Source organism: Onychomys torridus, chromosome 12, assembly GCF_903995425.1.
Source record: "Onychomys torridus chromosome 12, mOncTor1.1, whole genome shotgun sequence".
NCBI classification, from domain to species: Eukaryota; Metazoa; Chordata; class Mammalia; order Rodentia; family Cricetidae; genus Onychomys; species Onychomys torridus.
In genome coordinates, this window is record NC_050454.1 from 24,801,214 (window position 1) to 24,945,392 (window position 144,179).

At 39.0% G+C, this 144,179-nt stretch overlaps 3 protein-coding genes and 1 non-coding gene across 5 annotated transcripts; 3 read left to right on the top strand and 1 right to left on the bottom strand.

The window, feature by feature from the left end:
* Positions 1-13,103: 13,103 nt before the first annotated feature.
* Positions 13,104-30,410, bottom strand: Slc35a5 (solute carrier family 35 member A5). 2 transcript variants are annotated; one of them, XM_036203140.1, is made up of 7 exons: positions 30,141-30,410; positions 29,175-29,360; positions 26,614-26,712; positions 25,436-25,569; positions 21,870-21,937; positions 15,806-16,586; positions 13,104-14,510 (listed from the first exon to the last, which is right to left on the bottom strand). In XM_036203140.1, exons 2-7 carry the CDS (start codon positions 29,338-29,340, stop codon positions 14,445-14,447), a joined length of 1,314 nt encoding a protein of 437 aa, XP_036059033.1. In that variant the 5' UTR covers positions 29,341-29,360; positions 30,141-30,410; the 3' UTR covers positions 13,104-14,444. The 2 variants fall into 2 exon arrangements, with proteins under 2 accessions (XP_036059033.1, XP_036059034.1); XM_036203141.1 differs by lacking the exon at positions 29,175-29,360 and having other exon boundaries at positions 13,105-14,510; positions 30,141-30,407.
* Positions 30,249-59,524, top strand: Atg3 (autophagy related 3). Its single transcript, XM_036203142.1, has 12 exons — positions 30,249-30,893; positions 33,975-34,016; positions 38,067-38,116; positions 40,975-41,045; positions 42,565-42,672; positions 46,879-46,928; positions 49,589-49,670; positions 53,958-53,992; positions 54,114-54,269; positions 55,221-55,348; positions 57,700-57,768; positions 59,254-59,524. Exons 1-12 carry the CDS (start codon positions 30,822-30,824, stop codon positions 59,333-59,335), a joined length of 945 nt encoding a protein of 314 aa, XP_036059035.1. The 5' UTR covers positions 30,249-30,821; the 3' UTR covers positions 59,336-59,524.
* Positions 59,525-99,176: 39,652 nt separating this feature from the next.
* Positions 99,177-135,308, top strand: Btla (B and T lymphocyte associated). The gene is made up of 6 exons (XM_036203901.1): positions 99,177-99,288; positions 120,548-120,862; positions 124,536-124,571; positions 126,018-126,176; positions 130,090-130,136; positions 133,570-135,308. Exons 1-6 carry the CDS (start codon positions 99,177-99,179, stop codon positions 133,816-133,818), a joined length of 918 nt encoding a protein of 305 aa, XP_036059794.1. The 3' UTR covers positions 133,819-135,308.
* On the top strand, positions 123,554-123,698 carry LOC118594358. Its single transcript, XR_004946348.1, has one exon. It is a non-coding gene; the product is annotated as a U4 spliceosomal RNA (small nuclear RNA).
* Positions 135,309-144,179: the final 8,871 nt, after the last annotated feature.

The window sequence follows — 144,179 nt, forward strand, 5'->3', positions numbered from 1 at the left end:
ATTCTATTTCAACCTTTGCTTAGTTTGCTAGCCATCCGTCTTGGCTGGGTCTACCAGCTGTTAGTCAAACCAGGCTCATTTTGTTCCCAGGTTTTGTGACCAACCTGTGGTTCACCATGAACCCGGTCACTGCCTGTAGGAGCTAACTGCTACCACAGCTACAAAATGTGCTGGAAGGTTTTTTGTTTGTTTGTTTTGTTTTGTTTTTTGGTACTTCATCCATAGCTCTTTTGGCTTGCTTTTTGCCATGGACTGTCTTCAGAAAGACCAAAGAGAAGAAGGGTGTGCATGGTGCTAGACTAAGTCAGGAATGGCTGGACTCGGCCTATACAAATAATGATTTGATGTTGACATTCAGAGTTAGACTCCACTTAGGATAAATGATTCAAATGGTGGTGGCACATGCCTTTACTCCTAGCATTCAGGAGGCAGAGGTAGGCAGATCTCTGTGAGTTTGAGGCCAGCCTGGGCTATTGAGTGAGTTCCAGGAAAGGCTCCAAAGCTACACAGAGAAACCCTGGCTCAAAAACAAAACAAAACAAGGGCTGGAGAGATGGCTGAGTGGTTAAGAGCACTGGCTGTTCTTCTAGAGGTCCTGAGTTCAATTCCCAGCAACCACATGGTGGCTCACAACCATCTGTAATGATATCTGGTGCCCTCTTCTGGCCTGGTCATGCATGTAGGCAGAACACTGTATACATAATAAATAAATAAATCTAAAAAACAAAACAAAACAAAAATATTCAAATGATTTGCGCTATTTTCTATATACTCTGCTAGAATCCAGAATACAAAACTGGAAAAGACTTTTCTCCTTACACATAAACTCAGACAAGTAGCAAACAGTTACTGTAACAGTGGGCACAGCAATGGAAAGAAAGGAGGGGAAGCAGCAGCAATTGAGAAATGGGGAGGAACTGCAGTTCGCTGGTCATCGGGATGAGTAAACTCTTCTTCCTTCAGGTTCCCTGTGATTTGCAGGTGTCTTCCTCCCAATGGCTCCATCATCACCGTGGTCAGTGAACAAGGGAATTTGGATGCTCACAGCTTCCCTGGGAATGTCATAACTTTCTCAGCTTTAAGAAATTTTTGGGTATCCATGAAAGATGGTGGCACTGGCACTAATTCATTCATAAACACTCCTGCTTTTCTACTGAATGAAATGCAAATGAGTAGGGAGTTCATTAAAGAACGTTTCAGTGAAGGATTAGTCTTAGTCCTACTTTTTTTTGAGAAATATGTGCCTGTAAACCGTCCACAACTTGGGGAAGTTGGGCAGCTGGAAAGATAATTAACATACTTGTAGTCTATTGTCCATGGCATAAAGAGCCTCTGTGGCTGAGGCCAAAGACAAGAGACATAGCTATATGCCTACTTTTTTTTTTTTTTTAATCCAGCTTAAAGAGAAAGGAGGAGGGGGAATATGTAGATAATGGTTTAAAGTTAGAGCATCAAAGTCCTATATCATCACTGGGGCATCAAAACCCTGTGTCATCATTGGAGCATCAAAGTCCTGTATCCTCTTCGGGGCATCAAATCCCTGTGTCATCATTGGAGCATCAAAGTCCTGTATCTTTGGGAAAACCAGAGCACTTAGTTTTTGACTCTTGGCCAGGATAAAGACAGTAGAATTTACAATGTGCCATTTACAGTCTGAAACTACTGGGGTTGGGTGGTTTCCAAGTGGCAAAACATTACTATAGTGATATTTTACTTGTATTGAAATGTGATTTTATTTGTACGTTAATAAAGTTGTCTTGAGGTCAGAGCAAGCCAGAGCAGAAGCTGAGTGGTAATGGGGCACGCCTTTAATCCCAGCACTTGGGAGGCAGAGCTAGGTAGATCTCTGTGTGTTCAAGGACACAGCCAGCATGGCAGACACACGCCTTTAATCTCAATACCAACCATAGAAGACCTGGAGGTCTGTACAAACAGGCAGTGACGAGGAGGTCATGTGGCTGGGTTTACAACTAATGAGAAAACAGAACAGAAAGTCTATAAAAAAGATGGGACACACGGAAGTAGCTCTCCTGCAGAGAGGAAGGACAGCAGAAGCAGTGAAGGGTAAGGCTTTCCACTCTTGCTCTGACCTTGTGGTTTTTAACTCTGCAATTGGTTCTGTGTTTCTTATTTAACAAGCAGGTTACATCTACACATTACACGTAGCCAACTAGATGGCCAAGAAAGTACTTAAAATTCTACATAGGAGCTGGCAACATGGTTTAGCAGGTAAGAGTGCTACCTGTTGCCAAGCCAGATGATCTGACTTTGACTCTCAGGACTCACGTTGTAGGAGAGAACTGACTCCTACAAGTTGTTCTCTGACCTATCTACCCCTCTCCACTCAGCAATTGTAGCAAAAATTAAAAACAAAAGAAGACATTCTACTTAAAAATTCTGCTTTGAGCTTTTTTAAAGTCAAGATACAGAGATCTTGGTGGTTCAAACTGAAGACAGTGGAAGAGAATAGAATGCACCGTATAAGGCCCCTAGAAGGCTTATGCACCTAATGTCCCTGGAATCTTCAATGAGTGTATTCTCCTGTCTTGCTGTACTCTGCTCTTTGACTTTACATGAAAGTCTTACATGAGAATGTTCTATGAAGTCTGGGGAGCACTTTCAAATGATTGAACTTGAAGGACTTGATATACAGCTCACTGGCTGTACACTTGGCCAGGCTATCTGAGACTGTGGGTTTCTTTAACCCCTAGGACCATAAACAAACAAAAATAATAGATGAATTGGGAAATCTTTGCAGGGTAGAATAGTTTTACATACAAAATATTAAGTCTAAATTTTAAAAATACTTTGTATGCTGTATTAAAAGTACACACACAGCATCTATTAAAAGCTATAAAATGTAAGTCTAAAAGGAATGAAAATTCTAGTGTTCATCTTTACAGCTGTGAGTAGAGCTGAGCTGCTCAGAGGCATTTCATTCCACCTGACTGACTTTTTAATGAAGCAGGGGGCTTACTCCGAACCAGGTGAGCAAAGGAAAACCCAAGTGAAATGCCGCCTCACAAACAGTAGATGGTATTACTCCTATTTTTGTGGAACTGGTCCTTAAAGCAGGAGTTTCAGTCAATATAGAGGAAAAGTAAACAGCCACGGTCCCTTCAGTGTAAAGCTCTACAACCTCTACAAGCCTTTCCTAGTTTCTCTTCCTCCTTGAGGCAGCTCAAAGACCATCAGACAGTAGTCAACGAAGAGGGACAAAGTGAAGGGTATTATTCTTCCTACATGACTTTATGACCACTGATAGGCTCAATTGGCATATCAGATGTTCACAGATGAGTGCCCAGAACACAAAAGGGAACTGGTAAGGAAGACATCTGAGCAGCAGGCTAAAATAGCCTACCTTTCATGGAAAAGGCATGTTTATTGATATACACACAAACCCATACATTCACACATTTACGTTGTAATAGAAAGCCTTTACTTACTGCTTATTTTCTTACTGTTTATTTTCATTTTTTAATTATCATAAACAACATTGGGTTTCATTATATACTTTTAAATAAAATGGCTAATTTTCCTCCCTACTCTTTCCTAACCCCCACTAGCCTTCTTCTATCCTTCTACCCACCCACCCATCACTTCTTCCCTTTCCTCACTTATTTCATGTATATTATATTGCCTTACCATGTTTCCTCCACATCTCATTTCCCCCCTCCTTTCTAGTTTCATACACTATACTCATCCTCAATCCCTCATGTGTGCAGCCTAATACAGTACTTTCTAGCTGGCTTCATTTTCCTGCAAATCTCATTTAATTTTTCTTTATAGTTGAATAAAATCCCACTGTGTGTCATTTAGGCAGCAATAAGCATGGGTGTTTAGGTATCTCCGTAATAGGGTAGAGTCCTTCAATATGGCATGAACGAATCCTACAATAATTTAATTTAAACATTTGGAAAGCCTTCATGCTTGTTTTCATAGTGGTTATATTGGGCTATGTAGGAGGCACAGAGGTCTTTGTAATCACAGAAAAACACCAGGGGAACCTGGAAGTTAAACATACAGGGTTGTTCCTTTGAAGGAAGGAATGTACAATCCAGTGGTTCTCAACTTGTGGGTCGTGACCCCCTCAGCAGATATCCTGCATATCAGATATTTACATTACAATTCATAACAGTAGCAAAACTACTGTTATGAAGTAGCAATGAAATAACTTTATGGTTGGGGGTCACCACAACATGAAGAACTTTATAAAGAGGTTGTAGCATCAGGAAGGTTGAGAACCAGTGGTATATATAACCTGTTATCCGAAGGCTGGGGGCAGATATATTGAGTAGCCTGGTGTCCTTTCTGATATCTATGTAGCTTGGGACTTTTCCAGCATGGCATCTTCCCTTAGACCTTCATCTTGAACTTGTTTTTCTCCATCAATCTATAGGAGCTATCTTTGTGAACTGTTGCCATGTAATCACGTCCCATCTGTATTTAGCTTCCTTTGTCCCTCAAAGAGATCGACATATGCTTTGTTTTACTCAGGATTGTTACACATAGGATTGAGTTAGTTATCACCAGAATAAGTTTTCACCAGATAATGCTGTGTTTAAAAATGTCTAAAATATGCTACTCAGGGTCAGACTCCCGAAGTTTGAACCAACACTGGTTACACAGCCATGTTGAACTGAATTGTCTTCTTGTCTTTTCCATACTGCATTTGAAGCCCTAGACAGAGCAATGAGACAAGAGAAGGAAATAGAAGAGCGATGGACAGATAGGAAAGAAAGAAGTCAAAGTATTTCTATTTTCAGGAGACATTAACCTATACATGAGAAATGCCAAAGATTCCATCAGGAAACAACTAAGGCTAATAAACACTTTCATCAAAGAGGCAGGTTACAAAAATTAACATATTAGATCAGTAGCCTTCTTAAAATGCCTAAGACAAACAGATAAGAAAGAAATCAGGAAACATCCCATTCACAACAGCCCCCTCCCTCAATTAAATATCATGAAATAAACTCTAACAAAGGGAATGAAAGACTTGCACCATGAAAACTTTAAAAGGCTTGAGAGAAGCATAGTAAGACCCCAAGACTGACCTCCTTTTCCCTACAGTGATGGTTGGAATGAAAATTCCACCCCACATGCTTGGGTATCTGAACACACAGTTTCCAATTGGTAGCACTGTTTGGGGGAAGTTTTGGTAGTGCAGCCTTGCTGGAGGATCTGTGTCACTGGGGATAGGCTTGAAATTATATTCTTCATCCTTCTTTCAGTTCCTTCTCTTTGCTTCACACTTGCAGTTGAAGATGTAAGCTTTCAGCTTCATACAATTGTCACCATGCTTGCTATTGCAGACAGGTTTTTCTTTGAGCCACTAGCTCACAAAAAAATGACACGGAGACTTATTTTTATTGAAGTTTGGCCTATAGCTTTGTCACACCAGCTCTTCTAACTTAAATTAACCCATTTCTATTCATCCACGTGTTGCCACTCGACTTGTGACTTTTACCTCTTTTCCTGCATGCCTTGCTCTCTCTGTGTCCAGCTGGTGGCCCCTCTTTTTCTTTCCTGAGACGTCTCTGTCCCCAGAAGTCCTGCCTAACCTCTTCCTGCCTGGCTATTGGCCATTTAGCCCTTTATTAAACCAATCACAGTGCCATATCTTCACACAGTGTAAAGGAATATTCTGCAACATGGATTCTCATCCATCTAGACCCGTAAGATAAACTCTTTCTTCCATAAATTGCCTTTGATCATGATATTCTATCACAGCAACTGAACAATAACTATTACATACTACCCACCCATCAGGGACAGTTTATGCTACTCTTATACTCTTGGATGTATGGCCTTCACTGAAGTATGGTTGACCTACCTAGATAATATCATTAAGTAAAACCAGCTCTCCCTCTCCTAGAAGCTATCAATCGCTAATAGTTCCTTAGCTAATGTTAGGATTGTGAGCACTGCCCTCTTCTGGCTTGGATTCTTCTGATTTGAGCTTGGGCAGGTCTTGTGCATGCTCTCATAACTGCTGTGAGATTATATGCACAACTTCCCTGTTGTGTCTGGAAAATGCTAATTTTTTCATGTAGTTATCCAGCACTCTGCCTCTTGTAATGCTTCTGTCACCTCTTCTGCAAAATGATCCCTGAGTCTAGGGAGGAAGAGGTTATAATACAGACATCTCATTTAAGGCTGAACATTACATGGTCTCCTATTCTCTGCACCTTGACCAGTTGTGGGTCTGTTAATTGACATCTACTATAGAAAGAAGCTTCATTGATGAAGGTTGACTAATTCAATAATCCATGGATATAATGATCAGCTCAATACTATGGAACCTTACTAGAGTGGCTGCAGTGTGTTTTCTCGTAAGGTCAATGATCTGCCTAGCCAGAGGTTCATGCATTGACAACAATTATAGGTGTAGGTGTTAACTTATTTGGCAGGCCTTAATTACCATCAGGGAGTGCTGATTAATCCCATGACATTCATGCCACTCCTACACCAGTCTGGTACATCTTGCCAGACCCATCCAGTAGCATGCACATCTATTGGGCTTCCAGGTCTGTATGAGCTTGATACTTTCATGTTTTGTGACTCAATTACATGGTGTCTTCAGCAATAGGGTCCTATTGTCAAGTTCTGTGGTGGCAGTTCAAGAGCACTGGAATAGCCTGTAATGTCTATAAGGTCTTTAGGACCTTGCTTTCTAAAAAAATCCAAAAGTTGTACATTTTCATGCTACTGAACTACTTGTTAGCCTGTGGTATAGGAACATCATTGTCTCATTATATGGTGATTACATTTGAAAAATATATGTGTATGTATATATTTTAGGATGCTTCTATAGTCATAAATTTCCATATGACTTCTTTGAAAAGTTTTTCATGTTATCTATCCCTTCCTGAATTCCTTCCTCTACCCTGCTTTCCCAATCCAGTCAATCCTTCCTCTACCATTATTTCCATTTAACAATTTATTCATATGTTGGCTTTTCTATGTATTGAATCATATTATCTACAAAATGAGATCATTGTACTTATTCCTTTCCATGGTGTGTGCTTTTTATTCTTTCCTCTTTATAATTTCTGTAAGATTTAGTCTTAAGTTTTCCAATACAACATTGCATTAAAAAGCAGACATCTGAATGTTATATCTGATATGCAAGGAAAGGCTTCCTGGTTTTCCCTACTTAATGTGATGTCAGATGTATGTGTGTATACATATATGTGTATGTGTGCCTCCTTTATTATTTTGAGATATGCTCCCTCTATAACTAACTTATTATATACCTAAGTTTTATAATGATGAAATATTGTTTTATTTAAAACAGTAAAACTATTAGAAAGGGAAACACTTTAAAACTCTATTATAGGCATAGAATTTTTTCTTTTTATAAGAGCAAAAAGCACAAAAAAAACCCAGAAACAAACAAACAAAAAATTACAAGAAACCAAACCAATCTCATACACATGTGATTATAACAAAATAAGTCTTGCACAGCAAAGGAGAAAATCAAGAGAGTAAATGGGAAGAAAATTTGCCAAGTAGTTAATTACTGGTCCAAGGATTAATATCCAGAATATATAAGACTCAACAACAACAACAACAAAACAAACAAATAAAACCCAAGTCTCAAACAACAACACTAAAGAGAAATAATCCAACTTAAAAATGGGGAAATAGGTTATGGAAGATAGCTCAGTAGTTCTATTGCTTGCTATGAAATCAGCAAGCGTGAAGACAAGGATTTGAATTCCTAGAATCTAAGGCAAAGATAGAATCCTTGGAGTCTGGTGACTAGCCATAGAAGGCATATTGAGAAGTCCTGTGTTCAATGGAGATGCCCCACCTCAATGAATAACGAAAGCAATCAGGATAGATACCTGGCATCAGTCTCAGGCCTCTATATACATGTGCACATATTTGCATGTCTATCCCCCTACACTTGTGCATTCACACACATACAAGCATTCATAGAAACATGCGCACTTCACATCACATGCATATTAAAATTAAAATTGAGGAAGTAATCCAAACAAACATTTTTCAAAAGAGGAAATCTAAATGGCAGCATATACATTCAATGCTGTTCAACACTCTTAGCCATGCAGGAAAGAGTTGTCAAACAATGAGATACCAGTTCACAGAAAGCAGAATGGCCATTATCAAAGGAAAACACAAACTGTACTAGTGAAGATGTAACGGAAAGGGAAAGTTTTCACATTATAGGCACCAATGAAAGTGAGGCCAGCCATTATGGAGAACAGTAAGCAAGGTCTTGGGAAAACTAAAAATGGACCATCTACCCAACTTTCGGATATACATACACAGAAATCATGCACTGTTCTATAGCACTCACTGTGGCAATATTAATAATAACTGAAATATGAAACCAAACCAGCTGTCTATTTGCAGATGAATATTTGAAGGAATGTGGCATATATACACGATGGATATCATTTAGACATGGAAAGAAATAAAATTCTATCATTTGCAGTAGAGTCGATTGCTGTGGAATAATCCTTTTTTACACTATGAATATGTATTATTCTCATTTGCTAATAAAAAGCTGATTGGCTGATAGCTGGGTAGGAAGAGATTGAGTGAGAGAGCCAGATTGGGAGAATTCTGGGAAGAGGAAGGGTGGAGTCAGAGAGTCATCCACAAACACAGAGAAGCAAGATGAGAATGCCATACTGAGAAAGGGTACCAAGCCACTTGGCTAAACATAGATAAGAATTATGGGTTAATTTAAGTGTAAGAGCTAGTTAGTAATAAGCCTGAGCTATTGGCTGAGCATTTATATATCATATTTAGCCTCTGAGTTGGTTATTTGGGACCAGGTGGTCAGGACAGGAAATACCTATTTATAGTTGATGGATCTGGAAGACATTGTGTTGAGAATAAGTGAGACACAGAAAAAAAAAAAAAACATCTTCTTTCACATACAGCTTAAAAAGTTGATCTGAGCCAGGTGGTGGTGGTGGTGCTTCCCAGCACTTGGGAAGCAGAGGCAGGTGGATCTCTGTGAGTTCCAGGCCAGCCTAGTCTATAAAGTGAGTTCCAGGAAAGGCACAAAGCTACACAGAGAAACCCTGTCTCGAAAGAAAAAAAAAAAAAGTTAATCTGACAGTAGAATAGTGATTTAATAGATGTTTGTGGCAATAGGGTGAGGGTGTTGATAGAAGGTGATTGGAAACTGGGTACTGAAACACAGTAAGATAGAAATAATTAACATTAATATTCTATACTACAATGGAGTAACTACATTTTATAATAAACTGTTCTTTGTTTTAAGAATAACCAGAAGAAACTGAATGTTCCAAATATACAATAATGATAAAGAAATTGGAATGCCAGCATGAGGTACAAGTTTGGCCTCCTCTGGAACACAGTTTCTGGGTGCTGATTCTCAGGAAACACTTCCCAGAAATTTCACCTCAAACAATCTAGTTTCTTCTTTATCACAGATGATAGGGGAATGGCTTTCTGTATGCTGTGAATATGTTGCTCTGATTTGTTGATAAATAAAATGCTGATTGGCCAGTAGCCAGGCAGGAAGTATAGGTGGGATAAGCAGACAAGGAGAGTTCTGGGATGTGGAAGGCTGAATGAATAGACGCCAGCCCACTGTCCAGGGAGCAGCAGGACACACAGGTAGAGCCACGGAACACATGGCAACATATAGATAAACAGAAATGGACTGAGTTTAAATGTAAGAGCTAGTCAGTAGTAGGCCTGAACTAATGGCCAAGCAGTTTTAATTAATACTAGCTTCTGAGTGATTATTTTATATGCTGCTGTAGCATCTGTGGGGCTGGGCAGTACTAGAGAAAACTTCAGCTACACACAGATAATTCTTCAGTCCATGATGATCAGCATCGGTTGTCCCAGGAAAACCAAGGTTTCACTTTGTTATTCAGTTGACTCCTCAGCTCCAGTTGACCAGACACCACAGATTCTTCATAGAAATGGCCCAGTAGAATCTTTACTTCCCTCTGAAATTTCACAAGGCAGGCCACCATTGTCTGCTCTGCTCTCAACACTTATTCTCCAAGCTCCTACACAACAGCCCACTGAGCTCTCTACACTCAATGACTTTTCTGGGCCAATGTTCCAAAGTCCTTCCACAACTTCCCTAAAACAACATGTCTGTCACAGCAATACCCTGTTTTACCAATTTCTGTCTTAGTTAGGGTTTCTACTGCTGTGGTAAAACATCATGACCAAAAACAAATTGGAGAAGAAAGGGTTTATTTGGTTTACACTTCCACATTACTAGTCATCATTGAAGGAAGTCAAAACAGGGCAGGAACCTGGAGGCAGGAGCTGATGCAGAGGCAGAGTGTGATGTAGTGTGTGTGTGTGAGTGTGCCTGTTTACTGCTTACTCTCCATGGCTTGTTTAGCCTTTTTTTTTTTTTTTTTTTTTTTTTTTGGTTTTTCAAGACAAGGTTTCTCTGTTTAACAGCCCTGGCTGTCCATCAACTCACTATGTAAACTAGACTGGCCTCAAACTCACAGATCTCTGCCTGCCTCTGTCTTCCTAGTGCAGGGATTAAAGGCATGTGCCACCAGTGCCCAGCTAGCCTGTCTTTTTTAATAGAATCCAGAACCACTAGCCCAGGGACAGCACCATCCCCATAGGCTAGTCTCTCCTCACCAATCCCTAACTCAGAAAATGGTCTACAAGTTTGCTTACAAACCAATCTTACAGAGACATTTTCTCACTTGAGGGTTCTTCCTCTTAGATGGTTATAGCTTATATCAAGTAAATTAGCTAGCAGAGTTCATATTTTAATTTAAAATTTATTGATCTTATAGCACTGTATTTTATTCTGTAAATGTGTTTTGGTTTTTATATAAACGTATAATTGAGGCCAGGCATGATGCCACACAGCTATCATTTCAGCACTTGGGAGGCTGAGGCAAGTAGACTGCTGTGTTGGTTAAGGTTTCTATTGCTGTGAGGAGACACCATTGATTACAGCAACTCTTATAAAGGAGAAACGTTTAGTCCATTATCATCATGGTGGGAAGTAAGGCAGCATGGTGCTAGAGCTGAGAGTCCTTAATCTTGATCCAAAGGCAACAGGAAGCGGTCTGAGACACTGGGCATGGCTTGAGCATATCTGAGACTTCAAAGTCTGCCTCCACAGTGACTCACTTCCTACAACAAGGTTACAGTTACTCCAACAAAGCCATCCTCCTAATAATGCGACTCCCTTTGGGGGCCAATTCTTTCAAACCATCACAATGCTTTAAGTTTAAGTCTAGGATAGTCTACAAAGTGAATTCAATGCTAGTCTAGGCTACATGAAGCACTGTCTAGAAAAAAAATAAATTCATACTTCACATTGTTTGGATGCATTTTAATAACAGTAAAATTTATGCTTAGATACTTATCAAATGTTCTCTTCATTAAAAGTGGAAATCTAATTTACTCAATTTCAAGAACTCTGATCTAGGTTTTAGAGAGGGAAAATCACCCTCTTACCCACTGTGTTTAGCCTTCTTTGCTTGGAATGTTAAAGAGTTCATAAATAAAATCATCATAGGTAAAGGGGAAATGTACCAAGGAGTATCTGGGAACATCCAGCCAGTTGGCTTACACAGAAATGGACATTAGCAGTTACAAAGCTACTATATTTAGTTCACCCCACAAGCAACAGGGCTTCCACCCAGGGATGTATCACGAATCTTATAAGGTCTTATTAATAAAAACAAACCTGAAGCCAGGTATTGAGGTGAATGCTGGAAGATCAGAGAAGCAGAACAAGCCACAGCTTCCTCACCTCACCAGTTCCTCAGCTGATCCTGTTTCCTCAGTCTGGAAGCCTCTGAATCCTCATCCAGAATGAATCTCAGCTGAACAGCTGCTAAAAGCCTAAAAGCATAACCAGCCTCTGGTTCCTCATCCTCACATCTTAAATACCTATCTGCTTTCTGCCATCACTTCCTGGGATTAAAGGCGTGAGTAACCATGCCTGGTTGTTTCCAGTGTGGCCTTGAACTCACAGAGATCCAGACAGATTTCTGCCTCTGGAATGCTACAATTAAAGGCGTGAGTGCCACCATTTTCTAGCCTCTGTATCTATTGGCTGGTCTGTTCTCTGACTCCAGATAAGTTTATTAGGGTGCACAATATTTTGGGGAACACAATACCACCACACAGGGATTCAGAGGCAAATAAAAAAAAGCCTTGGTCTTAAGGCTGAGCAATTATGCCCTCACAGGGCCACGCTGTACATCAATCTTGAAAACCTATGGAGCAAGAAGCAGCTGTGCAAGGACCTGGGATCTTGGTCTAAGTCACCTGTCCTTTTATAGTCAGATCTACGTTCTTGCTTTCTTGATCACTGTTGAGAATTACCATTTGTTGGGAGCTTTACCCTTCATGAATGAGTAAGGGTCATCCTACAATCTCACTGCTATTTAGTTCCTGCAGTAGGAACCATGTCTATTTTCTTTTTTTTTTCCCCACAGCTGAGGACCGAACCCAGGCCCTTGTGCTTGCTAGGCAAGCACTCTACCACTGAGCTAAATTCCCAACCCCTATTTTCTTTTCTGTGTGCCAATTGTTCTTTCCATGTCCTATACTCTCCTGACTCCAACAGTACCTGGGGAATGGTTTCTAGACCTCTCTCTCACCTTCGCAATATCCCTCTTAAACCAGTGATGCCCCTCAACTAAATCTGACATTTTAGTTCCAGTTCAGCCCCCTCAGGAAGTGCTAAGTTAACACAAGTAAGCCTGATGGGGAGCAATGACTGCTTTCCCAAAAGTAAGAGTGTAGAAAAGTAACTGTAACTATGACAAATCAAACTAGCACACATCCCCGACACTGACGCCTGCTATTACTATGTCCTGTAGGCCACACCTCCAGTGTCACCTGCTCAGTAAGAAGATTTGTATGCTTTTGCTCCTAAAAGTGAGGTCCTACTTGATCTTACTTTCCTTATCTTTAAAATCAGTCCCCTTGGATATAATCTTCCCATTTCATGTATCTGGTAAGAATGCCTATGACACCAAGGTCTAGTGAAAGACAATGTTTTAAGTTACTTGAGTTTTTGCTTTACTCCATTCTTTTAATTTTAAAAGCACTTCTCATCTCACCTCACATGACAGATGACAGACACAAGATATATGTTTAGTAATTATTTTAATTAAAATGTTTTTAGCAATTATTGCCAATTATATTATTCTGGGTAGACAGGTGGATTTGAATAATAGTACTTTCTTATATATATGAATACATGGGAGTTTGAAGGAATGTGCAGTTTGCATGGTAGCTTATCATTCACATTTACAGTGTAGGGCTTTGTAAACACATAGGCTTGAAACTTGTTTCCATCAGCACCCAGCTGTAAGAGCTGGGACAAAGCACTCTATCTTCTTACTTTTTAACTACCTGGCTACATGCAAACATATCTTGAGATATACCATGCACTTGTAAGTATGAACTACTGTTAGGAGGTGACTTACTGACTATTGGCCCTCCATTAGAGTTACACTACTCTGTTTCATTAAGAGTCATTATTGTTTTTACAAAAGGATTCTTATAAAGGAGTCCTAAAGCCAGGGTCTTGACTTTTAGGATAGGATATTATACAAAGATAACTAATAGTTACAAGGTTCAATTAATAACTCAAAAGTAAAACAATTTAATTCTCAACAGAGTAATTTAACACTAGAAAGTAATGATGCCAAGATTTTGTAAATATACAGACTGAGGAAGATGGGTATGAAAAACAAAAACAAATCCACAATGGCTTAGGTGATTTAAAGATACAAGTGGTAACTATGGTAACTTGGCAGCCAACATTCACATGAATAAAGCTAAAAAAAATTCCTAAGAATAAAATTTCCCACAAGTTAAAACAAATAAAAATTTTCTATTTCATTTCAGAAGCATAGCTTAAAAAATACCCAAAAGGATGTTATCCAAATTCTATGGCACATCCAGATCTCAGGTCTTTCAGCCCAAACTTTCAGTCTTATTGCTTTAATAAGAGCAAAATGACTATTGCTAAGGCATCAACATCTGAGGGACAATCTAGATAATATTTATAACAATAAGATGCGGGAGAGAGGCTGGGAGGGAGAGAGAGAGATTCATGGAGGAGACTGCAGCAAACAGTAAGGTACAACGACTGGTATCCTGGTCTCCGGCACAGTGTCTCCATTAGTGTACCTGTAGGGTCTAGTTAACATGATTTCTGGAAGCAGGAGGATGAGGAAAACAATCTGAAAAAGTGCCCTGCTGACTCATCAAATAACGGGTTATTCATAACCTCACGTCTCAGAAATCTGCCACCCTGTGGCTGCTCTAAGTCTTGGATGGTTTATGCAGTGGTTAGATACATGTAAAGAGTATTATGCTTTCAAACGTTATCAGTTTATCAGAAAAGACAATTGCCACAAACGTTGAAAGTGTTCAAACAGTTTGTGGGAGCTGTCATCCAACAGGTACCACTAGAAAGCGTCGTCATCTGAGTCATCACTCTTGGGTTTGGTAAGTCTTTCCAGCTCCTCTCCATCCTGAAATGAATTGTAGGAAATGAATAATTAGCTGAACTGGAAATGTTTCATTTTCATTAATTACTCAGGTGACGTCTTACTAAATATATAAATCATCTGGTCACATTGAAGAGTTGGAATGCTACAGCTAGAAGCACATTAGATAATCAAAAGGTAGTGGGGGAGCAGGAGAGACAGCTCCGTGCTTAGAGTACTTATTGCTCTCGCAGAGGACCTGGGTTCAGTTCCCAGCACCCACATGGTAGGTCACAACTATCTGTGGCTAACAATCATCTGCAACTCCAGCTGCTGAGGGATCTGACATCCTCTTCTTAACTCTGAGAGCAAAATGCATACAAATAGTGTACACACATGCAAGCAAAGCACTCCAACAATAATAAAAATCCAAGCAAAACTTTAAAAGAGAACTGCATTCAACTCAGGCAAGTGCACCACCTGCTGGCCTTGCTGGGAAGTGATTAAAGGATGGTGAATGACACAAAGAATTCTTAGTACCTAATAAGATTTTATTATCCTTAAAAAATAAGGCAAACAAGTCATTATCAGCCCTCCAGAAAGAATAGCAAACTTCCCTAAGTGTGCACTCTTGCTGACTTAGGGGTTTGGGACATATGATCTATTTTTATTATTATTTTTTTTTAATATAAAATCTGTTGTATCAATACCCCAGAGATACAACACCTGGAGGTTTTCTATCAACCTACTAAACAACAGTTTTCTAAGAGTAAAGTGGGCTCATAACGTGAAATAGTTCATCTTTGTGTTAATAAAAATTATAAATTCAGAATAACTACATGATTTACTTGAATATATTCTTGTATGACAAAGTTCTTGTTAAAAACCATTTCTTAGTGAAATAATCAGGGAGGATCAAGGAACTGGCTTTCCCAGTTCACATGCCTGATCAATGTGAAAGATTACCTTCTTTTCCCAGCCACTATGCAGTGGGAAAAGCAAGGAACCAGGAGTCAGACCCCGCAGCTCCATTATCATTCTTTTACCTACTGTCTATAAACCGGTTAGCTCACTCTAACCACACATCTGGGGGAAACAAGATGAGACAAGGAATGAGTACCTCTGCAGTCTGGTTCTATGTGATACAATTATACAGTTAACACTCAAAGGCCTTGAGGCACCATGGTTTACACACCCTTGCCAGCTCCAGGAGTCCAGTGCATGACTTGTATACGTCATACAGATCTAACACACTTTTCTAATATACTGATGCTGATTCTCTTTCTTGAATATCTTTAAATTTTTAAGAATAAGAAGAAAATGTATTTATATCAACTTACCCCACTGGAACGCTCCCAAAGACTGCCACTTAGATCTCGGATCCTTTCTTGCCTAGGTGCACACTCTAGATTTTCAGGCTTGCTAGCATTATAAATAAATATGGAGAGAAGGACTGTCGGGGCTTCTAGGAAGAAGTCCAGGGAGGGTCTGAACTCAAAGACCAGGACGGACACTGCTGTGATGACGACAGTTGTCACCTGGGCCATCAAGACATGGAACATGTTATCTAAGAATTTCAAGATGAAAGCCACTGAAAGGCCCTGAAAGGCAGTCACGAAAATAAGAGCTACTGAAAATGTATTGTGGCCATAAAAAAACCCACAGTTCTGAATCTGATCACGGTTACTGCTCTGAAGGACCAGGGTCATCCCATTAAAAACAATGCCGAAGAAGTAAAGTTTGCTATTCTGTATGAAGATGCTCTCGGTGCGCTGTGCCCCCTCCTTCAGGATCTTCTCATTATAGATATTGGCCATCGAAGAAATAAAACACTGAACTATAATCAGAATGTGGCCCAAGCCCAAACGGATGTGACTAAAAACTCTGGCTGTGGTGTTCCAGTTGACTTCAGTGAAAGTCCATTCCTTGGCTGTACAATTGTCTCTCTGGGTGCATTCTCTTCTAAAATGAAGGCAGGAATTAGATGGGGTGAAGAAGGCATCGTGATGAAATCCATGTCCTGCCAAGTCATGCTGTGACATTTTGGTACTGGCAGTCAGGGCGACGATAGACAAAAACAGAATCAGAAGGGAAGCCCACTGTATCCAGTTCAGATGGCGCCTATCCAAAGAGGGAGGAAACAGGTTTTACCACATCTTTTTTTCCCCATGTCTTTCCCCCGGTTAACTGTTCTACTGAAAATTCAGAAACGTGAAGACTTGGTTTGGTAAACTATACCCAGTTGCTAGTCTTCCCTACAATTCAAGTGCAGTGTAAACCTAACCTCTCTATTCACTTTCCAAATGCCATAGGGACATGCTTAACTTCTCTTCCTACAGATTAGCTTTGATGTGCAGGTGTAGCCCAGCCCTGTCTTCCACAGGTATCTTGGACCTCTGGCACAGTGATTTTTTTATTGTGATAAACTGTTAATTCCGACAGAGGATCTTAGCTCAGTTTCCAAGAATCAGAAAAAGCAGTATAGATGAGCTTTAGTAATAGATATCAATAAATTTCCCCACGGGATACTAGACCTTTCTCAAAGGACTTCATAACACATGAAATTTTTGAGGACATTAGTTCTTGAATCAAAGGCCAAATAAGCTACCACACAGCAAAGTACTGGATGATAAGGAAAAGAAAAAATATACTTGGGTAGTATTTTGCTTATGAAGACCAACCAACCTTTCCTTACTTGCTTTATCTGAGAGTAAAGTTGTAAAGCTATGTGCTGTTAATCTACTTGTCAATTACTCAGTTCAAAGATATGTAATAAACAGGCAACCTGGGCTGATAAAGAATTGATGCTCCTCCTGAGGGAGCTTACATCACAATCAGGAGAGGGCCATGGTGCTAAGTGATGGTAGAATGGGAGACAGATAGATGGTCCAGGCGGGTATACTGAAGAAGGTTGCTTGCAGAGGCTAAGACAGAGAAACATCTATGCACAGGCAACAAAGAAGAAGCTGTAACTCTCTCTGGGGTTGGGGCAGTCTGCAGGGCCCCTGATGAGAAACCCTAAACATTGAAGTCTAGAGATCAGGTGGTCAGAAGACGGGAAAAACCAAGCAAAAGCAGAAGTGTAAGTGTGAGAACCGGAAGTAGTAAGAATGCTATCACTAAGCATACAGAGCACCTAGGACAGAGCAGGACTGCCTGCTCTTAAGGAAAGAGTTAAATGAGAGGTAAAAGATTTCCCTGCTCATATGTTTATGAAAAAATAAGAAAGAGATGTCTTCTGGCTTTGTGTAGCTTCCTCCTCCTAGACAGCTGCAACTTTTAAGACCTATTCTAAATTCTCAGGACACACGTGGAAAATGCGTCTGCCTGCAATTCTACAACTTCACTCTCTCACACTGCTAAATGAACATACTAGCTCAGGAAGCAGCACGTCTGTATATCATGCCTTCTCATGTAGAATCTTCACATAACTAGATTTAGATCTCGGTGACGGGGTTAGCAATAGCCCTATGACATGAGCAGCAAGAAAATTGCTGAAGTTACATGTGTATACATTAAGCAGTAGAAAGTAATGACTGAAAAGAAAGAGAAACATGGAGAATGATATCTAATTTATAAAAGTAATTTTTGTAATGAATTTCTGTACTAACAAACGCAATTTTACAGCTTTCAGAAGTTTTCAATACTAATAGCTACAGATTTTCTGCTAATATTAAGAAAAGAATCTAAAGGAAAAGACTTTAAATAAAGTCAAAAGTAGCCACTGCAAGTAATTATTGATTCAAAGCTAATGTTGTAGGGAAAATAGAAATAACTAAGAATTTGGCTAATCATGGGATAATTTCCAGAAAAAGAATATGATGTTTCATGAACTATTCAGCTGAGCATCTGTGCATAGATGACTTGACCCCACATGGCTAGTTCACTGCTCACTTGGTGCAATAGCAGCAGCTCACTGAGCAGGCCTTGCAGGACAGTGGCTGAAGGTCAGAGTACAGCTAGATGGCTCAGGGCTTCTCCTCCCATGATAATTATTTATGTTTTAGGTGTGTTTTTACAAAGGGACCTCTTTGGTGTCTTATGTAGCTTAACACTTACATAAATGATAAATTATAAAAAGACCATTGGTTTTATTTAAAATCTTTCTTTTACTACATTTATTTGTGTGTCTGTGCATACATGCATGTGTGTGCATGCCCACAAGCACATGTGAAGGTCAGGGTACAATTTGCAGAAACGGTTCTCTCCTTCCACCATATGGGTCCTGAGGACTGAACTCAGTTCATCAGTCTTTACAGCAATCACTTTAACCCACTGAGCCATTTGTTAAACCAAAGTTTTAAAGTGTCCACTGTCTGAGGAGTATCTCCTCCTCTGTTTGCCTTATCCTCTACATCAGTGGTTCTCAACCTTCCTAATGCTGTGACTCTTTAAAACAGTTCCTTATGTTGTGATGACCCCCAACCATAAAATACTTGTTGCTACTTCATAACTGTAATTTTGCTACTCTTATGAATTGTAATACACAACTCCCGTGAAAGGGTCGTTTGACCTCAAGGGGGTTGTGACACATAGGTTGACAAGTGCTGTTCTCTGTGCATTAACCCATGCCCCTTGTTTCTATGCTGTGTGTGACTTCCTGCCAGTCACTCAGCACTTGTCTGCTCTGATGGACTGTCGAGGTATCACAATGCTTGCACCAAAGTTACCCTTATTTTACTTAATAGCTCCAAAGTGCAAAGGAAGTATGTGATAGTGACGTTAACTTTCAAAGATGCTATAAAAGTGTTTCCTCTAAGTGAGAAAATTTCAGTTTAACAGGGAAAGGAAAAAAAAATATGCTAAGGTTGCCACAGTCTCTTGAGAAAAAAAAAAAGCTGTCCATGAAGTTCAAGGAAAATGAAAACTATTCTAATTTTGCTGTTACTTCTCAAACTATAAAAGTTACAGTGATATGTATGCATGGTTATGTATTTAGTTCAAATGAAAAGAATTGTGTGTGTGTGTAGAGAAAAAGCCAGCAATATGCAGTGTTCAGCACTATTCAAGAATCCAGTTTGGGTACTGACATATTCCTCATCTATTAAGGGGAGCTACTGTATTTCCAGTGAGCCACAGAATCGTAACTATGGATTTGAAAAAGATAGATCACGTACAGACTACATTATTCTTAAACAACATAAAATGGAAATATTTTTACACTGAATTAGGCAGGATAAGTAATTTAAAACTATTAGTATAATGTTTACATTATTTTAGGCAGCATAAGCAATCTAAAGCACTTGGGACAATGTGGCAGGTTACATGGGAACACTACACCATTTTAAGGGACTTGAACATAATCTTTGGCATTCTAGAACCAATCCTGTGGATTCTTAGGGATAACTATACATAATCTGCCATTATTAGCTTCCCTATTAAATGGGGAATGAGGTTAAATTGTGTCAGGTAAGAGCAGATCTACTGTGTTTCTTACTGTATTTGGTGACAGTACACCAATGCAGAGAAGAAAACAATTTGGAAGATGTACCTAAATACTTTCTCAAGAAAATTACACAAAATACATTTCCAAGGAGCACTGGATGAGTTCCCAGGGATCCCGAATTATGTGAAATCATAAAGATTTGTTAAACAAATACTTTTGGAGAAAATGATTGCATTACTGAGTAATGCCTTATTTTTCTGCTGGCTCTAAAAGTACTTAACTGTATAACTTCTATGACTCCCAACACTTAGGGTTTTTTTTTTTTTTTTTTTTTTTGTGTGTGTGTGTGTGTGTGTGTGTGTGTGTGTGTGGTGTGTGTGTAGTTTCTCTGTGTAATTCTGGCTGTCCTGGAGTTTGTTTTGTAGACCAGGCTGGCCTTGAACACAAAGATCCACCTGCCTCTGCCTCCCAATGGGATTAAAGGCATATGCCACCACACCCTGCTGATTTAAGAGTTTTTTTGTTTTTTTAATGATCTTTTCCTACAACTTTTCTTTAATGAAAGCGGAGGAATCTTACAGTTAGTAGATAAAATATTACTGATCAGTTTTATTTTCTTCCCTAAAACCTCAGTCTCTAAGTAGTGCTACTTCCCAGAGTCAAACAAACACAACTAGTGGCTACACTCAAGAATGAGTCTGGGCAGTGGGACGGCTCAGCCGCCTGACAACCTGAGAGTTGTCCTCTGATCTCTCCATGAGTTCCATAGCCACAGTGCTACAGATGCAAATCTGTCATACCCATCTACCCCCCAACTCTAAAAAATAATTAGGTTTACAGATGGTTTTGCAGCAATTACCAAGTTTCCTGATGAGCCCTGGCTGATTTCTCCATGTTCTATGAGTGTCTTCAGTCGCAGTCTTACTTGAGAGCACTGGCAATGGCCTGGAAAGCCTGCAGGATGCTCTCATGTGCTTTCTATGCTGCGATAAACACTGAAACCAAAACAACTCAGGGAGGAAAGGGTTTTTCTGGCTTACAAAATCATAGTTCCTCACTGAGGGGAAGCCCAGGCAGGAACTCAAGTGGGGCAGGAAACTAGAGCCAGGAACTAGAGAGACCATGGAGGGAGGCTGCTTACTGGTTTGTTCTCCATAGCTTGCTTAGCCTGCTTTCTTCTACCATCCAGGACCACCTGCCAAGGAGTAGCATTCCTGGCAGTGAGCTGGGCCTCCCATTCCCACATTAATCATTAATTAAGAAAATGCCCCCAAATACTTGCCTATAGAAAATCTGATGGAGGCATTTTCTCAAACGGAGGTTTCTCTTCCCAGATAATTCTAGCTTGTGTCAAGCGGACAAAAACCAAATTTGGGGGTGGGGGCAGAAAGAATGTAAGATCCAGAGGTGGTGAATAATTTCAAGGAAACAGTGTCTTCTGGACACAGCAGGGCAACTGCACATACAAACTCATAGCAACTGTGACAGTTTATACAAGATCAATACAAGTTCAAGCCAGAAAAAAACTCCAGCACGGAGTGGGCAGGTGGGCACAAAACCCCATCCCTACCTAAGGAGCTGCTGTAAGGGAGAGCTGCTAGGAGAAGGAGAACGAATCAGTACTCTTTAAGGGTGTAGCTCCTGGTAGATTGGGTGTGCCTAGTAATCCCAGCACTTGGGAAGCTGAAGCAGGGAAATTATGAATTCAAGTCTATGCTAGGTGACAAGGTAAGACCTTGTCACAGAACAAACATTTTTCAAAAACACTAAATTAAAATACCAGTAAATGTCTTACTTTTGAAAAGTTCAAGATACTTTTTATACTTCATGGCAGAGGATTTAAACAGCCACTAGAGTTACTTTCTACATTGGATAAACAAGGTATCTAATATACAAAGCTAATGAGAAATCAAATCTTGGCCTAGAGGTTCTGAGGACTCAGCATTCTGGGTAAATTATCTAAAGCCAGATTGGCCCATATTAAAGGATGATATATGCTTCCACAGTGAATTACTTACTTCAGCACTATCCTGAATAGAAGAGCTGTTGTTATAATGCTAAAATTCGAGAAGATAACAGCCATGGCCTAGAAAGAAAGAGAAGATAGAATTACGATCTGACCTTAGAACCTCCCAGCTTGCTAGTTCACCTGACACAAAAAGCCTTTTAGTCACAAAGCAGAGGGGTTATTAGGGCAGCTGTTTCACTGGGGGATTAAATTCCATTTTTATTGCTTTTAAATTTACAAAGATATGATCAAGTAATTGTCAGGATTTGATAATATATGTTTAAATTTTGCATTATATGCAGTTTATGCCTGCATAAATGACCTTGTATTTAGAAATACAAATTCTAAAGGTTTAGGTTTAGAAATATGTGACCAGGCTTATGATGCACACTTTTTTTTTCCTTATAGCTGTCACAGCACTTTATAGACTTCTTAAAAGTTATTATTTTTGGGTGGTTCTGGGAACCAAGTAAGAGTTTGTGCACATGAGACAAGCACTTTACCATGGCCCACTTATAGCTATTCAATATTGGCTTTATGGGCAAAGAGAAGGGAACATGTTAGGCCTATTTATAGGGTGCGGTAATCTGAATGTAATTGGTGCCCAAAATTTCATAGGAAATGACACTATTAGGAGGTGCAGCTTTGTTGGAGTGGGTATGGCCTTGTTAGAGGAAGTGTGTCACTGTGGGGTCAGGCTTTGAGGTTCCCTATGCTCAGGATACCACCCAGTGTCTCAGTCGACTTCCTGTTGCCTGCAAGATGTAGGACTCTCAGCTACTACTCCAGCACAAAGTCTGCCTGCACACTGCCATGCTCCTTGTCCTGATGATAGTGGACTGGACCTCTGAAACTATAAGTGAGTCACCCCAATTTAATGTTTCCTTTATAAGAGTAGCCATGGTCATGGTGTCTTTTCAGAGCAATAAAAATCCTAACTAAGACATATGGTAAGAAAATATAGGCACATCTTTAAGCATTTTTTGTTACTTTAGAAACTGAATCAGTTTTCCAGTTGAAATGACATGACCTGAAACACAATTCATATTAGATAGTCCTCTGAATTGATTTGAATTACTCTAATCATTTAGAAATGTATTACCTAGATTTTATAGTGGTTTGTTTTTGTAACTACAGTTATATTTTGGTTTAAACTGAACACAACACACACATATATATGTACTGCTCAGAATACGTGAAATTCTACCATTGTTCCCTATACTGGATCTGGCAATACTAATATTTTTTCACAACAATTATATGATACAGTTCACCTTCGTTTACTTCTTGCTATCACTTTAGGGTGGATACACAGAGAAACCAGGTGTGACTCTGTCTGGCTGTGGTTTTAGTACTAGGAAGGCTAACACAGGAGGATCTTGAGCTCCTGTGTTGCCTGAGACATAGCAGAACCCTGCACCAAGAAATCAAACAAACAACTGAGACTATCAAGTCTTATACAACCACTAATAACAGCAAACACAGCTATGATATAGTTAAAAAGGGAGACTGAGTTAAACTAGTAGTAATTCTAAGAATCTAATGTTTTATTATTGAATTTTCTAATAAGAATTAGACATACAATCATGTATGTTTACTGATCATAAAAGTAATAATTTACTATATATATGTATATAAAATGTGTAATGATTGAACAGGGTAGTCAACATTTCTATCTTTCCAATCATGGATTGTCTGAGTGGGAGACTGAGTGGATTTTCTCACTGTACCTCACTATAAGACAAATGCTTGTGAGCTTCAGGTTAAGAGCAGAGGAGGGGATGATAAGGAATGTGGCTGGTAAGAGTAGAGAAACAGTAGCCCTGAGAGATCACATTAAGAGCAGCACAAATGCACATAACTAATCAGTCTGGCTGATTTGACAGATTCTGAACATACTTCCCATGTTAATACTAGAGAATAAATCTAATCATAGTTCTTTGTCCTAAAACTTCTATGCACCTTCATTTAATTCCTTAAGTAGAAATACATAATATGAGGCAAGAAATACATAAATCACATAATCTGTTTCATAATATTTGTGGTTGCAGCTGATCAAGAAGACCCAAGGAATAAATAGGGAAGAAGAACAAGGAAGTTGCAATTTTGCTTAACACTGGGTAAGAAAGAGAATAAATGTACAGCTAGTCTGTTGGTTTCCAATAAAACAGAAGTGATATTTATTATTGAATGTGAATCGCCATGCTGTTGTGATAGGAAGTATCACACCTGAAAATGTGGGAAGAATTTAGGAGAAGGCATGTTCCATGAACGAAGCCTTACTTACTGTATCACAAATCACAAATCTCACAGGAACACATGCAGATGGTCAGTTGGGCTAGGCACCTGCCTTTGAGCTGGGCTAACATTTTTTTCTTTATTTCATAGGTAGAATAATTGAAACCAAGAGCAGACAGGGCCTTCAAGATCTACAGACCATCACAGGTGAGCAAGTGTCAGGCTCTTGATTCTTACTGTGTTCTACTTCTCCCTCCTTTTCACCTGATCCTCAAGCAGATCTGAGAGGTTTCACATAACGGATCAGTGCCAATAAAAACACTATTTATATTAAGGTGTTTAATTTTATTATTTTTTAAAAACTTAAAACACAACATAGGTAATAAAAACCCTCGCTTTAAAAAATATTGGGGAAGGAGCAGTAGAGCCCAAACTGATGACAGGTAAAAGTAGAAAACAGATTTTTTTTTTTAAAGTGAGGGTCTCTATATAGCCTTAGCTGTCCTGGAACTCACTATGTAGATCAGATTGGCCTAAGTTTCAGAGATCTGCCTACCTCTGCCTCTAGAGTGCTAGGATTAAAGGCACGAGTGACAACCCAAGCAGGAGACAGACTTTTAATTGTGACTATCAATGCCTTTCAAAGTTCTGATACAAAAGATGTATCAGAGGTGAATTCCTAGTATTATCAGTTGATTTCTATAGTTCCACATTCTTAAGGAATCTGTAGATAAGATTAACATAAAAAGGGGCCAGCAAAATGGCTCAGTGGGTAAAGGTGCTTAGAGCCAAGTCCAATGACCTGAGTTTGATCTTGGAACCATATAGTGGAAAGAGAGAACCAACAACCACAAGCTGTTCTCTGACTTCCACTTCTGTGCTATGGCACATGTGTACATATATACATACACAAACACATACATAAGTGTAATAAAAAATAGAAAAAAGTCATAGAGTAAATATGAATACAATATACACAAACAGTAAATGGATAAACTACATTAAAACAGGTAGAGCAAAGAGAGATCCATCAATTGCAGTATTTTTTGAATTAATACAGGAAGTGTGAATGGAGGTCTTGAACGGTCAGAGAATAGCTCAAACTAAAGGTAGACTGATCATTTACACAAATCAGGGTGGTTTCTGAGTCCCTGTTCCTGGGAGCAACTCCCCCCAGTAGCCAGCACAGGAATCATTAACAATGTGAAGATCTGACTCAGTCCAGATGGTTCTAGAAACTGTCAGGAAGGCCAGTGGAAAATGTGAGAAAAGGTCAGTTTGGGGACTCATCTCTTTGCGTCTTCTCAACGGGACTTCCTCGGTTACACTTGTACGTACAGGCTGAAGATAGGAGAGGACATAGAAGACAATCAAGTTATCCAGGAAGTAGAGAAAGGCAGGAATGGACCACTTCATGAAACTTGAGAATTCCTTCCAGGAAGTACATCTCAAATGTCTACTTTGATGATCATCTGAAGAAAGAAATATACAAATCATACAAAGCAATGGACAAATCATCTTTATTGAGAATGCTTATGTTTTCATTGAAACTACACTAAACTTTATTACTTGTACAATTCTATAAAATGGGCTTTATTAAATTTCTGAATGATTACAGGCCTACAGAAGTAAAAGATAATATGGCATTTATTAGTATCTCTATCTTTTCCCACCTGTGTATCAATGAACAACCCACTGGACCCTTAGCAAAACAGAATCATAATTCCTACTAACTGAGAGCAGAAGGATCACTCAAGGTGACTCCAGACAGACTTGTGTTTTTACTTCTCTGCATGGACAACCAAGAGAATAGGTCAGAGTAAGCAGAAAAGAATAATAAAGTTTTTACACTTTCATTCTTCCCTCAAGGGGTGATCAGAGAAGGAAAGTACCAAGTAAAAATTTATATGCCAGGATTATAAGGTGGCTAACTTTTCCTAATCCTGGTTTTAGTTATTATTCCAGCTCCAGACTTCCAAAGACTTAGCAAGGCATACTGCAACAGAGATAAAATGCACAGAAAGAAAAAAAGAAATGAAGGTAGGAAAGAAAGTTTAAATTTAAGCCCTTTAAGCAATGCACGAGTTTCATGAAATTATGAAGTATACTCAACTAACTAGAAACTCATCACAGACTAACGCAGTTTGGTAAGAAGACTTCCTGTGCAAGCTCTTTAATGCTCTAAAAGCTTTTCCTTTAAACCGCACGTAAGAGTAAAAAGACAGTATCAAAGCCCATAATTGGGAAACCGAGATGGAAAATTAATAAAATTCCACTGAATAAAACCAAACCAGAGACAAGTGATAAGGTAGAACAATTGATAGGACACTGGGAAATAAAATGGAAAATCTAGTTCCTCTCCTAATATAACTCTGCATAACCTTTTCATTGATCCTGCTTCCCTACCTATAAAACACACTTATGCTTGGACTAGACTAAGTGATATAAACTCTACGCCAGTTCCAATGTTTTTTTGATAGTGTGACTTAACAAATAGACAATATCGTGATAATTACCTTTCTTCATAACACAGAGTGACACAAGTATACAGAGAATCAGCTTCATTAGCTCTGAGCACACATTCACAGTAGTAGGGAGATAGTCATACTTGTTCTCTGAAATGTAACAGAAAAATTTAAACTATCAAGTTTATTTTGCATGTTCTTACATGTAATTAATAATTTCTAAATTTAAAAATCAAACTTAAGACTCATTAAATGTCTTCCAGCTAACAGCTTTTCTCAATCTGAGTAAATATGTTGGGAGGTTAAGATCAAGGGCAAAGGAAGCTCCATGAAAAAGAGGCAGACTGACTTCGAAACAGATAATTACCATTCAGCATCTGACTCATCAAAAGTTATGAATTTATCAGATGAATTAGTACTCAGCTTATGATTCATCAAACCTGGCTTGTTTGTCTTACAAAAATCAAGGTATAACTTGCTTATAAGTACTTCTTTAACTCAGAATTTTCCAACCTGGTTCATATTATAGTGTACACAGGAACACTGTTTGGTTCCCCTGCTCCTGGCATAAATGGTAAACTGGGGTAGAAAAAAGATATCTGGCAAAGGACTGCTACCTTTAGGACTGAGAGGAAGTAATTGTGGGTTACCCACACCTATTAATGAATTATATAATACAGCCTAGGCATTAGGTCAACTGAATTAAGAATGAGGCTTGGTAAGCACACCTTGGTCTTAATTATTACCTGTCTTTTCTAAATGCTTATCAACAACTTGCTTTATCAAAGTGACAAGGACAAATAGAAACTTTCTTAACTACTACTTGGCAAACATTTGGTTGCTTTTCTTACTCATATTAAAATTTGGCAAACACTGGGGTTGAGTGGGGGTGCCAACTTAACCATCTTTCTCCAGGATACTTTTTTCCTCTTTTCTGAAGATTCGCTTAAACAGTCAAACATGCCAAATTGACTACTTCTCTGGTTCTAGGCTCTATAACACCATTTGACAAACTGTATTATAGTTGTTTATTGTGCTTATGTCATATTCTTAGAATGGAAATGTCTTATGACAGAAAGACCAGGTTTTGGTGACTTTCTTATACCTGACATTTCATAAATGCTTGTTCAACTATGCTCATCACTCAAGCCTAGTTCAACTATCTCCTCCCTTTTCTCAGTACTAAGGTAGGCTTAAATCACACTGCTACCCTCAAAAGATGCTTTTCATAATCTTTATCATGACATACATACCAATCAACCAAAATATGACTTAAGGAAATGGGTAGGGACTGGGCCTCTGGTCACACCCCTGAGGAATTATCTAGATTACATTAGCTTCTGAGCATGCCCATGAGGGATTATGTAGATTAGATTAATTGAGATGGCAAGACTAACCTTAACTGCGGTCAACAGCATTTCATTGGCTGAGTTCTTAAACCAAATCAGGTGAAAGTGAGTTGAGAGTGACCTTTTTTTTTTTTTAAATTTTTAAATATTTTTCCTCTATATTATGTGAATAGGTGTTTTGTCTGCATGTTCATCTGTACCCCACGGAGGCCAGTAGAGGGTTTCATATGTCATGCTAAATTGCTGGGGCTAACGTTCTAGAGTCTGGGAGAATAAGAAATTACTTGAAGGATTATAGCTAGGGGGCAGAAGGATATAGTGGGAGAAGTATAGTTGGGAGAGTAGTGATATTTGGCTTGGGGGAGCCCATTTTAACTCCCTGGGTCTGCAGGTAGTCAGTTTTGAGTTGCCATGTGGATACTGGGAATGGAACCTACATCCGCTTAAAAGAATACCCAGTGTTCTTTACTGCTGAGCTATCTCTTTGGCCCCAAGCATATTTTATCTTTTGCTCGATGCCTGTGGATGCCATGTAACTGCTACAAGCTTCTGCTGCCATGATCTCCCTGGCATGATGAACTGTACTCTCCAACAGGAAGCCAAAATAAACCTTCCCTTTCTTAACCTGCTTTGCTCAGGTATTTTTGTCAGAGCTCCGAGGAAAGAAAGATATATTAAAACTTAGCCTAGGGCCAGAAAGATAAATATTAACTAAAGTTAAAATTTACATCCACATGTAGGCTCTCCAAGTAGACCACTAAAAGTCATGACATCATGATTTTACAGCTGTCAATAGTTAAGAAATAACCAATGCAGTTTTGTAGAATTAAATATTTGCATAAACCTTTACATTAAATAAAAGATTCCTTGAATGTACATGTACCAAGTTTTTAATTTTTACTATTTCATTGACAAAATAATTATACTGACTCACAGATACCAAAAAATTAAACAAATATATTGTATTTCCAAATAAGCTATAATTGTACATTTTGCTAGAGATCCAGAAATACTTGTTGGGTGAAGTAATAATCAGATGTTATGATACACTGTGTTTTATTTTGCGCTTGAAAGATCCAAATTTCATTCACGAGGACACTTGGTTAAAGTGCTAAGGAATATGAAGTCAGAGTATACACATTAAACACACTTTATCATTCACAAAGCATAGTACTTCAAAAGGTATTATGTATAATTTATTCATAAGGACACCGCGGACAAGTGATTAAAAGTACCCCCATGCACATCCACATCTTAACTCACCTTCATTGGCAGAATATTTTACCAGCAAGATACGACTTGAACTTAAAGCAATGAATATAACACCTAGCAGGAATGTGTACAGCGCTGGTGGGCCTACCCCAGGACGCCTGAAGCATTTTCTTTCCATTCCACTGGTTTTTAATTGTCTTAAAAAGAACACTTTCATGAGCAACCCTGTTGGCAGACCTGAGGATTGAACACAATGCAAACACTATAGACTGTGCCTAACAGAAAAGGAAACCTGTAGATGTCTGGCCACGACTACATTAGAACCAAGAAAGCTGAGGGGAACAGAGGAAACTTAAAATGATCGATACTGACAAAATCTTATAGGAGGGGGTGTTCTCGAGACAGATAAGGGGTGTCCGGATTGTCAATAAGTTAGGAAGTGAGTAACTGACAGTTTGGAACTGCAGGAAAGTAGTTTATTTGTAACAACTGTGCTCCAGCAGGAAAGAATTTCGGAGTCGCTTTTGGGGGGTGGGGTGGGGTTCCCTCACAGTAAAGCAGCTCTCCCTTCTGCGTAGAAAAAGAGCGTCCTGGGAATGATTCTCTTACAGTGACACACAGAGTGCAAACAGCTGGACCATGAGCTACTGACTTGATCTGAACCAGGACGGGGACGGAGGGCTGACCTCAGGTCAGTGAGCCTAACTGGCCAGTCTCTGAGGGACGGGAGGACGCGAAACTCCAGGCAGGGAAAATACTTGCCCGAAGCGCACAAGTAGGAGGGACACAAGGGAGCCATTGAGGACCGCCGACAAAGGCCCAAACTAGGGAGCGGCTGGGCGCAAGCGTCCAGGAAGCCAATGGGTCAGCAGCACCCCTCCACCACCGCCAGGCTTCCCTCGCTGTCAGGGAAACCCTCCCACACATGCGCAATAGGACTAGCAGGCGGCTCCCTCGCCCCCCTCCCCCGCCCCCGGCACGCTCCAGCCCAGCACTCTGCCCGCGGGGCGCGGTTACCTCAATCGCTCGGGGAAGGTTCTAGCAGGAGAACGGACATCATAGAGCTGAGATAGTGACTGCCTAGCTCCGTAGCAGCAGCTGTAGGCTTTCAGGCCCCATTGGTGGGGCTTAACTAGGAGCCGGGGGACAAAGGCGAGTTAAAAATAAAAACCCTTCTCCCGCCGGCCTCCAGGGCTGGAACCCAAGCGGAGCCCCTGCCGGCAGGGGCGAGCGGCCTGCGCGCCCATTGCGCACGCGCGCTCACTCGGGCGCTTCCGGGGGGCGGAGCCGGTGGGTCCCACCCCCGCGGCCCTTCTCTTGTCACGTGTCGCGGGCGCTTGCGAGTCACGTGAGGCCCAGGTGGCGCCGGCGGCGCAGTTGGGAGGGAGTGGAAAAAGAGGAAGGGGGAAGCCGGAAGGGGCGTCAGTGGAGCTAAGAGGGGGGCACGAAAGACAGCTCCGGGGGGCTGCGCGCGCACGGGCTCCTGGTTCCGCGGGGCTGGGCCTCGGTCTCGGCGGCCAGGTGACAGCTGGGCCCGGCCGCCGCCTGGTGCCGCCCTTCCCCCGCGCCGGCGCTGCGGGTGCCGCCTGCGGGGCTCGATGCCAGTCGGCCACGTCCGGGGCAGTGTTTGAGTCCCCGACCCGGATCGCGGACTGTCTCTTTCCCCTCCCTGCCCCGTCGCTGCTCCAAAGCCCCAGGATGCAGAATGTGATCAACACGGTGAAGGGAAAGGCTCTGGAAGTGGCCGAGTACCTGACCCCGGTCCTCAAGGTAAGCGGGGCGGGTTCTAGGTGGCTCGGCACTGACCGTCCCAGTCCGGGTCCCCAAGCGTGGACCCGTGGAGAAGGTGGAGGGGCGGAACTCGGTCCCAAGGGTTGATGGCTCCCCGGCTTCAACTGGTGCCTGCTGTCTCCGCCGGTCCTTCCTCAGTGCGTTGGAGTGCAGAAGAGGTGGTGTTGAACCCATAGGAACATTGGATCCTGACATCCGCAGTCTTTTTAAACAGGTATCTGGGTTACGATGACAGCTTGGTGGCTAACGGCATGCCACTTTTTCCTCCCAAGTTTCATAGGAAGTTTTGATTATCCGGTGATCTAGATTTCTTTTGGTTTCAGAGGAACGTAGTAAAATTGTAACATGTTAGTAACTCGGAGCGGAACTAGGCGAAACTTCTGGTTTCCCAAGCTTTTAGAGGAGCCGCAACTGATTCTTAATCTTGGATTTGAATGATCCTATGGCAGCAGTTCACCTCGTTTTGTCTGTATAGACTGGAAACAGTATAACATTTTCAGACGAAAGTTGTGATACTTCATCTTTCAAAAGTAAATCTCCAGAGCTGCGTTCCAGGTTTCCTTACAACTTCTAGGATACATCTTTTTGTACATGATTTTGCCTTGGCGAAAATCGAGCAGTAATAGTAAACGAGTGGCAGATATTTGCTTAGTTTTTGTTTTCGTTCGGTATTTAGCTTTCTGTAAGAATTTTACTAATCTTACTGCAAGCAAGAAATATGCAGACCGGCGGAGCAAACTGATATCTTTATCTTCCCTTTTCAATACTTATTTCTAAGACACTTTTGAAAATGATACCTTTTTGGATCAAGTAAAAAAAGTCTGCAACACTTGTAAATGTTTAACCCTAACTCTTGCTTTGTTTACATGTTTATTGTGAAAGTCATTTTAGTTAAGATTATTCATCTATTTAGAAATTGAAAATAATTTCGACATTGAAATCAAATGTTTCTATTACACCTTATAATGTTTTCAGAATATCGTATTGCCTAGGTAAACAGTGTTCTAATAGTCTACCATTTATACAACTTTTAGTCTAAGGGAGAGATGAGCAAAACACTTCCCAGTTAAATGTAAATTGACTATCTTGTAGACCCCGTGGATTTTATTGCACTTGTGATGTAGAACTGTTTTGAGGAATTCTTTGTTCTCTTCACCAATCTGAAAGGAATATTAGGAAATCAGTATGTGTGGTATATATTTTTATGTTTATTGAGACAGGGTCTCACTGTGTAGACTTAGCTGGTCTGGAACTCACCATGTAACCCAGGATAACCTTGAATTTTTAGAAATCCACCTGCCTCTGTCTCCCAAGTGCTGAGATAAAAGGCATTTGCCACCATGCTCGAAGGCAATGTGTGGCATATGTTTTTAGTATAAAAGAACACATAATTAATGGCCCTCTGATGGTCACTCCTGGTTTGCAGAGAGAATCCTTACAGATGCCTTCTAGATAAAGGAAGGCAAAGGAAAAAAACAAAGGACTGTCCAGAAAGATATGATAGCCTTTTCTTAGGAAGTGAAAGTTTGAGAAGGCATGTTTTTTTAGATGGCATCTGTGTAGTAAAGCCAAAATCCTTACAGTGCTCTTGAAGGGTCTCTTTGGCCACTAGAAGCCCCAGTCTCTTGATCGCTTGAGAACTTTGCCATAAGCCAACCTTATCGCCTCCTCAGGACTTTAGCAAGAGGAATCTTGCTACTAGAATCTTGTGTTTTTTCCCCTTCTCAGGCAGTAATACCTTTACCCCCAGACAGCCTTATAGTTTGGTCCTTTGTCTAGCCTTTATTTATTCATAATATATTTTGTACTTATTCCTTGGGAATTTCATACATGTGTACAATATATTTTGATCATATCTGTCCCTCGCCCTCTTCTAATTCCTCCCAGACCCCCCAGTATATACCTCTACCAACTTCATGTTTCAGTTTTTAACCCACTGAGCCCAGTTACTGCTGCCTGTATGTGTGTGGGTATATGGCCATCCATTGGAGCAGAGACAACCTACCAGGGGCCACACCTTGAAGAAAATAGGACTTATCTTCCCCTAGCAGCCATCAACTGCCAGAAGTTGGGAGGTCTGCTTTGAAAGTTTCTTTTGGAGTTAGAAGGCTGATGCACTCAAACGAAGAGTGGCTGTGATTACCTTTGCAAGATCAAGCCAATCAAAATCCCAGCGGGTTCTGGAGGTGCCTGCTAAGTTGAACCACTAGCTGAAGAGTTATTTTATTTTATTTAACACCTCTCCCTACATAACTATTTTTTTCTTCTTGGTGTGAAGACGAGATTGATCTGTTTTTCAGGCATGCAACCCACTGTCTCCAATAGTACTGGCATATAGTGATAAATAATTTGTGGATTAACTAATATTCACAAATGGAACTTCTACTTTTGTAGACTAGCACAAAATCTTATAAGTGAAAATGTAGAACAAATTAATTAATAGCATTCTTGCTTTAGACGAGAAAATACAGTTTTAAAATTTTAGTGAAGCTAAACATGGTGGTTGTAAATACATTGACTAGAATTCCATTGTTCTGGAAGCTGAGGCAGGAGGATTTTGAATTACATGCCAGCCTGGCCTGAATAACAAAACCTAGTCCAGAAGAAAAAAAAAAATCAAAAGAAAAAGAAAGAAAAAATTATGGAGGAGATGAGAATAATGGGAAATATTAAATAATAAATGATTTCTACTGTTGGTTTCTAATATTACTCAGTTTAAATAAAACATTGGCAATGTGAAAGTGCTGCAAAGTGACTCCTTCACTGTGCAGAGTCACTGTAATCGAAGTATTAGCATGCTTTTTAACACTCATGTTTTACTGTAGTACTACTGATCAAAGTATGCTGCAACTCATTTCCTGTAACTCAGCTACATTATACCTGTATATCTTTGAAATCAAGGACCACTGCTGTTTTACCTAGGACATTCAGGTTTTAGTGTTTTGTTTGTTTCATAGCATACTCTCTTTTGTCTAGGAGGGGTAACTATTTGCCCTCAAGACACTTTTTTAGTTGAATGTGAAGATGGTCTAATACTTTTGTTCTTTTTGTTCTCTTCAGGAATCAAAATTTAAGGAGACAGGTGTACTCACCCCGGAAGAGGTGAGCATTGAAGACACCCTGAAGCCTTCATAGCTTTATAGTCCTTTTTGACTAGTGCCTTTTCCGCTGTTAGAAAGCATTTCTTGAGAAAAATTAGATTAGCTAACTCTAATAATTAGGTTAAGAGGGTTTCTACTTCCCTTAGCAGATAAAATATAACATCTTTTCATTTTGCTACTTCTCATATTTCTCTGTAGTTGAACTTTAGAAATGAAGGTTGTGAAGGGGAGTGGAAAAATATTGTGTTTCCTTATCCTTTACTGCTATAGGAGGATGTGCCCTGCAGAGGATGGGCTCTGGAATTTGCTGTCTTGGCTCTGTTTAGAGCAAATGTATATTTTTATGATGTGTTGGAAACCTTGATAGTGCTTTTTCTCCTAACATTCAGCCTAACTGTTCCATAGTTGACACTGATTTTTATTTTACCATGCTTTTACTTTGTTCGCTAAACAAGTTGTGTTGAAGGTGAAGTAACTCTAGAAGTATGGGGGTTTTACCTGCTCTCTATACTTTTTAAACATTTTTCCATAGATAATGTTTTGAGGAATCATTTCACTTGTTTACCAAGTCTGCATTATGAGTTCTCAGTCATTTACGTAGTTTATCCCTAGAGAAACTTATCCCAGACAGTTCAGTTTTATGAATAGTTACAGTTGCATTACACTTACTTGTTATTAATAAAAGGCAACTGACTTATTTAAACTTGATCTTTAACTTTCACTGAAAATATTATTCATTAGGAATAGGATCATTTTCCTTGTTTTGATAAAAACAATTATAGAGTAAGCTGTGTTCTATGATGAGGCTCTGGTTGTGGCTATAACTTGAAAGGCTCCAAACCAGAGAATTAATTGATCTTTCAGTTTTCATTTATAGTGCCACCTCTTCAGTCCGGTTCATTCTGAGGCCTAAGAGTGGCTTGCTGCATTGAGATTGACTGATTGATTGATCTGTGAAACTGCCTTTATTCTTAATAAAGATACGGAGAGAGCCTTGGGAGCCTGCTTTCTAGAACTATATGTCTAATTTCTCTTAATTTAGACAAATTAGTTAGCTATTTAGTTCTAATCCTCATATTTACCCATCTGTAAAATGAGGGGTTTGGGATAGACATTCTTTGAAAGGACTTATTTTGCCTTGGATATCATGAGTGTGATGTGCTGAATGCCAGTGCAAAGTCAGTTTTGTTCTTAAGGCCTTCATTAATTTTCTTCCCAAACAGGCATTGTCTAGCCAGAGCTTTTGAATGATCTGAAATCAAGAGCAGAGATAAGCACATGCTGTGTTTGCACCCTTCGGCTTTATCTCTGCTGTGTGAAAAGAACTCATTGTTGGGTGCATCTCTATAGAATTAAGCTGTTTTCAGACAAAAATTCATCCTAACGTGGATAACTTAATAGCTGCATGAAGTATGAATTTTTCCTTACAAGAATCTAAGGCAAAACTAGCTTAATTTGATATAAAGCATGTAATTCTAGGCTCAGATAGAGCATAATTACAGGATTGAGTTAAATGAGCCCGAGGGAAGACAATGGGAAGGTATGATTTGCTTGGGATAAATATTACATACTGAATTGAGCTGTTAATTTGTTTCTTCTAATTTCTGGGCTCTTACCCATCAGTTTCCAGCTATCTTTTTGTTTTCATTGAGAAATGTGGACAGCCCATGTCTAATAGTGTATCTTTTGGAAAAACAAATGCTGCTGTAACTAACTTAAAGGGTGGTCCATGGATTGAAGGTCAGTTGAGGAATAATATTATTTGCTACAATCCAAATATTGATTATATCTTGTTGGATACAGTATGAATCTGTATTATGTATTTAAAAATATCAGAGGAGAATATTTACTATGAGAAAGGTACTATAAGCAATTGGTAATTTGAAATTTGACTCTAACATGTTATTTCACTTGACTCTTTGAAGCAAGTAATAATGGCTATTGCTAATGAGGACAGATATCTACATGTGGTAATTATTGGTGCAGTTCTGTGGGTTTCATTTTTCAGTTTTATTTCATAAAGTTTTTGTTATTTTTAAATAGTTACTACCAAAAGACCTCTAAATAAAATTAACGTCTAATGACTTGAAGGTAATATAATCAAAGAATTTCCATAATATATATATTTGGCTTGCATTTTCTTAACTTTGTTACTTTGGTGGTGATAAATTCCTGGCAACCACAGGACTAAAAGTAATAATTAGTTGTGGTAACCCTCAAATGCTCAAAATTGAAGGCAGAGAGAAGCTATTGTTTTTTATTTTGGCTTCTGTCATTACATAACCAGTTTAAATAATGTGTTAAATGAAAGAAGAAAAAGTTTATGTTGGGAATAAAGTTGCCATATCTTAACCTTGGTGATATATTATCTTAAAGTAGGTTATTATCAGAATGCTTAATGCTTGAATTTTACTCTCAAATGAAAGTAGACTTTTGGATAGATATACTTTTTCAAAGGATATTGAGAATATGAAATGTGTCCTAATTTTTTTACTGTGTAATAAGTCCATAAATGATACAGATTTCTAAATTAGAGCTGTTGTGAAATAGCAATTGGGAAAGCATGTACAGATCATTGCAGTTGTTACACTGTAGCTCTGCTTAGCCAGCTCTTGTTTTCTGCTTTTAAAAGTCAGATTTGTATCCTTCAGTGAGATTACCTTATATTTATGAGAACTGAAAATTCTTCAATATTAAATTCTTTTTCCCTGGGTCTAATTTTTATTTGTGAAGAAAAATGAAAGCTTATAATGTTCAGCCTACTCAGAAAGCCCAAGGAATCCATTAGATCTCTTCTCTCTTTCTCCTCCCTTCCCTCTGTATATCTCCCTCTCAGAAGTTTTTGGATAGGTCTCATGTATCCCAGGCTAATCTGGAACTCACTAGGTAGCTGAAGAGGACCTTGAACTCTTTGCTCCTCCTACTTCCACTTCAGAATGCTGGGATTACAGGCCTGTGCCACCAGACTTGGTGAGATGAGGTGCTAGGGGTCCAGCCTGGAACCCAAGCCTGATTTTGTAGATGTTTTCATAGTTACAGTCCAGAACTTAACTTTACCCCCATTGTTTGTTACTGTAATTGCTTTTTCTCCTTAATTCTTTTAAAAGTGTAATAAAACTTTCAATATTGGTCTAGTGCTGGGGCATATAATAGATTCACAGAATGCTTGCTTAGTTTCATGCACCAGGTTTGACCCCCAGAACCACCAAAACCAACAACGTTTCTCAAAATTATAACAGAGTGCTGAAGAGATGCCTCAGTTATTTAGTTCACTTGTATTGTAGAAAACCTGAGTTCCATTTCCAGCAACCACATGGCGGCTCACACCAACTCTAACTCTAGTTCCAGGGGGCTCTGATGCCTTTTATGACCTCTGTGGACACCAGAAATGTATGTAGTACAAAGACATACATCCAGGCAAAACACTTAGAAAATAATTCTAAAAATATTAAGTAATTATAAGAGGAAGAAGAAACCTCCACTATGATTTAATGAAATAGGTTGATATTATAGATCTATATGTATTTATTTATTTAAATGTTTTCCTTGAGTTTCCAGTCCTTAACAAGAGTATTTATTGAACATACACGATGGATCTTGACACTTGAACTTCATTGCCTTGCCTTTAGTGATTTGATATCAGGTTTGAAGCATGAGTTGGTGATGCCATTGAATTAAAGATGACAGTGTTTGCTCAGTGTGGTGACACAGCACTAGGAGGAAGAGGCAGATGACAGGCCAGCCTGGGCTACCAAGTGAGTTCCTGAACAGCCAGGACTACACAGAGGAACCAGATCTGGAAAAGCAAAACCAAAAGATAACAACATTCTTCTTTCTTCCAAAGTTAACTTGAGTTCTTATAGACACTAAAACTTTAAGTTTACTAATTGAAATAAATCTTCAGGTTTGATAAAACAGGTTTTGCACTATTTGCATTTTAATTGATTATTAAGTATCAGAGTTGATCAGTTTGGTATTTTGCCACCCTGTACTCAGCAATGTTCAGTGTTTCTTTTCTGCTTTTTCCATGTTCCTTGCGAACCCTGACTAGTTTGTGGCAGCTGGAGATCACTTAGTCCACCACTGTCCGACATGGCAATGGTAAGTAATGTTGAGTGAAAAGTTGACTACTGAGAAGTTTAGATTACAGGCAGTTTGTAACTAGGTTAGCATTTGAAAGGTAGAATGATGAACACAGCCTTCTTCATTTTAGGTTCTTCTACTAAACAGTACTGCAGTGATACTCCCAGGAACATAAAGCGGGCAATAGTTGTCATGTATTTTACTTTGTTCTGCTAGAACCAAGTATGGGCATACTCAAATCCGCTTAGTTCCTTTGCTCATGTTTCCTTTGTTCTCTCTAGGTCTGATCTTGTGATTTTTAAAAAAATATGTTTAGGCAGCTTTTGGACATTTTAATGACAAATACACATATTTTGTGGAGTTTACGTTCTTTAAGATATAATGCCTAAACTATAACCTAACAGGTGAATGTTATGTTCCTCCTTTAGAAATGAACTATAACCAAAGGCTTGTGGTACCAGTCAAGTCCTGGCTGGGAATAGGCCCATAATGACTTAATTATAATTAATTTTTTCATTAACATTACTTTTAAGTACTAAAGTAATTAATACAAATATGCTTTCGAATAATGCAGTTTTATTACTTTTAAGTACTAATGGTTGGGGAGGGAGCTCTAAAATGTTATCTCAGTAGTGGCTGAACTTTTTATTTAGGTCACAGTTATTTGTAATTCATCAACTCTCTTCATGTATATGCTTTAACATGTATCTTTTTTGTTAGTGATGTTTTTTAATTATACTAGAAGATATAGTTCTGACTATTGGGTGCTAGAATGACAAGGTTGTAGTTGCTGCCGGTTTCCTTTTGGCTAAAGAATTTAATTACCTAAAATATTTTTAAACCAAAGTTAGAAAATTCTTCTTTTGTGACCTGTTTTAGTTCCTTTCATCATTGGCTTTTATCAATTGCTATGTATCTCATAGGTTATTAATTCTTAGGTACCAAGACATGCCAGATTGTCAGCTTCATTTATTCGTGTGTGCATGTGTGTGCATTTCTGCTCTAAATTTTAAAAATCAAGTTCTTGCCATAGGAGCTTTCTGATTTAACATGTTCATGTGTGTGTTCTAAATATTTTGCTACAATTAGGTTCTCCATGTTTTTCAAATCAAATCAATATAGAAATAAGCTAACACTTATTTGGTTAGAAGAACTTTTTTAGACTTTACTATGGTAGACCTACATTTTTTTTTTTTATTGAGAGTTCTTTCATGGTGTCTTAAATTATCCATGTAGTTTAGGTGTCGAACATAAAGCAGAGTATGGAGGAGTAGTATATATAGACATTATCTTCTAACGGGTATCAGTAGCTAAGGTTGCTCTGTTTATAGATTAAAAAAATTACTGTGCATGTGAGTGTGTGTTTGAGCAGAGCATGCCAGAGTATGCATGTGAAGGTCATGGGACAATGTGTGGGAGTCAGTGCTCTCCTTCCACCCTGTGGGTGCCAGAGATCAAACTCAGGTGCTCACTCAGGTTTAGTGGCAAGTGCCTGTAGTGCTGAGATATCTCGCCAGCTTTATTTTTTATGGATTATGATTACTGATATAAATGTACTGTAACTGAGAACTCAGTCACACCCCATGCCAGTCCCCTCATTTTTATCTGATTTGCTAGGGCCAAGGGAAAATTAATTTTAAATTAGTATCGGAGGCAAATATTTCCATGCTAATATATTTGTGTATACAAGTGCCACAGTGATCTTATTTTAACTTCTTTCCTCAGAATTTCAGGCATTGATGTTGAGTCTGATAGTTGAACTTAGTGAAAGAAGACTATAAGGCTGTCAAATGATATTCCTGGCTTTACCTTGTTCTCACATCTGTAGGGTTTAAATTTAAAAAGCTTGAGAAGGCAGCAGAGCTTCAAGTCTATGTGTTGATACTTGTGAAGGCACCGTATGCCAGCTCTGTCCTGGCCAGGTCTCGTAGACGGTGCACAGAAGACTGAATCCATTCTTAGTGGGAGGTGCCAGCAGAGCTCAAGATTGCTAGAGTTGGTCCTGACTCAGAGACGAGTAGTTGAAGATGAGTCACTTGACTTGATCCTAGCTCCTCCAGCCGCTGCTTTCCTGACTGTGAGCGCTCTGACTCCCTTTCAACTTCAGGTTTCTAATCTATAAAGCAGGAAATGTCTTCCCTGCCTTTTAGTGTTAGAACACTTGATTGATAATTAATGGCTCATATTAGAGCTGGAAGTCCTGTTATTACACTCTGCAACTGGATTTTTTGTTGTTGTTTGCTTTTAAGCATTATTATTCTCAGTATTACCATCTTTGATTCAAGCATCTTTTATCTTTTAGTTCCAATTTTAAACACTGGTAGGAGGAGGGATTTAAAAGTTTAGAGTATGGTCATTGTACAAAGCCATAGTTTTCATAAAGAAATTTCCTTTTATGTAGACCATATTCAGCCATGACCTGTTACCTGCCTGAGCCCTTCTCCCTTTTAGGGATGAGGGATCTTGCTAATTGTCTACTTTGTATGTAGTATCATACAGCTTTTTCCTAATGTCAAAATGAACAATACTTTGATATGAACTGTCTGATAGGTTGTATGATGGAATAGATTATGGAAGAGCTGCATTTTTTTTGTTGTTTAGAGACAAGTACAGTTGTTTCCTAATTCTGTTATTCTACCATTTTTTTTTGCCTAATATTAAATACAAATCCCCTCTGTCTGTATCTTCTCATATATTTCACTCATGCTAGTATATGCTTTTCTATGCCTTTACTTAATGGCAGACTTCCCTAACAAGTCCTAAACAATTTCCACAGAAATGCAGATTTGTAGTCTTGAGATTTACATGTGATATTGTCTGTTACATATTGACTTTTAAAATATTTTGTATTTTGGTGCTTTTCACTGTTTTTAAAGGGCTACAGGGGAAGAATTGAAAGTGAAGGCATATCTACCAACAGGGAAACAATTTTTGGTAACCAAAAATGGTAAGAAATATATCGTTATATACATTATTAAATTTTGCACAGTATATTGAAACAACAAAATCCCATTTACAATTATTTATCCTAATTTGTGCCTGAAGTTATACTTGAAGTTTCTTACAGATGGAAATATGAAATTCCATGAAGCTTTGGGTTTTCTGTCCTAGGAATATTTTCCAATTGATTTTATCCCTTCTTTTTTAGTTCTTTTTACCAAAAAGATCTAATTGTCAAAATAGGGAAGAAGAGGTCCCCATGGAAACTTAGATCCCTCTTAGTTTTTTAAAGTTGATTTCATAATCAAAATATATTTAGCTGTTTGATTTTAATGTTTGTGTGTTTTTATGGAAATGAAATTGATCCCACCTTTGACATAGAAAAGATCAAAATTAAAGTTTTTATCATTCATTGCACCATCACAGGGTTTACCCACAGGCACAAAAACTCTTAAAATAGATGTCATCTTATTTCTGAAGTTAATTTTTAAAACATCAGAAGAAGATTGTGATAGTCCTAAAATAGTCGTGTAACAATTCATTGCCGTCTGTTCTAATTTAGCTCAACCTGGAAAGGAAGCTTGTATGTAATAATAGCAGGTGCCTGTGGGCATTGTCCTGCACACAGGGTCCACATATGGTGGAAGAAAGCTAGGTGGGCTGCATAGTAAGTGCAGGATCAGCCTGAGCTAGGTCAGGAGACCATGTTTTCACTTGATGAGAAACAAAAATGCCACGAAAAAAATCCAGCTCTGTGGTAGAGCTCCAAGCCCTTTGTTTGATATACAGTACTAGAAAGCAAACAAACAAAGAAATCCCAGCAGTTATTTCTTTTTTACAGTGTATTTATTTTTAAGATTGATAATTTATATCCTGGTTGTTTAATCAAGAAATTAAAACAGTGTCTTGAGCATCATGTTTATACCTTATAATATCAATTATAGGTTTATGAAATAATAGTACTTGTTAATTGATACACCTATATGAAAATTTTGGCACCTGTGTTGTATTAGGAAGTAAAATTTAGCAGTTTGTTGAATTTTAATCTGTTTAACCTTTGTAAATAACCAGAACTTAAATATGAATTATGAAATTCATATTGACAATTACTTTAGCTTTGTATTCCAGAGGTCACCTCTACCACCTCTCGGTATGACAGGTGGTGTTTGCATATTTTGAGACCAGAACTGTTAGTGTGAAATATTATTCATTAGTTTGGAACTGAGCACTGTCATCTGGCTTCCACCAGCTGTTCCTCATAAATCATCATGGTAAAGGAAGACAGAGATGCTTAAACCAGACCCTTTTTTACTTGTCTTCTGATAAAGCAGACTGGGGAAGGATTAATGGGACCAGATCATGGTGTGTCTGTGGGCTTAATGTAATTCTTAAGGTATCTGTCTCATTGGAAGGGAAGGGTTCACTTGGTAGTAATTTTTTTTTTTTTTTTATGATACAAGCTCTCTCTTTCTGATGTATTTATTATTAGTGGGTTATATATGTATTTGACTTTTTTTTTTTAATAGTTCCATGCTACAAACGGTGTAAACAGATGGAATATTCAGATGAATTGGAAGCTATCATTGAAGAAGATGATGGTGATGGGGGATGGGTAGATACATACCACAACACAGGTGAGAGGTATACAGAATGACAGATATTTAGTATAAATTATTTTAAAGTTTTTTTATCATCTTTTATAATAGGCTTGATTTAAAATTTAAAAAAGGATACATAAGGTGCAAGTATGTCCCCAAAGACTTCACCCTGAAAAAGTAGTAGTATCTGCTGCTTCAACTGCAGTTTGAAATATTCATTTATTTTCATTATTGCTATATAGAGGAGAAGTAAGTCCAATAAAAAGCACTGCCTGTGCACATGAGTTTGCCCCAAATCTCTTGTGTTAAAGCCTAGAGGAAGTGGTAGGTTCAGCATCATCTTAAACCAGTTCTGTCAGTCATTCTCCCCTGACTGATGCTGTTAGACTGATGATGTCATCTTTCAAAGAATTTTCAGTGCTCTTCATTAGTTTTTCTCATGGCTGGAAGATACACACATTGGTAGTTGTTGACTGACTGGAATGTTTACTTTTAGTGTGGTTTCCTCTAAAGAGCTAGAGAAATTTCTTATTTTATTTCAGAAGCACTATCCTAAACTTTAAGAACGTACTTATAGAATCATAGTGTACAGAGCTGAGTAGGTATAAGTATGCTTAAATTGGTAAAAGTCTACAAAAATCTGACATCTAAAAATGTTTGATTAAGGATACAGAACAAGTAGCATAGTTTTGTTTGTTTGTTTTTTATGGAAAATAACAGTATTGTCCTTCAGTTTACTTAATGCATAAATTCTGATGTTCATTAGAGATACTTGTAGAGTTATAACTTGAAGCTGTATCTTAGGATGAGGCAGTGCTCCCAACTGAAGCCAGTTTTCCTTGCTTCACCTCGTTGAGGTTTCATTATTTTTTCTACTATTGGCTCCTGAATTTGTCAGTTCTTTAGAGGGATAGAACCGATAGAGGGTGTATACTGACATTGCTGTAAGAATAGGTATGCCAGGAAACACTAGAGTTTTCTGGTGTGTTAGAGGAAAACCATGGGATATAGGAATGGGCTCATTTACAGTTTTTCAGTTTTTACTAGACCTGGGTGAGAAAATGTCTTCTTTTTTTTTTTTTTTTTTTTTTCCAGACAGGGTTTCTCTGTGTAGCTTTGGAGCCTGTCCTGGATCTCATTTTGTAGACCAGGCTGGACTCGAACTCACAAAGATTCGCCTGGCTCTGCCTCCGAAGTGCTGGGATTAAAGGCATGCGCCACTACCACCCAGTGAAAATGTCTTTTTACCTTCTCCTCTGTGATGCTATAATGTTATAGAAAAGATGAAACAAAGCCCAGGAAATTTAATATAATATAAAGTAGATTTAGCTATGATATAAATTGTCAGGCCTGAGTGAACTCTTCCTCCATAGCCAGGACTTTAAGCCTATTCTTTCCCAGGATGGGGTGTCTTGGGCAAATTTTAAATTGCTAGTGCCTGTCCTTCCAGGACCACGGGTACACTGTAATATAAGTAGATTTATTTTAAGGAATTGGCTTATATGACAGATGAATTTGTAAGGTATGCTCCAGCAGGTTTGAGAAACAAGGAAGGTGAAAGGTTTTTTGCACCCTGATAGATAGGCCTCTCTGCCGATGCAGCAATCCAAATCAGACCAAATTAGGAAAAGCCCTGGCTTAAAGGGTAAAGTGTTCCTGGGTGATTCTCTGCCCCGCCCCCTCCTGCCCCACATGTCTGATTTCTGGGATGCAGTTTAAATACCCTGTGGGAGTGGTCTTGAGCTTCTCTGGGGGAGGAGCTGTGTTTGGTGGGCTTTGGGGGGGGTTAGAGAAAGAGATGGGGGAGAGGAGTTAAGGGGGATCTTCCACCAGAACATTCTAGACTCTGGGTATGTGGATGCCAGGGTGCCAGGGGTTGGGGTGGAGCTCCCACCAGAATAGAAGGGTTGATGTTACAGGCAGTCTACAGGCCTTCTTTTCCTCTGTCCTCCTTTTGTTGATTGGATACGATCGACCTGCTTTTTGAAGGATGATCTGCTTTCTTTAAAACTGGTTTTAATATTTATTCATCATCCCTTCGAAAGTACCTCTGGACTAGTTTTTGACCAGACATCTGGCTATTACAACATTAACAACCAGACATCTGGCTGTTACAACAGGTTGACAGAATAAAACATCACAGTGACGTGATGACCGTGTTTAGAATTATTTGAGCTTTCTTTTCGTCAGTTGTGCCATACTTTTAAAATTAAGACTATTTTAAAAATTATCTTTTTGACAATTTCATACATGTGTATAATATATCTTGTTTATATCTATTCCCTGCCCCCACTCCCTCAGTTCCTCCCAACTTGTTTCCCTTTCATCTTCATCTCTGTTTTGAAAATTCACATGTCCTTGTCATCTTTATCTGTGTGTGTGTGTGTATGTGTGTGTGTGTGTGTGTGTCTTGTCTGAATGTATGTCTGTACCCTGTGCATGCAGTGGAGTGTCTGGGGAGACCAGAAGAAAGGATATTGGATTCCCTAGAACAGGAGTTTCAAACAATTGTTAGTTACCATGTGTGTGCTGGGAACAGAACTTGGGTCTTCTGGAAGAGCAACCAGTGTTCTTAACCTCTAAGCCATCTTTCCGCCCACTCCCATTTCTTTTTAAATGACTCACTGAGTTGACTTAGTGTAGACCACATATGTATGGATATGGGACCATCCACCAGAGCTTGGGGAATCCACCAATGGCATCTCCTTCCAAAACAGACAGACAGCTTTACTCTACCTCTCTAAGCACTCATTGGTACAGTAGTACTCACTGGGGGTGGAACTTCATGAGCACCTCCCATGCTTTAAGATTGGCTGGCTTAATCTTATATAGGCCTGGTGTAGATAACCACAGAATTCTGTGAGTTCATGAGTGCATTGTCCATTTCATGTCCAGAGAGCAGCATCTCAGCATTCCTTCTGGTCCACCAGCTTTTCCTTTCTTTCTCCCACATCTTTCTTGATGTTCCCTGAACCCTGAAGGTATTGATAAAGACGTCCTGTCCAGGACTGAGCACTTAATAGTCATGTAGTCTTAGCACTTTGACCATCATGAATCTCTGTAGGACTGCTTCCCATTGCAGAGAGAAGCTTCTTCAGCTGGTGCCTTGGGGTTGGCTTTGATGGTATACTATTGCATTACTGTATTTTGGCAGATAGATGAAGTTTCTTTTTATGTCTGGGTTCAGTAAATACTCTTGTATTATTGGTTTGATTGGCTAAGATTTGGGTTTTATCATCTTGATTGATCATATCTATTGTAGGATTGTAGCCAAAATGTTATGAAATAAAGACTTGTAGTGCTGGTCTTTGGAGTATGCTATCTTCCATTTGTGAAGGTGAGCTTGTCATCCTTTGGTTGAGGAATGTTAAAGGCATGCCGGTTTAGATTAAGAAAATATGCTGTACTTATTAGGAGCTAAATACATTTTGAATTTAGGATCTTTTGTTCTGTAGTAACTTTAGGTACTCTCATTTTACTGAGTTTCCCATCCGGTTAAACTGTCCATTTAAGAACTCTGATAGGTTCTTGGGACGAGAATGTTATGCAGGGCGCCATGGTGCCGTGTTGCTGCTTATCTGCATTGTATCCTCCTGTGACAACTGGTTCTGAGGATGTGCCTAGTAAATACAGTGAGAATAAATAACCAAAGTCTCTTTGTATGGATTTTAACCCCAACTTCCTCCTCAAGCAGCTCATTTAACCTGTCTGTCAACTTCATTTCTTCGTAGGGAGGAATTGTTACTCTGTTTTATAGGTAGATTTTGTAAGGATTAATTACTAAGACATGGAAATACTTGGTAAAGTAAAAAGGTCCATAAGAATGTAGAGTGGTCTTACTGCATTGAGATGTTCAATATATTTGAAACAAATAAATAGTATGTCAACATAACTAAAACCTGATTTTGGTGAAGGTCTAATTAAAATGTAAATATAAGTCATATCATCTATTGATTTTAGTGTGTATTGTGAAAAACATTCAAATGGACAATTGTAAATGGGTTATTGAATAGGGCAAGTCATGGTAATACAGGTAAAATTAGAATTCTTTTGGCTTTTTTTGAGGTGTTTTTGAGGTATCTTTGGGATTTCTTGTAAAAATTCATTTGTAAAGATTCTGTCAATATATGACTATTTTAGAGTTGTGAAAATTTTAATAATGTTTTATATTGTTTTATTCAAGTAAATGGAATGTTTGTGGCTTAATTTTAGTTATTTTCTTTCCTGCTGAATTTTAAACAGGCATTACAGGAGTTACTGAAACAGTTAAGGAGATTACACTGGAAAGCAAGGTATTGCTTAATATTTCTAAAGTCATTGACCTAGTTTTTCGTACATATGAATTTTAAATTATATTTGTTGTTTCTTTGTTTGCTTATTTATTTATGTGTGTGTGTGTGTGTGTGTGTGTGTGTGTGTGTGAGAGCAAGCAAAGCATGTGGAAGTATGATGGATAACTTGGAATATTTGGTTCTTTTCTTCCATCATGTAGGTCCCAGGGATAGAACTCAGGTCATCAGGCTTGTAACTATTACAAATTACAATAAGCTATGAGTTTAAGTACATGAAATAGTAGATGGATAAGTGGAGCATTTGTGAGGGTTGCGTTTTCTGATTAGAAGGTGCAAATGTTGTATTATTATTCTTTTTTTTAATTACTGGTAATAACATCTTAAATTCTGTTTTTAGAGGTTTAAATGTGTACTTTACTATCAGCCAAAATGGTTACATTTTGAATAATGCCATTTAATCGTTTAAGAGTTTGGGCAGGTAGATGTAAGTGTAATTAGGTGAAGCTTTTCTGCTAGTATGTTTTCATTTACTTTGGTGTATTAACTCTTTTCTCAGAACGACTGCATCTGTCTTTGTATTTTTATATAACAAATTGAAAAATACGGAATGCTTCATTTCATGCTTATGTAGGATTGAATACATTTTTTTTTTGTTGTTGTTCCAGTTTGTTTTTTTTTTTTTTTTTTTTTTTTTAAGATTTATTTATTTATTATGTATACAGTGTTACGCCTGCAGGCCAGAAGAAGGCACCAGATCTCATTACAGATGGTTGTGAGCCACCATGTGGTTGCTGGGAATTGAACTCAGGACCTCTGGAAGAACAACCAGTGCTCTTAACCTCTGAGCCATCTCTCCAGCCCCTCCAATTTTAATATATGTGTTACTGTGTTGAACATACCTTTTCTCAATTTTTTTAATGGACAGATCTCTCAGAGATAGACTATTTAGCGAGAACAACCGTGTCCCTGGTGTTTTTAGGAACCATTCCATACAGAAATGACTAGTTTAAGGCCTTTTTTGTGTGTTTTGGTCATTGTATCCTTTGGGACTCATTAACTGTAACTTAAAGGATAGAAAGTAAAATATGCTGTGTTATTTTCATTTATTTTGGAGTAATGGTTCATTAGCCTGGGAATTTATCCTTTTGAATTTCTAATTTTTGGACAGGATGACTGAGAAGAAATCTCACAAATGGTTTTGTTGCTTCAGAACATCCTTATTTTGGCTATTATTGTGTTTGTTTTGTACTGGAACACATGGAACCTAGTGCTCCCAGGTGCTAGGCAAGAGCTCTGCACTGAGTGACCGCTCTCTCTACTCTCTGAGTTTGAGACGGGTTTCACTGGATCACCATGTTGGCCTACAGCTTTCTGTGTAGCCCAGAGAAACTTTGAACTTGAATTCTGCCTGCTGTAGCTTCCCAAGTAGCTGGAATTACGTGTTTGAAGCCAGCAGGCCTGCCGAAAGAAAATTTTTAAACAAATTCTAAAGGAGGAAGCAGTACTAATTTTTGACTAGATGTATACGATTTGATTTTGTTTATCTAGTGGTAAATAAACCCTAACTAGGCTCTCGTTAGCATTATTCTTTCTTAGACAATATTACTAATAAATTGATTGAAAATAATGTTATAATTGTAAGTTTTGATACCTTTTGATTAATTCAGATAAGATATTGTTAGTAAGTTAGAATATAATAGTGGTTTATACTTCATTTTAATTTATAAATGTATTTAGTTTATAAATGTATAGTTGCTCCCTAAATTGTTAGCAGGCAGGTTAATATAACTTTGAACTAGTTTTGTAATGCTGATGGACTAGTTACCCATAAACGTACTGTTTGGGGCCTGTGAGATGACTCAGTGGGTAAAGGTGCTTATTGCTAGGTATGATGACCTGAATTTAATCCCCAGAACTCACATGGTGGGAGGGGAAAACCAACTCCTAAAATTTGTCCTCTGATTTCCATACCCATGTGGACACACACAAAATAAATGTTTAAAAATGTGTGTACTATTGTAGTGAGCGTTCAATTGGCAATAACTTAAATGGTTACCTAAGGTGATTTTACTGCTTATTATAATGCCCTCTGATGCTTCTCAACCACACTACTTAGCATGTTACTTCCAGTGATTTATTAATGAATTTGTCATTGTCATTGGTATGTGAATTTCTAGGGGCTATCAACTGCCTGATGAGATGACACTTAATTTTACGTTGGTTACTTACCATTGTGTTTAGTGTTCATTGTGAATGTTTATGAAGATGATCACACTAGTGCTGGAGGTTCTCTAAGATGGTATCTTCTAGTACTGTCAAGGCCACCTTGGTTACACTCTGTGGTCCTACAGTAGGTGAAACCCCTACCAGTGCATTCCCAGAATGTGTTCTCATCACCAAGTGATCCACAGTTGTAAAACTGTTCACAGACTGTGTGACATGCATAGTCAGACAGTCAGAGGGAGGAGACTGAGTCTCTCTTCTTTCTTTTGTATCACTAGTGCCAAGAACAAGATGTGCATGTCATGTGCTTTCCAGTCTTCACAATGTTTGTGAAGGAAAGAAATAAATATTGCTGATGAAAATTTTATGTAAAGTATGTTTACTGTTTGAACTAATTTCTATATACTTGCATAACTTAAATGTAATTAATCTCAAAGGACAGTATAAAACTCCAAGATTGTTCAGCACTGTGTGATGAGGAAGAAGAGGAAGATGAAGGGGAAGCTGCAGATATGGAAGGTATTACTAGTTTAGATTGGCTTTCTTTCTGTTAGACTGTTGATTCTGGAATAGTGTTAATTCACATGGATTAAGACTTCTCTTCTGTTGGTTTAACAGTTAAGAGCCTAGTGAAAATTTTGTTTTATTTTAAATTTTATCAGATCAGGGCACTTTGATTTTAGGTTCTTCTATTTTACTTAGAACATGATTTTGAGAGCATTATTTCTACTAGGACTGTTAGTCATAAATCTAATTCTGGTGGATGCAGTAGATAGCGTCTCATTATATTGACTTGGTAGGGTTTAAAACACTTGGGCTCCAGAAATTCTTCTCACCTTAGTCTTCTAAGTGTTAGGACTGCAGTCCTGGGCTTTTTAGACTTGGAAAGGTAGTAGTTTTGTTTTTAAGCAGAATCTCTGTATATAGTTCAGGCTGGCCTAAGATTCATGATTCTGCTGCCTCAGCCTCCTGAGTGCTGTGATTGCAGGTGTGTATCATGCCTGGGTAAGAGAGTGAATCTCAGTGGGGACTTTGGAGCTATGTAGAGTTGCCTTTTCTTTCCATTGTGAAATAACCTCCAGGTGACCAGGTAAGTACCATCATCTACAAAACAACTCCCACATCTAATATTGAGGAAACATTGCCAAGAGAGGGTGGAAAGATTGTAAGAACCAAAGGATTAGGGAGTTTGTTGTGGGATTGTGTCTTCTGGTAATGTCAGAAGCTACATCTGTTAAAGTCTCACCATCGTGACTGCCCAAATGTGAGCTGAACAAGGACAACAACCATAGACATCCTGAAGTGGATGCGGGGGAGACCATGAGGCCTCAACCCTACACAAAGCTGCAGACAACGGAGGGGTGCTGGTAATGAGAGAGAGAGTCTTTCCTGGGGAAGAGCGCTCCAATTGGTTCTCCAATACGGACCAAGCTATGCATGTGTACATGTGTATACAAGATATATGTGTATATATATGTATATATATATGTATGCGTGCAACAACAGTTAATGAGGAAAGATGCCAGGAATTTGCAAGAGCAGGAAGGAGGTATTTTGGTTAGTCATTATTACAAAGAATCAAAACCAACCATTCTAACAGAACATTCTGTTAGTTCCTTTCAGATCACCATGATACATGACAGAAGCAAGGGAGGAAAGACCTATTTTGGTTCAGTTTTAAGAGCTTTCAGTTTGCCATTAGTGGGAAAGACATGGTGGAGTTGACCCTGTTGATGATGTGAGGAGCATGTGGTAAATGTCTGTTGACATATTAGCAGACTAGGGAACAGAGCAGCTAAAACCAAGGGCTAGACTATAGCCTTTAAAAGCTCACCCTTACTGACTTGTTCTACAAGTCAGGGCCTGCCACCTCAAGGTTTCACGACCTCCCAAAACAGTGCTATCAGAAGGGAAACACTCAAAATACAAACCTGTAGTTGACGATGTTTCAGATTCCAAGCATAACAGTAATAGAATTCTTTCTAAACACATGACTATTCAAAATTTCTACTTTATTGTTTTACATTTATTTATTTTATGTGTTTGAATGTTTTTGCTTGCATGTATGAATGTACATCATGTTTATGAAATGCCCACAGAAATCAGAAAAGGGTGTTGGATCCCCTGCAACTAGAGTTTTGGATAGTTGTGAGGCACCATGTAGGTATAGGGAACCAAGCCCTGGTCCTCTACAAGTGCAGCCAGTGCTTTTAACCATTAAGCTACCTCTCTAGCCTCCTCCTCTGTTTCATTGTTACGAGATCTTACATAGAAATGAAATCTCAGCTATTTAAACATCAATGAAGGAGTTGCTATCACCATGTGATGATCTCCTTGTTAAATACAGACTTATAGTATTTAGTGTCTCCAAATTGTTTGATTTTGTTAAACACATCCTTGTGTTTTTCTCCCTTGATTTTTGTGACACCCATTTTTCTTTAGCAAACTTTATGCCTTCTGCTAGACTTTTATTCTTCTGCACAGCTGTTAAATATTACTTTATCATTGTCAGCCTCCCTCCCAATTTTTCTTTAAAATAAATATGTGTTGAGATACAGTTTAGTGCTGGAGATAAAACAGATACTACCATTTGGAATTCTTATTTTAACTAGATAAGAATACAGAAAATAGATAAAATATATAATGTGTTAGATGTTTTTCAGTGTTAAAAGAGAAAGATGAGACAAGAGAATAGAATATCTTAGGGAGGACTATTTTAGTATTTTACTAAGTTGGTTAAGGAAAACGGTTGAGAATATGCTTGTAATGAAGGGAGTGGACAGGCTCTTTATGTTGAAGAAGAGCATAAAAGTCCTGAGGTGGAAATGTGTGGCTTATATAAAGTATTCCAGAGCTAGAGGAAGTAGTAGAAGAAGGTAGAGTGGAGTTTGCAAAGAAAGGGAGCTGGATGATGCAGTAGAAGAAGCAACTGAAGCCATTTTCAAGATAACGTTTTATCAGAATCACTGTGACTGGAGAATTGGGGGTGGTATTGGTCAAGGTTTTCTAGAGTAACAGAACTTATAGAATCTACCTACCTACCTACCTACCTATCTATCTATCTATCTATCTATCTATCTATCTATCTATCTAAAGGAGGTTTATTAGAATGACTTACAGGCTGTAGTTTAGCTAGTCCAACAGTGGTTGCCTATAAATGGAAAATTCGAGAATCCAGTGGTTGTTCAGTCTGTGAGGCTGGATGTCTCAGCTGGTCTTCAGTATATGCCAGAGTCCTGAACAAGTAGGCTGTAATGCCAGTGAAGGAATGGACTTGCTATCAAGATGAGAGCAAGAAGGCAAAGAAGGAGCTTCCTTCGTCCTGTCCTTACATAATGTAGTCTGCCAGCAGAAGGTGTGGCCCAGGTTAGAGGTGCACCCTCCCACCTCAAAGATCCAGATTAGAAGAAGTGAGTCTTTTCACTTCAAATGATCTAATTAAGAAAAAAAAAAAAAATCCCTCACAAGTGTGCCCAGCCATTTGGGTTTTAGTTAACTCCAGATATAGTCAAATTGACAACCAAGAATAGCATGTAGTGAAAGGAAAAAGACAACAGGAAGCTCTTTTTGATAACATAGCCAAACTAATATAGAATAAATAAATAAGTGATGGTAGTTTAGTCTAGGATCTTAATATTGGTAGCAGTGAGAACAAAATTCTGGGAATATTTTGAGGGTAGGATCAAAGAGATTTGATGCTAGATTAGATATGAAATGTGAAGGCAGGGTAGTCAAATGTGACTGAATGTCTGGAAAAATGCCACTGACTGAGAGTAATTTGCTTTAAAGGAGTCAGGTCAGTTTTAGATATATGATTTGCAGTGCCCACTAGTCATCCAGTGGAGTTGCAAAATAAAGTTAGGTGTCCATGTCTGAACACAGGGAATCAACTTTGGAAAATCTTTGAATCTGATGAGCTTGTCTTTAGAGGCAGTGTGTTAGAGAACAGATGAAGTCCCAGGCTTGAATTCTTTCTTCCTTAGATTCTAAAGTATTCAGATTATTGCTTCTTTTTCTTTAAGTAGATCTTTTTCTTAGTGAGAGCAGCAGAGTTGGGAGACAGGCAGAAAAAGGTCATGTGGAAGTCAAGGAAAGAAGGTGTTCCAAGGGTGCAGCAAAAACTCACAGTGGTTCATTAGTGGCCTGTGAGTTCCCTGAGGCGGAACCCCTGGGCACAGTGGAACTGAAATCATGCATAACTTTAAAGAGCACTGTCGGCAGCTAGCTGCAGTTGTTACCTTATAACTTGACTTCCGTGGTTTCAGTTTCCTGCCATCAACTGAGGCTTGAAAATATTAAATGGAAAGATAATTCCAGAAAAATTACAGTTTTAAGTTTTAAATTGCATGCTTTCTGAGTAAAATGATGACACTTTATGCTGTCCAGTATCTTTCATCCATGATATATAAATCATCCCTTTGTCCAGCATATTCATGCTGTAGGCTATATGGCTGTCTCTTGTAAGCATCTCAGTTATCATGGCCATTGTCATGGTGTCACAGTGCTGGTGTTCAACTCAGGCTTATTTACTTTATAATGGGCTCAAAGGGCACAGTATGTTGTTTGGGTATGTCTGAGAGAGTCTGTAAAGTACTTTAAGTGAGATGGTGAAAGCCCATGATTTGGTAAGAATAGAAAAATCTTATACCAAGGTTTTAAGTTCTATAGTGAGAGCAAATCTGTCTATTAAATTTCAAGAAAAACTCGTGCTACTTTGCTGATAATATATCACACTGAAAAGATTAAGTCTTGAAACATTAAGTTTAACTCAGTTAATGTTTCTCTTTTTTTTCTTTTTTATATAAGAATATGAAGAGAGTGGATTGTTGGAAACAGATGAGGTTTGTAAATTTTTAAGATGATTTTTATGAGTGAACTTGGAGTTAGTGTTTTTAATATTCATAATGTTCTTTCAAAATAATTTTTAATGGCTCTGAATTTTTCCCCATTATTGTGTAACAGGCTACCCTAGACACGAGGAAAATAGTGGAAGCTTGTAAAAGTAAAGCTGATGCTGGAGGAGAAGATGCTATTTTGCAAACAAGAACTTACGATCTCTACATCACTTATGACAAATATTACCAGACACCACGGCTATGGTTGTTTGGCTATGATGAGGTAAAAATAGAGAAATGTAAAGTAAATGCTTTAAAATGGTGGATCTAATCCAATTTCTTTATTAGATCCATGAGTATATGTATGGTCTTTCAAATTTTTGAAGTCATTTGTTTTATAGTTTTATGACATTGAACTATTGGTGAAATTATTAAAGCCACTCCATGTAGTTAAAAGGGGGGTTTATTTTGTGGGGTAACTTACAAGTGAAAGGATAGGGAGCAGGGTCTGGGAAAGGTGTGGCACAGTCCGGCGGTGTTCTCTGGAGAACTCTGCTCAGTCTACCTCGAGCATCTGGATCTCAGGTTTTCAACATTCTCTCTCGGCCCCACCTTGTAGGCGTGGCAGTTACCAAAGCCTCAATGGGGGTTGGGACTTCCAGATCAAAGCTGGAATGACTACCCACTACATTAAACTTGATTCACATTTAGAATAAACTATTCAGTGTGACTCTGCTAAGTATTGAACACAAACAATATGTTGCATACTGACTCCTGACTCTTTCCTTCTAAGCTTATCCCTTTAAAGTGTAAGAAGTTGAACTGTAGCATTCCATGTATTTTGCCAGGATTACATCTGTGGAATATGTAAATTTCCCTAACCACTTTTATTCTGTTAATATTGATTTAAAGTATAATTGAAATAAGACCAACTCATTTAACTTGTCATTTTGTGACTGTCAAAAGGGAGAACAAAAAGAAAGAAAAGAAAAAAGAAATGGGATAAATTCTTAAGATTATAAAATGTTTTGATGTCTGTAACTTACCTGCTTGTGGCATCTTGGTAACATTAAATGATGGCTCCTATTACAGAGCCTGAGTATTCTAAATCCTTCTCAAGTGATCTGATCATTCTAATAATCTGAAATTGTACATTACAAGTGATATAAGATGATAAACAGGTGTAGGCTAAAATCTTAAATTGTGGTTTCAGAGCATTTTCTTCTGCTTTCAGCAACGGCAGCCTTTAACAGTGGAGCACATGTATGAAGACATCAGTCAAGATCACGTGAAGAAAACAGTGACCATTGAAAACCATCCTCATCTCCCACCACCTCCTATGTGTTCAGTTCACCCATGCAGGTCTGGGTGTGTGCATGTGTGTGGGGAAAGAGACAGAACATGTGTTTTTTGTATGTGTAAACTTCATGAGATTTTTTTGGGGTGTGTAAGCATCAGTACCAGAAAATTTACTTTATAAGCAAAATCTCTTTCATCTTTAGAAATGTTCTTCTTATGCTTAGTGTAATATCCAAGAGAAAGGAAGATAAACATTACTGACTTATTTTAAATGTAGTATTCAGAACTTAATTTTAGTTTCTGTGTTTAATTATAGATCTATGATCTTTCTCCTTTTAGACAGTAGCTTGGGCAGTTCTGCTGTGGACTCAGCACTCATCTTTTAGACAATGGTGTACATGTTGTGAGTGCATCTGTTCATGGTGTAGGCTGTAAGGTTAACTTGCTGCTTTTTCTGGGTGGCCTCCTTATCTTCTCTTGTTGGTTAGTGGGAGGAGATGAGTCTCTACACCCCTTTATTCTTTGCTTAGGAAGTCTTTTCTGTAGCCTTCCCACATCAAGTGAATGTTGTGCTTTAGCATTCTCTCTGTCAGTGTGTTTTCATGAGGCCGAGTAAGGTGAAGCTGAACCTAGATACATGATTTGTTTTGAATTTCTTGTACAAAAAAGCAACATGTTTCTTTGGATTGGTAATTTATAACAAGTAATATTCATGATTCACTGGAAAATATTCATGAGAATGCTAATAATCCATTGAAAAATTAGATGATAACTTTTCAAGAGAAAATTTATTTAGGCGAGCATATTGGTTTACCCTTGTTATTCGAACATTCTTATTTAGGAGGCTGGGGCAGGAGGATTGCAAATTCTAGCCCATCTTGGGCTGCATAGCTTGACCCTGCCTCAGAAACCACCAAAGCCAGAAACTGTGATGGCGTCCACTACTTTACATAGCCTCTTTATTTGCTGAACCTTTTACCTCATGGAAGGCCTGCTTCACTTTTTCCGCTTATATCAAGAATTTTACTGTTTCTGTGAAAAGTAATTCACTAGGATTCATTGATCATGGGAATTCATTGCTGTTGTTTTGTGTTTGTTTTTCTTCTGGTTCTCCATTTATATGCCCATGCACAGGACTTGGGCTAATGTATTAGATGTATTTACTCTGCCTTTCCTTTCTATGTAGTAAGAACACAGCCTATAATAAGCACCAGGTGGCCTACTTTTAATTTTCAATTATCTAAAGGTTTTCACTTTTAAGAATCAATCTGTTTATTCTCACAGTTTGATGTTTTAATAGGTGCTAATTGAAGGGAATATGTCTGTCTGGCATAAGTTTTATTCTGTTGAGAACAGATAAGTACTTGATAATTACATTAAATATTTTAATAAAACAAATAATTAAATTAAAGGAGGATGAAATAAAATTTAAAAATCTGCGGCCCTATACAAAAAATGGGGACATTTTTAGGCTTCTCCAAGGGCTGCCTTAGACTGTGCTAGTCCATATATTCTTGTTTCCCAAGGAGGAACTTCCTCTATGTATGAAGGGTTCTTTGTAAGAACTGAAATGGCATTGAATAAGCTAGGAAATGTATGAAAAGCTGTTTGTTTTGTCTATTGATTTTTCTTAGTTTATATGTCAGATTAATTTGATGTCACTCAATTTGCAGCATAGGAGAGACATGTCTGTGCATGTGTGCATTGGACAAAATCTTGAGATGATACTGTCTTCACATAAATCCAAAATTTTTTCTTTAAGTAGAATTAGACAATACCTATTAATACAAAGGGAAGGTACAAGCTTGGCTTTGATTCTTAGCTTTTATTGAACCTTCCAGTTACAGTTTTTTCCTAAGCTAAATAAATATTTAAACATATAAGAGGCTGGTGAGATGACTTAGTGTGGGTAACAGCTCTTGCTATAAGCCTGAAACCCATTAGGGAAGGAGAGAGTAGACTCCTATGACCTCACATGCATATACCCACATTCAAACTCACACACACACAGTAGTAATAACAACAAACATTTATAGTCACAAGACTGGAGCTCTCTTAGCTTTTTTCTTTTGTTGATTTGTATACCCTGATATTTATGTTTCCAGAGCAAACAGCCATAGCTTCACATTTACCATTGGTGGAGTTTTCCCATGTGATTTTCTGCCTGTTATTAGAAAGCCGACTGATGCCATTGTGTTTATTGTGATAATTATACCTTTTAGAAATGGCTACTCACTCCAATGAAAGAGTCTTTGTGGCTCAGAAATGGAGGAAGAGTGTTTTATAGTACAATTATTTTATATAAAAAATTAATCCATGAGCAATTACCATAGGATTTTTTGGGGCTTGTTTATAAATAAAACCTATTTTGATAGAATTCACCCATGCTAATAAGATTTGTTGTTTGCTTTCAGGCATGCTGAAGTGATGAAGAAAATTATTGAGACAGTTGCAGAAGGTGGGGGAGAGCTTGGCGTTCATATGTATCCTTACCTGTATATATGATTGGTGGCAAGTGGCTCCTATGGAGTTTTGTTTGTTTATTGTGGAAATTTAGTGTAACCTTCATGACAGAACCTATAATTTGTTTTAGCTGCTCATGTATGGAAGTCCTAGTGAAAATCTAATTAATCTGGGTTGTGTCATACTATGAAAAGTAGGCCATGCTCAATAGCTAGACACTGTATCTGTGTGTCAGTTAGCTCTGCCTTGTTAAAGACATAATGTTTAGCATGAATGTGTGTTCCCATCAGGTAGTTAAGGTTAACACACAAATGTGATCTCATCAGGTGATGGTAAGGTTAAGGTGTGTCAACTTGAGGCCTCCCTGAAGCAAAGAATTCACATTAAACAGGCTAATTAAAAGTAAAATACAACATGAAAAATTTTCTCCCATGGAAAAGCATCTTATTCTAGCTTTCCTACTCAGTTCTCTGGGTGGATAGAAGGAGTAAACTAATATTAATATATTAATACCTAAACAACTCATATCCTGAGATATGTGTGTCCATATAGGGGTCATTAGAGCACTCACAGTCAATAATCAACATGCCAGGTAGCCTGAATTGATTTGGACATAGTTTATATTGAGTTTTATGATTTATACCATTCAGTGAGGGACAAAGGTTGTTCATGCAGGTTGGGGATTTAGCTCAGTGGTAGAGCGCTTGCCTAACAAGTGCAAGGGCCTGGGTTCGATCCTCAGCTCCAAAAAAAAGGTATGGTGACCTCTGTATTACCATGTTCTGTAGGAGAACTTTGGGTTGATTTGATACTGCAACAAATACCAGGAGTTTTCAGTCCAACAAGATTTACTTCTGGACTCTTGCTGTACATTACCTTTCACATTTATCTCTATGTTGAAAGCTAGGTGGCAGCTTAGAATACTACAGGTGACTCATGATAGAGTAATTTTGTTTCCTATTGAAAATTAAGTAAACTCATAATGTTTCTAAGTCCAACAGAAGAAAAACACTTCAACATTTTATTAAATGAAAATAATACACTATAGCTCATTCTCTGGTTGTTGAATGTGTGTCCTACATAGTCTCTTATGAAATATTTGTCTTTGATTTGTTTTTCATTTGCTGCAGTGTTTGTATGCTTGTTTCATTTTAAGTTCGTATAAATTCTAGAAAATTTGCAAGCAGTAAAGGTGCAAAGTAAGTGAATGAGTTTTAATATACATGAGTTTTAAACACAGACAACATTGTCCTTATAAATATTGAAGTAATTTGACATGCATGAATTTCTTGCTAAGAAATTTCAAACTCAGAAGTTGGAGTAGATGGCTAAGCAATCAGTTGTAGAACACCTGTGTTAAGTAGATACAAATTTTCATGACTTTAATAGATGCAATATAAGATTTTAATCATACATTTTCTCATAAATTAATAAAAGAGATAATTACTATGGATTTAGAACAACACTGTTTACAAATCTTATTTTCCTTAGCTAAAGACCTTCAGGTATCTTCTAATTTTTTTGAAATTTGTACAAGCTGTCATTCCAACAATAGAATATGACTACACAAGACACTTTACAATGTAGTGAAGAGGATATAGAGTGTATCCTAATTACTGCTTCTGATTTTTAAAGAATTAATACATAGATGTGACCATTGACCATATTTACCAATAAGTATAATTTCTCTAATAAAGGGACTTATATGTTTATGCATTAAATAAAAACTGTTCCATTACCAGCCTTATTTGTTTAATAAAAATGAGTGTGAAGAAATATTGTTTTCATTTTCTGTCAAAAGGTTATGTAGTAGGATTTCCTGTCAGAGGATGATTGCAGAGTCAGGATGGTATTGAACATATAACTGTGTCAGAACTTGTTTTAGAAAGTACTCCATACCAGGCTGAGTGTTCTTCCTTTTCATTCTGACTCCTTTCTCTGGCTTGCTGTCTCCCCAAGTCTGCTTTGTGCTTGTAGTTCATGTTTATGAAGTGCTAATTGTATGCCAAGAAACATGCTCAGAATGGTTATTTGTTTCCTGATTTATTGACATCACCCAGATCACTTTTTATTTATTTTATTTTTTAAAAATTTATTTATTTATTATATGTACAGAAGAGGGCACCAGATCTCATTACAGATGGTTGTGAGCCACCATGTGGTTGCTGGGAATTGAACTCAGGACCTCTGGAAGAGCAGTCGATGCTCTTAACCTCTGATCCATCTCTCCAGCCCCAGATCACTTTTTTCCCCCCTGAGACAGTTTCTCTGTGTAGCTTTGCGCCTTTCCTGGAACTCACTTGGTAGCCCAGGCTGGCCTCGAACTCACAGAGATTGCCTGGCTTTGCCTCCTGAGTGCTGGGATTAAAGGCATGCGCCACCACTGCCCGGCTAAGATCACTTTTTTTATTAAGGATTTTGGGATATTTTTCTTAACTCAATTGCTAGTAGCATAGTGGGATTTGAAGGGAATCTTTAGTTGTATTGTGTCAGTTTGTAGATCTGGGCATAGGAGTTAAAAAGCAGATTTTTCTGGAATAGAATACTTTAAGCTGTGGAAGAGAACCCAGACCTTTGGCTTCTTTGTTTTTGTTTTTGTTTTTAACATTCTACCCAAACCTCTGCATTGCCTCTCATCTCTGTCTCAGTTTGTGTAAAGTGGAGTGGCTTACCTTTTCTTCTGTTTTGTTTTCATTATTCAAGAATATTCTCCTTAACTTTAAAAGCTTTTACATATATGCACACTGTATATGTGTATGAAATTTTGATTTGACCACTCTCCAACACCACCCTTCAACTCCCTGCCTTCTTTCAGGACCCATCAACCTATCTTCATCCCAAATTTATGTCTTCATTATCTTTATTATTAATATTCTCAAGTCCAATTAGTACTGACTGTATTTAAATGATGTGGGGCCGCCCTCTGGGTCATGGGCAACCTATCATTGGCCATATACCCAGAGAAAAGTGACCACCCCTCACCAGCCAGTAACTGAATAACTCTAAGGAGTGGGACCGTAGGAGTCCCTTCTTATCCTGGCTGGAGTTTTGCCTGGCTTGATCTTACGCTGGTCTTGTGTAGGGAGCCATAGTGGTTGTGATGTGATGTGTTTATCAGCATGTCAAGTCTAGATGACAGTAGCATTCCACACTCTACTTAGCATCTTTCAGCTCGTCCTTTGTTCACTCTTCCATAATTTTCCCTGAGCCTTGGATGGGGGAGTTTGGTATAGATGACTTACTGTTGCCCAATGTAAAAAGAAAATTCTCTGACCAAGATTGAGAACAGCATAAATCTATGGGCATAGATATAAATACTAAGAAGGAGGCTTGTCCACTTGACCATTTAGTGACACACCACCAGTAAACTATCCTCCCCTTAAGACCTATGATCTCTCTCCTCAGTCTTTTTTTTTTTTTTTTCTTTTCTTTTCTTTTTTGGTCACTGTGTCAGACCTCCAATGCAATCAGAACAGTTGTTTATCCCCCTAATGCCCCTGTAGTATCAGTGATACAACCTTCCTGGCAGGTGAGGACTGTAGGAGGTCCATTGATGCCTATTCTCCTGCAGTAGCCTGTGTGAGCACCTTCCAGTACTGTGAAAGCCAGCTAGCAGGGAGAAGGTTTCCTGGTCAGTCTGGGATTGATTTCTCAATGTATGGAAACCAAAGTAGGCAGTGTTGTCAGAAATATGGTTTGATATTTAGTTATGGTGGGCAACCAAGGACAAGGGCATTCTGGGTGCTTCAAGTCCTCTCTCACCAATAACTCTGAAGGGAGGTATTCTGGCCCTGGCATTTAGATGTTCTTCATCAGCGAATATCTTCTGAGAGCAGTATTGTCCCCCTTGCAGGGTACCTCTGCCCAAACTCCCCCTTTTTCCCTATTTTTTAATGAGCTTATTAACTAGTGTGTTTCCATAAGGCTTCTTTCTACACCCTTAATTTTGATGAACTCATTCCCTACCCTCTGGTTTCTCCTATTCCCCGCTCCCATCCTCACTTACACCTTTAACTCCGTATCCCCAACTCCCATTCTTTCATGCTACCAGTGTTCTGTTCCCTCTACTCTGTGAACTTGGTATGCAAGATCACAGGTTTCCATGTAGCTTTTTCATAGCACAGTTTAGCTAAGTCTCCACCCTCCATGGTTGAACCTTTCCATCCTCAGCATTCTTGCTCTACTTAGATTCTGTCTGTATTTTAGTGTCACTCCACTCGATTTCCACTCCCAGTGGTCTGTTAATAATCACTTGGCTTTCACATAGACCCCAATTTAAACATAAAGATGATTCAAAGCTGGAATCCACATAAGAGAGAGAACATGCAGCATCTGCCTTTTTGACCCTGGTTGGCTTCAGTGTGATATTTTTTTTTTTTCCGGTTTAACCCAGTTACCTGCAAGTTTGACAGTTTTGTTTACTCTGGAACTGTTAAGAGGATAAAGCAGGGAGGCCACTTGAACTTGTACGTGGAGGTACAGGGTTTCTTAATAGGACTCCCATGATGTGGGAAGTAAGATCAGCAATCGAGAGGGGATCTCATATACTTAGAAGGCTTCTGTCAACAGAGGGAACTGTCCTGAAGTGAAGACACAGCACACGGGATGGGAGAAAAGTTGTTGACTATACATCCAACAGAATGTTAGTGTCTATAGAATATACAAAGAACTAAAATAGCTAATCATGAAGAAACAACCCAATTAAAAAGTGGGCTTTGTGGGGCTGGAGAGATGGCTCAGGCCAGGATGAGTGCTGCTGTCAGGAAGGACCCAAGTTGAGTGCCCAGCACGCATATTTGGATGCTTACAGTCTTCTGTGATTTTAGCTCCAGAGGATCTGACACCGTCTTCTGATCATTATGGGCACACATGTAAATGTGTGCATGTACAAACGTGCACATAAAACCTTTTCTCTTAAAGGTAAGTTCTCAAATACACATGGCTTGTACACACTTAGTGTTCAACATCCTAGGCTGTTGGGGAAATTAAAATCACTTTACAGTTCCATCTCACTAGTCAGAATGATCTTGATCAGGAATCCAAATGACAGCAAGTATTGGCATTGGTGTGGGGAAAATAGCACTCTAATACATTGTTGGGGGCATCAGATTAGTACAAAAATCAGCTTGGAGGTTTCTCGAAAAGCTAAATAGAAGTGCCATGTGACCCAGTTATACCACCCCTTTGTAAGGAAATCAACGGATTTTACATCCTATAGCAGATATATTTGCACATCCAGCTCACTGTTGCTCTGTCGATGATCACTAGGAAGTGCAATCTATCTTGCCCAGCTGAGGAATGGCTGAGAAATGGACATAGACACAATGAATTTTTTTTTTTTTTTTTTTGGTTTTTCAAGACAGGGTTTCTCTGTAGCTTTGGAGCCTTTCCTGGACTAGCTCTGTAGACCAGGCTGGCCTCGAACTCAGAGATCCACCTGCCGCTGCCTCCCAAGTGCTGGGATTACAGGTGTGTGCCACCACCGTCCGGCAACACAATGGATTTTACTCAACTGTAAAGGAAAATGAAATCTTACCTTTAATGTCCTTTTTAAAATAGTCATCTAAGTCTTATTTAAAGAAAAATCCATAATGAAGATAAAGACTTAATGGCTGTAATATGGTCCTTGTTATGGTATAGAATCAGGATTTTAAAGGTGGTGAACAACATCTTCTCATACAGCCTGTAAGCCAGTCCCCTTTTTCTTTTAACCTTTTTAAAGTTAACATAATAACTAGGTTTCATTATGGCTTTTTTCATTCATAGACATTGCTCTAGCCTCTGAAAATTAAGTCTTCCTTATTTTTCTGAACTGATTTTACTGGAGTAGTATAGTTTAATGCCTCTACATACCTTTATTGTAAATTATGTGTAATATTAGAAGTTACTGAAATGTTTTCTCCCAGTTAAGTCTTTCTCATGAGAAAGTAGATATCTTCAATTCCTTCTCCTTTTTCGGGGGTGTATGTATCTGGTCATGTTTATCTCAGAAACCACTAGGTGACATATGTGTGTGTATATATCAATCTGTCTACACACATACACACACACTTTTTTTTTTTAACCTTTAGATCTTTTTGGTTTTCATGATCCTGACACCTTCAGAACTTAATGGTAGAAACTGTTCAGTTTCCGGTTTCAGTCTGTCTGTTTTCTGGTGACTATTCTGCAGTTAGGAATTTTGGAGAATACCATAACATAGAAACATTGTAACAGGTAGTAATCGGTGTCTGCTAGGTTCTTTTTACTGCACTCTTACTGTTTTGTATTATTAAAACTGAGTCTGATTTATTATTATTAATATTTATTAATTTTTTTCCATTATTACATTCCCCCTCCCTCCCCTTCCACCTCCTCACCTCCCTCTCACTCTGCCCCCATCCATTCCTCAGAGTGGGTAAGGCCTCCCATGGTAGTCAACAAAGTCTGGCATACCAAGTTGAAGGAGAGCCTAGCCCCTCCCCACTGTATCAAGGCTGAGCAAGGTATCCCACCACAGGGAATGGGCTCCAAATGGGTTCATGCACCTGGGTCCTGCTGCCAGGGACCCCACAAACAGATCAGGTCACACAACTGTCACCCACATTCAGCAGTGGTCCCATGCAGGTTCCAGAGCTGTCAATCCAGAGTCAGTGAGCTCCAACTAGCACCAGTCAGCTGTCTCTGGGTTTCCCCATCACTATCTTGACTCCTCCTCCTCCTCCTCCTCCTCCTCGTCCTCCTCCTCCTCCACCTCCTCCTCCACCTCCTCCTCCACCTCCTCCTCCTCCTCCTCCGCCTCCTCCTCCTCCTTCTCCTTCTCTTTCTTCTCCTTCTCCTCCTTCCTCCTTCCTCCTCCTCCTCCTTCTTCCTTCTTATTCTCTCCTCCTCCTCTTCTTCTTTTCTTCTCCTTCTTCTCCTCCTCCTCCTTCTTCTTCCTTATTATTATTCTCCTCCTCCTCTTCTTCTTTCTTCTTCTTTTCTTTTCTCCTCCTCCTCTTCTTCCTTATTATTCTCTTCTCCTCCTCTTCTTCTTTCTTCTTCTTCTTCTTCTTCTTCTTCTTCTTCTTCTTCTTCTTCTTCTTCTTCTTCTTTTCTCCTCCTCCTCCTCTTTTTTTTTTTTTGAATGTGAATGCCGTTTATTGAAGGAGGGAGGAGGTCTTAAATACAGGCTTACAGCACAATGGGAGAACTCTGGAGAACCGAAGTTCACTTCTGATGTTTGTTTGTTTGTTTTGTTTTTGTTTTTGTTTTTTGAGCTTCTATATCAGAGGTTCTGAGTTCATTGGGGAGAGGTTATGGCATCTTTGCTCCTGGGGAAAGGCATTTCAAACCATGTACTATGTCATAAAAGCACTATCACAGCTAGTGACTTTGGGAGAGATACTTTGAGTTATCACAGATACTGGTTTCTACAGATTTGTTCAGTAATTCAGCATTATTCCATGGCTCTTGCCTGAAAAAGGTATTACTGTGGGATTTTAATGGTATGCTGGTTTGTTTTTTTTTCTAACCTCTACTGCCTGATTTACTGTAATAAATCTTACAGTTGGGTAGTGTGAGACTTCCAACTTTTTATTTTAAACAGTTATTTTTGGCAATGATAGAGTCTCCCCTTCACCTGTCAATTTTAGGATAAACCTGTTGCACAATGGACTTTGCTGAGGTTTTGATAGAAAAGTGCATTGAGTCAATAGATTAAATAAAGGAGACTTCATATCATAACAAAACAACTTTTCAAAAATCTGTAAGTGTAGCAGTTTGCATTATTTTGATTTTTTTTTTATCCTGCATTAATTTTGTTAGAGACATAGTATTACGGGGTTTGGATATGATTATATCTTTGTCATTTCTAATTCCAATATTGTATTCCTTATATATTGGAATACAGTTTATTGTGATACACTTCCAATTGTGTATCCTTGTTAGAGTCATGTTAAATCACAGTTTTTTTAGGTGGGCAGAGACATGCCTCTGCAGTAAAGGCTGATTGTTGCTTTTAGAGAACCCATGTCTGGTTCCTAGTACCACCACCAGGTGGCTCACAACTGCCCGGAACTCTAGCTCCAAAGGATCTTTTGTCCTCTTCTGACCTTCAGAGGCATGTGCACTCACATGCATCCCCTCCCACACAATTACTGAAAATAAAAAGCCTTTTAAAAAATTCTAGTGATTTGTTGTTTATCTTTTCAGATCTTCTTTCATAGAAAATTGTCACATGCAAATAGTTTTACTTTTTTCAAACCTGTTTCCTTTTTCTCATATTGAACTGTGTAGGAACTGCCAATTATGAGTGATAAGTAGAACATACTTGCCTTTGTGATCTTTGAGAAAGATTAGTTTCTCAATTCTGTATTCTCAATTCTCATCTGTAGTTTTGTATAAATGTCCTTGGACTGAGTGTTACTGTGAATATTGAGTTTTTCCCCCTTATGTTTATTGAAATGATCAGTTTTTTTAAATTTAGTAAAGTGCTTTGATTATTAAAAGAACTTTGCACTCTTTGGATGAATTGCATAGTTATCTAATATATATTACTTGAGTTCAGCTTCCTATTGTGTTGATGAATTTTTGCATCTGTGCACACTGGGTATATTGATAGTTGAGAATGGCCTTGAAATTCCAATCGTGCCTCTGTCTCCAGAGTTCTGTGATTACCCAGTTTATGCAGTACTAGGGATCAAATTCAGGGTTTCATACATCCTAGGACAATTTCTTCTTGGGTGAATTTGGTGATTCTTTTTTAATGAATTTGCGATAATGGAGATATCCTGATGGAATTTCTACATAGGATGCATGGCTACCATCCCACCCCCAACCCCAGTTATGTACAACAGTAGACACTTCTGAATGCTCTTTCTAATGTTTTCTATTGAGTTCCAGATAGACTATGGAAAGAGAACCTGAAAAGAATGTGAACTCACCAAATTATATTCAGATAGTTTCCCCACATTGTCCACCCTGTCTTCACCAGTTTGTCACCTGTTCTGGCTGACATACATGGAGGGAGCATGATCTCTTTGATCAAATTATGTACCAACTAATTTCATTGTGTTCCCAGGTCTCCTATATGTTTGCATAAAGTCTTCAATATTAATTTAGTTCTGTTCTTTGCTTTAAGGATGAAATGAACACTTCTACATTCTGAAGCAGAAGTCTCTATTGTAGATGAATTTCTAAACAGTCTTATTAAATAAGAAGCACAGAGCCAAATGCAGAGGTAATAGCCAAAGAGATCAGAGAACTAGCAAAAAGCCACAACTACCTTATCTTACCACCTTGTCATTGTCACTTCCTCAGAGAGAGCTTCTTCCTGTCTGACTTGTGTTTTTATTGCCTTTCTGTTCTACCTTCTCATTGTCTCCAAACCCAGCCACATTACTTCCTCGTCACTGCCTGTCTATACAGACCTCCAGGTCTCTATGGTTGGTACTAGGATTAAAGGCTCGTCACCACTCTTGGCTGTGTCCTTGACCACACAGAGACTCTGCCTGCCGTGTTATTAAGGGCATGTGCTATGTGACTTCTGATCTCCAGGCAAACTTTATTTATTAACATAGAAATAAAATCACATTTCAGTACAAATAAAATATCACCACACTCTATTTTATTTTTAAAAGCACCAGTTCAATTCCACAAATAGGCTACTCAGTTAAGACAAATGGTAGGAGATACTCTGCTCTCTGCATATAAGTAATTTGACCTGGAAGCATAAGCTAAGGTGATGTGCACTTACTAGCACTTGCATGTAACATTTTGATACTTACATACTTAGCAGTGCAAAATTTTAAAATCTAATTCAAATAAATTGATGATTTAAGAGATCTGAATGTCCTCCTCAAAACTTGGCTTATCTATCTAAGGAGTGGCAAGAAATCAACTTAAAACCAAAGGCTCATCAGAAAGTACCAAGAACACTGGTCTTCAGTAGGAATTGTGATATAAGCATGAGCCCAAGAAAGTTTATTTTCATAAAGTCTGTTAGTTGTTAAACAGAATAGAAAACTTACACTTTCCCTGTTTCCCAAAGATTAAAGACAACATGCTAAGTTTCTGATTAGAGAATGGCATTAAGCCTAAACTCTTGTGAGTATAAAATTACTTCTTTCTAGAAGAAAATATCAGACAATATCTTGTGATTAATGATGCAGAGGGATTTTAAAGTTTTAATTAAAATATAGTTACATCACATTCCTGCCTCCATTTCCTTCCTCCAACCTCTCCCATGATTCCCTTTAACTCTCAGAGAGTCTCTTGAACACCAAGCCTATCAATCCCACTATCCATTTAGCGTGGACCATGGCAAAGAGAGGGAGATGAGTGTGATTATACCAAAATTATTCTTTAAAAAACACGATGGATAAGTTTTGTAGGCAAATGGTAGTTTGAGAGAGGGTATTTGTAAAGTCCAAAAGAGATATCTGGCTTACCTTTATATAAGAAATTCCTTCAAATCAGCAATGAAATCTGTGGGAAATGAATGTGTTTCTGTATAAAAATTACCCAGTAGCTCAGTAGCTTAAAACAATGACCAGAACTTATTTCTTACTTATTGAATCCTGTGGTAGTTTGAATGAAAATGGCCTCCATATGTTCATATATTTGAATACTTGGTCATTAGGGAGTGGCAGTGCTTGAGAGGGATTTGGAGGTGTAGTCTTGTTGGAGGAAGTGTGTCGTGTCACTGGGGGTCAACTTTGGCGTTTCAAATGCTCAAGCCAGCCCCAGTGGCTTTCTGTTACTACTTCCTGTGGTCCAGATGTCGGATTCTCAACTCCTTCTTAAGCACCATGTCTGTTTGTGTGCTGTTATATCTCCCACTATACTGATAAAGGACTAAACCTATGAACTGTAAATAAACCCTGATTAGATGATTTCCTGTATAGGAGTTGCCATTGGTTATTGACTAAGACAAATCTGGAGCTTGGGAATGGTGTCACATGTTTTCTGGGTCAGGTCAGATGCTACACTCTTCCTGTTAGCTCTTCGTGCAAGTACCTGAATGCTCAAGCTGCAAGTTTCACTTGTAAAAGCACTTATTCATAAAACAGGTAGAACTGCTTTTGTGTTACTGTGATGAAATCACAATGTAATGGAAGCACAGGGTGGAGGAGACGACCTCCTCATGGCTAGCCAGGAAGCATAGAGGCAATGCCAGTGCTTGACTGACTCCTGTTCTCCTTCCATCTCAGCCTCTAGAAATTAATGTATGACACCAATCACACTCTAAGTGTGTCTTTCAGTTATTAACCTCTGCAGATACCTTCACAGACATACCTAGAGGTGTACCTCTCCAGTCTCCTCGCTGATTCTAGATCTACTCAAGGTGACTAGATTATTACAGCCAACAAGTTGGTGATGGTTATGGACTGTTTCTTACTTTGGGGAACTCTCTAAATAGCTGTTTAATGTCCTCAGACAGAGAAACTTATCTAAGAGTGAGAGAAAAGCCACAATCTTTCCCATGGTTTATTCTTAGAATTCACATACGGCATGTTCCCCATTCTATTTGTTATATAGGTCAGCCTACTCAGTGTATGAGGAAAATAGGCTTGCATGTGAATGTTATGGTCATCTCAAGATTAAAGATAAAATAGGAATAGGCAATTAAAAACTCAAAGCCTCCCCATTCACAGCTGATGGTGTTATGGTGTTAACTGGTTGGTATAGCATTTTGGGAGAAGAATTTCACTATCTGGTCAAGCATGTCTCACTTTAAGCATACATCCTAAAGAAACAGATGAGGAGCATTGTAAGGGACTTCTAGGAGGACACTGGTTCTGTCTGTGGTGGCATGAGTTGGAAGAGGTCTAGTCATTAATCATGGGTAGATTGTAAGGAACTATATAGCAACTGAAGACAGGAAATTGTGACTACTTCTTTAGCATCGAGCTGAATAAAATCATTTATTGCCCTTTTGGTTTCCTCTGTTTTCACTTTTGTTTGCTTATTTATTTGGCATTTGGGGCATAGGATGTGTAGCTTAAAATTTCTGATTTTACAACTTCTGTAGCTGGATGAACAATAAGGTCCCTGTGTCCCCACCAATTCTTCCCATCACTACTAAACACCCAGTTGCTGAGCCAATGCTGGACGTCCTCTTAATACTCCCTCTTTCTCTACCTCACTATTTCTATTCCTCTGCAACAAATCCTGCCTCCTCAGAAATATCCCACTGACTGGGATGCTGTATGATGATGTCAATGCAGGAGATTCATGGCTCACACACTGAGCACCGTAAATCCAGCAGAGGGCAGTAGAACAGCACAAAATTGGAGCATGTAGGCTTTCGGATTGAATCTCAATCCTGTGCCTCTATTGTCCTCTACATTTAGCACGGAAGGCATGAATGTCCTCTTGTAAAAGGAGGAGAATTGACTAAACCAATTATTTTTCCCTGGTATATTTTTAAAGTCCTGTCTCCAAGAGCAATTGATATTGAAGAACTACATCAGGACACCAGGAGTTGGGGCCTCCAGTTCTCTCCCTACAACCATCTACCGAGATGAATATGTTATTGCTTGATGTGTTGGATTTTTTTCATACTGTTTCAGGGGAGGGGAAAGTTTTATATTTCAAGAAATAGATGCCCCTGGTCTCACCAATATGTTCTTTTGGGCTGTATTTTCTTGTTTGATGGGGTTGAACCTAGTTTTGTACATGCTAGGCAAATGCTTTACTGCTGAATTGTGATCCTCCTCAGCCTTTCAAGAAACGGGGATTATAGGCAGATACCACCATCTTTCATGTTTTCATTGCAGTTTCTTGGTCCCTTATTTTTCTCTATAACAAGGCATCTAAAACTGGATGCTGTATAAAAAGTAAGCTTGCGTAGCTTACCATTCTTGAAGTTGAAGAGAGTGGCCCCTACCGTTGCCAGGCTCCAGTGTGGGCCTGATGGTGGATAATATCAATGGCAAGAGCAAATGCAGAAGAGATTACATGGTAAGAAATAAAACACTAGATCCATGCTTTAGAAACAACCTAGTTTCATAGGAACCAAATGACATTGACCAGATTGGACTCAAGCTCACAAAACAATGTTAATCCATTCCTGAAGGTACAGTCCTATGACCTAATTACCCTTCATTTCATAAGAGTTTCCCCCATTTACTGCATGCTGGGGATCAAACTTTAGCATATGAACCTTTGGAGAGCACACAAAAACCATTTTCAAGATGTGGCAATAGCCACTGTAAGAACTGTGAGATAGTAATCATATTGTGGTTTGGGTTTGATTTAGTTGATGGTTGGTGATGGTAAGTATCTTTTCATTTGCTTATTGGTTGTGTGGCTTCTTTGGAGAAATATCTTTTAACTGTTACCCGACACCCCCCCCCCCATTTTCACTGTTCAGATCTTTTTCAAAGCAATCAAGTATATAATATAATATTTCAATTACTTGTTTGGAAATTTCATACAAGCATACAATGTGTTTTGATCATATTAGCCTCCTACCATTACCTCAACTTATCTTTGATCTACCCCCCTCTCAACTTCATGTTCTATTTCTTTATAACCCATTGAATCCAATATGTGCTGTCCATATACTCATGACTATCGGGCTATCCAGTGGAGCATGATCAGCCTATCAGAGGCCGTACATGTAAAGAAAATCGACTCTTCCCTCACCCAGAAGTGATCAATTATCAAGAGCTCCTTACCCAGGTGTGATGGCTCATGACCACCTCCCTATTCCATGTTGGAATGTTGTCTGGCTTGATCTTACACAGGTCTTCTTATGTAGACAGTCACTGCTGCTGTGATTTCATTTGTAGAGTGGTCTTGTTATGTCTAGAAGACACCATTTCACTTTGGTCTTCCAGACCTCTGACTCTTCCAATCTTTCTGTGCCCTCTTTCATGATAGATTTTAGTATTGGGGGAAGAGGTGTAATGTAGATATTCCATTTAGGGATGAGTACTCTATAGACACTCATTATCTATACTTTGACTAGTTGTGGATTTCTGCATCAATCAATGTTCTCTCCACAAAGAGGCTTTTCTGATGAGGTTTGAGAGCTGTAATAATCTGAGTATAGAGATATGAATTCAGAGGGTAGTTTGATACTAGGTCAATTTAACAAAATAATAGTAGTAGGTTCATCCCTGGGGCCTATGAGCTCCGCAGCTATGGGATCTTAGCTAGATTTAAAATACCAACCATATGTTTCCTGTGGAGAAGGCCTTACAAAACTCTGCCCATATTTAAATTGGATTGTTTTTCTCATTGAATTGTAGATATTCTTGGATGGTTTGAAAGAAAATGGCCTCCAAAAAGAGTAGCATTATTAGAAGGTATGGCTTTGTTGGAGTGGATATGGCCTTGTTGAGGGTGTAGACTTTGAGGTCTCATGTATGCTCAAGTCATGCCCAGTGAGACAGACCACTTTCTGTTGCCTGCAAGTCAAAATGTAAGACACTTGGCTACTTCTTGAGTACCATGTCTGCTTGCATGCTACCATGTTGCACCATGATAATAATGGACTAAACCTCTAAAATGTAAGTGAGCCACCACAATTAAATGTGTTCCTTTTATAAGAGTGGCTGTGGTCATGTCTCTTCACAGCAATAGTAACCCTAAGAGACATTCCTTAACTATTTTGGAATCAACTAGATGGTTTGAAAATATTTTCTCCATAGTTTAAATTATTTTTAATTATTCATCTACCTTGAGATCAAACAATTCTAGCCCAAAGTAGTCATTTCCCCTCCAAATGAAACAAATTTAAAGAAGACTTGTACAAGAATGTTCATAGTATCTCTCTTTTAAAAAGATGACAACTGGAAATAGTCTAGGTGGCCTGATGGGAAAATTGATAAACAATGGAATTTAGCATATATTGCATTCCCACTGAGAACACTTGAGAGATGTTGGTGCTACAAAACTTCACCAACATCTGGGGGCATTCATATTTCGTGTTAAATGTTCTCTTATAGTAGTAACCTATGGTCTCTAATTTGCATTTCTATAAATAATTATGGTAGGCATAATTTTTATGGACTTACTGGCCCCTTATGGATCTTCCTATAATGATGTCTATGTTTTCCTGTTTTTCAGTTGAATTTTAATAAATTGTTTGGTTGTGGTTTTTATATATTCTATATACTGGAATTTTAACTTTTGTATGTTTCACAAATGTTTTCTTCTACTTTGTGGGTTCCTTTATTTGTTATTTGAGGTTTTATTTTTTATTTTTGCTTATTTTGTTTTTCAGACAGGGTCTCACAAGGTAGCTCTGGCTATCCTGGAGCTTTCTATGTAGATCAGATTGGTTTCAAACTCAAGAGATCTTTCTGCCTCTGTCTTCTGAGTGCTAGAAATAAAGGCACATACCACCATGCTCATCTTCATCTTTTTAAATGTATTTTTTGAAGAGTACACTTTTTAGTTTAATTTTTATGAGGCTTGTTTTCTAATTTTTGTTTTAGTGTTGCTTCTGTATTCCGCCTCAGAAATCATTCAATCAAATTACTAACTAATCAAATTGTTAGTGAAAATTTTGGGGTGTCTCACCAAAGTAACCCCTGTTACTGAGTAAATTGGCATCCTCTCTTGAGGTTCTTAGTTTTGTAAATAAAAGAGCTTAAGAATGGATTCACAAGGACGCTTGAGAAATTTTCTTAGAGTTTTAAAAAGAAATGAAAGCAAGCAAGCTGCAGATCTTGGCTGCCCAGAGGAGGGAGATGAAGAAGAAGGAAAAGGGGCCATACTGTTTGAGTTAAGCCATCATGAAGATCAGCCACATGGTAGGAAGGGAACCCTGATGGAATGAATGAAGTCTAAAGTGTTAGGAAAAGCATTGTTAGGCTCTGACCAGCATCTAGAAGAAAAACACGGAGAAGAAAATGGAAATAAAACACCTTACAGTCAGGACCCAGAGAGCAACAGAGCCCCATGTCAGCTCTCCAGCCACTGCCAGGCTAAGAATGCTGGCAAGGGAAAGAACATTATCTCATTAAGGGGATAATTATTCTTCCTGCCTCTTTAACATAATAGCTTCAAGTGGCCCTGCCTCCCTGAGACCAGGTGATTGACCTGCCCACTGGGTTAACCTTAAGGGAGGAAAAGATGACATGTCTCCAACCAGAGGTAGATTCCACTCTTTATAGAAACAAAATCATGAATGTATTTGTTACATTTATGTGCAACAGCTTAATCGTTTTAACTGTTAGGTTTATGTTTGGTGTGGGTGAGGTATGGTTCATTTTTGCATTTCCCCCATTTTGTTTAGAAGGCTTTCTTTACTGACTGACATTGAATAGCCAATGGATGTAAAAATGAGAGAACCTTTGAGCTTTTGCTTCTGTCCCTTTGAACTGGTTGTCCCGATACCTTGCCTTGATTATATGGCTCTATAGGAAGACTTGATAGCAAATAACATATATCCTTCAAATTTGTTCTTTTTCTCAGATTGCTTTGGGTATTTTGGGTCCTTTGAATTTCATATAACATTTTAAATAGGGGTTGGAGAGATGGTTTAGTGGTTAAGAGCACATACCACTCTTATAGAGGACCAGAGTTTAGTTCCCAGTGCCCATGTTGAGTGGCTCACGACCATCTGTGATATCATTTCCAGGGCATCTGACACCCTCTTCTGACCTCCAAGGACACCTACACCCATGTGCATATACCCACACAGAGACACATACATGCACATATGATTTAAAATAAAATATTTTTAAATCTAAAATAAATTTCTATAAAAATTATCCTGTTAAATTTTTTAATTGAGATTGTTTTGAATTTAAAGATATATTTGGTAGAGAAGTACCATTTAAACAGTGAGTTTATGTTTCATTTCATGAATGTAGTATAGAAATGGGCCTGGAAGGGAAACAGAGATTTTGAAGAAACATGTGTGTCCTGTATTTTGGCTTCTGGACTGTTAACATGATAGACTCCAAGAAATTGGAATTCTCCAGGCATCTTATGCTGGGAAGAGAAAAAAGCCTAAAGGGCCAGTTGGAAGGTAAACAGAAAGAGACTTACCACTGTTGGACCACCTCACTGAAGAGACAGTGATAGGTCAATGGTGCAGGACCATGCCTTGATCAGGACTACTTAGATGGACTTGTAGAGGGCAGATATCGCTGTATTGAATGCATCTCCCTTCCTGCTTGAACTACTAAAACTGGCTGTTTTAATCATCTTATTGAGGATGAATGGTGGAACTTGGCTTCTTGACCCCTATATTGGTAATAGTATATCTCATTGTTTATTTAGGACTTCTATTTACTTTGAGATTTTCTAGTTTCTCTTTCCAAATATTTTTAGAGTTATTCAGTCAGTTGCTGCCATGTTTTAAAATTACAGTGGTTGAACTCTTCCTTCTCTGTTTCCTTGTTCTTTGTGTTTTATTACAGAGCCAGAAAGTAACTGCTACACTGGGATATCTGGGAAGATAAATGTTGAATTGAATTGATACAACAACATAATTTTCTTTCTTCAGATTTTATGTTAAGATCACTCAATATTTCATTATCAGGAGACAGTTCTCTGTGAGGGTCTCATATTCCTGTATTTTGTGCACACAAACATAAATCACTCTTTGTTATGGACTGTATTTTCAAAGATACTTAGTGAAAAGCCTTGGCAGATACAGCATCTGAAAAACAGAATGTTCTTGTTGTCTGATATAATAAAGACAATGTCTCTCCCTTTGGGCAGGATGGTGCATGTTTAGTTATTGTTTATCATAAGAAAAAACCGGTTCCTTTAGTTCAAAGTTCTGTAATACAAACCACCTAGCATGCAAATATCCTTTGGCTCTTATATTACCTTTTGATAATTGGGGATTTGGACCCTGACAAGAAAATATAATTAATATAATTAATACTGATTTCCTTAAAATAAGTAACTGTCCTCACCTATTGGATTATAAGGCTTATTATGTCTTCTGCCAGTATCTATGAGGTAAGGTCTGATAGGCTAATTATTAACTTGTAAGCCAAGAAAAATATCATATTTTCAGACTCAGTTCTTGCCAACAACCTTCATTAGACTGTAAAAGGTTTCTTCTAATTATAACTTGATGAGAGGTTTTATCCCAAATAAATAAATTCTGCTACATGCTTTTTTACCAATTAAAATGCTTTTCTTCATTTAAAATATTTTACTAATTATATTGAGTTTTGAATGTTAAACTGCTTTGATATTCCTGGGACGTGTCCTATTTGTTTGCAATGTGTTATTGAGCTTTGCTAATATTTTGCAAAGGACCTTTTATATCTATGTTCCTGGGAATCTTTATTTTCTGGGAAGATTTTTTTTGTTGCATATTTAATTTCTTCCTTTAGGCTTATGCAAAATGCCAAATTTGTTTGCATAAAGTTATTCACTGTATTTTCTTACCATTTTAATGTGTGGGAGCTGTTGGTACATGTTCCTTTTTCATTTCTTCTGCTTGTAATCTCTAGTTCTCTTGGTTCCAGATGAGTCACTTTCATTAATCTGTGCAAAGATTGAACTGGCTTTCATACCTTTGTTTTCTTTCATGTGTTTTTTTTCCCCACTTCTATTATTTTCTTCTACTACTTTGGGGTTTTCTCTTGCTTAAATTTTTGCTCTGACCATAACCTCATTAATTTTCACTTTTTTTTCATTTCTGAAATAAGCATTTACATTATACATCTCAAGGCTAGAGAGAATACTCAGTGGCTAAGAGTGTTTGCTACTCTTGCAGAGGATTGTTCCCAGCGCTCATTTCAGATGGTTCACCACTGCCTATCACTCCAACTCCATGGGAGCTGATGTCTCAGGCCTCCAAGCTACCTGCATTCAATGTGTGTATATACCCATATACAGACATATGCACATAGTTAAAAATAAAATAAGCCTTCAAATTATAAATCTCCATATAAACACTGCTGTGGCCTCCTTCACAGATTGTGGTGTGCTATACTTACCACTCAATTCACAATAGTTTCTCCACCAAAGCTTAACTAGCGTACTGTTATTAGTAAAAATTAGCTGTCCTAACAGCTCAAGGTATCGGGACACCTTCCCCTCCAGGGCTGAGCTGACTATTGCAGCTCTAGCTGCCAGAGCTGTCCTAGAAGTTCAAGGTGTCGCCTGACTCCTCAACAGTCAGGATACCTTCCCCACAGAATTGCAACACACTCGCCTACATTTACATGGTACAGTTAGGTTTTGACATATTTACATGTAGTGAAATGATCAAATAAAACTCATGGACATGCCCTTCACATTACAGACTTGCCTATTTCTTACTGTGAGAATGTTTAAGATCACTTTTTGGGCCACTTAAAACTACCCAACCAACTACTTTAAAATTTTTTTTTATTTTATAATTTAATTTAATTTTACATATCAGCCACATATTCCCCTGTCCTCCCTCCTCCCAGCCCCCCCCCCCCCATTCCCATCTCCTCCAGGGCAAAGACTCCCCTGGGGATTCAGCTCAACCTGGTAGATTCAGTTCAGGCAGGTCCAGTTCCCTCCTTCCAGGCTGAGCAAAGTGTCCCTGTGTAAGTCCAAGGTTCCAAACAGCCAGCTCATGCATTAAGGACAGGTCCCAGTCCCACTGCCTGGGTGCCTCCCAAACAGTTCAAGCTATTCAATTGTCTCACTTATCCAGAGGGCCTGATCCAGTTGGGGCCTTCTCAGCTATTGGTTCATAGTTCATGTGTTTCCACTAGTTTGACTATTTGTTCCTGTGCTTTTTCCAATCATGGTCTCAACAATTCTCGCTCATACAATCCCTCCTCTTTCTCAAAGATTGGACTCCTGGAGCTCCACCTGGGGCCTGGCCGAGGATCTCTACATCCGCTTCGATCAGTCATTGGATGGGAGTTCTAGCATGACAGGGTGTTTGGCCATCCTATCACCAGAGTAGGTCAGTTCTGGCTTTCTCTTGACCATTGCCAGATACTATTCACTATAATCACCATTCTTTATAATAGTCATGCAGAACTTATTTATTCTAATTTGAACATAATAGGGGTTTATAGTTTCTCTTAAGATTTCTTTGACCCATGAACTCTTAAGAAGTCTGTTGTTTATAACTTGGGGATTTTTCTAGATCTCTTAAATTTTTTTCTAAGTCATTGAAATGGAAGCCCATCCTCTATGACTGCAATAATTTTTAAAACAGTCCCATTGCAGTCCAGCATTCCTGATGGTGTTCTTCCTTCCTGGGCATGAAAACCTTATACAGGAAACAGCTTCTTCCTTGCAGTTGGGTGGACCGTTTAATAATTCTGATCCTACAGATGCGACAAAACAGTGACAAAGCCATGGCTAAATTACTCGTCCCTCAGCTGCCTTCACAAGATAATGAGAACACAAATGGGAAAAATCCTGAACACCCGCCTTACTACTCAAAGAGTTTTGCCTTACATTCACTTGGGATTCTAGACGGTGGTAGAGAAATGAGGGATATGTATATGTTAAGCCACTGGGATTTGAGGGTTGTTTGCCATTGTATTAAAGTCTAATATATTCTGATTAAAACAGAGAAAGTTTGAGTCAGAACTCAGATTTTAGAACTCTGAAACCTATCACTTTTTGTACCATTTTCCCCTTTCACTACATGCACAGGAATCAGGGCAGTTCTAGTAATAGCCAGAGAGACAAACGGGAAAGAAAGACTCAGTGAGGTTCAGCTCGATGTGAAGACTTTGGAGTGACATGAGTCATTCTCCTTCCTTCATGGACTTACTTGAGAAAGACTTCACAGGGACCGCCCATGTGCCTAGCATAATGCTTGACATTAGGGATGCATAAGAAGAGCAGTATTATAAATAACCACTGGCCGTTCAAGTGGGAGGGAGACAGTACAAACACTGACAGATTTCTGCAAGATGCTGGTACCTAGGAATCTGGAGTGAGTCATGGATCTTGTTATGTAAGCTGGGCTTTGTGGTTCATGGTGACACTTTGTTATTGGTTTCCTGTGACTTTCAGGCCACTGTGATGGCAGATTAGCCTAGATTAGTTTTACAGACAGTATGGCTCCTTCAAGGCCTGCCTATCCCTCGCTCACCTTCTGGCCTCAAACTCATCTAGCCTTATACTTCAAGTATTATAGAGGAAAAATGTAAAAAATCCCAGAAGAAACCCTCCTCTGGCAGAAGGAAGAGAACATAGGCAGACTTACAAAGCTGTAACCACCATGCAATTTAGGAAGTTTTAGGGCATGTTTAATTTTTATTTGTGAACAAAGAAACTTAAATCCAGAGAAGGTCAAAGGATTGATAATATCACCAAGACAATAAATGACCAAGCCATCATCAATCCTGCCACTCAGTACCACTAAAGTGTATTCATGTTTATTTTTATGAGCTAAAATAAAAACATAAGAATTGAAAGTTAGTTTGCAGGAAAGTTTATAGCAATCTAAACACTTAATCATTTTTTTCTAGCAACCATTATTGAGTTTAACATAAGTATTGAGCACAACAAATGGGGAAGACAAAAATGGTCCTTTTCTGCAGATGGGCTGTGAAGCACTGCTGTATGTTGCATGATCTCTGAGGGAGTGTCTCCCTGGATGTCCAGTCTGGTCAGGCTGGCTTAGTTACTTCTCTCTGGTCAGCTGTAGTACCTGGAGTCCCTAGCATAAATAGAACAGTGCTAAGTCTCTTCTCTATTCTCCATCCCTGACTCTTGGTCCCAAAGAAATGATATTTCTATTGAACTATAGAGTTTTGATTGTGCCTCTGTGGTGATAATTATTCCTCACTATTTTCTATTATAGATTTTTGTGTACATGTAAAGTCTAAGTTATTAGCCCCACAGAGGCCATCCATTGTATCTTGTGCCTGTCACAAGTAAGCTAAATAAATATGACACATAGATTGCACTTAAAATGTGTTTATTTTTTTAGACTCTACCATTTCTTCAAATGCTTATGGCAGGTTGTAAGCCATAGTGAATCTGCTCTTTCTTGAATAGACCATCCTAGAATCTCTATGCAACCTCAGTGACATTTCAGTAACCACCGTTCTATTCAGTGCAGAAGAGAAAACCTCTAATCAAGCTTAGTCCTGAGATTGACATTCTGCTTTCTCTCCTTCCTCCTTTGATGGGTCTTAATAAATTGTGATTATTACCAATTTAGAAGAAACTCAGTCATCCCAACTTTGGACAATAGAACTTCTTCCTGTTGTCTTCAAGTCCCTTTGACATATCCCTAGTGACTCCATGTCCTTGCTTTACATATGTGTAAGGGGAAAACTCTCATTTTTCCTCTGATCTTACGTCACAATCAACACAGGATTCTATGTGATTTCTTATCACCCATAAATAAGCAATTTTCTAGAGGAAAAGGGTGAGTATCTCTTAATTCAGTTGACCTTTGGCATTACCTACCTTGAGACTGAATCAGATGACACAAATTGTGAGCTCACTCTTCAAGTTTTCTCTTGCTCTAGTCAAATACTTGTCTTTCTGACCCACTGAATATAAACCTTATAACTCCTTTCTGTCAGGTTTGGTTGAGTCTCACAGAACTCAAGGGAATACTTTTACGGTTTGTTGTAAAGGACATTAAAACACAAGTGAGCAGTTGGTATGCTCTCCTCTCTAAGAGTGCCACCTACAAGCACTTCCATGTGTCTGCCTATAAGCTCTTAACTCCCTCTTCCCTTCCCTTCTCTTCTTCTCCCTTTCCCTCTCTCCTCTATTCCTCTCCCCCTTTCTCTTATTTTCTTCCTAGTCTCTCTGTGAGACATTCTTTCCTAAATCGTATGGGTCTGGACTCCTCAGGCATGAATGTCTTAGAACATCCTAATCAGTTAAGGGTAGACCAGAACTTTTTAATGATCAACTTCAAGATGGAAAGGCAGGAGAAATTAGAATATCTGTGACCCATTGTGAAGAATAGGAACTATAGTCTCAATGGTCTTTGGAGAGATTAGTGGAGATGGGTCAGGAACTGTGGTTGAGATTCAAGACAAATATACATAGTATGACAAAATGGTTTATTTTGTAAATTTTTCTTCAAGATTTGGGTTAGAAGTCTTTTCAAGAAGCTAATTTTTGGTATTTTTGTTGTATTTTAAGGTGGAAAAGGTGCACCAAGACTGTAATCTGCATGCCAGAGATGACAGTTACTCCTGAGCTGATCACTGTTCTGAGATTCCTTCACTTGACAGAGCATAGCAAGAGCTTCTCTCTCCACTTTCCTTTTCTCTCCCAGTCTATTCTTTCCTCCCCTTTTCTACCCATTTCCCAACTATGTACATGTGTGTTGTGGAATATTCCTTTACACTGTGTGAACATCTGTCACTGTGATTAGTTTAATAAAAAGCTACATGGCCAATAGCTAGGCAGGAGGTGTAAGTGGGACTTCTGGACAGAGAGATCCCTGGAAAGAAGAAAAGTCACCAGCCAGATATGGAATAACCATGATAGACATAACAGAGATGAGGTCCATGGAAGAATGTAGATTAAAAACTATGGGTTAGTTTAAGTTATAAGAGCTAGTTAGAAACAAGTCTAAGCTGAGGCTGAGCTTTCATAATTAATAATAAGTCTCTATATCATTTTTGTGAACTGGTAGACCAAAAAGAAAAGTCTGTCTACACATATATATGTACATGTTAAAGAATAAATTACTTACTACCTCCAATTCAAGTTTAGCAGTGAAGGGTAGGGCCTACTGAATCCCTCCTCCATCCACACCTTGTTGTTGATTCATTACATGACTCCTCCATCCACGTTCTTGGGTAGATTCATTACATTCCTTTGCAGTTGAAACATAATTGTGTGTTGTCCAGAAGATGACATTTCACAGCCCTTATCTCTCTGTTGCAGCTTTTACATTCTTTCTGCTCCCACTTCTGCAATATTTCCTGAGTCTCAGAAGGGATGGTGTAAATGTCTTGTTTAGGATTAAATACCCAACTGTCACTATTCCTGACACTTTTTGCAGTCACATATTTCTCCATTCACTGAAGTTTACCGAGAAGAGAGGCTTCTCTGATTAAGGCTGGAAGTAGATAATTATCTGTGGGTACAATTATATATACCTACAGAAGAAAGTGTCAGTTTGAATAAACCATAGAACTAAGTTCCCCAGTATGGCATATGACCTTCATGCATTGTATTTTTTTGAATATGCTTACATATAAGTATAGATTCAGTTTTTTTTTAGAGCTATAGCTTTAGAATGTCAGAGGTCTGATGTTACGTGTTTTAAAAAAATTCCTCCAAAATACATTGAGTAACAATGGGAGCTAGCTTAGTGAAAAATACCATATTAAGAATTTCTTCCATACTTACAAATTGACCTAGGCTAGCTCTTACTGAAATGGGAACAAGAGGCTGCAGAGCCCAGTGCTGAGTAAATGTCCATGGTTTAAACATTCATGGCTACATCATCCTAGTAGATTCAGAAAAGGCCTTTGACAAAGTTTGATATCCTTTGTGATAAACATCCCTGAAGAAAGTAGGAACTGAAGGAACATACCTCAACATAAAGTGTATAGATAGCGTTGCAACAATGGGGAAAAACTAAAAGCATTATCTCTAAAATTAGTAACAAGATAGGAATGTTAAATCTTACTGGTTTTATTCAATGCATTGATCGAGTTCTTAGGTAAAACAATAATGTAAGAGAAATAAAAGGTATGCACAGAGGAAAAAAAGTCAAAAATTATCCTTATTTATGGGTGACATGACCCTATAATTAAAGCACCCTAAAGATTCTACCAATAGACTATTAGACTTGACAGTCAGTGTCAACACATTGGGATACAAGTTAACATACAACAAAAATGAGTGTTTTTCTTTTTAAAGATTATATATGTATATAATATAGTGTGTGTGTGTGTGTGTGTGTGTGTGTGTGTGTGTGTGTGCATGTGTGAGTGTGCTTGTGTGTGTGTGCATGCACAAATGAGTTTCAGATTCCTGGAACCAAAATTAATAGGTATTTGTTAGCTTCCTAATGTGGGTACTGGGGTCAGAATTCTGGTCTTCTTTATGTCAGTAAGAAACACACCGAGAAAGAAATCAGAAAAATAAATTCTACTCAAAATAGAACACCCAGGAATAAATTTAAGCATAAGGATGGGAAGCCTCTATAATGAAAACAATAAAATACTGAAGAAGTCACCAGAAGATGGAATGAAGATGGAGCATTTATGGGTCATCAGAATAATACGGTTAAAATGATTGCATTATCAAGAGTGAAAAAGTTTCTTTAACACATGGTGTAAGTGGCCAAGTGGTGGGAGCGCACGCCTTTAGTCCCAGAACTTGGGAAGCAGAGGCAGGTGGATCTCTGAGTTAGAGGTCAGCTGGTTATAGACTGAGTTCCAGGACAGTCAGGGCTACACAGAAACTTAGTCTGAAAAATCCAAAAGCAAATAGTACTAGAAAACTGGATGTCTACATGCAGAAGAATGGAATTGTGCAGAGTAAAAAACCCTCAAGATCAAAGGACTTAATGCAAGACTTGAAACTTTACAACTACTTGTAGAAAACGCAAGTTAAACACTGCAATGTCTATAGAGATAGGCAGCGCCTTTCTGAATATTAGCCCAATAGCTTAGGAAGTGATAGCATGAAATGGCAAATGAATTTACATCAAATTGAAAAGCTTCTGCATCAGCAGAGGAAACAATTATCAGAGTGAAGAACTGCCCACAGAATGGAAGAAAATCTTTGCCATCTATTAATTTAATAATAATTAATTTAATAAGGGAATAAATATTTCCAGAATGCATAGAGAATTAAAACAATAAGCCCCAGAAGAATGAATAATTCAATAAATTAATTCACAAATTAATGGGACAGACAGTATTCAAAAGTGGTAGCGATGGCCACTCATCCTAATCAGATTGACTGTCATCAAGAAAACAACAGAGGCAGGTGAAGCTGGTTGGGGGAAGGAAGACATAGACACTGCTGGTTATGGTGATATTTTATTTGTACTGAAATGTGATTTTATTTGTATATTAATAAAGTTGCCTTGGGGTCAGAGCAAGCCATAGCAGAAGCTGGGCAGCGGAGGTGCACGCCTTTAATCCCAGCACTTGGGAGGCAGAGCTAGGCAGGATTTCTGTGTGTTCAAGGATACAGCCAGCATGGTGACACACACCTTTAATCTCAATACCAACCATAGAAAACTGGAGGTCTGTACAGACAGTCAGTGACGAGGAGGTCATGTGGTTGGGTTTACAACCAATGAGAAGGCAGAACAGACAGTCTATTAAAAAAAAAAGAGAAAAACATAGGAAGTAGCTCTCTTGCAGAGAGGAAAGACAGAGCAGCAGTGAAGGGTAAAGTTTTCAGCTCTCAGCTATTGCTCTGACCTCTTGGTTTTTAACTCTGCAATTGGCTCTGTGTTTCTTATTTAACAAGATGGTTACATCTACATTTGGTGCCCAACATTCGTGGTATGAATTCATGAAAAAGCTGCTTGCCTGTGGCCTTTTGGGCCCCAGCTCAGGCCCGAGCTACACTGGGCCAGTTGTGGTGGCACACTGCTGAAGGAGGCTGAGGAAGGAGGATCTGGAGTTTAAGGCCATTCTAGGAGGCTTGCTAAGGAGAAGCTTCGGCCAGTGACTGCTGCTCTGAGTTGTAGGCTGCTTCTCATTGTGTTGGTGACTACGGTGATGGTGCTACCTGGGACAAAGGGTTTACCGCTGCTTGTTCAGAGAAGAATTGCCTGGACCATCATGTTACAAGAAAGCATCGGCAAAGGTCAGTTTGGAAAAGTTTGGCAAGACAAATGGCGAGGAGAAATTGCTGTGAAGATATTCTCTACCGAGAGACAGACATTTATCAGACTGTGATTGCTCCAAACCACAGAGGAGGCACCAAAAAAAAAAAAAAAAAAAAAGTCTTCAGAAAACCATGACCATACCTAACAGTGACTTTGAAATCTTCAAAAGGATGATGGGACCCTGCAAAGATGATTCCACAAGGACTATGGTAAAGTCATTAAACTGATTAACATCACGGAAAGATCAACTTTGGACTACAAACTGCTTAGGACAATTTTGAGATGGCTAGCTGAAATGATCCAGCCTGACAGACTACTTGAACAAGGACTTAAAACAAGCCCTGCACTTTCTCATTATGCAGTGGCTGGACAAATGATACAAGACTTGACAATTAACCCAAAAATTTTCTTTTCAGGATCCTCTAAAGATGGAAGTAATTTTAAGAAAATGACGCCCATATTCCCAAGAGGTGGCATGGGAGGTTTTTGGTCGTTTAATGAGTTTTGGATATTGCCATTATTTATAATGCTTGGTTACAAGTTGTTAATTGTTAATGGCCAGGAAAAAAGCTGAACAAGGAGATTAGATTCAGAATTTTTGTTTAAAAAGAAAAAAGAAAAGAAAGAAAGAGAAAGAGAGAAAGAAAGGAAGGAAGGAAGGAAGAAAGAAAGGAAGAAAGGAAAAAGAAAAAAGAGAATATAGATAGGAGGTTGATCATAGAATCTACTCTGAGAAAAAAGATGAAGAAATAATAGGATAAATGGGTAGATGATTGAATCTACTGTAAAAAGAAATAGAAGATATAAAAATGATAAAAGGTAGATTACTGAATCTATTGTGAAAAGAAAAATACTTTTAAAAAGGAACTACTTGTTTTAAATAGGATAAGTAATGAAAATTTTTTTGTCTGAGCTTATCAAATGTTACTGGACTGGACATTGTTATACATTAATGGCATTGTTTATCTGAATCTGTCAAATGTTAATGGACTAGACATTGTTCAGGTATTTATTGCTTATAGTTATTGTACTTTTGTATATAGTTTTTCTTATATTAGTTATAACTTTTTTCCTTTTTATTAAAATAGAAAAGGGGAAATATGGTTCATCTACAGCTGGTGGACATTTAAATTAGTGGAGAAAATTTAGAAATAGGTATGGCATTCTTAAAAAATTAAAAATGATCAAGAGTAAGACTCATATTTTGTGTGTGTGTGTGTGTGTGTGTGTGTGTGTGTGTGTGTGTGTGTGTATTCCATATGAGCCCACTATACTGCTCCTGGGTACATGTCCCAAAGAATCAAAAAGATTATAACTGTATATCAATGGTTATTTTGGCATTGTTCACAGTATCCAAGGCATGAGCTCAGTCTAGGAGGCCATCAATGTAAATGTATGAACAGATAAAACATCTCTCTTCCTCTCTCTTCCCCTCTCTCTCTCTCTGTCTCTCTGTCTCTCTGTCTCTGTCTCTCTGTCTGTCTCTCTCTCTCTCTGTCTCTGTCTCTGTCTCTCTCTCTCTCTCTCTCTCACACACACACACACACACAATTTATATTGAACAATAAAAAAGAATGAAATTGTGTCATTTGCAGGAAAGCAGATGGAACAAGAAAGCATCGTAAGTAAAATAAACTAGACTCAGGTAGACAAATACGTTTGGTTTCACATGCAAAGCTACATATGTGAAATGAAAGAACAGGGACCATTTGAGAAGAGGAAGGGCTAGCAGTGGGGAGTTGGGCAAAGAGAGGGGGTAATGAGAGCTGAGTATAATCAAAGGACATGATATATGAAATGTCATAATGAAGCCCATTATTTTGTGAAATTAATATGTGTTAAAAATAAGAAAGGCCTTCCAGAGTGCAGAAGCCTAGACAAATTTTTGGCTAATTAGGAAATTTCATGTAGTGTTATGGAAGGCTAGTTATTTATCAGTGGACATCTCTGTCTCCTTTATGCCTTTTTCTGAATAGGTTTTGTGTGTGTGTGTGTGTGTGTGTGTGTGTGTGTGTGTGTGTGTGTGTGTGTGTCTGTGTGTGTCTGTGTGTTTCCTAAAGACTGGAAATGTCATATTGACATTTTACCTTGAGCTGAAGGTTGCTTTCTATTTAATGTGCCGCAAAGATGCATCATTGCTAGCAAGATGGACAGAAATTAATTTCACTATTCTTGTCTGTTTGGAATGATGTGGTATTATGCATAGAGGTGGGAGATTTATGAAGAATAGAAATTTGTTCCTCTTACTTCTGGAGGCTAGGAAGTCTAAGATAAGGCACCGGCAGATTCAGTGTCTGGTAGGGCTACTCCTTGCCATATCCTTGGCAGCAGAGAGGGACAGGCCGGTCATCTCTGAAGCTTCGTTTGCAAGGTGTTTGGTACCAATTGCCCTGGAGGCCCTACTTTGTATTAGTATCTCTATGAGAGCGAAGCACCAGTATTTTTAAGATTTTTAAGGGTATCAATATTTTAAAAATCTAGCAGTTATTTTTATTATGGGTCAAAAATACTAGCCAGTTAGAACTGATAACCGCTGTTCAAGAATTTGAAGTTTATTTTAGGAGATCAGTTGTTCTAAAGGTGAAAATGCCTCACATTACGTTTTATTACTGTAAATAACACTTCACTTGGGAGTCAAAAACTGATTACCCAAAATTTTTAAAGACTGTGATGGATCTGTTGAAGCAATGGAGTGTGTGCCTTATCTTTACAGGTCATGGAGCCACACAACACAGCATGCAGATCTGACAGGAAGGGATCATGCTTTATAAGTATACTTCTATTACATTAGTGAAGTGAGGTGTCAGTGTTCTCCTTTGTGGAAGGGAGTGTGTTCTTCAGGAGGGAAGTGTATAGATATCTTATGACTAGAGGAGTGAACTGTGGTGGAAACTGTGTTGCTCTTCTTCATAATGAAACCTAGACATTAATTTAGTACTTCTGGCTGGTCACAAGTCCATTTCCAACCATTCCTTGTAGAAAAGTGGGACCCGTGGTTAAATCACACATGCTCAGTGAGTTTTAGGTATCAGATTTCCAGAAAGTTTCTTTAATGACTGCTGCACAGTGCCGAGGGCCGCCATTTCTGTCTTTTGCCTCTTCCACCTAACAGCTCATACAAGGTCCCTGGATCTGAGGCCATGAAAGCACCCTGGAGGATGGATCTCAGAGTCAAGATGGAGAGTAAAAAAACAGTCAAAAGAGAGAGATTACTGACCAGGGAGGAGCCTCCAGATCGGCCCCATACTTGCTATTTCTGAGTCTCTATTTCATTTGTAAGAAACAATTTTCAATCCTATGTGGCCATCCCTGCTTTGCATTTATTCCACTGTCTACAGCTGAACTTTATCCAAGCTAACAAAAAATTCAAATGACACTATCCTAATAGTCCCTACGCTGGTCATCAGTTCTACAAAGGAAGATTGGAATGAACTATGGGATGGCTTCCTTACTTGTCAGGTACCTGATCTTTACAGACGATCAATTAGGTCCTGGAATTCCACACCTTCTATTGCATTTCCTCGTTCACCCACTCTGTGTCTCTGTCTCTTTCTCTCTCCCTTCCTTCTTTCCTTTTTTCCTTTGTCTTCATTTTAAAAATGACTTTTTGACTGAAATACAATTTTATCACTTTCCCCTCCCTTTCCTCATTCCAGCCCATCCTAGTTACCCTCCCTCAAACCCGTCCTATTCCCCGCCTTTATCATTGTTATATACATACACATGTATGTATGGATATGCACAAATATGTATTTGTTGGTGTGTATACAATTTCACGGCTAATTAGTTTTATTGAGCAACCAATAACGGAGCTCTTGCCTGGAAGGGTAATTTTCCTTCTTCTAGGAGTCAGTTCTTTATCTAGGGCCGGGACCCCATGATATTTCCTCCTACCATGTTAACATGTTCAATGATATTGGCATTGTTCTGCCAATCATCTGAGAGATTATTTCACAACAGAGTTCCTAGTATTCTGGCTCTGACAATCTTTCTGTCCCCTCTTTCTTGATGTTCCGTAAGCACTAGATGCAAGAGCTGTGATGCAGATGTATCCATTGGGGCTGGTCTCCCCATGATCTGTTGATCTCTGCATTGTGTCCAGTTGTGATGGTCTTCATTTTCTGTAAGGAGACACTTCTTGGATGAGGGGTCATAGCCTCACTTATGGGTGGGTATAAAGATGAATTTTAGAACGTAGTAATAAACGGTAGTCCAGCAAGGTGCAGGTAGTAGGTTCTTTTCTAAGATCCAAAACCTCACTAGTCCTAGGAAGTTGAATAGGTTTCCAGTACAGGGCACGATTTCCCTCCTGTTGAGTGGCCTTCAATCAAGTTAGGCAACTCTTGGTGGCCACTGACAAATGAGTGTCAGTTCTTGCACCTTTATGCATATCTTGCCACGCTGCCAATTATTGTGGTTCATAGGTGGTTAGGGATGTTTAATTGCTTCCTTCCATTGGCTGTTGCATAGTATTTTCTGGAATAATGGAAGAAGCTAGGTTAAAAATAAAAAAGCTTTTAGGTTAGATCCAGATATAATAATCCAAGTCCCATATCTTAGGTGTGTGTTAGGGAACCACTGTCAACTCCTAAGAGGCAGCCAGGGGCTATATCTATAAATAGTATTTCATAAGTTACTTGACTGACAATCATTCTAAGGGATGTTTCTCATGCCTTGTACTGGGGTTTTGTTACTCTCTGGTTCTTGTGAAGAGCACTGTTAGCCCAAGTGACATCCTACTCTACAGATACTTGCTTAGCAATGTTTATTGCTGGCCTATTCACATTTGCTAGGAATAGAAACAACCTAAATGGTGAATGGATAATAAAAATATGGTTCATATACACTATGGAATGGTATTCAGCTACAAAGAAACATGAAATATGAGTAAATGGATGGAGCTAGTAAAGATTATATGGAGTGAGGTACCCCAGACCCTGAAAGACAAATGCTGCATATTCTCTCTCATCATGTGAGTATAAAACATGGCGCATAGCAGCAGAAACCAGGAACATATACAGTGACTGTAGGCATGTAGTGGGGTGGGGCTTGGGAGGCATATGCAGGATACAGGTGATATGAAGAGGGAAACAGAGTAACAGGCAGGCTCCAGCTGTGGAAAAGGGTGGAAGGTAAGTAGCAGGAGAGGGAGGGAAAAGGGATAAATAACACCAAAGTTGTTTAATAAAACCTCAAGGAATCATGTTATTTTTTATATTTACCTAAAATTATGCATCATATAACACACACACACACACACACACACACACACACACACACACACGTTGAGAAAAATTGCACAAAAGGTTTGTATGCACACACATTTCCTCTTGACTCACATAGACTGTTTGCTGAGAATTGGACATTTACTGGTAATTTGGGTGGTAAAGTACAAAATAACATCACTCACTCCAGGACATTTGTTGTCATGGCAACAGATTACCACAAATTTAGTGTCTTAAAATCTAAGTATAGTTTCATAACTTACTAGAGCTTAGATACCAAAGAGAATCTTACGAAAATAACACTAAATGCCAGAAAGTTGATTCCCTGGAGATTCCATGGAAACATACATTCTTCCCGTCTTTCAATTTCTAGAGGGCGTTGGTGGCCCTAGATCTGTGGCTTCTGCTGCCCAGTGCCTGTTCCTCCAGCCCTATGTAAGAATATATGCCACTCTTATAAGGATTGTTGCAAGCTCATCATGCCTACCTGAGTAGTTCAAGATAAATTAACCTCAATATCCTTTATTTTTTATTTGTAATTGATATAAAGTGAGTAATTTTTTTTTGCTTTCATGCATAATTTACTTTTGTTGTTCTTCCGCCTAACCTCTTCCCATTCCCTCACTGATCCCTCTAATTGCTCTTCTCTCTCCAGTGTTTTTCCCTTTCTGCTTTTGTCTCACACATGATCTATTACACTCCTCTTTACTTCAACACTTCCAACTCAGTGTCCTATACTCACAATCATATCTACATAGGCACACATTTAATGTCATCATTTCCAGATATATCCATTTCTTTTGAAAATTGCATTTTCCATGGCTGAAAAAGCTCCACTGCATATGTATTTTCTTTATCTATTCATCAGTTGATGGACATGTGAGCCCATTTTATTTCCTTACTATTGTGAATACAACTGCAATAAACAAAAATATGCAAGTATCTCTGTGATAGAGAATTCTTGGGGTAGATACTCGCAGCTACCGCTATGATAGTTCTATTTTTACATCCTTGAGAAAACTCCATCTTGCTTTAAGTTCACATCTGTAAAGCATATATATATCGAGAGAGAGAGAGAGAGAGAGAGAGAGAGAGAGAGAGAGAGAGAGAGAGAGCGAGAGAGAGAGCGAGCCATGTGAGGTAGCAGGGGTTCAAGGTATTTAGAATTAAGATACATGCACGTATGGAAGGCTTTGAATCGGCCCATTAAATATCTCTAGATTTCTTGATTACAAATCATCCAGAGAGGGGTTTTTATAATTTAGAAACAACAGAAATGGGTAGGAATGTATACTTTAGAGAAAACTTCAATAAATCAAAACCTACTATTAAAGTACTTTCTTTCCAGTACTTTAAAAACAAACCACACTGGCTATCAAGAATATTTTTTTTAGTGTTCATTTCTTCTACCTATCAACTCTACTTTGGGGAAGTCACCTAAAATACAGTAGAGGAAAATGCTTATGTCAAACATTAGAAAAATGAAGCATGTTACAAACAGAGAAGTTTTAGGTTCATAATATGTCAAGCTATTCAAATGTGTGCCTGTGGAGAACATGCTTTCACTTAGAAAGGTCTACAACAAGGGCAAATTTGTGTGGGTAAATTTTGCAAGGGGTGAAGGAGCATGCTACTCAGACCTGGGCTTTCTGAGTTTTTTTGCAAATTGCATTTGTATGATGTAGGTGGACGGTTATTTGAGTTTGTTGGTATGGACCTCAAATAACACCAAAGGTTAACCATGGCTAAAGTTCAACCAGGGCACTGCTGTGGCTCTGCCAAGTGTTAACATTTGTAGGCTTGTATTTCTGAACCATTGGCTAATGATAAGCAGATGCTGCCCTGAGTCCTGGGGTAGTCCCTCCAGTCTTGGGTTCCCTGGGACCTTCATTATGATCCTCCCCTCTATTGAGCAACTAAAATGCCCTACTTCCGGCTTCTAAGAAGCTGCTCCAGTGCTCTTGATTTCATGTGCTCTTACTAATGCCTCTCCTATACTGGTTAATGTATATTTATCACCATCCCCTGTACTCTTTCTGAGTGAACGATCAAAATTTTTGATCTTCTATAGTCTGCAAAAATAAAATAAAATAAAAAAATAAACCCCCACATCAAAACAAATCAACCAACCAAGCACACAAATAACCCTCCATTTCATTTTGCACTGAACTGCTGTCATTCATGTGTTCTCTTCCTCATTGTAAATCCCTGCAGGTGCTGGAGATATGGCTCAGTTGATGGAGTGTTCAATTAGCATTTCAGAAATTCTGGTTTGGAGCACCATAAATAAGGCATTGTGGTCCAGGCTTGTAACCCCAGCACTTTGGAGGCAGAAGAAGAGATAATAAGAAATTCAAGGTCATCCTTGGTTACATAGTGAGTTTGGGGCCAGCCTGGGCTGCATGAAATTCCACCTAAAAATAAAACAAAATGATAACAAGAAGATCCCATGCCAAGATAAACGTGATAGTGTATGTAGTGTAGTTCTGAAAAGCACACTTTAATTTTCTTTCATTGAATTCCCACTATGCTCTTAGGTACCCTTATTTTTATGGTTAAACTATTATGAACTATCCATGTTTCTATTTTTATGTCTGTTTTGCACATTGGCTAATATTTAGTTTATCTTGAATTGATTGATTCAATCATATTGCTTTTACTTTCTTTAATAGCTTCCTACCTCCTATAAAACAGATGCCTGTTGTGAAAAATGTTGCCTTTTGAACAAAGAATGAAGGGACATAGAATAAAATACTGTATGTTTGATATTGGCACAGTAGCATATTAAGAGATGCAAAGAAATGGTCAAATATGCAAAGGTTTTATCATAGGGAAATTCCTGTGGGGGGAAAAATGGGAAGTAGGAGAACTATTCAGTCACAGTGCAAGTTAATTTCAGGTGAAGGAAAATAGGAAGTAGTGTGAGTGTAATGATCCAAGACTATTATGCAAAGCTATATTGTAAAGTCCATCAGAGAGTCTTGTATCTTCCAGGAATAAGCCTACTTAGGCATCTTTGTTGGGTTTAGGACAAAAGCAGTGATGAATTGTCAGAGTCCAGAGACTGGAGCCTCTTGCTCAATTACAACCCTTATCCTTGGAGATACATTATAATACTCTATGTTCCAGGAAACTTCCTCCCCCCAAGGCTCTTGTGGCAGAATAATGTCATGGCTTCAGACTCTTGTATTTTGCTGAGATCTCAAAGCTGAGACACATCAAAGCGTATGCATGTCCACAAAACTAAGAGAAGAAGTGTGCTCATCAGTCATAATGTTGATTTCACAAGGAGAGCAATGAAATAAAGATATACAATGATCAGGTGGAGGGAGTGGATGGAGAGTATGCAGGGAGAGACAGTTGGAATTGAGGAGTATGGGAGGTGTGTGAAAGCCTTAAGCAGTGGAAACTTTCTGGAATCTATGAGGAGGACCCTAGTGAGGACTCCTAGTAATTGAGGATACAGAGTCTGAAAAAAAGTCAGCTATCTTTAGTAGATAGACAAGGCTTCCAGTGGTGGGACTGGGTTGCATTTGGTTGAGCTGTTGGCTGAGGGGGTCCTGTGGAGGTCCCTAAACAACCTAGACTTATGATAGGACAGAGGAGGATCAGGATCAATCCCTGGTGCACGGGCAGGCTTTTTGGAGTCCAGTGCCTAAGGTGTGACACTTTGCATAGCCTTGGTGTAAAGGAGAAGGCTTGGATCTGCCTCAGCTGAGTGTGCCAGGCTTTGCTGACTCCCCATGGGAGACCTTGACTTGGGAAATGTGGGATTGGGGTGGGTTGGGGGAAAGACTGGGCAATGGGAAGAAGGAAGCGGGGAGGGGGGGTGGGGGGGGGGGGGGTAATCTGTGGTTGGTATGTAAAGTAAATAGAAGTTGGGGATTTAGCTCAGTGGTAGAGTGCTCATCTAGTAAGCACAAGGCCCTGGGTTTAATCCTCAGCTCCCAAAAAAATTTTTCTTAATAATTAAAAAACCGTGTTACCAGGGGCCCATTGTTGAAGACCACTTCCAGTTAGCTCATTGAATGTAGAGAGGTAGAGCTGGTACCCACTTGGAATCTTCACCCCTGTATTCTAATCCTTTTGGCACAAGAAAGTATTCTATAGGCTACAGGAAAAGAAATCTGGACACCATCCCGTTCACAAAACCCTTGACAATCTGTCCTGCCTACATGATATACTGGGACAATGGTGGCACAGAACTTGTGGGAGTGGCCAACCCATGTTCAGTTTACCTTGAGGCCCACCCTACAAAAGAGAGTCCTTTCTCTACACTGCCCAGAGGACTACGAACCCGAAACTGGATAGCTCAGAGACCTAGGGTAGAACCAAACACTACTGGGGGAAAAAATCAATGAAATGATTCCAACGAATCTCTACTGTACTCAAAGATTGGTGCCTTTTCCAGTCATTGTCAGAGACGCTTCCTCCAGCAGCATATGGGAGCGGGTGCAAAGACCCACAGCCGACAATATGTGGACAAAGAGTCTAATTTGGAGGTCTCCAACAGGTCCTTCCCCTCAGAAATTGGGAACTCCATGGAAGAGGCAAAGACTTTAGGAGTCAGAGTGCATTGAGGCTGCAAGAACAACATGGCCAACTGCATCAACCTAGTTCGCATGGGGTCACAGAGACTGAAGAGGCCTGTAGGGGTCTGCATCAGGTCCTCTGCATATATATTTGCTGTTAGCTGGACGTTTTCGTGGGACTCCTGACTGTGGGAGTGGGTGTGTCTCTGACTCTTTTGCTTGATCTTGGGACTCATTTTCTCATATTCAGTTGCCTTGTCTGGCCTCAATATGAGGGCTTTTGCCTGTCTTATTGTAACTTGCTATGCTGAGTTTGTTTGATATCCAATTCCTCTTTTCTGAAGAGGAATTGGAGGGGAAGTGGATCTGGGGAAGAGGGAAGTTTTGGGGGAGCTGGGAGGAGAGGAGAAAAGGGAAATTGTGTTTGGGATGTATTATATGAGAGAAGAATCTATTTTCAATAAAAAATTGTTTTTGTTTTTTTTAAATCAACATTAGGCATGATTTAATTAAAAAATACAAGTCTATAACAAATACACTTTACACATGTGCATAGGATGTAAGAGAAGCCATGCTTTGGAGATACAAAGAAAAAAGATCCAAGACAGTTAAAACTTTCTGAGTGGGATGAAAGGAAAATGCATGTAATATAATCTTTTAAAACATTTTATGTTTAGATTTACTATTTTATGTGTATAGTATTTTGCATGCATGAATATATGTGTACCATGTGCATGCCTGATGCTCAAGGAGGCCAAAAGAGAGGACATCAGAAGCCCTAGAACTGGAGTTATAGACAGTTGTAAGCTGCCATGTGAGTGCTGGGATTGATTCCCAGTCCTCCAAAAGATCAACAAGTGCTTTTAACTACCGAGCCACCTCAACAGCCCTTTGTTTCAGGTATTGTGGTAGGTGTTTTCACATATATTAAATTAATATAGGTAACACGTTATGTCTCTAGTCCTCATACCAACCTTCCACATGGGTGTTAATATCCTTGTAGATATTATGTAATTTCTGCATTCTAAATTCCAAACACAGAGACTGGAATCTTCAGCCTTGCTAAGGAAATGCCTCATTTTAACTCTTCATTGTGTTTTGTAGAACACATCTTTTGTACTGGTTTATTGATAACACAATTAGTAAAGCAATTAACATTTGTATTTATTTTCTATCCCACACTCTGTGCCCCCATTTTCCTTAATTCATTCTTAAAAAAATAAGAATTCTGTTGGAGATGTGTGTAAATATGATGTAATTTGTGTTAAGATACAATAGTGAATAAAATAGAAGAAACATAATGTATACAAGTCTGTTGGTAAAATTGCATACAATGTTCTTGGAATGTGGTGTGTGTCTGTGTGTGTGTGTGTGTGTGTGTGTGTGTGTGTGTGTGTGTGTGTGTGTGTGTGTGTGTGTGTGTGTGTGTGTGTGTGTGTATGTTTCCACATTCATCAGTGCTTGGCTTATTAATGCAGTGCATCTTGTTATCTATCTTTTCCAAATAAAAACTAATCATTATTTGAGGATAATTATCGATACAATTGCTGATCACTATGCATAATCACCTCAGTTAACCAACCAGCTGAAGAGTAGTTATTATTACCGTCTTTATTCAACAAAGTCAGTAATAAAGGTCTGAGTGGATTTGGTTCACTGGGAGCAGATATTGAAATGACTAGGAATCCACATCTGTGTAAAGACAGAGGTGATTCAGGACAGGGGAGAAATTAAACTGTGGTGCAGGCCTGACCCAGCAGCTTTCCATTTTGAGTGAAAATAGCCAATGCTTTGTATACTTCTCTTGGCCCATTGTTGCATTCAGGGTGTCAAGAACAGAATGACTTTGGGTAGAGTACTTCTCAATGGAGAACACACTGAGGGAGTTAATGTCTGAGGCTCGTGTTAACTGCCATCCCCAGAGCAGTAAACACATCTATAGAGGACCATCTTGTAGGGCATCCCTGGGTCTACCTCGGGTTCTAAGAATTTAAAAAGCATGACATCTAGTGAGTGTCAAATATTTGATACCACATCTCCAAAGTTCACCAGTCCCAGCAACAAGTCTATTTCTAACCATCCTTTCAATGGAAAGGATGTGTCAGAAGCATGTTTATATCTTTTTCAAAATTGCACTCTGGCCACAGCTTTGTGGGATCTGAATTCAGTAGGTTAAGTGAAGGGTCGGTCTAGGAATCAGTCATTTTCTAACAAGTACTCAGGCTGATTGCAAAGAACAGTCATGTATAGATGCCTCTGCTAGCAAGAACGTTAGTGAGGAAAGCAATACATTAGACTGAGACCGGTTTTAGATGTGGGGTGATGCTATGGAGTATTATCTGGGCGCGCATTAAAAAAGTCATGACTAAGAAGGGTCTGATGTTGTCTAACATGATTGTATCTAAGTTTGTGACAGCTGGTTTTCTGAACACCTGGATGAAGTACTACAGAAAACAAAGTTGCTTTATGCTTCACAACAGTAACTGAGTCAGCAAGTAAGTGGGATAATTACTGTACAAGCAGCTCCTGTTTGTAAAGATAATTTGCACTTTGCCAAATTCTATTTTACTTTTTGTCATTCAACATAAAACTAGCAGTTTGGGTTCTAAAGTTTGTGTTTTAAAACTGGTCCCAGTATGCAACGAATCACTTCTAAGAATGCAGTAAACTCTTTAAATATGTGCATTGACACGGACATTACAATTTCCAGACCAAAGGATGCATGATTACAGTGGGATGGTTTGAGACAAAAAGCCTAGCTACTGGATAAGTTATAAACACAAAGCAAAACTGACTTGTCAGTGAGCAATGCATTTCTGAATCTGGCTTCTTTCAGTTCTTTCCTAGAATAAAAAGGAGAGTGAGACTCCAAGGCAAAGTCTTGGCTAGTAGTGCCCTCAGTATTGCCAGACACACTGAGAAAACCATTACAATGGACATTACTTAAAATCCATTAGATGTTTGTAAGACTTTTTCAAATTTTATCTATTAAGTATGGACTCTTTTTTTTTTCCTTTTTCTTTTTTCTTTCCTTTTTTTTTTGAAACAGGGTTTCTCTGTGTAGCTTTGAGCCTTTCCTGGAACTCACTCTGTAGCCTAGGCTGGCCTCGAACTCACAGAGATCCGCCTGGCTCTGCCTCCTGAGTGGGATTAAAGGTGTGTGCCACCATGGCCTGGCCAGTACGGACTTTTATATGACAAAAGAAACCATGAGGCTGATGGTTCAGCCAGTAAAATGCCTGCTGTGCAAAAATGAGGACTTTAATTCAAATGCCCAGAAACCACATAAAAGGCTAGATACAGTGATATGTATTTGTAATCCCAGTGCTGGGGAGTGAGTGAAAGAGACAGATGGATTCCTGGAGTTCATTTCCAGTTCACTCTCGTCAAATCGATGAGCTTCTGGTTCAGTGAGAAGCCCTGTCTACAAATATAAGGTGGAAAAGGACAGAGAAAGAAACCTGATCCATGAACACGCTCAGGAGAGTGCACACAGCATGTCCACACATCTACATGAACACTTAAATACACCACACACACCAAAAACAGAAGAAGCAGGAGCAGGAGGAGAGAGAGAACAGTCCCCAGGGTAGAGAATGATGAAAGTCTGTATTTGACAGGCTTTACTTCTGGTTGAATGATATCTTGAGCTTTAGATGATTCAAGACTTTTCTTTTAAACTTCTCAGGCCATTTTGGAGGGACAATGAACATTGCTTTAACTGCCACAGGAATTGTGCACCCCATTCTTAACACGAAAGAGGAATGAGTGGTAATACTCCATAAACACGGTGCTTCCTTGGCCAGCAGTGCAGCTTCTAAGAGCCCTGCAGACTGTATTACCTGGTGTGCCTGGGGTACATGGATATCAATACTGGTTGGCCAAGTTTCTTAAATTTGGGAGCAGTGTGTTCATTCATGTTTGTATCTCCAGCCACTGTGGCTTATCTGTTTGAATAAATGAATACACAATACACTGGAGTTTGGCCTTGGATGGATATCACCAATCTTTGAGGGAAAGATTTCTCAATTTCTCCCAATGACTACAAATGCAAAAGTGATCAACATCAAGCTTTTACATTTGGAAAGTACATAAGTTCCTGTTGTTATAAGCTAGTGATTAAACGTGGGCTGGGAACCCAGAGATACCCCCCCCCACACACACCCTCAGCTATCTAACGTTCTTGCTAAATTTAGAACTTTCCCATTTCTTACTTTACTGCTTAATCTAGACAACAACCACACAAAGCATACCCAAAATGGAAGTTTCCTTTAATTGATATTCAAGATCTCATTTTGATTAGAACTTTAATATTTAGAAAGAACATGGAGACAGCACTAATGGTGAGTGTGTTCCATTGATAGTCATCTACAGACCAAAGAAGGCCCTGTCTTTTTCTGTTGGTGAAGTGCATCCTGTCACTCATTTTCTCCATAAGCTCAGATAAGTCTTCATTGTTTTCAGGTCAATAAGCATTCTCATCTTACCGTGACATGTAAGTGGGATGGGGGTGGGGGTGGTTCTAAGATGCACCACACAGAAGAAGTGTCAATCACAAGCTATGAAAAGGGGACATGTATGCTTACCCTAGGTACTTTTACCATGAATTTCCCAACCTTGATTTGATTAAAATCACCTAAAGACTGGAACAATTTAGATTTTTCAAGTTTAATTGTTCACTTTGAGAAAAACCTCAAGGCGATGTAAGAAGAGTAGCAGAGCGGAAGGAGAAGCAGGGACCCAGGTGCTTTGTACATCAGAAGACCTGAGAAGTGAAGGGTAGATTGGATCAGAAGCAAAACCACAGCAGTTTCTGTTCACTTGCTTTCAGAAAATCACTCAGGCTCTTCATACTGTCTTCTCCCACCAGCTCTCCTGACTTTTCTCCCTAAGATGCTGCTAGAATAGATAATACCATCCAGCTCTGAAGATCCCTAGGGAGGAAGATAAGTCTTCTGCTTGAGGAGTTTACTCCTGCCTGATATGTGCTGGGAATGAAGACACTGCCTGTCATGCTCGGGACTCCAGGGTTATTTAGGGAACTCTTAATCCTCCACCTGGGCTTCTGGAGCATCCTTGGTAAGGCACCTCCTAAGAGGACTTCTGGTTTTCTTCCTCAGTGTTCGTGTCTGTGATAGTTTTTCTTGTTGGGCTTGCTTAGTGGAGAGGGATGTTTACGTGTAGGGTGTAACTCAGAGTAGTTGCCATTGCTTCTTGAAAACGCTAGAGGATGTAACTGAAATTAGAACATGGTATTCACCTGTCTACAGAGCAGACCCTGAGTCCATACCTTGGCCATGTTTCCTAAAAACATATCCTGATGATAAGTAAGGATATTGTAGCAGATGTTATAAACATTTAAGTACTAATTTGTCGCTATTGCACGTGAGATCTCTGTCTGCCATACTAACGGGAAAGAAATCTCATGTTCTCTCCAAATGGATGTCAGCAGGATGCTGTAGTGTGTAATTGGGTGGGGAAGGTATTAGATACTTGAGTTTACAGCTGTGGCCATGGTTACTGTCAAATGATGTTCAATCTCAATAAAATCCCTCCTTGTTTCTGTGGGATATACTATGAGAACACTGAGCAAACATCGTACTGTGAAGTAGAGAAGCAGAGCACTGGTATTTCAATTTTGTTGGACAAGATGATTTGCAAGTGGTTGCCAACTGAACATAGAAAACAATTCTCCATAGGTGACCCTTGCTCATCCCCACACAGCCTTTTTGTTAGCAAGCCCTGCAATTAATTCCTTCTTTATTTTGCCATCTCTTGCAATTTTGCTCAGGAACCATGCACTGGAGAGGGGAAAGGCCTGTGGAATGGTCAGCAGAAGTTTCTTATTCCTCAGTTAATTCTGGGCTCAAGGATAGTCTAAGGAATTATCTCCCAGCAGAGCACATGTATCTGTTGGGCACATTTGTTTTAAATTGGAAAATCCAACCACTGAGGTCTTGTGGAACTTCATAGTTCTAGAATTCAACTCTGATGTAACTAGACCACACATCCAGGGGCAGAGTAGAACATCTCCTCAGTCATCAAAGCCCTTGGAGTCAAACATTAAACTGAATCTATTTAATTCTAATGGCTCTGTTGTAGACTGTCCTCTGTGTAATGAAGGAAAATTTTAATTCTGCACCACAGTTGGGCTGTACTCCATATTCTGTTCTTTCACCCAGTGTGCTATAACCTAGCATTCATGTACATAAATTTGATTATCAGAATTGGATTCTTTATTGACTCCGTCACTTACATTATAGACTCAGTTTCTTTTCCTTCTCTCAATTAAAAGCATATATAATTACACCTGAAGGATGTTCCTTTGTTATGTCTACAGTGCCAGCTACAGTAACTACATACAGTTGGATAAATGTTAGTGGTGATTTTGCTAATAGTTTTTATTTCATCAGTACCTCCCACAAAATCCAATTAAATGAGAATTGAGGTTTAACATGAACACTTGAAGTAATTCTGGTTTTAAGCTTTTTCATCTTTTTAAAAAAAATTGTCAAATACTATATGTATGAAGTGTTATGTAAGGTTATAATGGAGGCAGACATTGTAGAATGTTTAAATCAAGTGAACTAACTTGCCTATGACCTCATATACTTATTTTAAATCTATCCAGTTATTAATTTTAAAATAGTTAGCTGCAGTCACTGTGCTATGACTAAAATTTTTCACTTCTGTCCAGCTTTGGCTTCATGCTTTGTGATCAATGCTTCCCTAGTACTTGTTTCTAAGCTAAAATAACTAATAAAATATCTTGTGTGAACTTTTTAGACCCAAATATAATGAATATATGTAGAAAGTTAAATGGAAAGATTTAGGCCTTGGCCAGGTGTCTTATACAGTAGTTGATAAGGTGGATTACAGTGTTACTCAGGTTTAATTAATGGATTAGTAGATTACAGTGTTATTCATATTGAATTAATGGATTAGTGGATTATAGTGTTACTCTGCATTACAAATATAGGTTGGATGCTGGTGGCATGGCTCAGTGAGTAGTGGGTAGAGGTGCTTGCTGCCAAACCTGACTACTTGTGTTCAATCCCTGGGACTTACATGGTAGAAGGAGAGAATCAACTTCTGCATTCTGAAAGTTATCCTCTGACTTCTATACAGATCAAATACACACACACACTCCTGTGCACACTCACACATACACACACTAAATAAATAAATGCAATAAAACACATTTTAAAATAATGTAGGTTGAGAAAGGGAGAAAGGAGCATTTGGTGAGGTTTGAAAGTGTGGCTCAGTGGTAGAGCGCTTGTCTAACATTCATGAGGGCTTAGGCTCTATTCTCAGCACCCTGCTGTCCCCTCCCTCCAAAAGAAGAAAGCAAAAAGTAATCTTTGGCAATAATGAATTACTCTGGACAAAACTGAAGAAGAAGACTTCTCATTGAGCTGTATAATTTTGATGTATAAAAATATACTAGAGGCCGGGCAGTGGTGGCGCACTCCTTTAATCCCAGCACTCAGGAGGCAGAGGCAGGCAGATCTTTGTGAGTTTGAGGCCAGCCTGGGCTACAGAGCGAGATCCAGGAAAGGCGAAAAGCTATACAGAGAAACCCTGACTCGAAAAACCAAAAAAAAAAAAAAATTATACTAATGCCATAAAGAGCCTTTATATCTTATAGAATTCCTGTGACTTTCAATAACTACAGAATTCTTTATAGTAGTGTATTCTCAAACTATTTAAAAATGGTTTAAACATATTTCCCCCAGTTATATGAAATGCTCATGAGGTGTGCTTTTTGTATTTCTCAAAAAAGAAAAATATAGAGAAATTCTACCCTCAGTTTTAAGAACATCATTTCCTCTCCTGATGGAAATAGAGTATAAACACCTGCATCTCATGATGCTAGAAAGTTCTGAGTGCAGGTGGAGATTGCTCCATCTCTGAGGGCCTGGACCACTCATTCAGTTGAGGCTAACCGAGGACTTCAATTTGTGTGTGTGTGTGTGTGTGTGTGTGTGTGTGTGTGTGTGTTTGATCTGGAGTAAAGGCAGTACAAAATCTTTGATTGGTTGTTGATTTTTGTGATAAAAATAGTCATAATATGGCCCAGCAAGGAGACAACATTTACAGCCTGGCTCTTTCGAGAACACCCTGTATATAGGCATGTTGCCAACGTGGCCTTGCCTGTGTCTTCTTTCTCCTGAAGGTGAGCATTGTGATGTTGCTGTGTGGAGCCATCTTTAGATTGGGTCAGAGCAGACAGAAGCTCTTTATCAGTCTATTATCCCTTGACAAGGCAACATGTCCTCATCTCACATTTTTCTTAAGTTTTTGTTGTATGTGTGTATGTATTTGCATTTACCATGTTGTGGATGCCCATAGAGTCCAGAGAAAGGTATTGGCTGCCCTGTAGATTCAATGACAATGGATGTGGATGCTGGAAACAGAACTTGGGACCTCTGGAAGAACAGCAAGTGCTCTTGCCTGCTGAATTGTTTCTCCTGCCACTCTGACTCATCTTCATGACTCTAGTTATCCCTGTTGAAATGTTCATATGGAAACAGAGATGCATCTTTCCCCACATTCCAGACACCTTTTGTGTATCATGAAAGTGTCTGGAACTTATGCAAATACCTAGAAATACATTCCTATGCTTCAGGATTTCCTGGATTGAGCAAATCATATTAAGCCATGTGCTGATCACATCCTTGAATTGACTCACTAATATTGTTCAGCTCTTTAGATTACTGTTACTTCCTTTAGTGCACTATGAAACTGTCCTCCATTATATTACTAAAGTTGAAACTATTATCACACCTCCATGGGACTTTCCTATTTAACTTCCATTCCCTGTATGATTGTTGGAAGAAAAATGCTGAAAAGTATTTGTAATCAGGTACATATGATGCAACTGACCTTTTGCTTGATTTATTGGACAATCTCTGTTGTGCAGTGGTTAAGAATGGGTGTCTGTAGACAGCCTGATCAATAGTTCATGGCTGTTACTTATTGATTATGTGACTACAGCAGGTCTAATTCACAATTCCTCATTTAAAAGAAGAAAACAGTCATGATGTTTCATTGAGGTGTTAGGCCGATTAAATGCCTTGATTCTGAGCACACTGTCAGTGCTGTGTAAATTTTGCTGAGTGATTATTTGTTATGGTTTTCTTCTGGTTCAAACTTTAATTCGCCTAATTGTTTCCTTGAGTGGTATTGGAAAGTGATATTTCTTTGAGGCTAGCAGACTTAGTAGTTTTCTATGTTATCTGTTATCATCTTTGGTCTCAAGGAGTACCACCACGTGTTATCTTTTTGAGAGTTATTCAGTTTCTCTCACCCAGTGTCAGTAAGGTGTCATTTGTGATTTGTAATTCATTTTTCTCAAGTTCTAAGTTTTCTTACCCTGAAATTACTTAATATTGTGCCCCTGTCTTATGTGCTTTTGCACTTATGGTTTCTTTATCCCATGATAGGAGTGTCTTATGTGCTTGTGTTCCTGTGCATGTATGGATGTCATTCTTCATATCCTCAGAGCCTGATGTGTATCCTTCGACACTCCTGTTAAACACAGGTCAGGGGAATGTCTGACGGACCATGTAGGACAGTCACAAACAAAACCAAGTTTATCTGGTAGGTCTCTCTAACACCTTTTCCTCTTCCCTAATTGCCATGTTTATCAAACAAACAGGCTGGAATTCACACCCATCACCAATAGTCCATGGTTCAGAAATCATCAACAGGAGAAACATTCAGATTTTAGCTGGATGGTCATGACTCCTTTCACTTTCTTCTGTAGTGTTAGAAAAGGAAAGTGAATACTGGGGAACAATTGGCAGTTTTTTTCCTCCCACAAACCAACCTTGTTTTCCACAGGTCAGTCATACCTTGGAGTTGAGAGGTAGTGAAGCTCAGTGTGCCGTCTGTCTAGCAGACTATACTAGGGAAGTGAGGAAATACATTGGAGGGAAGTGAAAGTGGACTTTGCTGTACCTTTCTGACTTAACACACTCTTATTGATCATCACAAAGAAACACCACTCCCCTGACAAGATTGGTAAAAACTCAAGCTGGTTTCTGACAGAATAAGAGGAGCTCACCAAACGCTGCTGTCAACAGCCTTTAAGGGCAACTTCTCTTCCTGAAAGATTTGTAACCAAGGCAGAGGACCTAGCATCCCTGGAAGACAAGGTCCACTTGTACCAGGTAGTCAGTGTTCCCCTGACCAGAAGCATCTGTCACTTATCAGGATGAATCTTTGTTCTTCAGAGTCTCAACAAAACTTCTGATGTTCGCTGGAGTTATTTATATATTATCTACTGACCTAACTGACAAAACTCACCCTGGACACATAGGATGGACAAGGCTCCATGAAGTGGAATGCATGTGAATCCTCTGAGCTGGGGAGCAAAGGCAGTGACCAATAGGGTTGAAGGTGACATAAGGTGACATCTGCCACCTAGTAGACTTAGAATGAAGTACCGAGAGCCAAACTGGAAAGAAAGCCAAAGCCAACGCTCTTTAGTTTGTAGTTGTGGCCCTGTCAGCCAGGCCTTGCTGGTCAGTATAATTCCATAACGTTTCTATCTATATGAAAGAATGACATTGTTATATGGCATTCCCCTTTCCATCTGTGTATTTGTTTGGCTGACACAGATCCCACTCATTTACACATCACTGCTAATCCCATGAAAGTAGCTAGGATTAATTTTTAAGAACAGAGGTACTTGGGGAAGACTTTCGGACTTTAATTTTGTCCCTGAGACCCATAGTTTCTATGCATTTTGACAATTATTCAACATATATATCAGTTTTATAAATCCATCCTTATTACAAAAATAGTAACACTTGGTATTTATTGTTGCTAAGTATAATCTAAGTGTAGTGCCAAGAACTTATCCTACATATTCTCATTCACAGTAACTCATTTGGAGTGAGCAGTGGACCTGGGTTAAAAATTCTAGTCCTGAGTCTCACTTCCAATAGCTGGTGAACTACGATAGATGGCTTATTTGTTCTACAATTCATTTTGTTCAACTTAAATACAAATATAGTACCATTGATCACCTCATAAATGTATGATTCCTTAATTAAGATGGTTCAACTTATAAATTGCCAAAACATTACAATGGTGCATAAGTGATATGAATTCAACAGAAGATACACTTCAAAATGTAAGTTTTGATATTTTCCATGGCTCCAATATGTGTAGTGATAGTCTTTTGCAATGCTGACTAGAGCCCTACTCAACTATGCAATCACTAAGATAAATGACCAATAGCATCCAGTGTACCATGTTGCCAGCAGTTTTTGGTTAAGTATATTCTAATATTACATGAAGTAACAGTACTTAACTATGAAATACACTTTTTGTTAGTTTATTTGGACTAATTGTAGGCTAATCTGTTTTGAATAAGTTTAAGGAAGGCTAGGTTAGTATATGGTGATTGATAAATTTAGATTTACTAAATGAACTTTTCCTCCCAATAGTTTAAAATTATGATGGGTTTATCAGGACACAATTCTACCATAAGCCAAGGAACACCTCTATAAATGATGCCCAAAAGTGCTTAGCACAAAGTAAGAACTTAAGAATTATTAGCCATTTTTCCATTTGTCCACTTTTGTGCTGGATCTGGGAGATGTATGTGCACACTGATATGGAAGGTTTAGTGCACTTGTGTAACTAGCCATGGATGAGTAGAGGAGGTTCTGAAATTATCTGCCAAACATGGCTTAAACTGCATTTCTGCTATCTGGATGACCTTTCAAGGTCTGTGCTTGTCCTGCTTTAAATATTTCTAGGAGAGGAAATACCATAGGCGCCTTTGAGTATTTAAAGACAAGTGTTATTTTAAATATCAAAGCAACTGGATTTGGATAAAACAATTTCAAAATTATTGGTAAAAATAAGAGATGTCTGGCTTAATGTCTCTGATTGTCCCATACAACTATATTTAAGAGATAGTCTTTAAATTCTTCCCCAAAATGTCTTGGCATAGTAACTATCATAAACTTTAACCCTAGAAGAATCTGTGTTCTTAAAAAATGTTTTAAATCAAATTCAAATGTTTCACATATAATTACAAAGATGTATGTGCTTTAAGAGGAAAACATAATAGATGATTTTAAAAATTCTTCCAATTTTCTTATTCCACGGTCTCTGCTGTGTTTTAAGTGATGTTAGATGAATTCACACCATGTGTGTGCTTCACATGGGGTTACTTCTTTTCAGGTTCATTTTACAGCAGCCTCAGTTTTCATTGTATGCTTTATCCCTGAGACCAAGACACAGGGTTTTCCTCCAACAATGGTTGTTTTCCAATTACAGTTCTGATTTAACTTAGATGTGTATGTATTGCTGTTATTCATATTTCTCTAGATGTTCCTAGAGTTTTTGGAATATCTTACTTATAATTCTGTAAGTTCACTTACCATAAAGTGACACATTTAACCAAAACTACAAAACATTCAATGAATGGTTTCTGAATGGAGTTCAGATCCCCCATTACAGTCTCATGTTACTGTGGTGTTTCTGGTTTTGTGGCTGTGGCAACTAGCTTATGATGAGAAATACAATACTTTGACTTTCTGATGTGGTGCCTGTCATTTTCTCAAGTGTCTGGGTTGATGTCCTAGGATGGTTACTGTGAAATTACAAGGCTGTGCATGGACTAACCTTGGCTAGGTGCAGGGCACCTTCAAAGGATTCCTACATCCCAGTTCTAGGAAAGATGTATCTCTTTCCTTTCCTCAGTGAGTGTAACCTCCCCACTCCCATCATCATCCATAGCCTTTCAAGTAAGCAGAATATATTATTGAATATTGTCTAGAGACCTTTCCCCCTCCTGATTGTAAAGACACCATTAATATTAATTATTAATACACCATTGGTAATAATTTTATTTTTCTAAAATGGTTTATATTCATATGTTCATCTTTGACATTGTAACTCAAATTAATCCAATCTTCACCCCTTTTCATTAATTTCACCCAATGACTGCAACCATTTTTGAAGTTTCTATAAACTGTAAGAATTTTTAATGGAGGGTTGGGGACTCTTGGTTGGGGAATTGCTTTACAATAATAATTATAATCAAGGCAAGGCAGTTGAAGTAATTTTAGAATAGCATAAGGCATTTTAAGGAGTGGAGATGGCACTGTAAAGACAAGAGGACTGGGTTTCCCTAGAGGTGGGCTTGGGTTACATTCCTCTTCTTTCATGAAAACTTTCTTGACCAACTTAACCAGAAGGGCTCTCTCGATCTTGAGGATCTGAAAGCTGGGAGATTATGTAATGTCTAAGATTTAAAAAGTCAGCCGGGCGGTGGTGGTGCACGTCTTTAATCCCAGCACTTGGGAGGCAGAGGTAGGAGGATCTTTGTGAGTTCGTGGCCAGCCTGGTCTACAGAGCAAGATCCAGGAAAGGCGCAAAGCTACACAGAGAAACCCTGTCTCAAAAAACAAAAACAAAAACAACAAAAAGAGTCTGACTGTAAAATTCTGTTAGAAATCATCAGATTTCTAAATGATCATAGGCAGTGGGATGTCCATACTTTAAGAGTATGGACCACAGGAAGGCACAGTATCCATACTATCTGGTGTTGATCATCACTATGTATTAGAAGTTCTGATAATGTCCATGGTAAAACATTCCCCACTAGAGTATTTTCGGTTTAAGTTCTAACTAGTTAATATGTTACCATTAATAAACATGTATATAATTTGTAAATAAACATCTTTGTAATATATATCCTCAGCAGAAATTTCATTCTACATAAAAGTTAATTCAGAACTGCCCATCTGTAGAGCTGGCCCTGAGCACATATGAATTCAACTCCTTTTGCTCACTTTAAGCATGAATTATACTCAGAACCACTAGAGTTTGATTCTGGCCGGTATCCTCACATTTTTTTGTGATAGTACATATCCTTACAACATTTTTGTTTGGTGACCTTATTTTATATATCTGATCATTTTATTGTTTGTTTCCTTTTGCAATTTCAGAAAATATATTTTTCATATGGAGATAGCAGTTGTCCAAAATAACACAACCCAGTTTTCTCATTGGCTAGACACTAACTAACTGGTTAACCATTGGTGTGTACAGTTCACATAGAATACAACACACAAGTAGCTCTGGGAAGACTTTTTCAGAGGCTCCTCCACTTCCAGTGGCTCACACAAAGATATGTCATATGAAATCCTGGGGGTAGTAGGTATTTTTGGTGTCTTGCTACATGTGCTTTCATTATTCCTCATCGAAAATCCCCTATCAGATAAGAATGTTTGAGAAAAGCAGCGGGAACAATACCAAGGACAAAGTGGCTGGGAGTTGGCAGACAAGTCAGAGCTAAAACCAACAGTGATTATTGCCTCATCAGAAACTATTTGCTTGAGGAGACAATCCAGGCAAGGGTAGCTGTGTGCATCTTGAGTGTTGCATGATTGATTGGCATATTTCAAGGCAGACAGAAGGGAACTGTCAACATGCTTGCCAGATGGAAAATTAGAACTGTGACATCTGACTCAGTGGGTCATTCTTGACCGGCTCACATCAAGTTATAGGCTTTGAGGATGAGAAGAAGAAGAAACCGTGCCTTATTTGCACACAGAGCGACTACTCTTGATGTCTAATGCTGTAAAAGCATTCTTCTATTTATCCTAACATTGAAGAAAAAATTCCGTGCCAGCTGATGTGATTGTCAATCACCTTTAACCTGCTGAGAAGAATACTCGGAAGCCACAATAATGTTTCTGTCATTGCATTCCAGATCAGTGATACTTCTCTTAAATGTATAGTCACAGAATGTTAACGATGGACAGTATGTTTGACTGGGCTATTAGCATGAGTTAACAATTCTCTGGCTGAATGGAAGGGTAATGCATTGCAGTGAGGACAGATGTTGCAGACTAGGAATAGTTTCACAGTCATGCATTGAGGGAAGTGAGGTGTGTGTGTGTGTGTGTGTGTGTGTGTGTGTGTGTGTGTGTGTGTTGACAGTTGATACATGAGAACTTTCCTATTTTTATAGTTCAATGTGTATCTCGTTTTGAAGAAATTGGGGGTTGGTGAGAATGTTCCAAGTATCTTTATCAAGCACACAAACTGTACTGCCACTGGAAATGGCCATGTTAAATAAATGTTCCCATTTTTCTCTAATTCCATGCTTTTTGTCTGTTTATTCAAGTTGGGCATCATATTTTTTTTTTCATGGATAGGAAAAGTTTCATGTCCCCAAACTGTGCTCATCCTATTTATTCTGGAATAACCAGTGATCTTTATCACTTCCAGAAAGCCAGGATCCACCCGTGTCCCTTAAATCTGCTGTGAGACTATTGAACTAAGGAGAAGCCTTTGTTTTTTCTCTTCGTCAGACTCCAGTACCTAAACAGTCTCTGCTCTGATTGTCAAAGGCTGTTCATCCACTGAAGAGCAGCTCAGCTTCTAGGAAAGCACACCAGCAACCCGGACTGAGTGCTTTATACCTGTGTACAGTATTAACCTCCCATTTGTTGCGCATGTTTATATCCCACATGAAGGCAAACTCCACAAAGGCAGACTTCATTTCTAATTCCTATACCTTCTAACACCGAATGCACAAGACTCCCCTGAACCTTGCTTTCAAGATTGGGTATATTTCAAGAGAAAAAGAGTAGTATATAATAGATTTATTTAGAAAAAGTCCTTATCATTACGTAATTGTCCCATGAATCAACAGTAAGCTCATTGAGGACAACATTTCTTTGGCCACAGCCACGTTGTTGTTCAGATGTTCTCAAGAAAATAAAAAAGGGAAGTGAGGAAGCTGAGGTCTCTTAACTTGAGAGAGGAACAGACTTTGGAGACAAGGTTTCACTTGATGTTTCCACCTTTGTCTTCCTTGCCTTTTTGCTGTAAATCTGACCACAGCAGGTATTGTATTGTTAGGCATTTCCTTTTGGTCAGTGACCTTACCCTTTCTCGTCAAGCTTTTGAAAACTTGCCCTTATAACTTACCTTCTGATTTTCTTTCATGTTTATTCTAGAACACTTGAAGCAACTGAACCATGACATCTTAAAATGAAGTTGTTTGGGAATCCAATACAGTTAAAAATAAGTCACTAATCAGAGACACAAAAAGTTCTCTGTAGGGGTCCCTAGTCTCTACTTGACTCCTGAGAATTCAGTCAAATTTCAGTTGTTCTAAGTAAGAAGAGGTGAGATCTGAGCAAAAGTTACAATGAGAGATTTAAGTGTTAAGAAATAGTTAAAATAGCTGGGCTGTGGTGGTGCACACCTTTAATCCCAGCACTCAGAAGGCAGAGCAAGGCAGATCTCTGTGAGTTCAAGGCCAGCCTGGTCTACAGAGCAAGATCCAGGAAAGGCTCAAAGCTAAACAGAGAAACCCTGTCTCGAAAAACCAAAAAAAAAAAAAAAAAAAAAAAAAAAAAAAAAAAAAAAAAAAAGAAAGAAAGAAGAAAGAAAGAAAGAAAGAAATAGTTAAAATAAAGTCCTGAGCACTCTTCATCTTTAAAGGAAGCTTTGACTATAATCTCATTTAGGCGTCATTATAGCCTGTGATTCCATACATCTATTCAGAAAAGTACTTAAGCATGAAAGTTAGTGAGGAGGCTATATTGCCATGAAATAAAATATTTCAAAACTTAAAAAGAGCCGGGCATAGTGATGCATGCCTTTAATCCCAGCACTCCAGAGACAGAGGCAGGTGGATTTCTGTGAGTTTGAGGCCAGCCTGGTATACAGAGTGATTTCCAGGACAGCAAGAGCTACATAGTGAGACCCTTTCTTAAAAATTCAAAACAAAACAATAAAACAACACAACAGCAAAACTGAGAAAGATCATGAGGCTGGAGGAAAAAGAACTTGAAATACTTTAAGACACTGAGTTTAGCCTCCTCTTTAATGTAAAAAGAGGAAGCTGGAAAGTGCCACAAAGTACTTAATGAAAAGGATCTTTGCCTATCTTACTTATTTCGTTTTACCAGCTCAGGAAATCCCATCTAGTCATTTCTTGATGCGTCAGACATAGCAGTTATACGATGGACATGATGCCCAAAGGCTTCTGATGTTGTCGTGATCATGCCATTTCCTCTGCTAATTTATGAATGAACACTTAAACATGACTGTGTCCTGTGCAATTGCAGCTTGGGACTTAGTATCCAGTTTCTGTTTTGAAGTACCCATGCTGGTAGAATCTTTTATGGGCCAAATTGCACTCTTGTTTGTTTCAAGAAAGGGATGTAACTGACCTTGATTTTAAATTTTATTATTTTTGTGCTTTTAATATAACACAAATAAAGGTTGATTAGCAAACAATAATGAAATTGTAAGAACTATTTGTAAAGTGAGATAAATTTGGTATCTTACATTGTCTATCTTTTTTGCGTAGAGAAGATCTTTTTCATGTGCCTTGGCCTCAAGTTTATGTGTTGAGGTTACAAGGTATGTTATAATAAGTTAATAATGAAATAATACAGAAGTGAATGATTATATAACATACAGTGACATAGAAAATTTAAAATGTTTTTCTATGCTATAGGTTGTTTTTGTTCATTTTTTTTTGGTATTGCTTTTGTTTTATTTTTTTCTTTATTATTATGTGTTTTAAATTTTATACATCAGCCATGGGTTCCCCTGTCTTTCCTTCCCTCCCCCCCACCCCCGCACTCACCCCCACCTTCCCCCCAGCCCCTCCCCTCCATTCCCATGTCCTCCAGGATCAAGGCACCCCTGTGGATTCATTTAAACCTGGTGGATTCAGTACAGGCAGGTCCTGTCACCTCTTTCCAGACTGAGCAAAGTGTCCCTGTGTAAGACCAAGGTTTCAAACAGCCAGCTCATGCACTAAGGACAGATCCTGGTCCCACAGACTGGGTGCCTCTCAAACAGGTCAAGCTATTCAATTGTCTCACTTATCCAGAGGGCCTGATCCAGCTGGGGGCTCCACAGCCTTTGGTTCATAATTCATGTGCTTCCCTTCGTTTGGCTATTTGTCCCTGTGCTTTTTGCAGTCTTGGATTCAACAATTCATGCTCTTGAAGACCCCCCTCTTTCTTGACAGTTGGACACCTGGAGCTCCACCTGGGGCCTGGCTGAGGATCTCTGCATCCACTTCCATCAGTTATTGGATGAGAGTTCCAAGACGACTGTTAGGGTGTTTGGCCATCTGATCACCAGACTAGGTCAGATCAGGCTTTCTCTCGACCATTGCCAGCAGACTACAGAGGATATATCATTGTGGATTTCTGGGGACCTCTTGAGCACTCTGCCTATTCCTGTTCTCATGTGGTCTTCATTTATCATGGTCTGTTATTCCTCATTCTCCCTTTCTGTTCTTGATCCAGCTGGGATCTCCTGCTACCCTAAGCTTTCTTTCCCTCAAACCTTTCCCTTCAATACTCCCACTGTTGTCCAGATTGTTCATGTAGAGGTCATCCATTTCTCTGTCATTGGGTGATCCTTGGGTCTTTCCTAGGGTCCCGTTTTCTAGGTAGCCTTCCTGGAGTTGTGTAGCAGTCTAGACATCTTTGTTTTATATCTGGTATCTTCCTATGAGTGAGTACATACCGTGTTTGTCCTTCTGAGTCTGGGTTACCTCACTCAGGATGATTTTTTCTAGATCTATCCATTTGCCTGCAAACTTCATGATGTCATTGTTTTTCTCTGCTGAGTAGTACTCCACTGTGTATATGTACCATATTTTCTTTATCCATTCTTCAGTTGAAGGGCATCTAGGTTGTTTCCAGGTTCTGGCTATTACAAACAAAGCTGATATGAACATAGCTGAGCAAATGTCCTTGTGGTATGATTGAGCATTCCTTGGGTATATGCCCAAGAGTGCTATAGCTGGGTCTTGGGGGAGATGGATTCCCACTTTTCTAAGGAAGTGCCATATTGATTTCCAAAGTGGCTGTACAAGCTTGCATTCCCACCAGCAGTGGAGGAGAGTCCCCCTTGCTCCACATCATCTCCAGCATAAGCTGTCTTCTGTGCTTTTGATCTTAGCCATTCTGACAGGTGTAAGGTGGTATCTCAGAGTTGTTTTGATTTGCATTTCCTGGATAATTAGGGATGTTGAGCAATTACTTAAATGTCTTTCAGCCATTTGAATTTCCTCTGTGGAGAATTCTCTGTTTGGTTCTATAGCACATTTCTTAATTGGACTGTTGGGCATTTTTATGTCTAATTTCTTGAGTTTTTTATATATGATAGATATCAGCCCTCTGTCAGATGTGGGGTTGGTGAAGATCTTTTCCCATTCTGTAGGCTGTTGCTTTGTCTTGTTGACCATGTCCTTTGCTCTACAAAAGCTTCTCGGTTTCAACAGGTCCCATTGATTGATTGTTTCTCTCAGTGTCTGTGCTACTGGTATTATATTTAGAAAGTGATCTCCAGTGCCAATGCATTCAAGAGTACTTCCTACTTTCTCTACTATCAGGTTCAGAGTAGCTGGATTTGTGTTGAGGTCTTTGATCCACTTGGATTTAAGTTTTGTGCTCGATGACAGATATGGATCTATTTGCAGCCTTCTACACATTGACATCCAGTTATGCCAGCACCATTTGTTGAAGATGCTTTCTTTTTTCCATTGTACATTTTTGGCTTCTTTGTCAAAAATTATATGTTCATAGGTGTGCGGGTTAATGTCAGGGTCTTCATTTCGATTCCATTGGTCCACATGTCAGGTTTTTATGCCAGTACCAAGCTGTTTTTATTACAGTAGCTCTATAGTAGAGCTTGAGGTCGGGGATTGTGATGCCTCCAGAGGTTGTTTTATTGTACAGGATTCTTTTGGCTATCCTGGGTTTTTTGTTTTTCCATATGAAGTTGAGTATTATTCTTTCCAGATCTGTGAAGAATTGTGTTGGTAATTTGATGGGAATTGCGTTGAATTTGTAGATTGCTTTTGGTAAGATCGCCATTTTTACTATGTTAATCCTGCCTATCCATGAGCATGGGAGATCTTTCCATTTTATGACATCTTCTTCAATTTCTTTTTTCAGGGACTTAAAGTTCTTGTCATATAGGTCCTTCACATGCTTAATTAGCGTAACCCCAAGGTATTTTATATCATTTGTGGCTATTGTAAAGGGTGATGTATCTCTGATTTCCTTCTCAGTCTGTTTGTCTACTGTATATAGAAGGGCTACTGATTTTTTTGAGTTGATCTTGTATCCTGCAATGTTGCTGAAGGTTTTTATTAGCTGTATCAGTTCCTTGGTTGAATTTTTGGGGTCACTCATGTATACTAACATATCATCTGCAAATAGGGAGAGCTTGACTTCTTCCTTTCCAATTTGTATCCCCCTAATCTCTTATGTTGTCTTATAGCTCTGGCTAGAACTTCAAGTACTATATTGAATAAGTAGGAGGAGAGGGGACCGCCTTGCCTTGTTCCTGATTTTAGTGGTATTGCTTTGAGTTTCTCTCCATTTAATTTGATGTTGGCTGTTGGCTTGCTGTAGATTGCCTTTATTATGTTTAGGTATGTTCCCTGTATTCCTGATCGCTCCAAGACCTTTCCTCATGAAGGGGTGTTGGATTTTGTCAAATGCCTTTTCTGCATCTAGTGAGATGATCATGTGGTTTTTTTCTTCGAGTTTGTTTATATGGTGTATTATATTGACGGACTTTCATATGTTGAACCACCCTTGCATCCCTGGGATGAAGCCTACTTGATCATGGTGGATAATTGTTTTGATGTGTTCTTGGAGTCTGTTTGACAGAATTTTATTGAGTATTTTTGCATCAATGTTCATGAGGGAGATTGGTCTGTAGTTCTCTTTCTTTGTTGCATCTTTGTTTGGTTTAGGAATCAGGGTAATTGTAGCCTCATAGAAGGAGTTTGGTAATATACCTTCTGCTTCTATTGTGTGGAACAATTTAAAGAGTATTGGTATTAAGTCTTCTTTGAAGATCTGGTAGAATTCTGCAGTGAAACCATCAGGTCCAGGGCTTTTTTTGATTGGGAGACTTTTAATGACTGATTCTATTTCCTTAGGGGTTATTGGACTATTTAAATGGTTTATCTGGTCTTGATTTAACTTAGGTATGTGGTACCTATCCAGAAAATTATCCATTTCTTTTAGATTTTCCAGTTTTGTGGAGTAGAGGTTTTTGAAGTATGACCTGATGATTCTCTGGATTTCCTCATTGTCTGCTGTTATGTACACCTTTTCATTTCTGATTTTGTTAATTTGGATGCTCTCTCTCTGTCTTTTGGTTAGTTTGGATAAGGGCTTCTCTATCGTGTTGACCTTCTCAAAGAACCAACTCTTTGTTTCATTAATCCTTTGTATTGTCCTCTTTATTTCTATTTTATTGATTTCAGCTCTCAATTTGATAATTTCCTGGCGTCTGTTCCTCCTGGGAGACTTTGCTTCTTCCTGTTCAAGGGCTTTCAGGTGTGCTGTCAATTCACTAGCGTGAGATTTCTCCAGCTTCTTTATGTAGGCATTCAGTGCTATGAATTTCCCTCTTAGCACTGCTTTCATAGTATCCCATAAGTTTGGGTATGTGGTGTATTCATTTTCATTGATCTCTAGGAATTCTTTAATTTCTTTCTTTATTTCTTCCTCAACCCATTGGTGATTCAGTTGAGCATTATTCAGTTTCCATGAGATTGTAGGATTTCTGTAGTTTTTTTCTGTTGTTGAAATCTAACTTTAAACCATGGTGGTCTGATAGAACACAGGAGGTTATTCCAATTGTTTTGTATCTGTTGAGATTTGCTTTGTGGCCAAGTATGTGGTTGATTTTAGAGAAGGTTCCATGGGGTGCTGAGAAGAAGGTATATTCTTTTTTGTTTGGGTGGAATGTTCTGTAGATATCGATTAAGTCCATTTGAGCCATAATATCAGTTAAGTCCCTTATGTCTCTGTTAAGTTTCAATTTGGCCGATCTGTCAAGAGGTGAAAGTGGGGTGTTGAAGTCTCCCATTATTAAAGTGTGGGGTTTTATATGTGATTTAGGCTTTAGTAATGTTTCTTTTACATGTGTGGGTGCCCTTGTGTTTGGGGCATAAACATTCAGAATTGAAACTTCATCTTTGTGGATCTTTCCTGCCATGAATATGTAATGTCCTTCATCATCTCTTTTGATTGATTTTAGTTTGAAGTCTATTTTGCTGGATATTAGGATGGCTACACCAGCTTGCTTCTTAAGACCATTTGATTGAAAAGTCTTTTCCCAGCCTTTTATTCTTAGGAGGTGTCTGTCTTTGAATTTGAGGTGTGTTTCTTGTATGCAGCAGAAAGATGGGTCCTGTTTTTGTATCCATTCTTTTAGTCTATGTCTTTTTATAGGTGAATTAAGTCCATTGATATTAAGGGATATTAATGACCAGTGATTGTCCATTCCTGTTGTTATTTTTATTTTTTGGTGGTAGTGTATGTGTACTTCTCTTCTTTGGGGTTTACTGCTGTGGTGTTATCTATTGCCTATGTTTTCATGTGTGTATCTGCCTTCCTTAGGTTGGAATTTTCCTTCTAGTGCTTTCTGTAGGGCTGGGTTTGTGGATAAGTATTGTTTAAATCTGGTTTTGTCTTGGAAGGTCTTGTTCACTCCATATATGATGATTGAAAGTTTTGCTGGTTATATTAGTCTAGGCTGGCATCCATGGTCTCTTAGTGTCTGCATTATATCTGTCCAGGTCCTTCTGGCTTTCAAAGTTTCCATTGAGAAATCGGGTGTGTTCTGATGGGTTTGCCTTTATAAGTCACTTGGCCTTTTTCCTTTGCTGCCCTTAATATTCTTTCTTTATTCTGTATGTTTAGTTGTTTAATTATTATGTGGTGAGGGGACTTTTTTGGGGGGGGTCTCTTCTGTTTGGTGTTCTATAGGCTTCTTGTATCTTCATAGGCATTTCCTTCTTTAAGTTGGGAAAGTTTTCTTCTATGATCTTGTTAAATATATTTTCTGTGCCTTTGAGTTGGTATTCTTCTCCTTCCTCTATCCCTATTATTCATAGTTTTGGTCTTTTCATGGTGTCCCAAATTTCTTGGACATTTTGGGTCATGACTTTCGTTGGTTTTAGTGTTTTCTTCTACCGTATCTTCAACACCAGAGATCCTCTCTTCCATTTCTTGCATTCTGTTGTTTATACTTGTATCTGAAGTTCCTGTTTGTTTACTCAGATTTTCTATTTCCAACATTCCTTCTGCTAGTGTCTTCTTCATTTTTTTTATTTCCCTCTTCATGTCTTGGATTGTCTCCCTTGCTTTTTCATGATTTTCATTCAAGGATTTATTGTTTTCTTCTGCTTTAATTGTCCTTTCCTCTAGTTTTCTTATAGCGTTCTTCCCATTTTTTGTTTGTCTGTTCTTCTACTTTATTTTTGATTTCTTCTATATAAGGCTCTAGCCTCTTCATGATGTTACTTATAAGGTTTTCTTCTTCTTCTTCTTCTTCTTCTTCTTCTTCTTCTTCTTCTTCTTCTTCTTCTTCTTCTTTTCCTCTTCTTCTTCTTCTTCTTCTTCTTCTTCTTCTTCTTCTTCTTCTCCTCCTCCTCCTCCTCCTCCTCCTCCTTCTTCTTCTTCTTCTTCTTCTTCTTCTTCTTCCATTCTGTGATGTTCAGGTCTAGCTGTTGGAGAAGGGCTAGGTTCTGGTGATGCTGTATTGATCTTTATTCTGTTGTATGTTCTTCTGCCCTGACGTCTGCCCATCTCCTCTTGTGTTCGTTCTTGGTCTTATCAGTGTACTTGGTCCAGAGAGAGTTGACAAATTTAGGGAGCCCCTCTCTGGTCCAGATGGAAGCTCTGGGCCAGATGGGAGCGCTGGTCCAGATGAGTGTGCTGTCCAGATAGGAGCTGGGGGGCTGCACTCTGAGTCTCAGGAAGTCCCTGGGGTCTCCTTATTTTGTCCAGATGGGAGCTCCTCTTGTCCAGATGGGAGTTCCTCTGGTCTCTGGTCCAGATGGGAGTTCCAGGGCAGGATGGAAGCTGGGGGCTGGTCTCTGAGTCTCAGGAAGTGGCTGGGGTCTCTGGCAGATGGGTGTGGGACTGGTCTCTGAGTCTTAGGAAGTGGCTGGGGTCTCTGGCAGATGGGTGTGGGGGCAGGGTGTGGAGACTGCAGTGTCTGCCTACAGTCTTGGAAAAGGGGAGCCTTCCCACAGGGCCCACCAATTGGCAGGAAACTGGGGCCAAGTTGGTCAGGTCCTCCTGGGGTGGCCTGTGTCCAGAGGTGGGACCCAGGCACAGCTGACTATGACCCAGGCACTCACCTCTGGTCCAGATGGGAGTTCCAGTATTGCTTTTTAAGACAATGTCTTGCTATATAGCACTGCTTGGCCTGAAAATTACTATGTGATTCTGTCAATTCTGCCCCAGCCTCTTAAGTACTGGTATTATCCATATGAGCCACAACTCTTGGCTTTTGTGGCTACTTTTATAAACTCCTGGCAATTATTAACTGAAGGTTCATAAGTCATTGAAAGATGCATATTCAGTAGAAAAGCTCATTTCCTCAAAACAAAAAAATGCATATTTCCAAGATACCCATCTGGTATGCAGAAATTCCCAAAGAAGTGGGGTGCTGTTTCTCTTTCTGCTTTGTAAAGTATACAAATGTAGACTGTCATCAGAACACATCCTACCTTGGGATGGTCATCCTGAGTTGCATGTCTCTTACTCAGATTCATGGAAAAGACTGAAAGACAGTATTAAAGCCATTTAAAAACAAGGGAATCCTTCTGTATACTATTATATCATCTGCAAATAGTGATACTTTGACTCCTTCCTTTCCAATTTGTATCCCTTTGATCTCCTTCAGTTGTCTTATTGCTCTAGCTAGAACTTCAAGTGCTATCCTGACTATATATGGAGAGAGTGGGCAATCTAGTCTTGTTCCTAACATTAGTGGAATTGATTTGAGTTTCTCTCTATTTAATTTGATATTGGTTATAGGCTTGCTGTAAATTGCCAGGCAATGCTTCCAGTGGTGGTGCTGGGACATCAACCCAGTCACAAAACCTTGAACCCATAATCTGTCCTGCCTGCAAAGTTCTGAGGCAATTGTGGCCCAGAGACCCAGGGTAAAACCAAACATGACTGCCCTCAACCCCTCAAAAATTAGTGAAAAGATTCCTAATGATATTCTGCTATTATGATCAGTGCCTAGCCCAACTGTCATCAGTGAGGCTTCCTCCAGCAGCAGATGGAAGTGAATGCAAAGACCCACACCCAAACATTAGGTGGTGCTCAGAGAACCACAAAGAAGATGGAGAGGAAGGATTACAGGAGCCAGAGGGGTTGAGAACACCAGGGGAATGTGGCCCACAGAATCAGCTAAGCAGGACTCATAGACTGAAGTGGCAATGATGGAGCCTGCATGGGTATGCACTAGGTCCTTTGCATACTTGTTAGGATTGTTTAGCTTGGTGTTTTGGGGGGAACCCAACAGTGGGAGTAGGGGTATCTCTGACTCTTCTGCCTTCTCTTGGGACCCTTTTTGCCCTATGGGGATGCCTCTTCCAGCCTTGTTATGAAGTTGTGCCTATTCTTATTGTATCTTGTTAGGCTGTGATTGGTGGATATCCCTAAGAGGTCTGTTCTTTTCTGAAAGGAAATGGAGGAGGAGTGGATCTGAAGGGAAAGGGAAGGAGGGGATCTGGGAGGAGTGGAGGAAGGGGAAACTGTAATCAGGATGTATTTATTGTATGAGAGAAGGATATAAAAAAGAATCCAAATAAACAAAGATAAACATCAAAAAAAAGGAAAAAAGAAAAACAAGGGAAGAATATTACTAATGCCAAATATTGTAGAGAAATGATTGTTTATAATTCCCTATTTAACTTGACCATAGCAGTGCTGATATTAGAAAATGTAAAATGTGATTACTGGCTAAGAAGTAATACAAACAATATAATGTCAATAAATAATGCAGTAAAGATCTCATCATGACTTTAAAGCCTCAGTTATTCTAATTATTAGCATATAACCATGGACAAGCTCTTTAGTATTTCAACCTCACCTGTAAAACAGAATTCATAATGTTATTTTGTGGGGAGGGTGAAACTAATTAATTAATTGTTTGTTAGTTTGGCTTTTTTTTTTTTTTTTGGAGACAGAGTTTCTCTGTGTAGTCCTGGTTGTCCTGGAACTTGCTCTCTAGACCAGGCTTGCCTGAAACTCTGCCTCTGTCTCCAGAGTGCTGAGATTAAAGGTGCATGTCATCACCACTCAGTGAAATGATTTATTTTTAAAACAAATATTTATTGCGTGCTAGCTGTGTGCTACATTGGGCTAGTGGAGGTAAAGTACTGAAAAATAGTACTGAGGAAAATTATGGAATTGTGCACGTGAAATCTTTGGTGGAAATAATTGCTGCATTATCTGTGGTCCTACTAGAAGATCATACTGATTCCAGTTTTACTTTTGTGTTCTAGGTGGAGAGTCATGTGAAGTACAAATCAATGTTACCAGGCATTCAGAATATGCCACAACAGGAGAGTACTTTAAAATTAAATGTCCTGTGACACACTGTGGTCACAGACTTAATGTGACTTGGTGCAAGTACAGTGAAAAACAATGTTTACCTCTTGAGATTGGACCTCAGCAACACACTAGTTGGGAAGAAAAGACCAAGGTTTCTGTTTTTATTCTCCATTTTGAACCAATAAATGCCAGTGATGATGGATTGTATAGATGCTCTACAAACTTTAATTCTGATGTTATTTACAGCCACACAATAGCCATCAATGTGACAGGTGAGTGCTCTACCCTAGGCCATCCATAGCTTTTTTTATCATTGCGTTTCCATGGAAGAGACAACCCAGACTTTCAGATGCTTTGGTTAGAAGTTGGAACACTTGTATCACATCCACACTATACCACATCTTCCAGACTGTGACAGTCATGAATACATAAAGTATTTGTGTAGGGGGGAAGAAGGATGAGGCAAGAACTATAGAGGAAAAATAATGGAAGTTATTGGTCTTTTTTGAGGTAGGGTCCAGCTGTTCTGGAACTCTCTTTGTAGACAAGGCTGTCCTGGAACTCACAGAGACCCACCTGCCTCTGCCTCCAGAGTGCTGGGATTAAGGGTGTGCACCACCAGAGCAGGCAGTTACTGATTGTTCTTGCTTTTAGAGATTAAAACATTTAGTGGACAAGTTCAAAAATGATCACAACAACATTGTTTTCTTTTTCCTTAATTTTTTTCTTTTGTTGGCTCTTGTTGATTAGAATTTGTAGAAGTTGTGTTCACACAAGCAGCAGATTTGTAGCATGAATCAACAGATAAAGATGTAAAAATACCCTATAGTCATCAGCTTGGAAGACTGTTATAAAGATGACAGTCCCCAAGATTGAACATCATCATCTCCATCAAATCTTATTTAATTCTAAAATTCACATCATGTTGTAACAGACCCCAAGAAGCCAAAATAATCTGGATAAAGAAGACAGTTGGAAGATTAAGGCTTCTCTCTTTCAAAACTCATTATTAAAATATAGCTATTTAAATACTGTTGTGAGACCAATGTAGTAGAATTGAGAGACTAGAACAAAATTCTGTATAGGATCAATTAACTTTTTATATTATTTTTATTTTCTCTGTGTGTGTGTGTGTGTGTGTGTGTGTGTGTGTGTGTGTGTGTGTGTTAGCCTTCATGTATGTCTGTGTACTACATATATGGCTTTTGTTTCTGGGACTGAAGTCACAGATGGTTTGATCTTCCATGTGGGTTCTGGGAATTGGGCTTGGGTCCTCTGGAAGAGCAGCTAATGCTCTCAACTACTGAGCCATCTCTATGCCTCTCAATTGCTTTTGTTGTTGTTGTTGTTGCTGTTGTTTATTTTTGTTTTGCTTTTCTTTGCTTTTTTGAGACAGTGTTTCAGTATATATTTTTTGCTGGCCTAAAATTGGCTGTTCAGACTAGGCTGTACTGAAACTCAGAGATCCACTGCCTCTTCCTTCAAGTACTGGGCTTAAAAGTATTTGTCACCTTGCCATCCATATCGGAAAGAAAATCTCTTTAACAATAGCAACTGGGAACTTAGTTCAATGGTAGAGTTCTTACATACCATGTTGGAGGCTCAGGATTTGATTCCTAGCACAAAAAGAAAAAAAATCTGCCAAAAATGACCAAGAAAGAAGGAAGAAAAAATAACCCTGACACAAATGATGTTGAGATACAATTGTATATACATATGCCAAAATTGAATTTGAACCTCCTGCTTCATACCATGTAAATAAGTAAGTCGGCACGAGAAGGAAGAATGTAGGAGAAGGAAATGATGGAAGCTGAATGAACGAAATTTGTGATATATGTGAATGAAATTGTCAAACAATTAAAAAAACTCAAAATTGATCAGAAATTTAAATATAAGAAATTAATCTACAAAACTACTTTTACATAAAACCATACATCTGTGTAGAAAACTAAGTCTTGATCTTTTATTTTGCAATAGTTTCCTAGATATGATTAGAAAAGCATAAAACAAAAGCAATAGCAGATGGAGTAGACCTCATCACAAGTCAACACGTTTCTGCATCAAAGGATCAAGAGTGAAAAGGCACCTCTCAGAACAAGAGGAAGTGTTTGAGAATCACATGCCTAATAAGAGACTATGGCCCAGAATATATAACGATGCACCAGAGCTTTCTCTATACCTTCCTGGATCACTTCAGGGAGGAACCTTTCCAAGCTGAACAGCGCTACTTTCCATTGCCTCCTCTTCGTGTGTGTGCATATATGTGTCTGCACATGTGTGTATGTGGAAGGCAGAGGTTGACATCTAGTGTCTTCTTCAATTGCTTCCCACCTTATTTTGGAGACAAGGTCTCTCAGTGAATTTGAGACTCAATGGAATTGTTAGGCTGGCTAGTCAGTGGTAACAGGGCATGCTCCTGTTGCTACCTCCTTAGCACTGGGTTACAGACAGGAACTGCCATGTTCTATCTCTTATGTGGATACTGAAGATCCAGCATCATAGGTCCTCAGACTCTCACATGTGACCCATCTTCCCAGGACCAGCCTTATCACATCTCTATCATTCCCTTCCTATGCCATTCTCACCAATTTCAAAAGATCCACTTTTATACCTATCACAACTATACTTTTCCTTTCAAGCCCAGATTATTGCCCAAGTTCTCCAGGAAGCCTCCAGGATCACCCTCATTGAACTGATACTGCAGTCTGTCAATTTGCTTATCCTTCAGGCCTATGTCTCCCATTTATCATACATTTCCTTTCCCTGTGCATTATATAAAAATATGTCAAGTTCCATAAGAGCTTATAGTCAGTCCCTTACAAAATAGAAATCATGTCTTGACTTTTGGGGTTGTTTTTCTTTTGTAGAATTTCTTTTTAGGATTAGTTTAAATTTCAGCTGAGTATATAGTCTCCTTTAGGGAAATGGTGATTACAGGGAAAGAATAAAAATATTCTTTTTTTAGCTTTGCACAGTGGCAGTATCACAGCCAATGAGGTTCATCTGAGGCATGATTATTGCTAAAACATTCTTTTTATTTTTGAACCCAAGAGAGCTCTGGGAACTGCTTATGAAATGAGGAAAGAAATATGTCCTGAAACTATGGTTATGCTTGTAATTTAATAAAACTTGGAGATAGGATACAAGTATTTTGTTTTTTCCTCTTGAAATTTCTTTCTGAGGGGATGTTGGAAATACCCCTGTTTTTGCATATGTTTTGCTTTTTATGTTCATGATAGGAATTGGTTTGTGTAAGGACAAATGTGGACAGGAGAAGGCATGGGTATTCTTGAGAAAATAATTGTCTTCTAGAGTGAGGAAAGGCACCTTGTGAAACAAAGCAGAGTCCAAGGGGATTATCCCACAGAGCCAGGAATAGCCACTGCATATATACAGTTATATACATATATCTGTGATTCTCAATTGTCCCAGGTCAGTTTCTGATTAGGGACATCAGAAAAATGCAGAGGTCATTATCTGTGCATGGAGATTAGTGTTGAATGAGAAGGCAGGAAGTGAGAGGCACAATCTTTGTTTCAGAATGAGCACCTTGATTGACTCTCACCCAGAGCATCCAAAGTCTCAGAAGCACCCGAAGGTTGCGTGTTTTATTATAGTGAAGGTGTCAGAGGTCACACATGGTCTCTGTGTCCTTATGCCTAAGGAATGAGGAGGAGAGAGCCAAAGAAGTCAGATGAAGGTTATACTGTGCTGATAGTAGGCTTTCTTCAGACTTGAAAAGAACTCTTTTGCTTTGTGTACGATGATCTCAAGGTGAAGATCCATGAATTAAGCAAGCTGAGCTTGGTCTGGATTACTGGATTCTCTGTTGTCGTGGCAACACTGGAGTCCTTTCTAAATAGATCTGACTTTAGAGATAACATTGAATACCACCTTAGCATTTTCTCAAGCCATTTTAATACTTAATCTTGTTTTCTATTTCAGAAAGGACTCAAAATGATTCAGAACACCATCTAATAAGTAAGTATGAAACCAATCAAAATTAGCAAGTTTGTTTGGTCTTCAGATAAATAATGAGAATAAGGTCTTATTAATTGAGTTTGTTTGTATTAGATTATCTATTGTTTGCCATCAAACTGCCTTCCCCCAGACAGCTGCATCTGCTTCTTGGCTGCTTGCCCAACCTAAACAGCAGCTGCAGTACATTTGCCACCATTCTGTACCATTAAACTATATGCCCACTGTATGTCCCCTTCAACTGCTCCTGATTGTTTTCACCCTCAAGGAAAGGATCCAGGGTGTGTGTGTGTGGATCACACACATAATTCAGTACTTTGCTTCACAGCTTTTGATACTTAGTGTCAAAATAATAGTAACCCCAAAGAAACAGTACATCTTACACCATAACCCAAAACACACACACATGAAAAGCAAATCCACAAAATCCATAGACAGAGGAGTTGTTTGATTTCTGTGCTATGGGAATGGAAGAGTGCCCTGCGTAGTGCAGGGATTTTATTTAGCCTTTGACCTCTCCTTACTAGATGCATGTACTCTCCCACCTTTTGACACCAGAAGGGTCTCCCAAAACTGCCACATGTTTCTGGAGCATGAGAGATTTTCTGTTTGAGAACCACCGCATGTACTATGAATTCAGATGTTTTCTAGTTTGTTTTATATTATTAAAATACTACTATTTGGGGCGTCTGGAGAGATGGCTCAGCGGTTAAGAGTACTGCCTGCTCTGCCAGAGGACCTGGGTTCAATCCCAGCACCCACACGGTAGCTCACAACTGTCTACAACTCAAGCTTCAGTGTATCCAACTCCCTCACAAAAACAAGCAGTTCAAACACCAATGCATATAAAAATTTTAAAAAGTATGTTTTTAGAAACTACTATTTTTGATTCACCGAGTTGTGTCACAACTTAAATGTAAGTTGCATCCAAGCTTGATCAAAGAGGGATCCAGTGAATGTTAACACTGATCAGTCACAACGAGCACTAGCTAGACACTAAGGAAAGCATATTTGGTAAGAATAAAAGTATTTGATGTTTGGAGATAATGATGTCTTACAAGAGGGAGCAAAGGTACAGCATCAGAAACCCGATGGCAGGAGTCCCAACCGCCATTCATGAGCTGTCTGTCTTTGGGCAATTTATGGAGCAATAACATTCCTTTCAAGTTCTAAAACTATATACAGAAAATGGTTTCATGAGCACTGAACTAAATATATAAATGAAAGGGCCCGGTGAAGTAGTTTGTGAGAACTGTCACAGAGATCTTTCTTCAGATGACTCATTCAAGATGCATGTGAGATGTTCAAAAGTTAAGAAGAGTAGGTTGATGGTACTGGGACCACCAAGGGAGAACTAGAGGGCTGGAAGTATTGTCACAATTCAAACCATGACAGTGCCAAGGGGTATTGTTAACTCTAATGCTTCTAGAATGTCTTAATTGTTTTCAGCACTGTCTGGCATCCCAGATGCCACCAACGCCTCAGGACCACCCACCATGGAAGAGAGGGTGGACAGGACCTGGCTGCTTTACAGCTTGCTTCCTTTGGGAGCATTGCCTCTGCTGCTTGCCTGTTTCTGCCTGGTCTGTTTCCTGAAAAGGCACCAAGGTGGGTTGCAATTTCCTTCTGCCCTCATGAGTCACACATTTGGGGCCCATTTTCTAGGGCATAAATTTTTTGCTGGCTAGCGTTTTTTTTTTGTTTGTTTGTTTATTTGTTTTGTTTTTGTTTTTGTTTTTTCCCCTTGATAATGATTCTTGGGGAACTACTGGTTTCCACTAGAAAACTGAATGGATTAATGTGGGCTCTCTCCAGGCATGGTAAGGCATATTCACCACATCACAATGCTAGCCTAGAGTTGTGGCTAAGAGGGCACATTGCTGGAATGTTCTCATTCTATACACATCAATCTTAGGTGTGTATACGACAGCATTTTCCTAAACTTTAATCAAGTTGACAGGCAGGTTGAAATAATCTCTTGAATCAACATGTTTGATTTGAGTTATTCTTTTTAAGCCCTTTCCACAGCTATACCACATAATTCCAATGATACACACTCTTATCTAAATAAAGAACCATTGTCTCCGGAAGGGATTCATATGTGTTTGTACTTTCTATGCTGTCATAAACCCATGCTTGAATCAGGTTTTTACTCAGTAGCATTGCATTTGAAAATGTGGACTTGCCTGCAATAAGAGAGTTGTGATATTTCGAAAACAGTTGCTTTTTCCTTTTGAAATCATGTCTTCATCGTCACCACTGAACAGTAAAACTCAGCAAGAGAGGCATGCTGATCTGGTCCATCTATATTTTCTGTTTCCTGTTCTTCTCCTTGTCTTCCCCTCCCCTTTTCTACAATACAAACCATAGTGTAGCTATAGAAACCAAGCCAGACAGAGCATCCCTTGTTTGGCTACCACAAGAGAAAGCTTTGTCTGGACAGAAGAGCTTCTGGTGTTTTGAAGTAAGTGCTTCTGGATCCCAGAACCTTTTTACAATTCTAAGGAATCCGCCTCTGAACCCAGCTCTGCCTCTGTAACTACACAGCACAAGAAACTAGAATAATCTTTATTGGCCATCATATCCAAAGGGAATTGGGAGCATGGATAGGTGACAAGAACATTAGTTACATTTTTATATTTCTGTTTGTTGATAATTTCTTATATGCATATAACACATTTTGATCATCGTCACCCTGTCCTTTTCTCTAACCCCTCTAACCCCTCCTAGATCTTCCTCCCAATTACACACACACACACACACACACACACACACACACACACACACTCCTCTTAGGTTTTTTTTTTTGTTGTTGCTGTGAAGAGACAACATAACCACAGCAACTCTTATAAAGAAAACATCTAATTGGAGTGGCTTGCTTATAGTTTCAGAGGTTCAGTCCATTATCATCTTGACAGGGAGCATGGCATCATGTAGGCAGAAGTAGTGCCAGAGTAGTAGCTGAAAGTCCAACATCTTACAAGCAACAGGAAACTGACTGACTCACTGGGTGGCGTCTTGAGCAAAAGAAACCTAAAAGCTTACCCCTACAGTGACACACTTCCTCTAGCAAGGCCATACCAATTCCACCAAAATCATACCTCCTAATAGTGCCACTCCCTATGAGATTATGGGGGTCAGTTACATTCAAATTACCACGTTCCACTCCCTGGCCCCCATAAACTTGTAACAATATTATAATGTAAAATTCATTTACTTCAACTTCAAAAGTACCCATAGTCTATCACAGTCACAACAGTGTTTAAAAGTCCAAAGTTCAGGCTGGAGAGATGGCTCAGAGGTTAAGAGCACTGACTGTTCTTCCAGAGGTCTTGAGTTCAATTCCCAGAAACCACATGGTGGCTCATAACCATCTGTAATGAGATCTAGTGCCCTCTTCTGGCCTGCAGACATACATGCAGGCAGAACACTGTATACATAATAAATAAATAAATCTTTTTTTTTTTTTTTTTTTAAAGTCCAAAGTTCAAAGTCTCTTCTGGGATTCATGCAATCTCTTAACTGTAATCATCTGTAAAAACCAAAATAAAAAAGCAGATCACATACTTCTAACATATAAGGGCACAGGATATATATTACCATTCCACAATGCAGGGAAGGGACTAAAGCATGACCAAAAACCAGCTGAGCATCTCCATGTCTGATGTCAAAACACTCTTCAGATCTCCAATTCTGTTCAGCTTTGTTGACTGCATCACACTTTTTTTTTCCTCTTGGGCTGTTTCCACTCCCTGTTAGCAGCTCTCCTTGGCAAATATCCCATGACTCTGGCATCTCTACCATCTTGCATTCTCCAAGGCAATCCAGGCTTCAACTTCACAGCTTCACAAAATGGCCTCTCTGCTAAGCCTCCATTCAGGGATACCCCTGTCACATGCCTTGCCACAGTGGTTTTCTTTAGGTGCACAAGCACATTCCATAACCCATTTTTTTCTGTCCTTAACTCGAGAGGCAGAACCACGTGGCTGAAGCTGCCAAGTTCTGCTGCTTACTGGGGCTGGAACATGGAATACTCATTCAACTACATCTTCATCAGCTTTCTGTCCTTTACTGCTTAAGATTGGCTGTCCTGAAACTTGCTCTGTAGGTCAAACTCAGAGATCTGCCAGCCTCTGCCTTCCCAGTGCTGGGATTAAAGGCCTACACTACCACACCCATCTCTAAGCATTTCTTTAAATCATAAGTTGGAAATTTAATTGGACAAGGGCAAAAAGCAGCCACTTTCTTCACCAAAATATCACAAGAACAATCTCTAGGCAACATACTAAAATTATTTTCCTCTGTACCCTCTTGAGCAAGCTCCCCATGGTTCATCAAATCTCATTCAGCACCACTGTCTTCCATGCCCCTACTAGTATGGCCCATCAAGCAGTGCTTAAAACATTCCACTATTTCTCTTACCCAAAGTACCAAAGTCCAAATTTCTCCAAACAAAAACATGGGGTCTGGCCTATCATAGCAATGCCCTAGTCCCTAGTATAGTATCAACTTCTGTCTTAGTTAGGATTTTTATTGCTGTGAAGAGACACCTTGACCATGGCAACTCTATGAAAGAAAACATTTAAGTGGGGTGACTCCCTTACAGTTTCAGAGATTCAATCCTTTATCATTATGATAGGGAGCATGGTGGCATGCAGGCAGATATAGTGTTGAAGTAGTAGCTAAGAGTTCTATATCTTGTAGGCAACAGGAAATTGACTGACACACTGGGCAGTATCCTGAGCATAAGAAACATTAAGTCCCACCCCCACAGTGACATACTTCCTCCAACAAGGCCATAAACACTCCACCAAAGCCACACTTCCTAATAGTGCTACTCCTTATCAGCTTATGAGGGCCAATTACATTCAAACTACCACAACATACATCCCATTGAGCCAATTAGTGTTGCACATATACATAGGGCTGTGGAAATTCACCTACCAGAGATGATCAGCCCCACTTCCCCAAGAACTGACTCTTCCTCATCCTAGTAGCTATTACTTGTCATGAGCTAAAGGTTGCAGGGCATCTGTTCTGCCATGCTGGCTGGCTTAATCTTGCACAGTCCTGTGCAAGAAATCACAGGTGTTAGGAGTTACTTGATACAATGGCACAGTCTTGTCTAGGAGACAGTTTTTCCTCAGTCTTCACAGTATTTTTTCAATGTTACCTGAGCCTTGGGGGAGGAGTATGCTACAGCTGTCTCATATACTGCAGAGCTAACAGAAGCACTTATAACATCAAGAATGCAATGACTCCCACCCTTTGAAACTGTTCTTTATTAGATCCTACTCCTTCGTCTTGGATGTGAAGACTGTTGTATGATGTAAGAAGTGAGGGGAGAGAAGTGGGCATGTGCATTCTCACAGGCTGAAATGTGCATGGTCCAGGTAGCAAGGCAAAGCTAACCGCCTGAGTGTTGGAGTGCAATGAGGTGGGTGTGGTGGGAAGATCATTTACCTTGCTTTCTTAATACCAGTTGATGACCGTTTTTCTTTCTTTGTTTTCAATCTTTCAGGGAAAGGAAAGATGTCTTCTGACTTAGCAGAAAGGGAAGTTAACCTGGTACGTTTGAAATATCTATTAAGACAAACACATTGTTATATCATGTGTATTTTTCCAGTAAGTTTATATGACATGATCACACACACACACACACACACACACACACACACACACACACACTCCAGATGTTTCACATCAGCTGTGATTGCCTGCATAATACTTGTATAAGATAGGGCCTCTAAACAACTTGATATAGAGTGGGGAGGAAAGCATGGTGCCATAACTGATGAGGAGAGAACCATTTTCAGTGTGCTCACTGCTGTGGGATGTTCTGTATGTCAAATGTGTTTCTCTGATTGGTTAAAATAAATAAAGTGCTGATTGGCCAGTAGTCAGGCAGGAAGGATAGGGTAGGTGGGACAAGGAGGAGGAGAAGTGAAGGCTGGGGCGAGGAGACACCGCCAGCTGCCACGATGACAAGGAACATGTGAGGTATTGACTGTTAAGCCATGAGCCACGTGACAAAGTATAGATTAATAGAAATGGGCTAAATATAAGAGTAAGAGCTAGACAATGGTAGGCCTGAGCTAATGGCCAAGCAGTTTAAATAATATAAGTGTCTGTGTGATTATTTTATACGTGGGTTGAGGGACCGCAGGGGCTTGGTGGCACCTGGAGAGAAGCTCTCCAACTACAGCTCATTGTAAATAAGCCCTCACTTACATTATTGTAAGCCACTGAAATGAAATTCATTGTGAGAAAAACCATCAAAATTGAAAGGGAACAAGTTAGGAAGAGGAAGGGGATTGGGAGGATTGGGAAGGGGACAAGAGAGAGCAATGGAAGGTAAATATGAACAAATCTATTATATACATGTATGTCATAGTAAAACATTACTTACTATGTGTAGTTACTATATGCTAATGAAACATAAAAAAATAACAAAATGGAAAAGTCCAGGGTTCTGATCGTATTTCAAAATGATCCTTCTAAGGTAATGATTCTCAACCTTCTTAATGCTTTGACCCTTTAATACAGTTCCTTATGTTGTGGTGACTCCCACCCATAAAATTATTTCCATTGCTGCCAGGCGGTGGTGGTGCACGCCTTTAATCCCAGCACTCGGGAGGCAGAGCCAGGCAGATCTCTGTGAGTTCGAGGCCAGCCTGGGCTACCAAGTGAGTTCCAGGAAAGGCGCAAAGCTACATAGAGAAACCCTGTCTCAAAAAACAAAAAAAAAAAAAAAAAAAAAAAAAAATTTCCATTGTTACTTCATAACTGTAATTTTACTACTGTTATAAATCATAATGTCAATCTTTTTGGAGAAAGAAATTTGCCAAAGGGCTCGTGACCCACAGGTTGAGAACTACTGTTCTAAGGGAATAAAAGTGCTTGTATAGACAAGTCCACTCGGTCATAACACACTTAAAAGGGTTGACTTTTTGAAAGTGAGTTATAAATCAATGTGTTTGTTTTTAAAAGAGCCTTACAACTGCAAATAGATCTGTAAGATAAGATGGCTGCCTGTCTAACATCCATTATCATCTCTGGCCACCACATCATAGTGCACCTGCCTTGAGGCACCCGCTGCTTTTATAGAGTGTTCCAGGAGAACTTCAGGTGCAAAGAACTATGTTCATGCTAACAGAGGTTTTTTTTGTTTGTTTGTTTTTGTTTTTTTTCGAGACAGGGTTTCTCTGTGTAGCTTTGCGCCTTTCCTGGAACTCACTCTGTTGACCAGGCTGGCCTTGAACTCACAAAGATCCGCCTGGCTCTGCCTCCTGAGTGCTGGGATTAAGCTAATGGAGTTTTCATGACAATGAGCCATTCTGGGGGAAGCTGAACTGACAGACAGCTGAACTGACAGACAGACAAAGATTGGAAAGCATGGCAGACAGCGAATTTGCAATTCTTTAGCAATTCATTTGACAGTCTTCAGTGCCCCATGTGCAGGCTCATTTTGTGCGAGGGAGGGGGCACTTTCCACCTTACCAGTCTGCTCTTGGTTCTCTCAGACCTCCAGCCTTCGTGTGATTTCTGGGTGCTCACCTCACAGGAAAATTGCTGCCTATCAGCAGTTATTGCCTCATTTCTCAAGTTAGCACTAAGCATGCTTTGAGGGCAGAGCTTTCCTCCTCAGTAGACATAAGAGAAACCCAGAGGCCACTGTGAGGCTTACCAAGGAGCACGGGAGTGTGACTTGTCAGAGATCGAGAACCTGATAACTTTTAGGAAGAGCACAACTTGGCTGGCAAATTAAAAAGAAGTCAAAATAGAGCCCTGCGGAAATGCAGTGGGTCAAGCACTGTGTGCAAGTGTGAGGACCGGGTTTGGATCCCCACAACTTATGCCAAATCTGGATGTGATTGACACACTTTAAAACCCAGTGATTGGGGAGGAAGTGAAAACAGGATGAACCAGGGGCTCATTGGCTATCCAGCCCTAGCTGAAAGCAGATTTGAAGTACCAGCTTCAGTGAGAACACCTTTCTCAATAAATAAGGTAGAGAGGAATAGAGGAAGAAACCTGACATGACCTCTGACCTCTACGTGTACACACATGGGTGAGTGTACCTACCCACACACATATAGATCCACCCCTTCCCCCTTCCACACATGAAAGTTAAAACCCTTAATATTAACACAACACCATTTTTACCATCTGCACTTTTTGAATAACCAGGAGAAGCTAACAAATAACTGAAAGGAGGGAGAAAATACCAAAATTCACTTCAGTTTCCACAGATTTCCCTCTGTCTCACAGCATTTAGGTCTCTGGCACTATTTAAAAGTATGATGTTTTTTTGTAGTAGAAATAACAACTAGAGTAGTATTTTAGAACTTAATTGAAACTTTGTTCTTTGAAAATTGGCTTCCATTTTCCAATTTAGCTCTCTCATCATAATGTGTATTGGATAACCCATGATGCTTCCTGTTCCTGCTTTCCTGAGGAAGTCTCAGGTCTTTTTGCCTTGGGCTTGATCTTTTGATGTTCTGTGTTCTATATGCCAATGTGTTATAAGCTGCCTAAAATTTTCATGGAGTAATTTTTCTCGTTCTATGAACTGGACTGTAATTTTTTTCCATGGAAAGAGCATTGTGGGTATGTGTTGTGACCTCAAATGGCCCATAATACAGCACAAAACAACTGTTTGGGAAGAACACAGTCAACTTCAAATGTTTGGCCTTTCGGGCTCAGTGGTCAAGAACCTGTCTAGCGCTCATGAGGACCTGGACGTAACATAAAACAAAACAAAACAAAACAAAACAAAAACCAAACCAAACCAAACCAACAACCCCACCCCAAAATAAACCAACTCTTTCATCCTTTGATAAAACAAAGTTTAGTGAAAATGTAGATATTAAGTAACTTACACAAGGTACAATAGATCATCTCTCTCAATGTGCATGACAACATGTAGCCTTTCATTCAGAGTCTAATAACCAATATGTTTTGTCACATCCTTATGTGATACATATCTTTTCTCTTGTAGGTTGATATCCCAGTGAGTCCCAGGACAGATTCCCAAACACTGCCGTCAGAGACTGGCATTTATGATAATGATCCCTGGTCAAGTCTCCAGGAAAGTTCTGAATCCACAACTAACTCCCAACTGGAGGGAAACAAACAGGGTATTATTTATGCTTCTCTGAACCATTCTGTCATTGGAAGGAACCCACGACAGGCAAAGAACATACAAGAGGCACCCACAGAGTATGCATCTGTTTGTAGGAGAAGTTAAATCTGGTACTGACATAGACTGTGGGCACTGCATGATGGACCTGTCAATACCGCTGTCTGGACCTCTGGTGTCAAATAAGTTTCTTCAACCTGGGAAGTTTCATGTTAAGATGGCTCATACTGGGCTGTGTCTTAAAGTTAACTTCTCCTGAAAACTTTGGAAGAGTTTTGTACAAGAGCCTTCAACAATAGACTTTTCTCTGGGAAAACTCATATCACAAATAGCAGAATAATAGAATGTTTAAATTTGACCATGTCTTACCCAAGGTATGAATTTAATATTTCCATTGGAACTATCAGAGAGACTTCCAGGGAAGAAATAAGTGTGACATTTGGATCAGCTCACTACACATTCTAGAAAAAGAATGGCCCAATTTGACTAACTAATCATAAATACAGTAATGATTGTATGCTCCCAATCTTCCATGAAAGGACAATTTCCCATGTCAATCTATAGCTAAGGTTTCTTTTTTAAATGTAAAGGAAAATTATCTTGGACTCAATTCAGAAAAAGATTAGAAAAGGTAATTGGTGCAATTCAGATACAGAAGTGCCAAATAGATGCGGGGCCAATGTACATTATCCCCGCTAATGAGATGCTTATCTCCATCCTGTTAAATCAAGAAAGTCAGGTAGCACAGAATTTGTCAATGTATAGTGAGCACTTTTGTAATCAGAGTGGTAGAGTTCTGATCAAGTAGAGTAATGTGCATGAATGTGATGCAATGCTATTGAACTAATATACATATGAACATATGAACAAGAGTCAAAGGGAGTAGATATTATAAGGCAAATCCAGATTGAACTTTTAAACCACCTTGTGCTTTACTTGAGAGCCAACACAAACGACTGTTCAGAAAAAGAAAGAGTCTGGAATATTTAGTTGATCAGTAGGCGTTGACATACTTTCATTAATGTCTGTTTCCTGCTTCTTATCAAGTGAATCAGGACAAATCATATGTAATGAAATATGACATATGGAGGTCATTCAGGTTTAAATTCTGACATTGTAGCTGCTTGAGAGAATAGATTTTTCAGGTGTGCTAAATTTCCAGATTACTTGAGTCTAATTGTTTAAAACATAATTCATAATTTTATTCATTAGCTTGAGGCTTGAGTTCTCTGACTCTGAACAGCGTCGTCATTTTAGTATGCAATGGATGGCAAGAGCTAGAAGCCCCTAGAACAAACACATGAGCTGCTGAATGAGTGATTGTGGTTCGGTTCATGTAATTGTGCAGGGGTGTGTGTGTGTGTGTGTGTGTGTGTGTGTGTTCCTGTGCCCATGCATGCTAATATGCAAATGCAATACATGACTTACAGAAACAAGACAAGAGAAACCAATCAGATTGCCACCCTATTTTTAGGTTGCTTAGGAGGTACAAAGCACTAGAACAAATTAGTTATTAAAGAAAATAAGTTCTGAAATGGTGAGAACAGGAATGTGGTTAGAGAATGTATTCAGAAACAGACAATGAAGAGGGCATACTGCAAAAATCTTCTCACCTACGGCTCACATCAGGTTCTCTGGATTTGGAACAGTAGACACTGGTTTCAGATACGCTTGCAACCAACTCTAGGTAAGCTCTTTCAGCCAGGTGCATTTGTGGGTATTTATGCAAAATGTCTTAAAATAGCTGCTTTAGCTGCTCATCTTCAAAATAGAAACAGGAAGTATGGGGGATGAGCACAGTGCCCTCTAAATCTTATCAGATCAACATGTGAGTTGAGCAATTCTATCAGACTAGTCTCCAACCTTAAAAACAAAATTCTTCTGCCTATTTTGTTTAAAACGATCTTTTAAAAACTTTGTGTGTGTATGTATATCTGCGTGTGCATGTGTGTGTGCGTGTGTGTGTGTGTGTGTGTGTGTGTGTGTTGTATGCGTGTTGTGGTATATGCACACGTGTGTGCGGGAGCCAGAAGAGGATGCCAGGTGCCCTTTCCTATTGCTCTCCACTTTACTCTGTTAGGGAAAGCCCTCTCCTTGAACCTGAAGCTAGGCCAGTAAACAGAAAGCGCAGTGTTGGATCCTTCTGTCTCTGCCCCCCCACATTGCTAGGGCTATAGTTGCTCATGCCCAGCTTTTTACACTGGGGTGGGCAATCCAAATTCAATCCCCCATGCTTGCACAGCAAGCGCCTTTACCTGCTGAGCCATCCCCTATGTTCTTAGCCAGGCACTGGTGGCGCACGCCTTCAATCCCAGCACTCGGGAGGCAGAGGCAGGCAGATCTCTGTGGGTTGAGGCCAGCCTGATCTACAATCAAGTTCCAGGACAGCCAGAGCTGTTACATAGAGAAACCCTATCTTGAAACACCCCACCCCCCTAAAAATGGAAAAAAAAAAGAGAATGTTATTATTATATTTCACAATGAAAGGCACTGCTAGAGATTTCACCTCTATGAATGGTCCATTATGTTTATGTTTTTACTGTGCTTGTCAAAAATCACATATCATTTATGCTCTTATTCCTACTTAGTAAATATATATATTTCATTTCTAAAATACATCTGTTCCGGGATTATTTTTGTGTTTATTTAATAGTAGATATTTTAATAATTTCCACAAACTTTAAGATTGTTGATTGTTCCCAGTAAAACAGTAAAATTCTTAAAATTTACCTGAGATTGAAGAAGCCAAAACTTACCAGCAGCTAAAACACTGAAGAAGACTCCTCCCCACTCTGGCCTGGCAATCAACCACTAATAACTCAGAAGGCAGGAACAGCCATCATAAGCCCCTTCCCAATCCATGAGGGACATTGATGGCACCAGTCTTGTTCAGGTCTTCCCAAAGCAACCCCAGCTGTTGTGAGTTCATGGGTACATTGCTCATGTCATGGCCCAAAGCCAGCATTTTACAATGTTCCTTCCTGTGTCCCAGCTCAAACGTTCTTTCTCTTCTGTCTTCCTTCACCTTTCTTGAGCACTGGAAGGGATGCTACACATGTCACATTTACAGGTGAACACTCAACAGTCACTTTATCTTGACCCTTTGACCAGTTCTAAGTCTCTGAAATGACCACACCCACCACATTAAGAAGCTTTTCTGACCAAGGCTGAGAGCAGTCCAAATCTATGGGTATAAAGGTAAGTATTTCAAAACCTGCTGACAATTCACCAAGCACTTTCTCCATTTTCCTTTTATTGAAAATAGTTTTTTTTTTTTTTTGTACAATATATTCTGATTTCACTTTCCCTTTCCCCAATGCCTCCACGGCCCTCCCTATCTCCCCTCCCCTCCAAATTCACACCCCTTCTGTCTTTGCTTAGAAAACAAACGGGCATCTAAATAATATTTATAAAATAAGATAACACAAAAACAAACAAATCAAAGTAGGGCAAAACAAACAGAAAAAGCTCAAGAAACACAGGTAGATGCCATGAGACACATGTTCACACACATAGGAATCCCACGAAAACACAGAACCAGAAGCCATAATATACGCACAAAGAACCTGTAAGATTAACAAAGAATATGCCCTGACCAAACTTTATGAGACAAAGAGCCTCCAGAGATTCCATTGAATTCATTGTGTGTTGTCCATCTACTGCTGAACATGAGGCCTGCTCTTCAGAGTAGTTTGTATATCTAGTAAGATTCCTTTGTAGAAAATTAATTTTCCATTTCTGAGTGGTTATCCATTGGGTATGTCTTCCGGATTAGGAATGGGGGCTTCTGTCCACATCTTTCAGCTCAAAGACCCTCTCTGGTACAGAACTGTGCAGGCCCAGTACAAGCTGCCTCCATCTCTGTCTCTGTGAGTTCATATGTGTGTCTTTCATACAGTGTTTAGAAGGCCTTGTTTTCTTGGTTCCCTTCTTGCCATCTGGCTCTTACATTACATTCTTTTATCCTCCTCTTAGGTAGGGTTTCCTGAAGGGAGGTGTTTTATGAAGATATCCTGTTTAGGACAGAATGTTTCAAGGTCTCTCACTCAGTACATGTGTCTAGACGTGAGTATCTTATTTATTTCCGTTTATCCCCCAACACAAAATGAACTCATTGGTTTTTTGTAGACTTTTTGTCTCATATTGCTTTGCTTGGGATTTATTTTCCTTACTGGTATTTTGCTTGTATATTATAGTTTATGATTCTGTGTTTTCAAGGGTTCTGTTTGTGCTTGGGTATGTGCATGTTTCTTGTGATTTCTCCTTTAAGACAATCTTTTACTCTGGTTTGTTTTCTAGAGAGGTAAAGAAAGGGTGTGGAGTTGAGTGAGTGGGGAAGACCTGGGAGGAGTTGGGGGAGGGGGAATTATATTCCGAATATATCTTATGAAAAATATCTTCAATAAAAACACATAAATAATTAAAGTAATTAAAAACTAAAACTTTTCATCAGAACAAATATTAAGAAGAAAACACAGAAGTTTTCCATGTGCTGTTTTCTGCAATGTGCACAGCTGGTTCCCATCAGCATCCTGTAGGACAGGAGACTTAAATGAGAACCAATGCTAAGATGTCATTATCAACCAAAGTCTCTAGTGTGTGTTAGGTTTTGTTCTTGGTAATCTTGTGTCTATGGAGTTTAGACTTGCATAATGACCTTTACCTATCATTATGATGACGCGAAGAATAATGTTGCTACTTACCTATACCACACACTGAGTTCCACCTATCCAACCCTTCAGTCCTCTTAACTACAAAAACTGTGTAATCTGTGTATTTTATCTATAGCTTCACCTTTTCCAGAACAGCTGGAGTCACATCCTATGTGCCCTTTTCATACTGGCTTTTTAGATGCAGTAACATGTATTAGTTCTGTCATGTTTTTCCATAGCTTATTAGTTTATTTCTGTTGAATGTTATTTCATTTCTTGGACAACTTATAGTTTATTCATTCTCCTTCTGAGGGAAATCTTGGTTGCTTCCAAGATTGATAATCTTGACGTGCTATAAACATCCATGCAGAAGTCTTTGTGTAGGAATAAATTCTTATTTTATTTGGATAAAAGCCAAAAAGGATGATTGCTGGCCTAGGGTTGGTTGTGTTTACTTTTGTAATAACTGCTACAATGGCTGCACCATTTTATATTCCCACCAACTTCCTAGCCAACATTTAATGTCATGTTTGGGAGTTTCATCATTCTAATGTTCAGTGATCGTATCTCATGGCTGTTTAACATTTGAATTCCATAATGGCATGTGGTCTTCATCATCTTTTATAGACTTACTTGCCTTCTCTGTATTTTCTTTTGGGAGGAATGTGTTCAAATGTCTCGTCCCAATCTATGGTTCATCTTCTTATGGTCAAGCTAATCATGAAAGTTATTTGTTATGTTGGCTGTCGCATTAGATTGCAAACTTTAAAAAAAAATTATTTTATATGTATGGATGTTTTGCCTGCGTGTATGTGTGTTCATACAAGCTGTCTCATGCTCAGGAATTCCAGAAGCATCCAGGACATCAGATCTTCTGGAACTGGAATTACAGTCAGTTGTAAGTTACCATTTTGGTGCTAGAAATTGAACCTGTGTCCTCTGGAAGAGCAGCCAGTGCTCTCAACACCTGAGGCATCTCTCTACCCCTAGCTGTGGGCTTCTTTTTTAAAACACAATTTTAAAAAATGTATTTATTTATTTGACATACTGATTGCAATTTCCCCTCCCTTTTCTCCTCCTGGTCCCTCCTCCCACCTCCCTGCTGCCCCCTCTCCATCCTCTCCTCCTCCATTTCTGTTCAGAAAATGGCAGGCCTCCCATGGGTATCAACAAAGCATGGCCTATCAAGTTGCAGGAAGACTAAGCACCTCGCCTTGTTTTAAGGCTGGGCAAGGTGACCCAGTATGAGGAATTTCTCATATTGGATGAGCCATCTCTCCATCCCTATCTGTGGGCTTCTTAAGGGTAAATATTGTCACATTCCCATTTACTTTCACAACCCAGTGCTTGGCGTGTATTGTAATTAAATATGTTGAATGTTGTGAAGTAAACCATCCACTTCCTTTTATAGGCAAGGGATGATCTTTATGTCAGATGGTTAGGAACTTTGGGGAGCATATTAGTAAAGTGAACTCACACTCCACCCACCCTAGACATAGATTTGCATTTGAACAGAGCCCCAGGCGGGTTGCATGCCCTCTCTGGATGTTATAATTCACTGAGACTTTGTGAGCATCTCTCCCCAAGCTCAGTCTAGTGCAGTAGGAAGCAAAGGTACATTTATAGGAGAGATGAATCTGGAGAGTTCTATTTTGAGCGAGTACAGGAAGGGCCTTACCACCCTACTCAGAAAGTAAAAACACCAAGTAAGAAAGAAAACACAGCTCTAAAAAAAAAAAAATCTTATTTAGAAGCTTGTGCCAAAGAACTTGAGAATATGAGAACTGAAAGTTCTGTGCTAGAAATCAACAAACAGCCTCAAAAGCAAATTGTAGATGTTGATTTTCCAAATGAAGCCCTGTCCAGAAGTCAGAACCAGTAAACATTCTGTGTGCATTGCTTTGCCTGAGTTTTGGACCACATGCTTGCATCTTCTGGTTTGCTGGCTTCTAAGGTGACATGATGGACAAAGATCCTATTTCTGCACAACACTGTACTGAGTAAAAATTGTAACCCAGCAGTTAAATGATGTCATATAGGTAGTTGCAGAACATGTGGAAACCCCATGCAACTCAGTCCCTTAAGGTAAAGCTTGTTTCTTATTTTACTAGAATCTTCATTGCCTAGAAACTGCCTGAAGAAACTCCAATTCACCAAGTCCTCTCTCTGTATTAGTCTTTAACCAAATAAGAAATGGGGGAGTCAACTGGGCAGTGGTGGCACATGTCTTTAGTCCCAACACTTGGGAGGCAGAGGCAGGCAGATCTTTGTGAGTTCGAGGCCAGCCTGGAACCCTATCTTGAAAAAAACCAAACCAAAAAAAAAAAAAAAAAAAACCAAAACAAAACAAAAGAAATGGGGGAGTCAGATCAGGAAAATTATCGATATCAGTAGTAAAAATGAACTGGTGAGCATGGCTTGAGCCCAAAGACAAAAGAGGTTTCCCAAAACTTCTTTTCTAAATCCTACTTGACCTTGCCACTCACATTCAGGTAGAGTTGATTTACAGAGAGATGGTCCAGCCTTGTGGAGGTGCCAGCTGGCTCCAACCTTTGATTGTAGACACCAGAGGAGGGACAGGATGAACACTTCCTGAGCTTTAATGTAAGAGGTTTTTTTTTTTTTTCCCCCCGAGGTTAATGTGGTCAAAAGGGCAAAAGCCCTGTCTCTCAGAGCCAGCTAAACATCCTCTTTCTGGAGGGCGTGCCTGAACAGAGGGTCGCCAGATAAAGATCCTATTTTGCAGCTAAGGTAAAGCCATGAGGAAATCAAAAGAATGGCTTCTTGCTTATTTCAGTTTATAATAAAAATGCACAAAATGTTACACTAATTACTGGGTGGAATAAAATTAAAAGTGCACTTCTTTAGGGGAAATCAAAGAAATACAATTCGTGCTTTCTCTTCTAGCCAGACAAAAGAAAGAAAATTTTAATTGGAGATAGCCATTCTAAGGGTATAGGGTATTTTGTAAAGCTGTTTCTATTAGTGCATATATATATTTATTTATATATATATATAAATATATATATACTGTCATATTTTTATACATGTATATATTTGATCATATTTATTCTCTGATCCTCTTCCCAACTATTCCTCTTACTACTATAATGTCCTTTTTGGATTTTCTTTGCTTTTTAGTCACTCAATGAGTTTCATCATGGTTACTTATGAGAGCATGGGTGGGGAGGTTGTTTATAGGAGCATAGATGCTTTACCAGTAGCTCTTTTACTGAAGAAAATGTTGCTCCCTTTTCCAGAAGGCATTACCTACTTATAGATCTTCAGGTTGCAGGTGGGTGGGCTTCATTTGGCCCCCTCTGCTCTGTGATGGGATGTTGATAGGTCCAATCTTTTGCAAGTGCTGTGCAGGTACACATATTGCTGTGAATTCAGGAGTGCGTTGATTTGGGCCAGCAGGATGGTTCAGTGGGTAAGGCTGCCTGCTACGTGACTTGGTGGCCTGAGTTTGATTCCTGGGACCCACAAGATTGAGTGAAAGAATTGACTCACACAGTCTTCTTTTGACCTCCACATGTGTGCTTTAGCATAGGTATCCCCCTCCACCCAAGCAAAGAAAGTAAAATCCAATTCTTTAAAAAGAATTCAATGCTCATATTGTGCCCAGAAGTCTGCATTCTACAATGCCTGGCTCCTTCCTCAGGCTCTTATATTCTTTTTGCCCCTACTCCATGAAAGCTGGAGTGGGAGATAGAGATGTCCTATCTATGACAGAGTACTCAAGCACTTATTGTGAACACTTTGACCAGGTAGGAGTCTCTGTAGTTACTCCTGCAAGCATTGCATATTTTGAGAATGTTGGAAATGCAAACATGAAGATCTGAGTTTCACTACCCAAACCCATGTAAAATAACAGTCATACACAGCAGTGCACAGCTATGATCGCAGCTCTGAGGAGGTAGAAACAGGGAGGTCCCAGGGGCTTCCTGACCTTCCAGTTTAGTCAAATCAGTGTGCTCCAAGTCTGGTGAGAGACCTTGTCTCAAAAGTTATGGTAGAGGAACTGGGGACAACACCTGACGTTGGTCCTTGGCTTCCACATGCATTTATACATTCATGAACATATATATGTACACAAAAAATGTGCAGTCAATATGCTTATATAACAATAACTTTCATTTTTATTTATTACAGTGCTATGAACTTAGCCAAGTCTTAGTAATTCTGTTGATAATTTTATTTAGTAGGAATGCCTAGAATTTTATCAAGCCCTGTGAAATAGTAAATAAACAGAGTTTAGAAAGTTCAAACTCAGTAGCCTCAAATGGTGGTTCATGTAAATGAATGTTTCCTGTCCCAACTGCCTGTTCCCAAATACCTAGCAGTCTCTTCCCAAATTACTACACAGAGACTTAATATAAATTAAAAATGCTGGGCCAATAGCTCAGGCTTATTACTAACTAACTCTTAGATTTTAAGTTAACCCATATTCCTTATTTATTCCCTGCAATGTGGCACTTGTATTAGCATTGTATGTTCATCTCCTGCTCCCCCTGACACCCCTGGCTCTGCCCTTCTCCTTCCCATCATCCTTAGTTTGGTTGCTCTGCCTATGCTTCCCCTGCCTGGCTACTGGCCAATCAGTGTTTTATTAAACCAATTCGAGTGACAAATCTTTACAGTGTATGAGAGGATTATTCTATAGCAGATGCATGCCTATAATCCAAGTCCTCAGGAGACTGAGGTAGGAGGATTACAAATCTGAGGCTAGTCTAGGCTATTGAATAAGCTGCTGTCTGAACAAAACAAATCAAAATACAAATAGAGCTGGGCAGCGGTGGTGGCACACGCCTTTAATCCCAGCACTTCGGAGGCAGAGGCCGGTGGATCTCTGTGAGTTCAAGGCCAGCCTGGTCTACAAAGAGAGTTCCAGGAAAGGCGCAAAGCTACACAGAGAAACCCTGTCTCAAAAAAAAAAAAAAATAAAAAAAAAACAAAAAACAAAAAACAAAAAAAACCAACCAAACAAACAAACAAACAACCCCCCCCCAAAAAAAGACAAATAGAAATACTAACAACAAAAACTCATTACACTTTCTTACTATTCATAAACTGCTGAGGATGGTTAAAATGATCACTCCTTACCATAGGTTATTCTGTCTTTTAAACTCTAGAAAATTTTTATTTTCTTTGGATGATATTCAATATAGAGTTTGGACCAATGTGATCTCCAAGTTCACTTTATGTCTATAAATGCTCAGTGTACCTTATTTTAAACTTAAGAAGAATAGCTTAAATAGTATAGTACATTTATTCCAATCATTATTGGGATACTAAATTGAGGTGATGCTATTTAGGGCTTTCTAGGGCTCATAATTATGCATTATGAGCACCACTGCTTATAATAACAGGCAACTACCATTTGGCTGTTGGTTTTCCATACACCAAACACTGTTCTAAGAACGTTACATACACAACTTGTTTAATTCTCTCAACCACCATATGACAGAGGTGGTCACTGTGCTCATTCTTCTGATCAGAAAACTGAGGCACACAATGGTCAATGTTCCTTGCCCATGTTCCTATCACTAATAACTTTAAGGAGTGAGTTGCAAGCTAGCAGACTTATTGCAGACCGTATGTTTCTCTCACATAAGAAGTTACAAAGGAGTCTGGTTGTTCTGGGCTCTGTTATATGCACAAGAGCTGAGAGGGGTGTGATGCCTTAGAGCTGTTTGCTGAAGCTGACTTGTGGGTGTTTGCTGAGTCCTGGGTGAGATTAGTTGTATTTGCAATTCTCTGGTTATCAGTGGGAGCTGAGCAGTGGATGAAAGGAATCACAGCCAAAGAAAGTAT

Bases quoted from the DNA above. Each gene is read 5' to 3' on its own strand.
- Slc35a5 (XM_036203140.1), bottom strand. From the start codon at position 29,340: ATGAAAGTGTTCTTTTTAAGACAATTAAAAACCAGTGGAATGGAAAGA. The intron at 21,938-25,435 runs GTACGTACAAGT...CTTTCTTTCTAG, and splicing joins TCCTCTCCTATCTTCAGCCT to GCCATGGCTGTTATCTTCTC. The intron at 14,511-15,805 runs GTAAGTTGATAT...AATTCATTTCAG, and splicing joins TTTGGGAGCGTTCCAGTGGG to GATGGAGAGGAGCTGGAAAG.
- Atg3 (XM_036203142.1), top strand. From the start codon at position 30,822: ATGCAGAATGTGATCAACACGGTGAAGGGAAAGGCTCTGGAAGTGGCC. The intron at 30,894-33,974 runs GTAAGCGGGGCG...TGTTCTCTTCAG, and splicing joins ACCTGACCCCGGTCCTCAAG to GAATCAAAATTTAAGGAGAC. The intron at 46,929-49,588 runs GTATTGCTTAAT...TTAATCTCAAAG, and splicing joins AGATTACACTGGAAAGCAAG to GACAGTATAAAACTCCAAGA.
- Btla (XM_036203901.1), top strand. From the start codon at position 99,177: ATGAAGACACTGCCTGTCATGCTCGGGACTCCAGGGTTATTTAGGGAA. The intron at 99,289-120,547 runs GTTTTCTTCCTC...TTCTAGGTGGAG, and splicing joins ACCTCCTAAGAGGACTTCTG to AGTCATGTGAAGTACAAATC. The intron at 120,863-124,535 runs GTGAGTGCTCTA...TTTCTATTTCAG, and splicing joins AATAGCCATCAATGTGACAG to AAAGGACTCAAAATGATTCA.